The 131927-nt window shown below is 36.8% G+C and overlaps 1 protein-coding gene and 1 long non-coding RNA gene across 11 annotated transcripts in view; one reads left to right on the top strand and one right to left on the bottom strand.

The window, feature by feature from the left end:
- The first annotated feature begins 19265 nt into the window (after positions 1–19265).
- LOC141398979 (uncharacterized) lies at positions 19266–71681 on the top strand. 10 transcript variants are annotated; one of them, XM_073976836.1, is made up of 4 exons: positions 19266–19768; positions 42755–43340; positions 70178–71175; positions 71243–71681. In XM_073976836.1, the coding sequence occupies exons 2-4, from the start codon at positions 42983–42985 to the stop codon at positions 71549–71551; spliced, it is 1665 nt and encodes a 554-aa protein (XP_073832937.1). In that variant the 5' UTR covers positions 19266–19768; positions 42755–42982; the 3' UTR covers positions 71552–71681. The 10 variants fall into 10 exon arrangements, with proteins under 10 accessions (XP_073832937.1, XP_073832940.1, XP_073832938.1 ...); XM_073976839.1 differs by having other exon boundaries at positions 19304–19768; positions 42807–43340; XM_073976837.1 differs by having other exon boundaries at positions 19304–19768; positions 42786–43340.
- Positions 71682–93962: 22281 nt separating this feature from the next.
- LOC141398981 (uncharacterized) overlaps positions 93963–131927 on the bottom strand; it is a 647890-nt gene continuing 609925 nt past the window's right edge. The window contains exon 5 of the long non-coding RNA XR_012411742.1: positions 93963–96761. This is a non-coding gene — a long non-coding RNA (uncharacterized lncRNA). The remainder of the gene's footprint in view (positions 96762–131927) is intronic.

Genomic DNA, 131927 nt, shown 5'->3' with positions numbered 1-131927 from the left:
TCTTCTTTTTTAAATGGTCAACATACATATGAACCGGGTAGTGTTTCATTAATGGCAATCACATGCTCTTACTCGTATTTGTTTAAAATATGCGGAAACAAACAAAAACAAATCAGCTAAAAATTCTAGCAACAATTTTAAAATGAATTCATCAGCAAGATTAGCCAAACTTGCCTGGTCATTGTTTACGCCTCTTAGAAATGAGCACAAGTTGTCTGGAATAGTTGGATTTGTGTATCAAACTGGTTTCTTTGACATTATCAATTTCTAGAATGTTGATTTGGTTTTGGCGACACGAACACAAACTCTAACAATTATTGTAAAACAAATATACCTGTGTCTGCATCATTGGCTTTATATTCTTTGTAACTACGAAAAATATTTTACATTTCAAGCATTATATTCCAAATAAAGTTCTTTGTTTTAGTTGCCATTAAAAACAAAAAAAAAACTAAAAACTAACAAACAAAAAGTCGTTAGATTCGGCCGGGCCTAAATTTTATGCCCTCCACCATAAAATATTCTTACAAAAAATTAATAATTGGTTTCCTTTCCTGTTCAAAATTTTAGGTGCGAAACTTTTTCGACCACCGATAACTCAGATGTCTAAATTATCTAATCTGATCCAAAAATGTGTTCAACCTGGTGGTATCTTTATATCGGGCCTATATCAAAAAGTCACCTATCCTGGTAATTTTAGGTGGAACAGTTTTGTAACTGCAAGGGAACTCAAATGTCAAAATACAGCTAGTTCGTTTAAAATTTTTAGCAAAAATACTCAAAATATCGAAAATCGAGAGGTTCCATTATATCTGAGCTTATGAAAACATGGACCTAAGTTGAAGATATTTTGTGGAGAAGTTTCGTGACCACAGATAACCTCAAGTGTCAAATTACAACTAGTTCGGTTAAACATTTTTGCTAAAACCTTAAAAATACCGAAAATCGTGAGGTACGGTTATATGGGGCCTGTACCAAAACATGGATCTACAAAACAATTTTTCGGTGGAGAAGTTCTGTGACACTAAGAACCTCAAATGGCAAAATACAGCAAGTTTGGTTAAAAATTGTAGCTTAAATCCTCAAAATACCGAAATTCGGGAGGTACCGTTAAATGGGAGCTATAACAACACATGGATCTATGTTGACGACTTTTAGTGAAGAAGTTTCATGACCACTGAGAAGCTCAAATGTGAAATTACAGCTAGTTCGGTTAAAAAATTTTGCTAAATTCCTCCAATTACCGAAAATCGGGAGGTACCGTTACATGGGGGCTACACATCAAAACATGGACCTATGTTGAGGATTTTTATTGAAGAACACGGTGTGCCTTAACCAAATTTAAATGGAAGGTGCTTAAACTGCTGCTGAAACTACAATGCTCATAGATGAGAAATATCAAGAAACAAAAAAATCGCCGGAGGGATTTTCAAATAAATCGCGATTTAAGTTCACATTTTTAGGGGTTCTTTAGGTTTTCACGATTTTTCTTGGAAACCGCGGGTTCTACGTAAACGGGTCTAAAGAAAATGTTGTAGCTGTGAAAATTCACCACAAGATTGACCTTTATGATATTTTCGTAGGTTTTACCGTTTTTGATATACAGAAGTTCAAATTGATACAATGCACTGACTGTATCGCCTCCTTATAAAACAATATCATGCTCAGTGCGCCTAAACTAACTTTTGATGAAAACCGCATACACATGGGAAGAGTTCGCGGATTTTGAAACAGCAATTTTCATAGATAAGAAAAATAAAAAAAAAACAGAAAAAAATCGACGGAGGGATTTTTAAATAAATCGCGATCAATATTCACAATTTTATGGTTTTTTTAGGTTTTCACGATTTTGCTTGGAAACCGCAATTCGTATCGAAATGTTGTTGCTGTGAAAATTCTCTACAATACTGACCTTTAGGTTTTTTTTTCGTAGGTTTTACCATTTTTGAGATATAGAGGTTCAGTTCCAATTTTTAAGTTTTTATCTTAAGTCATCAAGACTTTGCTTGGAAACCGCAAGTCATATCAAAATGGGACTAAGGAAAATGTTCAAGCTGTGAAAATTCTCTACAAGATTGGATGATTTATGATTTATTTATTTTTTTATTTTCAAGATATATAAGTTTAATTTGGGAAATTGCAGTAATGACATTGTTCTATAAGGAGGCGATACAGTCAGTGCATTGTCTCAATTTGAACTTCTGTATCTCAAAAACCGTAAGACCTACGAAAATATCATAAAGGTCAATCTTGTGGAGAATTTTCACAGCTACAACATTTTCTTTGTTCTCATTTACATAGGACTCGCGGTTTCCAAGCAAAATCGTGAAAACCTAAAGAACCACTAAAAATGTGAACTTAAATCGCGATTTATTTGAACATCCCTCCGGCGATTTTTTTGTTTCTTGATACTTCTCATCTATGAGCATTGTAGTTTCAGAATCTGCAAAAACTTCCCAGGTGTAAGCACCTTCCATTTAAAATTAGTTAAGGCGTACCGTGAGAAGTTTCGTCACCAGCCTCAAATGTCAAAATTACAGCTAGTTCGGTTGAAACATTTAGCTGGAATCCTCGAAATACCGAAAATCGGGAGGTACCGTTAAATGGGAGCTATACCAAAACATGGATCTATGTTGACGACTTTTAGTGAAGAAGTTTCGTGACCACTGAGAACCTCAAATGTCACATTATAGATAGTTCGGTTAAAAATTTAGGCTAATACCCTCAAAGTACCGAAAATCGGGAGATACCGTTATATGGGAGCTATACAAAAAATAGACCGATATAGCCCCATCTTCGAACTTGACCTCCCTATGGAAAGCAGATACTAGCATGCAAACATCTAGGGCTCTATTTCAATTTTTGCGGACTCTAGAGTGACTACAACATAGAGATATGACTAGATCGACTCGGAATTTTATCCTGATCAAGGTTATATATACTTTATATTGTCGCAAATGATTATTTTAATGCGTTACAAAAGGAAAACAAACTTAATATACCCTCCATTCTATGGTGGAGGGTATAAAAAAATAATTATACCCTACTGTTTGTTTTGCTAAAAATTCTTGTAACATCCCGAAATATTTGTGGTATACCCCCAATGCACACTAGTCCCAACCTGCGACAAAAATCGAAAAATCGATATCCGACTATTCACCAAATTTTCTCCAAACATATTATATTTTAATATTCCAGCACTGATTTTGTAAATTATACCGGTATTTAACAAAACAAAACAGAAGAAGTCGACATTTACGTATGATCTCTTAAAAACTTTAAAAGCATCAGTAAAGTTGTGACTTCTTACAAGGCAAGTAACTCAAAATTGAAAGGATAAAATTATTTTTTTTTTCATAAAAATTTGTACACATTATTCGCATAAAATTATAATACTTTTTGTGGATTTTTTTCCAAGTCCTAAAAATTGAAGTTGAGTTTAACTGACTTCGCCATCATTCGCCACTCTCCAAATTTCTTGAAGAATGTTCGAATTAGTGTCAATTTTACAAAAAATTTGTTTGTAGGGGATGGAAGATACCAAGGAACGGTCCTGACCGGCTTTAACATGGTCCCTCTTTCATCTCAAGTGAACACTGACCTCACCGTGGTGTCACCTGGGGAATTGCCTTTAATGCCCGTTAAAGGTAATAAACTAACATGTGCCCCGCGTTCACCCATAAGAACGTTAAAAACTTGGGTTTGGGAGTCGGGCTAGTAACCAGCCTACTATGAAAAAACGAAAGAAAAAAAAACAAACCCCTCTAAAGTAGACGAACCCCGCAAACGTTTTAAGGACCATGATCTGCGAATCTGCACCTGGAATGTTCGCACTCGTTATAGAGAAGGTGCAGTTTACGTATTGGCAGATGTTCTTGAAAAGTAGGGGTTTTAAGTGCAACCTGTTGCCAGAAAAATCAAAACGATTCGACAGGAGGTCCTAACCTGCACTTTTCCGAAATTTGGTGTGAGTGGTATCTAAAGGAGTTGACATAAATAGTCCACATTCTAGCCTGATCTGTGTCTGGTAGAAATATTACGATGTCCAAAATATGGATTGTCAAATTTTGTATCAAATCCGTTTATCCGTTCGAGAGTTTGCGCGCGCTCCATCCAAAATACTTGGTGCCATAGCGAGTTCGTACAGCTTTCAGGCCATTTTCTCAGGAAGTATGGATTTGTCCCTGGAAAAAAAATGCTCCGCCATCGTTATGACTTCTTCAACAAGAAACTTTTTATACCCAAACATCAATCGTCAGCTCGAAGTATAAAGGTAAGCGAAGAAAAAAGTTCAATGAGAAGTTTTTCCTTGGCAAATTCGACGACACATACAAGTGAAAGAGGTTTGAATTGTTTTCGCAGGCACTTTCGTCGGAGTTGTATGAAGTTGCCAAGGAAAAACTTCTCATTGAACTTTTTTCTTCGCTTACCTTTATACTTCGAGCTGACGATTGATGTTTGGGTATAAAAAGTTTCTTGTTGAAGAAGTTATTGAAAAATAACTTCGGTGGAGAATATCCACAAACAAGAAACAAGGGAACTGATGAGATCCCGTGGCGTGGATCGAAACTATAGTATTCCCTGCCTTACCCCTTGGCGATCAATGCCAAATCTTTTCCACTAATAAAATAGTTGTTTTAGAATATTAAAACAACAACAATGGGATTAAGCCAGACTATTTTGAAAAAAAAAATATCTATATTATATAATTACGCAAATAAGGGATTTGGTTATCTGGTTATCTTTAAAATAGCCTGTTACATATTTTAGTTTGGGCTTTTGAATTCCAACATAAGCTTTAAATTTAACTCAGATCTGAGCTTTGAAAGGGTCATTTAAACACACATTCTTTACTTGTAACATCTTCTGAGTAAATACATTTTTGAAGTGTTTCTACAGCTAGACATTCCTCTTACACTGACGGTAATTGAAATTCTGGTTCTGTAATATCCTCAATTTCTTCGTTAGAATTGTCTCCATCTTCTAATATTATGTCGTCATTGAAAACATTGTCATCAATGGGAACTTATTCATCAATATCTTCTACGTGCTGGGAGAAATGAGAATGAAGATATATGTCTTCAGAATCGTTTAAAGGACCATTGACAATCGCGCATGATGAAAACAATTATCAATAGCAGACGACGTTACAGTTTTCCACCCTCCATCTAACAATAACACGGCATCCACACATTTGATTTCGTAATTTGATCCTTTTCTATTCTTGCAGGATAGTGGATATTTTCCGATTCCGGCAATGTGATTTTAATACACCTTGGTCCATGGGTTGAAAAAAAATGTGTCATTGGGTGGCAACAATTAAAGCTTTATTGACTTCAAAGCGTCTCCATGTGAGTCGTAATTCAGTGGTTCAACCCCATCTCAAACATGATGCACATATGTTTGGTATTTTGTTGTTGTTTGAATTTGAAAAATATACATACAACAAAATATTGAGAGAATTTTTTCTTCTTCGTATGGTTCGACGTTATAACCGATAGCAAACTTCAAATATTTCACAAAAAACCGACGTTACAACCGATATGACGTTATAAGCGATATTTATTTGTGTGGAATATAAAGGGCAGAAATTCGGGACTTTTGGATTTCGTCGTTATAAGCGATATGACATTATAAACGACGACGTTATAAGCGATTTCGACTGTAATTCGCCATCAAATCTATTCGTCTAAAAGAAATAGACGATCTATATACACCGGGAATTTAAGCAGTATGAACCAACTTTATAGTGGTAGAGCGAATAAAGAACAAATTGTTAATGCTGCGATTAGTTTATTGTTAATTGATTCATTTGAAATTTACATATCTTTATGTATATTTAATTATGACTCAAATGTATATGATTACAAATATGAAATGCAACACCGTGGGTAACTGACCACCGACAACATGGACAATATGAATGAATGAATAATAAACCGTGAATATTATAGGAGTGAGTGGCGCTGCATTCACGCAAGCATGTATTGATAACAACTTTTAATCTTTCAGCTTTTTATTTCGTCACCATATTCAATTCTCTATATATGTTATGAGATAACGTTATCTTATTTTTTGAATTTTACTTTCGCCTGAAAATAGGCTACTTAATAATTAAAAAAAATCACAAATCACATCACAATACACGAAATGATAGGTAAGTTCCAGTATCTGCAAGAAACTGTTTAATAGAGAATTATTGTTAATAATTAGAGCACGGTGCTCTTGAATCAAATTTAAATGGAAGGTGCTTACACCTGGGAAGTTTTTGTGGATTCTGAAACTACAATGTCCATAGATGAGAAAAATCAAAACACTAAAAAAATCGCCGGAGCGCTTTTTTAAATAAATCGCGATTCAAGTTGACATTTTTAAGGGGTTTTTAGGTTTTCACGATTTTGCTTGGAAACCACAAGTTCTATTGAAATGGCACTAAAAAAGTGTTGTAGCTATGAAAATTCTCTACAAGATTGATTTTTACGATATCTTCGTAGCTTTTACCGTTATTGAAATATATGAGCTCAAGTTAGGACAATGGATTGACTGTATCCTAATTATAAAACAATGTCATGACTGCAATTTCCCAACTTAAACTTATATATCTCAAAAACGGTACAACCTAGGAAAAAATATAAGAGCCAATTTTGTAGAGAATTTTTACAGCAACAACATATTCTTTAGTCCTATTCGAAAGGATTTGCAGTTGTCAAGCTAAATCCTGAAGACCTATGAAAAAATCTGCAAGTTTGATCTTAACCTATATATCTCAAAAATGGTAAAACCTAGGATAATATCAATCAGCCAATATTGTACAGAATTTTCGCTGCTAAAACATTTTTTTTAGTCCCATTTCAATAGGACTTGCAGTCTCCAAGCAAAATCGTGAAAACCTCAAAAAAACCCTAAAAATGTGAACTTTGATCGCGATTTATGAAAAAATCTATACAGCGATTTTTTTTTTGTTTTTGGATTTTTCTCAACTAAAACTTCCCTGGTGTAAGCTTTTTTTATTTAAAGTTAGTTAAGGTGCACTGTGCATAAAATTGTTGTATAAGGAGGCGATACAGTCAATCCATTGTCCTAATTTGAACTTATATATCTCAATAACGGTAAAAACTACGAAGCCAATCTTATAGAGAATTTTCATAGCTACAACATCTTCTTTAGTCTCATTTCAATAGGACTTGCGGTTTCCAAGCAAAATCGTGAAAACCTAAAAAACCCTTGAAAATTTCAACTTGAATCGCGATTTATTTAAAAAGCGCTCCGGCGGTTTTTTTAGTTTTTTGATTTTTCTCATATATGAACATTGTAGTTTCAGAATCCGCAAAAACTTTCCAGGTGTAAGCACCTTTCATTTAAATTTGATTCAAGAGCACTGTGAGAGTAGTTAAATCTACATAGTTCGTTTGTGTATGATTGACTTCATATAAACGAACGTATGAAATCACTCATACACATTTTTTTCTATAAAAGACCGGAGTTCATTGAACTAGGTAGTGAATTAGGTCGTTCAAACGAACTAGATTTTAAGTAAGGCAATCATTTTTGTAGAAATTGTTTTTAAGCCACAATAATGAAGTGGTAAATTTTTTCTTCGATTGGACCATAATTGCGGCCTTTACAGAATTTTCGTGAAAATGCAACATTGGCCCTATACAAATTACTATGGAAACAAAGATCGCTCTGGTGACACGTTAACCGATCGCAATAAAATTTAATATATAAGGTTTTTGCATTAAATGGAAAACCTTAGGGAATATAAGTTCTAAAATTTTTGTTTGTTTTTTTTTTTGTCGCATTAATTCGCATTTTCGATTATTCTACCGGAATATTTTACTGAGTAAAATTAATGATTTGCCTATGAAATGATTTTATACACTCCCTTGTTGCGGTGATTAATTTTTATACCCTACACCACTATGTGGAAAGGGTATTATAAGTTTGTTTTGGTAAAAATTCATGTAACCCTGCGCAATATTCGTCGGAGATCCCCAATGTGGTATACCAATCTTCATATCTCGGCGAGATAAAGCGATTTTGAGATGTGTGTCCGTCCGTGTGTCCGTCTGTCCATTATAAATTGTAATCAAACTCCAGACCGCAATTATGGACCGATCGTCACGAAATTTGGTATGGAGGTCGGTTTCCCATCAAAATAGATCGCTATTTTAATTTAAAGGTATTAAAATGACCACAACCTTTGTGTGAAAATTGAGAAAATTTTTAATATACGGCTTATATCTTTTTTCCTGGAAGAGACATTCCGGGCAAGTAAGCTATACTTGGAAGAGGAACGCTTGACCTTTCTATTGATTTCAATTGTGTTGGTGTACATGATTAGATAATAGAGTTACAGCCTAATATATCCAGTTATTTGTTTGTAGTGTTTCATAAACACTCTAAAGTTCGCCATTATAGCTCAATAATTGCGAAATTTTGCACGAGGTAAAAGTTTAGGTAGAAGAAGATGCTTACAATTTTGGATGTTGATCTGATATTATATAGCGGGTGAAATGGACCATTACTTTTGTATGAAAAATACAAAAAAATATTTTTGGTCTATATTTGATTTCTTGGAGGGCATATGCCGGCAAAGTAGACTACATATGGAAATAGAACTACTGATCTTCGCCTTGATGCAAATTGCAATCACGTGTCAGCTAGATAACGGGCTTACTGCTCAATATATAATGTGTATTGTGTAGAGAACCACATGCTCCTATTCCCAGTTTTTGCATTATTACAAATTACACTCACTCATTATAGCCTACACCACTATGTGGGGAGGGTATTATAAGTTGGTTTTGGCCAAAAAGTTTGTAACGCATCGAAGTAATGGTCGTATATCAAGCTTTTTGTAGAAAATTAACTTATGTTGAAACTGAGGTATGGGGTATTGTAACTCGCGATCAGTTTTACTATACCATAACTTTTGACCGCATTTTAGTAAAATAAACTGTTTCAGCCCGATTCACCGAGGGGTTTCTTAAAATAATAATGTGAGCGGAAGCTGTGGTCGTACTAATGTAAAAAAATCGGAAAAAATCGTTGAAGCAAACGAGTTTCATTATGTTATTATCCAATTAGTGGTTTTACAACACAATGTAGAGCTTAATGCTCAAAGGAGAAGTTAAAGAGCACACTTCAGAGTTGAAGTTTCTAATGTATGATTTTTTAATATATCCACTGTATCTAGCTCAAACGGATGCTGACATTTTGAAACCTGAAAAATGGGGTTTTTTGAATTTTTGCTCTAATTGGGACGCGCAGCTGGATTTCCCTAAAAGCTTATTATTTCATTATAGTACTCGTGATTTCGCATTTTTTAATGTATAACATGAGGGTGTAGCCCTCACAGGATCACAGTAATCTGCGCCCAAACACGAAATTTGTGTGCGTAAATTTTTCTCAAAAATCTATTTTTTTGGTTTAAAATTTACAAACGTCATTCGATTTCCGTGGAAACCCGCGTAAATTTAGTTTTTTTACGTTCTGAATCTAACAAGACGCGTAAAAATCCATCCACTAGATCGGCGGATATGATACCTCTCAAATTTTGAAAATTTGCAAAAAATTATTTTGAAAATATCGCATATTAAAACGCGTTTTGGATGTGTCAGTTCTACTTAAATAAATAGATCGATACCCGTGTTTAAACTGCGCGAAACTCTCGTAAATCCAGAGATATAATAGATTTTTTCTAAAAATTGAGTGCGATGCTACATCCACGGTTCTTGATGGATCGCGTTAAAACGGCATAGAATGATGTATTTTTTAATGGTGATTATTGAAATCGGATGCGCATAAAATGTAAATGAACTTCGCGGAAATTATGACCATTTTACTGTATTTTGCACACTAATATGCAGCAGATGCTACATCGTGGCCGCCAACTAGAATTTGACAAACTGTACCTCAAATAAAAGGGATTGATTCGCTGTGTTGGAAAATCGGATGCGCATCATGTCATTTTCATAATTACGCGGTTTATATGCGTCTCAAATGTTGTAATATTCAATATAACATTATTTTAACGTTATGCCACAATTGGAATTCCTTGTGATTTAATATAAGGTTCTAATAATATTATCCAATAGGAAAACTATAAGCGAAAAATTTGTTCCAACGGAATATCATCATTATTGCGTGAAATTTTGACGAAAATGCCGAAGAACTCAAACATTTTTTCTCCAACTTTTCCTATAAAACCATAAAAAAATAAAACAAGTGAGCAAAGGCTATAGTGATACCCTACACCACTACCCCTGTACATAAACTTTTCACTGGTAAACATTTCTTTTAGGGAATATAAACCGACTACCACCAAAAATAATATGCCTCTTTGTCTCTGGGACCCCCATAAGCAACCAAAATTTCGTGACCATCCAATCAAAATTACGACCTGTAGCTTAATTGCAAAAAATGGAAGAATTGGATGCATTACAGACTATTGTGGTATCTCCCTTGTTTGACCACCTTCGCCAACCTGCTTTACACCAATGTAAAGGTAATATTTTCTTCATCCATTGACAGGCTTTGCCGTTGGAATAAGAAGAATAGAAGCCAATATATTCACAAAGAAAAAAACTTTGAATTTGTCTCCAAATGAGTTTTTCTCCATTCCGACCCCTAAATATTATTCGACTATCACCAAAATCAATAGGCTTCTTCTTATGTGGGATCCGCATTAACATTAAAAAATTCGTGACGATCCGATCAAAATTGCGACCTGTAGCGTGATTACAGACAAATCGGGAAATGGGATGCAGTACCGACTATTTCGATATCTCTGTTGTTTGAGCAGCTACGACAACCTACTTTACATCGTTGTAAAGGCGATATTTTCTACTTTCCTTTGCAGGTTTTGCTTTTGATATACCTCTTAAAGAAACAGAGATATTGGCTTTGAAATAAAATGTTGACTTTTCTCCAAATAAGTGTTTGCCCATTCCGACCCCTAAATATTATCCGACCATCACCAAAATCAATAGGCTTCTTCATCTGTGAGACCCCCATTAACCCTCAAATTTTCGTGACGATCCGATCAAAATTGCGACTTGTAGAAAAATGGGATGTATTACCGACTATTGCGATATCTCCGTTATTTGGTTACCTACGCCGACCTAGTTTGCATCATTGTAAAGACGGGATGTTCTACTTTCATAGTCAGGCTTTGCTTTTGGAAAATTTTCAACCAAAGCTGTGATATTTGTCAATATAATTAAAATCGCAAAAACGAAAATTGGGGTTTTATTTGCTACTATTGCGATATGTTCGTTGTTTGATAACCTACGAGCACCTACTTTACATCATTAGAAAGGTGATATTTTTTGCTTTCATTGTCAGGTTTTGCTTTTGTATACCCCATATAGATGCTGAGATATTCTCTTTGGAAAAAAATGATGTCTTTTTAGCAACCTAAGTTTTTTGCCCTTTCCGACCCCTAAATATTATCCGACCACCACCAAAATCAATAGGCTTCTTCCCCTCCGGGACCCCCATCAACACTCATAATTTCGTGACGATCCGATCAAAATTGCGACCTGTAGCGTGATTACAAGGTTTAGATGGACAGACGGACAGACGGACGGACTGACGGACGGACACACATAGCCAGATCGACTTTTCTCGTCGAGATATTCATTTTGGTATATATAAGTATGGGTCTACGACCATTATTTCGATGCGTTACAAACTTTTTGGCCAAAACCAACTTATAATACCCTCCCCACATAGTGGTGTAGGGTATAATTAGAATAATATGATTTTAATTTTTCGTAATATTTTCTTCGTATTTTTGCAAATAATATGAATACTATAGCTCTAACCTTCACAACTTAGGTTTAATTTTACTCCTCAAAATGTCTGGATGCTGTTATAATTTTTTTTATATATTTTTCGTAAGTATGAGCGCTATTGTTTCAAAAATATTTTTGTAAATACGTGAAATTATTTAACAAATTTGATTTTTCGCGAATCCATTGAGACTTTGCGATTATTTTTTGCTTCATCGCAAAGGGTACGAATTTAGTTAACGGTAATAGGATATACCAGCTAACTATATTAAGCCGCGATTTTTTTAGAATTTTTTCTAATTATACCCTACACCACTATGTGGGGAGGGTATTATAAGTTGGTTTTGGCCAAAAAGTTTGTAACGCATCGAAATAATGGTCGTAGACCCATACTTATATATATCAAAATGAATGTCTCGACGAGCTGAGTCGATCTGGCTATGTGTGTCCGTCCGTCAGTCCGTCCGTCCGTCCGTCTGTCCGTCTGTCCGTCTGTCCATCTAAACCTTGTAATCACGCTACAGGTCGCAATTTTGATCGGATGGTCACGAAATTTTGGGTGTTGATGGGGGTCCCGGAGGGGAAGAAGCCTATTGATTTTGGTGATGGTCGGATAATATTTAGGGGTCGGAATGGGCAAAAAACTTATGTGGATAAAAAGACAACGTTTTTTTCCAAAGCGAATATCTCAGCTTTTATATGGGGCATACCAAAAGCAAAACCTGACAATGAAAGTAGAAAATATTGCCTTTCTAATGATGTAAAGTAGGTTATTGTAGGTGATCAAACAACGAAGATATCACAATAGTCGCAAATAAACCCCAAATTTTCATGTTTGTGATTTTAGTTATCATGACGAATATCTCAGCTTTGGCTCGGGACTTTCCAAAAGCAAAGCCTGACTATGAAAGTAGAAGATTCCATCTTTACAATGATTCAAACTAGGTCGGCGTAGGTGAGCAAATAGCGGAGATATCGCAATAGTCGGTAATACATCCCATTTTTCCATTTTTTTGGAAATCACGCTACAGGCCGCAATTTTGATCGGATCGTCACGAAATTTTGAGAGTTAATGGGGATCTCAAAGAGGAAGAAGCCTATTGATTTTGTTGAGGGTCGAATAATATTTAGGGGTCGGAATGGGCAAAACACTTATTTGGATAAAAAGACAACGTTTTTTTCCAAAGCTAATATCTCAGCTTCTATAAAGGGTATACCAAAAGCAAAACCTGACAATGAAAGCAGAAAATATCACCTTTCTAACGATATAAAGTAGGTTCTCGTGGGTGATCAAACAACGAAGATATAACAATAGTCGCAAACTAAACCCAAATTATCATTTTTGCGATTTAAGTTATAATGACGAATATCACAGCTTTGGTTGGATACTTTCCAAAAGCTATGAAAGTAGAAGATCCCATCTTTACAATGGTGCAAACTAGGTCGGCGTAGGTGACCAAATAACGGAGATATTGCAATATTCGACAATACATCCCATTTTTTTTAGAAATCACGCTACTGGGCGCAATTTTGATCGGATCGTCACGAAATTTCGAAAGTTAATGAGGGTCTCACAGAGGAAGAAGCCTATTGATTTTGATGATGGTCGGATAATATTTAGGGGTCGGAATGAGCAAAAACTTTATTTGGAGAAAAAGTCAACATTTTATTCCAAAGCAAATATCTCAGCGTCTATAAGGGGTCTACAAAAAGCAAAACCTGGCAATGAAAGTATAAAATATCACCTTTACAACAACGTAACGTAGGTTGTCGTAGGTGGTCTACAACGAAGATATCGCAATAGTCGCTAATAAAACCCAACTTCTAATTTTTGCGATTTTAATAATAATGACGGATATCACACCTTTGGTTGGGGACCTTCTAAAAGCAAAGCCTGACTAAGAAAGTAGAAAATCCGATCTTTGAAATTATGCAAAGTAGGTTGGCGTAGGTAGTCAGATAATAGAGATATCGCAATAGTCGTTAATGCATCCTTTTTTTCCACTTTTTCTGCAATCACACTACAAGTAGGAATTTTGATCGGATCATCACGATCACAGAGATAGAAGCCTATTGATGTTGGTGATGTCAAATATAAAATTAAATATTAATTATTTTGGTTCAGTTCGCCTTAAGTCATTTGGTATAAAAGCCAGATAGGTGAAAACTTTCGTATCTCCATAAAAGAAATGTTTTCGAGTGAAAAGATTATTCACAAAGTTAGTGGTGTAGGGTATCACATAGTCGGCCCCGTACCGACTATAGCCTTTTCTCACTTGTTATCAGAATTAAAACGGTCATATCTTTTGCGCGCAACGATCAAAGTTAGTAACGAAAACAGATTTGGAATGCTGATTTTTTTCCTAATCTATGTACCAAAAGTCATTGATGTAGTATCAATTTTTTTTTATTTTTTTGAAATGGAAAGGACAATTTTAGACATTTTTCCTGATATACCAAAATGAATGTCTCGACGAGCTGAGTTGATCTGGCTATGTGTAATCACGCTACAGGTCGCCATTTTTATCCGATCGTTACCAAATTTTGGGTGTTGATGAAGGTCCTGGAGGGGAAGAAGTCTATTGATTTTGGTGATGGTCAGATAATATTCAGGGGTCGGAATGGGCAAAAAACTTATTTGGAGAAAAAGTCAACATTAATATTTCAAAGCAAATATTTCCGCTTCTATATGGGGTGTATCAAAAGTAAAACCTGACAATGAAAGTAGAAAATATCACCTTTAACGATGTAACGTAGGTTGTCGTAGGTGGTCAAACAACGAAGATATCGCAATAGTCGCTAATAGAACCCAACTTTTAATTTTTGCGATTTTAATAATAATGACGGATATCACAGCTTTGGTTGGGGACCTTCAAAAAGCAAAGCCTGACTTAGAAAGTAGAAAACCCATCTTTAAAATTATGCAAAGTAGGTTGGCGTAGGTAGTCAAATAATAGAGATATCGCAATAGTCGTTAATGCATCCATTTTTTCCACTTTTTCTGCAATCACACTACAGGTCGGAATTTTGATCGGATCATCACGAAATTTTCTCACAGAGATAGAAGCCTATTGATGTTGGTGATGTCGATAGTAGCCAAATATAAAATTAAATATTAATTATTTTGGATCAGTTCGCCTTAAGTCATTTGGTATAAAAGCCATAAAAGAAATGTTTTCGAGTGAAAAGATTATGCACAGAGGTAGTGGTGTAGGGTATCACATAGTCGGCCCCGTACCGACTATAGCCTTTTCTCACTTGTTTTAATTTATTGAATATACTTACTTACATAGATGGCTTTTTGCAGAACATTTGTTCGATAAGCCGAACTACGAAAGGATCTCCAATCCTCTCTGTTTGCTGCTGTATTTTCCCATTCTGGAATATGGAGCTTTTTTGATGTCGCGTTTCACTTGTTCGCCACAAGGAGTTCTTGGCCTTTATTGTTGTATCTCGATTTAATCAACTATACAGCTATCGTTGTATAGTTGATAGAGCTCGTTGTTCCTACGATGTCGATATTCGCCTTCAACGCAGATTGGCCCCTAGATCTTTTGAAGAAATTTTCTCTTGAACGCCCCAATCACTACCTTATCTGCTTGCACAAATACCACATGGATTTGATACAAAATTTGACAATCGTAATATTTTGCCCTAGGATAAATCTAGTTCTAAGATGGACCTTATAGGCCCACTCTTTTGGGTACCTCCCCCACAAATGGTCAATTTTTTCGCAAAAATTATGCGCACAATAACTCTCGAAGGGACTAACCGATTTGGTTCATACTTTGGACATCGTAATATTTCTACCAGACATTGATCAGGTTAGAATATGGACTATATATGTCAACTCCTTCGGATACCATTCACACCAAATTTCGGAAAACTGCAGTTTAGGACCTCCTCTCGAGTCGTTTTGATTTTTCTTGCAACAGGTCCTTGAGTGCAACCTGTTGCCTATTATGATGGTACAAGTTTTTTCAGTGGGAAGTCCATACTTTTTGAGAACATGAGCCGAAAACTGTAAAAAAACCAATACGGTCAGCATGTGTAGTGGCTGGTTGCACACGACAACTCTCGAACCGAATACTGCGTTGGTACACACTTTGAATATCGTAGGGTGGTGCTTAGAGGTCCACTTCTTCCAGTACCGCTCCCACAAAAGTTCGAAAATATTCCCTAAAACGGTACGCGCGATATCTCATAAACGGAACAACCGATTTGGTCCAAACTTTGAATCTCGAAATATTGTGTCCAAACTTAGTTTATGTTCAAAAGTGGGTTTTATCGGTCCACTGCTTGGGGTACCAACCGCAGACATGTTCAACATCATTGTTTAAGTGCCGTTAAGGGTCTGTTCGAGGATCCCTTCGACATTTTTACCGAATGTAAAAATAAGTTTTTTCGTAGGCAAGTCCATGTTTTTTTCTGATATGATGGTCCAAAGGTATAAATTATATGGTGACCAACTGAAATGACTGGTACGCGCGATATCTATCGAGAGGAATGTCTCCTACAATAAGACCCCCTTCCAAAATTGACTATGTCTGTCCATTAATTTAGGTACCTGCCTCGTAAAACTTTTGAGCTTTAATCTAAATCTATATTTTTGTCGAGAAGTTCATGCGCCTAAAATGCTGAAAACCTCCTAAACACAAAAGTGTTTTGGTTTTTTTTTAGGTAGTATTTCGCTTCGCACTGGCTGAGGGTATATCTCTGATCCGACTGATAATTATACCCTACACCACTATGTGGATGTGTGTCCGTCCGTCAGTCCGTCCGTCCGTCTGTCCATCTAAACCTTGTAATCACGCTACAGGTCGCAATTTTGATCGGATCGTCACGAAATTTTGGATGTTGATGGGTGTCCCGGAGGGGAAGAAGCCTATTGATTTTGGTGATGGTCGGATAATATTTAGGGGTCGGAAAGGGCGAAAAACTTAGGTGGATAAAAAGACAACGTTTTTTTCCAAAGCGAATATCTCAGCTTCTGTATGGGGTATAAAACATTGTTCCACAACATCCCATACGGGACAAGGGAGACTTCTCTCATATCAATGAGTGCACCCCGATTCATATTTAGCTCAATGATATGGGACCTACTGTTTATCGCCGAGTCCGAACGGCGTGTCTTAAGACACCACTTGTGGAGAAGTTTTTCAAGGCTGAAATACTCAGGAAATGTCGCCAACATTACTGAGGGGTATTTTGCCACCGTTGAAAAATGTTTGATGTTGCTTGGCCGAGGAATCAAACCCCCGACCTTCTGCGTGCAAGGCGGGCGTGCATACCATTGCACCACGGTGGCACCCATGGGGTATGGGGTATACCAAAAGCAAAACCTGACAATGAAAGTAGTAAATATCACCTTTCTAATGATGTAAAGTAGGTGCTCGTAGGTGATCAAACAACGAAGATATCACAATAGTAGCAAATAAAACCCCAATTTTCATTTTTGCGATTTTCATTATATTGACGAATGTCACAGCTTTGGTTGAAAATTTTCCAAAAGCAAAGCCTGACTATGAAAGTATAAAATACCATCTTTACAATGATGCAAACTAGGTCTGCGTAGGTAACCAAATAACGGAGATATCGCAATAGTCGGTAATAGATCCCATTTTTCTATTTTTTGGAAATCACGCTACAGGTCTCAATTTTGATCGGAACGTCACGAAAATTTGAGGGTTAATGGGTCTCACAGATTAAGAAGCCTATTGATTTTGGTGATGGTCGGATAATATTTAGGGGTCGGAATGGGCAAACACTTATTTGGAGAAAAGTCAACATTTTATTTCAAAGCCAATATCTCTGTTTCCTTAAGAGGTATATCAAAAGCAAAACCTGGCAAGGAAAGTAGAAAATATCACCTTTACAACGATGTAAAGTAGGTTGTCGTAGGTGGTCAAACAACAGAGATATCGCAATAGTAGATAATGCATCCCATTTTCCGATTTGTTTGTAATCACGCTACAGGTCGCAATTTTGATCGGATCGTCACAAATTTTTTGGGAGTTGATGCGGGTCCCACAGAGGAATAAGCCTATATAGTTTGGTGATGGTCGGATAATATTCAGGAGTCGGAATCAGCGAAAAGCTTATGTGGAGAAAAGTCAACTTTTTTTTCTTATGCGAATATCTCCGCTTCTGGTTGGAGTGTTCCAAAAGCAATACCCGTCAATGGAAGAAGAAAAGATCTCGTTTATATTGATGCAAAGTATGTTGGCGTAAGTGAGCAAACCGAGATATTTTTCCATTTTTTGTAACCACGCTACAAGTTGGAATTTTGACCGGATAGTGACGAAATTTTGGGGGTAGATGGGGGCCCCTCAGAGGAAGAAGCCTACTGATTTTGGTGATAGTCGGATAATATTTAGGGGTCGGAATGGTCGGAATGTGGTAGTCGGATTATTTTCCCTAAAGTGGAAACTTATGGTGTAGGGTATCACATGGTCGGCCCCGTCCCGACTATAGCCTTTGCTCACTTGTTTTTAACTTGTTTGAGTCGCTTTTATTACAATTGAATTAATTCTATACATCATAACTGCTCAAGTATTCCTTCCGACAATCTACATCAGTATACCTTTGCCACTGCAAGAAAACAATTCTGCAATTAATACATGCCGTTGTAAATTGTAAATATTTACCAAACTAAAAAAAACACGACACAAATAAATACGTAATCTATTTAATAACAAGTGAGCAAAGGCTATAGTAGGGATGGGTCCGACTATGTGATACCCTACACCACTACCCCTGTGCATAAGATTTTCACTAGGAAACATTTCCTTTACGGAATATTATCTGACTACAACCAAACTGAATGTACTCATTTCTCTCTGGGATACCCATTAACCAACGAAATTCCCTGACGATCCAATCAAAATTGCGACCTGTAGCGTGATTACAAAAAATTGAAAAATTGGATGCATTACTGACTATTGTGATAGCTTCCTTGTTTGACCACCTTTGCCTACATATTTTACATTAATGTAAAGGTGAAATTTTCTTCATCCATTGACAGGCTTTGCCGTTGGAATACTCCTACTAGAAGCTGAAATATTCGCATAAGAATAAGACGTTGAATTTTCTCAACATACCATCACCAAACATAGGGCTTCTTCTTCTGTAGGATCCTATCAAAATTGCGATATGTAGCGTGATAACAATGTTTAGATGAACAGACGGACGGACGCACATAGCCAGATCGACACAGATCGTTGATACATTCATTTTGGTATATATGTATATGTAGGGGTCTACGACCATTATTTCGATTGCGTTACAAACTTTTTGGCCAAAACCAACTTATAATAACCTTCCCACATAGTGGTGTAGGGTATAATCATTACAAAAAATCTCAACCGAGTTTTTTACGATCTGAAATGAGCCTGTTATTGTTCACTTTTGAATGCACCGATCTTTATCTCTAACACTCACAATTGCAATAAATAACAAAAAAGCAACAAAAATTCAATAATACTTATAACGGGCAAATATTCTGAGTTTTCCACTTAGTATTGATAAAAGCTGCATTCGTAACGCAATAACGTTTTCTATGTCGAACACTGGACGTGCAATTTAAGAGGCGCAATAGAATTTGTAAATCGAACTTGCTAGGAAAACACACACCAAAAAATTTAAAAACATGCCACCAGAATATATAAAAGTTGTCCAAAATCCCCAAACAAAAATATGGAAATCTATCAACTATCCATATGGAGATGTTGCGAAATTGTCATTGGGTGAAAAATTCCTGCATCATTTCTACGATAGAAATGTAGTGAAAACAGCCAAAGACGTTTATGAACAATCAATTTTAATTGCAATAAATTTAAAACGTTTGGGTATTAAGCAAGCCGATTGTGTAATTTTCTATTCAATGAATAATGAATGGATATCGGTATTGTCGTTCGGTTGTTTTTTAATCGGTGCATTACCCAACTATTGTGAGGTGCATTTAGATGAAGGTGGGTGGCATTTAATTTAATTAAAACAAGTAAAAAAGTATCAGTCGGCTTTGCCGACAGAGATATACCCTCAGCCTGTGCAAATTTAAACACTTTTTTTTCACAAAAATCTTATGTATTTAGGGGGTTTCAAAATTTTGGTCGTATGAACCGACAAAAATTTTGATTAGGATTGAAGTTCAAAAAATTTGCGGAAAAGGTACTTAAAGGAATGGACCATGGGGGTGCCATAGGGGGTTTTTACACCCTTCGTGCTGTTTTCTCAAGAAGTATGGACTTGCCCCATCGTAATTAAGGCAGCGAATGTAAGTTGCTTCAACAAAAATCAAAGTGATTCAATAGCAGGTCTTAAAGTGAACTTATCCAAAATTTTGTGTGGGAGGTACGGGATGGATTGGACAAATATAGTCCATATTCGAACCTGATCTATATCTGGTAGATATTATTAGAATGTGTAAAGTATGGACCAAATCGGTCACTCCCATCAAAAGTTATAGTGCGACAAATTTTTCCGAACATTTTTGAACTTTTGTGGGGGAGGTACCTGAAGGAGTGGACCGGTAGGGCTTATTTTCAAACTTAAACTAAGTTTGCACAACATATTACGAAGGTCACATTTTGGACTGAATCGGCAGATTCGGTCGAGAGTTATCTTGCGCTCCAACCACTACACACGGTGTCATAGGGCTTTTTTGTACCTTTCAGGCTATTTTCTCAGGAAGTATGGATTTGTCCCTGAGGAAACTTGTACCTTCGTATAGGGGACAGTGAATACAAGATGTTACAACAAAAACCAAGGCGATTCGAGAGCAGGTCCTAAACTGAACTTTTCCGAAATTTTGTGTGGGATGTACTCGAAGGAGTTTACCGATTGAGTCCATATTGGAACCTTATATAAGTCTGGTAGAAATTTCATAATGTGCAAAGTATGGACCAAATCGGTTGCTCCCTTCAAGAGTTATCGTACGCACAAATTTTCCGAACATTTTCGAACTTTTGTGGGTGAGGTACGGGAAGGAGTGGATCGATATAATCCATCTATGAACTTGAACTAAGTTTGGACAAAATATTACGAAAGCCAAATTTTGGACCGAATCGGCAGATCCGTTCGAGAGTTATCTTGCGCTCCAACCACTACACACGGTGTCATAGGGTTTTTTGTGACTTTCAGGCTATTTTCTCAGGAAGTATGGACTTGCCCCTAATGAAACTTACAGCGTCGTATAGAGGACAGCGAACACAGCTTGCGTAAATAAAAATCAAAGCGATTCGAAACCAGGTCCTAAACTGAACTTTTCCGAAATTTTGTGTGGGAGGTACCCGAAGGAGTAGACCGATTGTATCCATATTGGAACCTCATCTAAGTTTGGTAGAAATTACACGATGTGCAAAGTATGGACCAAATCGGTTATTCCCTTCGAGAGTTATCGTGCGCAAAAGTTTTGCGACATTTTTTGAACATTTGTGGGGGAGGTACCTGAAGGAGTGGACCCATATGGCCCATCTTCGAACTTGAATCGAATCTGAACAAAATATTTCGATACCCAAAATTTGAACCGAATCGATTAATCCGTTCGAGAGTTATCGTGCGCACCAGCCTGCCAGACAGACAGGCAGACGGCGGACATTGCTAGATCTACTCAAAATTGTCTGAAACGGATATCGTACAAACATACTTGGGGTCTAAAACCATTATTTCGATGAGGCACATTTTTGGTCGTATCAAAGTGTAAATACCCTCTTTAGCCTAAAGGCTGTCGGCTTTGCGGACAGAGATATACTCTCAGCTCATGTGAATTGAAACACTTTTTGAACACTTGAACTTGCCAACAAAAATGTGGATTAGGAATAAAGTTCAAAAGTATTGCGGAGGAGATACTTAAAGTAAAGGACTGACATAGTCCATTTTCGAAGTGGATCTTATTTTATGAGTCATATCTTTTCGATAGATATCGCGCCCACTAGTCATTTCATTTTTGTGGGGGAGGTACCGGAAGGAATGGACCGATATAGCCCATCTTGGACAAAATACTACGTTTGGACAAAATATTACGAAATCCAAATTTTGGACCGAATCGGTTGAGCCATTCGAGAGTTATCGTGCGCTCCCGCCAGCCAGACAAACAAACAGACGGACGGACATGACTAAATCAACTCCAAATTGTCTGAAACGGATTTCGTCCAAACATACTTGGGGTCTAAAACCATTATTTCGATGAGGCACATTTTGCCCGTATGAAAGTGTATATACCCTCGTTAGCATAAATGCTGAGGGTATAAAAAAACCTTAACCTTTACATGTTCCAAATTTTGTGTGGGAGATACGCTAAGGAGAGGTACGATGTACGTTCCATATTTGGACGTAATCCAAGTATGTACGAGAGTGTTATATTAGGCACAACCAAGTTTAGTTAGTGCCGGCAGATTTTTTTGGAGCTGCAGGGCCATTATCTCAAAAAGTATGGACTTGTCCCCGAAAAAGAATACACCGTCAAGGAAAAGAAAACAAAGTCAAAATTTCGTTTAAAAAAAAAAAAAAAAAAATTAATCGGTCAAAAAAAATTTTAAGGAAAATTCTCTTATTTGAAGACAAAATGTTGATGTATTCAATAAACTCACAAAAATATATGAAGACTGAACACCAAATTTCGGTAATTTTGGGTGGATAATGTGGCTAAAGCCTTAAAAACCCGAAAATTGGGCGGTACCGTTCCACGGGAGTTATATCAAAACGTGAACCAATACCAACAATTCTCTGTAAAAATATTTCGCAAGACCTGGCGAAGACTAAATACCAAATATCAGCTACGTTGATTGTTTAATGTTGCTAAAACCTATAAAATACCGAAAATCGGGCGATACCTTTCTATTGGAGCTATACCAAAACGTGGACCTATGTACATAATTTTTATCAGAAAGGTTTTTGGTCCATTGGGAACCCTCAATGCAAAATGTCGGCGTATTTGGGCGTGAAACATATGTAAAATCTTCAAAATTCCGAAAATCGGGAGGTACCGTTATATGGGGTTTTTATCAAACGTGGACCTATGTCCATAATTTTCATCGGAAAAGTTTTTTGTAAAGTGAAAACCCCGCATTTTATAATTCAACCAATTTGGTTGATAAGTTTAGCTAAAATATTCAAAATACCGAAACATTAAGAAGTACCGTTGCATGGGGACTATCCCAAAACGTGGACCGACGCTGCCAATTTTTTGCTCTCGACATTGTCAGTGAACTATAAGTATTTATACCAAAATTCATCTGCCAACGCCTTTTATATTTGGCCACAGTTTATTTGAACTTGCGACATAGTGCAGCGTTTTTTTGAGGTTATGCGCCATTGTCTCAAGAACTATGGACTTGACCTCGAAAACAATTACAATGACGTAACGGCACTCACGAACAAAATTTCATAACGATTCGTGAGGTGTCACTAAACTGCACTTATTTTAAATTTTGTGTGGGAGGTACCCGAAGGAGTTGACATGTATAGCCGACTTTCGAACCTGATCTATCTACGGTAGAAATATTAGGATGTGTAAAGTATTCCGGCACTTCCCCCCAATATTTAAAAAAAATTTCGGCAAGTTCAAATATCCAAAGAGGGCCATTTAGCATTTACGCTAACGAGGGTATATACACTTTCATACGGGCAAAATGTGCCTCATCGAAATAATGGTTTTAGACCCAAACCACGTTTGGACGAAATGTGTTTCAGACAATTTGGAGTCGATTGAGCAATGTCCGTCCGTCTGTCTGTCTGGCTGCCTGAAACGCACGATAACTCTCGAACGGATTAACCGAAAGTTCGAAAATGTTCGGAAAATTTGTACGTTCGATAACTCTTGAAGGGAATAACCGATTTGGTCCATACTTTGCAAATCGTGAAATGTCTGCCAGACTTAAATGTGGTTCCAACATGGGCTCAATCGGTCCACTCCTTCTGGTACCTCCTACACAAAATTTCGGATAAGTTCAGTTTAGGACCTGCTCTTGAATCACTTTGATTTTTGTTTTAGGAACTTGTATTCACCGGTAAAAGTTTCATCAGGGGCAAGTCCATACTTCCTGAGAAAATATCCTGAAAGTTGCAAAAAAACCCTAAGACAACGTGTGAGATGGTTGGAGCGCACGATGGCTCTCGAGCGGATCTGCCGATTCGGTCCAAAATTTGGCCTTAGTAATATTTTGTCCAAACATAGTATAAATTCGAAGATAAGCCATATCGGTCCACTCCTTCAGGTACCTCCCCCACAAAAGTTGAAAAATATTCGGAAAAATTGTGCGCACGGTAACACTTGAAGGAGGTGACCGATGTAATCCATACTTTGCACATCCTAATATATCTACCAGATATATATCAGGTTCGAATATGGACTATATTTGTCTACTCCTTCTGGTACCTCTCACACACAATTTCGGATAAGTTCACTTTAAGACCTGCTCTCGAATCACTTTGATTTTTGTTGAAGCGATTTGCATTCGCTACCTCCATTACGACTGTAAAAGTTTTTTCAGGGGCAAGACCATATTTCTTAGGAAAATAGCCCAAAAGGTGTAAAAAATCCCTATGTCACCATATGTGGCTGTGGGAGAGCATGATAACTCTCGAACTGTTCAACCGATTTGATCCAACATTTGGTCTTCCTCATATTATATCCAAACTTAGTTTCATGGGGCAATACCGGTACATCTCCCCAATATTTAAAAATGTCACTAAAATGCTAGGACGATATCACTTGAATGGGGCAACCAATTTGGTCCAAACTTTGGATCTCCTAATATTTTGTCAAAATTTAGTTTAACTTCTAAAATGGCCCATATCGGTCCTCCATAAGGGTACCTACCCCACAAAGGTTCAACATTTGTGTCTTAGTGCAGTTAATTCCTAATCCACATTTTTGTAGACAAGTTCAAATGTCCAAAAAGGGCCACAAAATTCTAAAGAAACCTTAAATACATTCGATCTGTCCGTAGGTGAAAGTTTGACTTCACATTGGCTGAGGGTATATATATGTCGGCAAAGCCGACTGACCCTTTTTTACTTGTTATGTTCTTATTACCAAAGAAAATGGAGATCGGATCCACTCACAAATTTTATCTAATACCTTTTATGAGATTTGATGTTTTTTATGAGATCTTCTATAGGCCACAGTGGTTCCCCAAAAAAGTTCAACTAGCTTCATATAAACATAAAGACTATATTAAAAAAAATAAACGTTATCAGAAACATATTTAAGAACATAATCAGTTGTTTATTTGAAATTATTTGAAAATAAAGATGCTGATAAAATCTCTATGGAAATCTCCATTGTCTCATTTCACGTATTGTCATTACACTGACGTATTATAAATGACTTGCAATTTTTCTAGAAGGCATTGTTCGTTTTATTATTCTTCCAACAACAAAAAGGTAAAGAATAAAATTTAGCAAAATGATAATAAAGTGTAGAATGATCATCTGCTCAACAACAAATGGGAAGCTGATATCCCATTTGTTTTTGAGCGGAAGATGATTGGACACTTTATTATAATTTTGAAATTTTTACATATGTAGCTGACACAGAAAAAACATTATATTTAAAAACCCTGAGTGTAAATAAATTATTTAGTTCGTTGGTGATAATTCCAATGTACTTGTTCTTTTATTTTAAAGATAAGCTTTTCAAGGTCACAATGTGTTATATATTTTACTTGGGGAAATAAAAGTGCATTTATCTGATAAGATTAACATAAAGATAAGGCCACTAAAATAATTCTCAAAACAAAAGCGTAAATATTTATACTTTCTAAATGTGAATGAACTCTGTTTAACAAAAGTGGCTGCCACTGTGATGCAGTCGCAAACATGAAGATTATAGGTCGTAAGTACACTAAAACCTCAGTAAAGTGCTAGCAACATTTTCTGAGTATTTCTGAGATTTAAGTAGTTTCGTACCTTTTGGACTGCGTGGACAATTTTAAAGCCAGTCCAAGTGTTTATCTTAATTTTTTTTCTAACAATTTTGAAATGTTGTGTGGGAGGTATACGACGTGATCTGAGTTAGGATACCTTATTACTTGGACCCAATCGGGTGATCCGTTCGAGAGATATCGTGCTCACCAGCCCGACAGATGAAAGGACATGGCTAAATCAACTCTAAATCGAATTAGATAATTTCTTTTGCCCAGCTAATTCCTTAATATTTTTTCTCAGCTACACATGTAAATATCTTCAATGTAAGGTTTCCGTGATCGTGCAGGATCTTAGTTGATTGATACAACTACGTTTACATATTTCAGTGAGGCCAAACTCAACAACCTTCGGTCTGTTGACATCTGCGCTCTACGGTCTCTGCAGAGAGAATTTTCCGATGTGATCAATCAGCATTTTTGATCTGAGACAGAGATGGGCAAGTTGAGTTGGAAAGTATCAAATTATAAACTAGATGGAAGGTTATATGGTAAACCTTAATACTTTCATTTTAGTGAGAGGTTTAACAAAAAAAAATGCCAAGTTGAAAATTGCAAGTCGGCTGAATTACAAAGGTTGAAGCTAAGCCGAAAATATTTTTTAGTACACAAAACTACTTGGCAGTGCATATCCAAGTGTCGAAAAATATTCATTTTAAAATAATTTTTTTTGAGTGGCTTGCCACACTACTACTTATTTTGAGAGTGGCAAGCAACACTTACTCTTTTTGTTTGGTTCCTTCCTGTAAACATAACCTAACAGACAGAGGTTTAAAATTTCCTATAGCCAAATTTTGCTATTTAACAGATGAATACTCCTCATCAGTATGTCGGCAACGGTCTTGAACTGTTAGGTGTGCAGACCGTGAACTTCTGCTGTTTTAACGTCTTAACATCATAAAAACTGCTTCATTTTTCGATTTTGAAAATGGATTTGTAATTATTGTCCCAGACGGACAATAAACTAAATTGATGATTAAGTAAAACTACATCTCGGGAATTATATGGATGGGCATCCGAGCCGAATATTCAATCAAATATTAAAGTGATATTTTCTTCAGAAGATGATAATTTAAATACAAAAGAGGATTTGAATTTGAGATATGCAATGGCTAACTTGGGTGACGTAGGGGATGGAAGATACCAAGCAACGGTCCTGACCGGTTTTAACATGGCAAAGCCCAGGATTTATCTTGGTCCCTCTTTCATCTCAAGTGGACACTGACCTCCCCGTGGTGTCACCTGGGGAACTGCCTTTAACACCCGTTAAAGGTAGTGAGCTAACATGTGCCGCGCGTTCTCCTATAAGAACGTTAAAAACTTGGGTTTGGGCGTCGGGTTAGTAACCCTTCCCTAGAAAAAAACAGCATACTATGAAAAAACGAAAGAAAAGAAAAACAACCCCCTCTAAAGTTGACGAACCCCGCAAACGTTTTAAGGACCATGATCTGCGAATATGCACCTGGAATGTTCGCACTCTTTATAGAGAAGGTGCAGTCTTCTCATTGGCAGACGTACTTGAAAAGTACAAGGCCGATATTACTGCCATACAGGAAATACGATGGATTGGGAAAGGCGTCACAACAACACCTAAAGGTGACGCACTGTATTATAGCTGCCATGACGTAAAGCATGAGTTTGGTTGCGGATTTGTAGTTAGTCGGAGACTAAAACATCTGGTATCCAGATTCACTCCAGTGAATGAAAGACTTGTTGCAATTCGAATAAAAGCTAAATTCTTCAACATCAGCTTTATTTGCGCTCATGCTCCCACTGAAGAAAAGGACGAACAGACCAAAGATATATTTTACGAGCGCTTAGAAGAAACATATGACAGTTGCCCTGCCCATGACATTAAAATCATTCTAGGCGATTTTAATGCCAAAATCAAATTGATCATGTTGTGATAGATGGAAGACATTCATCGAGCGTGTTGGATGTACGATCGTTCCGAGGCGCAAACATTGATTCGGACCACTACCTTGTTGCAGCAAAGGTACGCACCCGCTTAAACGTAGCAAACAAAGTACGAACAGACACAACACGAAAGTTAGACATCGGTAAGCTGCAATCACAACAGATAGCCACAGCATATTCCACTCAACTAGCCCAATTGCTTAATCAAAGCACTCCTCATCCCGATAACATATCAGCGCAATGGCAAAGCATTGCCCACTCCATGCAAACAGCCGCAAAATCCATACTTGGATACCAGAGGCCTCCACCAAGGAATCCATGGTATGATCAGGAGTGTCGTGCTGCCACCGAAGAGAAAAATGCGGCATATAGGGCTACTTTACAATCCGTAGCAACGCGTAGCGCACGAGAGAGATACAGGGAGAAAAGGAGAGAGGAGAAACGTCTTTTCCGCAGAAAAAAGAGAGAGATGGAAAAGCGGGAGTGTGAAAAAATCGAGATGTACAGGAGCCAGAATGAAGTCCGAAAATTCTACCAAAGAGTCAAGCATCAAACTGATGGCTTTGGTACAGGCACATCCTCCTGTAGAGACCAGCAAGGTAATTTGGTAACAGATACAGATAGTGTACTCAGGATATGGAAAGAATATTTTTCAAAACTGTTGGTATCCAATAGCAGCGAAGACGACGAAGATACCACAGTCCCAATCCCAGAAGATGGTATTGAATGTATACCGCCCAGCCAAGATGAGGTAAAGACAGCAATAAATCGGCTGAAGAATAATAAGGCAGCAGGAGCCGATGGCTTACCAGCCGAGCTGTTCAAAACCAGAGGCGACACGCTGATAAGGTGTATTCATCAGCTAGTTAGCACCATCTGGCAGGAAGAACGAGTACCCGACGATTGGAACCTGGGTATCTTGTGCCCCGTCCACAAGAAGGGAGATAAGACTGTATGCTCTAACTATAGGGGCATAAGTCTACTCCCTATTGCCTACAAGATCGTGTCAGGGATATTGTGCGAACGACTAAAGCCTATGGTCAACGAGATAATTGGACCATACCAATGCGGCTTTAGACCTGGCAGATATTTACCCTGCGGCAAATCCTGGAGAAGACCCAAGAGATTCAGATCGACACCTACCACCTTTTTGTCGATTATAAAGCAGCCTTCGACAGCCTGCTGCGTTCAAAGGTATTCCAAGCCATGTCTGAATTTGGTATCCTCGCAAAGCTCATCCGTCTTTGCAAAATGACTTTAACTGACATGAGGTCCTCAGTTAAAATAGGAAAGAACCTCTCCGAAGAGTTTTGTACCAAAAGAGGTTTCAGACAAGGAGACAGCCTTTCGTGTGATCTTTTAACATCCTGCTGGAAAAGTTTATACGAGAGGCAAACGTAAAAAGAAGTGGCACAATCTACACCAATAGGCACATGTTACTTGCTTATGCTGATGATATAGAAATCATAGGCCGATCAGTAAAAGAAGTAACTGATACCTTTATGAAGGTCGAAGGAGAATCTGCTAAAGTGGGTCTGGCGGAAACGGTGAGAAGACCAAGTTGATAGTGTCGACGCGCAATGCGTCCATTGAGCTCGGACCGACTGTGGAAGTTGGTTCCTATAATATTGAGGTAGTAAAAGACTTCGTCTACCTCGGCACCTCCTTAAACACAACAAACGACATCAGTTGTGAAATAAAAAGAAGAATTATATTGGCCAACAGATGCTACTTTGGTTTAAGTAAGCAGTTCAAAATAAAGCCACATCTCGTCAAACAAAAATAACACTCTACAAAACACTGATACTACCCGTGCTGATGTATGGCTCCGAAGCATGGGTACTTGCGCAAGCAGACATGGCAGTGCTTGGTGTGTTTAAGAGAAAAATTCTTCGAAAGATCTACGAACCAATCTGCGTTGACGGTGAATATCGACGTCGCATGAACCACGAGCTGTATCTGCTGTACAACGACATCAATATTGTTAAACGTATCGAGATGCAGCGATTGCGTTGGCTAGGCCATATCATAAGAATGAGCGATGATGACCCCGCTAAAAAGGTGTATAAACACGGACCGCATGGCTGTGCACGCAGAATTGGCAGGCCAAGGAATAGATGGCGCAAACAAGTGGATGATGATATGAAAAGGCGCGGAATTCCAGAAAGCGAAGCAACAAATATAAAGAGAGAATTGGAGATCTTTTCTTAGTTCGGCCTATAGAACAAATGTTCTGTAATGGGCCAGCTAAGTAAGTAAGTAAGTAATGGCTAAACTTATAGCGGGCACAAAAAACTTCCTTCAGTAGCACCCACTAATGCTGATACAAAAATTACTGAACCATTTTGAAAATCGAAAAATGAAAAAGATTTTAAGATGTTTAAGATAAAATCTTTAATAAAACAACGAAGCAAATGTTAATAAATGTAATTTTATATCTTTTTGATCAAATAACAAATGTTTTTCACACAGTTATAAAGAAAAAATTTTATTGGCAAATTTTAAAAAATTAAGAAAAATAGTAACTAGTATTAATCGATTACCAAATAGGAATTAAAATTTGTGTAATTAATCGTAGTTTAATACAAATTAGTAAGGAAAGGATCAAAGTCGCGCGGGGCCCACTTTATGAAATCCTACACCACTGTGAATATGTAAAAAATATATGGGAGATATATCTAAACGTGAACCGATTTCGATATAATTTGGTACATTTATTTCTAGACCGAGTTTAGTCACACATTCCAAATTTCATCGAAATCGGGCATATAGAGCGTGTTTGGTCCAGCTAATACGTGAAGTCGGCCAAAAATATATATTGGAGCTATATAAAAACTGCACGGAATTCGATATAATTTGGCAAATGAATTTCTAGACCGAATTCAGTCAAACATTTCAAATGTCAGCGAAATAGAATATAAACAGCGTGTTTGGGGTAGAAAATAAGTGAAATCGGCCTAAAATATATATGAGAGCTATATCCAAATCTAAACCCTTTTTTACAATAGCTTTATTCATATGGCTAAACAAATGATATCCCCCAATTTTCAGCTGAATCGGACAATAAATGCAACCTGTATATTGCGAAAGGACGGACATGCATAAATCGACTCAGAAAGTGATTCTATGGATATCCCCGAAAAGAACTATGGGTCTATCTTATTTCCTTATGCATGTTACATACAAATACACAACGACATAATACCCCTTACGACAGTGTGGTGTAGGTAGGGTATACAAACAAATGTTATCAGAAACATATATAAGAATGGATTAATTTGTTCATTTAAAATTATTTGAAAATAAAGAAACAACCATTAGGCAAATTAGTTGTTAATACATTATCTCATCTCACGTATTGTCATTACGCTGACGTATTATAAATGACTTGCAGTTTTTAGTTTTTCTAGAAGGCATTTGTTATTTTTACCACAAAAAAAATTTAAAGAAAAAAATTTAGCTTATCAGCTTCCCATTTGTTTTTGAGCGGATGATGATTGGGCACTTTATTTTCATTTTGAAATCTTTACATAGCTGCCAGAAGAAAACATTAAAAATACACTGGGTGTAAATAAATTATGTAATTCGTTGGTGACAATTGCAATGCGCTTGTTCTTTTCTTAAAGATAAGCTTTTCAAGGTCACAATGCATTTCACTTGGGGGGAATAAAAAATGCATTTAACTGTTAGATTTATACGAGTATAAACAACAAAGCTACTAAATAATTCTACAAAGCAAAAGCGTAAACATTTGTATTATTTATATTTTCTATGTGAATGAGCGCTGTTTAACAAAGAACAGCCACTGTAATGCAGTCGCAAGCATGACAATTGTAGGTCGTGAGAATGCTAAAATTTCAGTAAAATTCTAGCAACATCTTCTGAGTATTTCTGAGGACAACGTATGTCAAACAATTTCAAGACCACTCTAAGTCTTTTCCTTATCTGCATTTTCTCTAAGAATATTGAAATGACATGGCTAAATAGAATCTAAACCGAATAACATAATTTAATTCCCTAATATTTTTCTAAGCTATGTAAATATCTTCAAAATAAACATTGTTTAGGTGGAGGAGGAGAAATCCATAGGCTTCAGCTACCGAGTGATGAGCAGAATTTTGCAGAGATCGCAGAGGATCTTAGTCGACTGATACAACTACATTCACATATTGCAGTGAGACCAAACTCAATAACCATCGCTCTTTTGGCAACTGCGCTCTACGGTCTCAGCAGAGAGAGTTTAAGTTGTCAATCCGTATCCGCACTCTGAGACTGAGCTCGACACGCTAGTATCAAATATATACAAAAATAAATGTTTCAATCATCATCCGATTATAAACAAGATGGAAGGTAATACGGTAAACCTTAACCTTTTCATTTTAGTGAGAGGATTAACAACAAAAATTGCCTAGTTGATAATTACAAGTCATTTGTAAAACGTCAGCGTTGTGATAATATGTGAAATGAGACATTGTCTGATTGAATCATTTGCTTATTTTCTTTTCATCTTTATTTTCAAATTGATATACCCTACACCACTTCGTGGGGAGGTTATTGTTGGTTTGGTTTTGAGTCGATGTTTAGGCTATCCGTCCGTTTAAACCTCAACATATTACAACACATCTAAGTAATGGTTGTATACTTGAGTGGGCGATTTGTATACTTGCTTGTATATAAGGAAAAAAATCTTAATGGGCCTTTCGCGTTTCTTATTCCTGGGATTGCAAAAAAGTTGAAGTCGATGTTGCGGCTATCCGTCAGTCTAAACCTTGTAATCACACTACAGAAGGCAATCTTGATATCATCATCACGAAGTCTTGGGTGTTGAAGGGGGATCTCAGTCAGCACAGAATTCGTATGATAACATCTACGCTTCTGTTAGGGTTATTCCAAATGAATGTAAAATATCTCACCATTACACCGATTTTAAGTATTTTGAAGATATTACCTAAATTTTTTTCGAACTACCATTTCACATTTAAAATTTCCGGTGGTCACCAAACATAAGTCCATATTTCGGTGTAGCCAATTTTTCGGTATTTTCACGATTTTCGCTACAGTTTTTAACCGAACTAGGTGTAGTTTTCCATTTGAGGGTCCTAGCGGTCACAACATTTCTCAACTAAAAATTGGGCTTAATCCCCCATTGTTGCTATTTTAATATTTTAAAACAACTAATTTATTAGTGGAGAAAGTTTGGCATTTTTCCCCAAGTGGTAAGGCAGACAAGACTATTTTCGATCCTCGCCAGAGGATCTCATCAGTTCCCTTGCTTCTTGATTGTGGATGTTCTCCACCGAAGTTATTTTCCAACAACTTCTTCAACAGAAAACTTTTAATACACAAACATCAATCATCAGCCCGAAGTATAAAGGTGAAAAAAAAAATACTTCAAAAAGAAGTTTCTATACCCTCAGCATTTATGCTAACGAGGGTATACGAAGAAAAGACAAAATTTTTTAGTTTTCCATAAAAAAAAATTAAAATAATTTTTTTAAGCTACATGAAAGATTTTTGGTACATAGATTGGGAAAAAAAATCCCATTTTTAAATCTGTTCGAGATACTAATTTTGGTTGTTGCGCGCAAAAGTTATGGCGGTTTTAATTCTGATAAAAAGAAAAAAATCTTTAAAAGACTCTAATCATTATATTGAGAAACTCTCTTAATTAGGGGCTCTCTACATACTATATGTTTACTGAGGTCCCATAACTTTATTAAAAAAGTTGTAAATTTTCGCGGAAATTAGGAAAGCATTCAAAACAATTAGTAGTTTACAACTTGTTTTAATAAAATTCAAGCTGTTTACGCATCTGAAAAATATATATAAAATATGTACGTAATCTAAACATCGCGAAGATTCGAATGAAACCAAAACTATACAAATCCGTTTAGCGGTTTGCATATTATAGCAAAAAAACGAAAAATATATTGAGGAAATTTATAAAATTTTTGTAAGAGAAAATATTTATTAAAATTTATTTTGTGAGTTAGATGAACAAAATATAAGAAAAATAGGTCAGAGTTTTTCTCCTATTTTAGTTAAATTTCACGCAATAAATCACATTTTTTATTCTAATCACATCTAGCAGAAGATATGGATATCTTTTAAATAAATGTTGGGTTCCTTTAAATAGGGTATAATCTTGAAATAAAATTGTATCGGGTAATGTTCATTTTGAAATGCGTGTAAATCGCGAAATCCTGAAATTAACTTGATGCGCATGCGGTTTACCAATACAGCGAATTCTTCTCTTTTAATTTGTACACATTTGCCAGGATTTACTTTGGCCGCTAAGATGTAGCATCGTCTGCAGTTTAGTGTGCAACAAACTGTATAACGCTTATATTTTGCACAAAGTGCACACACTTTTTATGCGCATCCGATTTCACTATCAACCTTGAAAAAATACATCGATCTAAACATATTTCAATAAAATCCATCAAGAACCGTGGATGTAGCATCACACAGTATTTTTTGGATAAATCGGATACAGCTCCCATGCCACTAAACTTTTCAAACCGCTGTTTTCGCACAAACGCGAGTGATGATTCACTTTCTTCATTGAAATGGAAACGATCTACAAAAAACGCGAATTAGTCAGCGATATTTTGAAAAACATTTTTCGCAAATTTTTCAATTTTTGCAGTAGCCATTTCCGCCGTTCTAGTAGATGGATTTTTACGATATGTGATTCATATGATCCGGATCGTCGAAAAACTAAAATATCGCGGGGTACCAGCACACTCAAAAGGATATTGTAAATACTGTACCCAAAAAATAGGTTTTTTAGAAAAAATATCGCACTAAATTTTGGCCTTTGGCAGTAGATTACTCTGCTGCTGTGTGGGCTACATACTCAATATACATATCAGATTATGCGAAATCGCGAGTTCTTTAATCCTATAATTGGTTTTTCGAAATATCCGAATGCGCGTCCCAGTTACATAAAAAATACAAAAAAACACCTGAAATCCGGCTTCAAAATGTCAGCATCCATAAAAGGTGGATGCAGAGGAAATTTTGGAAAGTGATACATTAGAAGTGTAATCTTCATTTTGTATTCTCCTACTTTTACTTTGGACAGATGTCCGTCATTTGAATGGTTTAATCAGAAATCGAATAGCAATGTAAAAAACACGTTTAGCTTCAACGTGTTTTTACCTATGTTTTTTCCTTTACGCGGTCGTAACTACCACGTAAATTAAATTTTTTTGCTAAATTTTTGAGCTTTGTACAAAAACATCTAAATTAATCCAGCAAAAGTCATAGTTACTGGTAAACTACAATAGTTCGCGTATTATAATAGTGCAAATCTTGGCTTCATGGAAACTAAAAAATTTTGAATTTTCCTCATATACACTTTCATACGGGCAAAATGTTCCTCATCGAAATAATTGTTTTAAACCCCAAGTATGTTTGGACGAAATGTGTTTCAGACAATTTGGAGTTGATTTAGCAATGTCCGACCGTCTGTCTGTCTGGCTGAAGCTCACGAAAACTCTCGAAATTTGGATTTCGTAAAATTTTTTCCAAACTTAGTTTAAGTTCGAAGATGGGTTATATCGGTCCACTCCTTCCGGGACCTCCCCCACAAAAGTTCGAAAATGTTTCGAAAATTTGTTGGCACGATAACTCTCGATTTGGCCCACACTTTGCACATCGTGAAATTTCTACCAGATTTAGATTAGGTTTCAATATGGACACAATCGGTTTTTTTTTTTCCGAACTACTTGTATCTTGAATTTGAAGTTCCTAGCGGGCGATCAAAACACATAACATGGCATTGTTTAAATTTTAGGTACCTTGAAGATATTAGTTACATTTTTTGACCGAACTACTTGTAATTTGGCATTTGAGGTTCCCAGCGGTCACAATACTTCTCAACTAAAAATTGTCAATATAGGTCCATGGTTTGGTATAGCTCCTCTATAAGAGTATTCCCCGATTTTCGGTATTTTAAAGGTTGTGGTCTCAATATCTTACCAAAATTGCAGAAATGTTGTATTTAGTCTTCGCCTGGAGGCACTTAACATTCCACTAAAAATTTGTCGTCATAGGTCTAAGCCTTCACATAGCCCCCATAGAACGGTAACTCCCGATTTTCGGTATTTTGAAGGTTATGGCCTCAATATTCCACCAAAATGGCGGAAATTTGTTATTTAGTCTTCTTTGGAGGTACTAAACTCTTTACCCGAAATTTGTCAGTATAGGTTCATGCCTTCAAACATTGCGCTTGAAATTTGACGGTATAGGTCAAGGTTTTTATATGGCCCCCATAGAACAGTACCCCCTGTTTTCGGTATTTTGAAGGTTGTGGCCTCAATATCCCACCGAAATGGCTGTAATTTTGTATTTAGCATTCGCTGGGGGCACTAAACTTTCTACCCGAAATTTGTCAGTATAGGTCCACGTTTTGATATAGCCCCCATAGAACGGTACCTTGTCGGTATAAGTAGACGTCTTTGTATAGGGATAGAACGGTACCCAATATCCAACAGAAATGGCTGTAATTTGGTATTTAGTTTTACATATTCCAGAAGAGAATTATCAGTATAGGTCCACGCCTTCATATAGTACCCATTGCAGCGTACTTTCCACCAGAAATTTGTCAGTATAGGTCTACGTTTTGATATAGTCCACTACAACGGTACCTTCCGATGTTGAACATTTGGTATGTAGTCTTTTTTGGGGCTAAACAAACTTCCCCCGGATGTTTATCAGTATAGGTCCAAGTTTTAATATTGTACACATATAACGGCATCTGCCGATTTTCCGTATTTTGAAGGTTTTAGCCGCATTATTCTACAGGAATATGTAAAATTTGGTATGTTGTCTTCGTTGGGATATTCCTGCAAAGAATTAACGGTAAGGGTCCATGTTTATAGCCATCATAAAATGTACATCCCGATTTGCGGTACGTTGATGGTTTTAGCCGTATTATCCTACAGAAATGTACAAAATTTGGTATATAGTCTTCGTTGGGGATGTACAGCATTCCTGTCATTAATTGTCGGTATAGGTCTACCGATTTGACTAACCGAAATTAAAGGTTTGGTATTTAGTCTTCGTTGGGGGTACATTTTTCCGTAGATCCTAAAATATTTGCAAAATTTATTTTTATTTTCGCGGAAAATAAAAAAATAATGAAGAAATCTTGGGGTAAATTTTATTTATTCTAATTCAGAGTCCTTAAAAATCTCTAAAAAATAAATAAAAAATACGTACAAAATCTATACAACGCATAGACAAAGGTGAGACCAAAATTATAAAGATTGGGTTCATTGCATGCTTTTTACAGCAACAACAAAAGACGAAAACTTATTGTTGAAATTTATTTCAAAAATATATATTTTGGTTTAATGAGAAAAATTAGAGAAATATTTTTGGGAGTTATTCTACTATTTCGCTAATTTTCCATACAAAACCTGAAGTATTTTGCTAAAACTATTACAAGGAAAATAATTTGTCATCGTGGAAGTATATTTGCTTTTTGCGATAAGCAATAGAAATAAGTAGTAGAGCGTAATAATGAAATTACAACCAAAGAAAAAACACAAAAATTAAAAAGCGTGTAATTCGCGAATCCCTTTAAATCATTTGAGGTGCATGTGCTTTTCGGATACAGGGAGTCCATGTCTATCAATATGCATGGATTTTCCCATGTTTTATTCAGCGGCCAAAGTGTGCCATCAGTTGCATCTTACTATTCAAAAACCTTCAAATGGGCAAAAATTACGCAATGTGCATATGATTATAAGGTGCATCCGATTTCAATGGCTGCCTATTAAAAATACGTCAATATAAATTATTTAAGACAGATTCGTCAGGAACTGCGGATGTGCCACCACATTCTATTTTGGGATAAATAGGGATATTACTCCCGAATCTTTGTAATTTGTGACACACATTTTTGGCAAATATAATAATCGCGTATAAAGGATTACATTTATGTGAAAATAATCAAAGAAAATCGCGGTTCAATTCGCGGAATTGTCAAAATATATTTTTGCAGATTTTCCTACTTTCAAGGTATCTATATCCGGCGTTTTAGTGGATGGATTCGAAAGCGGAAGGGCTTATTAGATCCGGCACGTAAAAAAACTAAAATCACGCGGGGTTCAGGGGTACCTGTACGACAGTTGTAAATTTTAAAGCCAAAAATGCACCCTATAATTATAAGAAAAATTCGAAAAACACTGAAATCAAAACTTCAAAATGTCAGCATCGATTTTAGGGGGATGCAGTGTATATATCGAAAAGTCATGCACTAGAACCATGTTGCCCAAGGGGTATTCTTTAGTTCTCTCTTTGAGCACAGGTTTGAGTTTTGCGTGGTTTGGCCAGAAATCAAGAAAGAACACAAAAAAACTTGTTTACTTCAACATATTTTTCCCATTTTTTTATATTACCACCAACGCAGCTTCCACGAAAATTATTTGTTATGGTCCATATTATGAGATGGTCCATATTATGAGATCAAATAATATAAATATACTAGCTGAACCCGGTGCGCTTAGCTACCCCTTTAGATTGATATGCATTTGAAATTTTATGGATTTTTTTGAAATCAGAAAGAAATCAAATTCAAAAGTTTAAATTAAAGTATTTATTGTAATGATTTAGGATATACAATGTTTTTTGTTTTTCCTTTAGGAGCGTAAACAAACAAATCGGCCGATCTACCAACACGTGAACTTGCAACGTAGAACTGACCATGAGAAAAGCAAGAACATGCTAAATTTAGGCCGCATACACGAAGAGTCTGTCCTTGGGATTTATTTATAGTCATTGCAAATGTCAAACGTACAGGAAACTGGAATCTTTTAAAATTGAAGGGCGTTTCTGTTGCTATTAGCAATAGCAGTTCATCTGAACCTATATACTTCCCAGTAATAATCGTTGCCTCAATTAAATAGTTGTGTAGTTTTTTTACTGTTAACCTTGTACCATTGCAAAGGCGAGGTGGGTCTATGTTTATTAATAAAATAATAGGAACACCAACTTTTAGCACTAAATTCAACTGGATCAATGGATTTGTACGTTCGTGCATTTCCTCAAATTCTATTGACTGAAATTCTTTCAATATAATTTACCAATTTGTTTTGTAGACCAATTTCCGCCACATATTCCAAATTTCATTGAAAGTGGGCTTACATAGGGTGTTTGGTGCATCAAATACATGAAATCGGCCGAAAATATAAATGGGAACTATATGTAAATCTGAACCGATTTCAATATAATTTGACAATTTTTTTTGTAGATCAATTTCCGCCACATATTTCAAATTTCATTGAAATTGGACATACATAAGGTGTTTATTGCATAAAATACATGAAATCGGCCAAAAATATAGGTATATGGAGGTATATCCAAATCTGATCCGATTTCATTATAATTTGGCAAACTAATTTCTAGGATCAATTCGTCAAAGATTCCAAATTTCGACAAAATTGAACATACATGGCGTGTTCGGTGTAGAAAATACATGAAATCGGCCGAAAATATATGTATATGGGAGCTATATCCCAATCTGAACCGATTTCAAAATAGCTTGGAACATTTATTTCTGCAATAAATTCCGTCACACATTCCAAATTTCATTGGAATTCGGCATACAAAACGTGTTTTATGCATCATATGCATTAAATCGGCCGAAAATATATATCTAAATCTGAGCCGATTTCAAATTACTTTGGCAAATTTATTTTTAGACCTAATTCCGTCACACATTCCGAATTTGAAGACTGTATCGATAATCGTTCGTTAGATATCAGCATACAAAGTCTAAATTTTTTGGAGGTACCTTGCGATCCTGAGGCTATATCTCCAGATCGGGGCAGAATTTTTAAGAATTATATAGCCTGTGACGCTTTCAGGCCATGTGGTAATATACTCTGAAAGTTTCAGGAAGATCGGTTCAGCGGTTTTTGAGTCCATAAACTTCAAACAAACAAACGTACAAACATTTTCCTCTTTTATAGATATAGATACCGCACAAATTTCATTGAAATAAATATGGGAGCTATAGCCAAATCAACACCGATTTCAATAATTATTTCTACACCAAATTTAGTTACACATTGGACATACATAGCGTCTTTGGTGCATCAAATACATGAAATCGGAAGAAAATATATATAGGAGCTATATCCAAATCTGAACCGATTTCAATATAATTTGGCATACTCATTTCTACAACAAATTTAGTCACACATTTCAAATTTCATTGAAATTGGACACACATAGTGGGTTGGGTGCATCAAATACATGAAATCGGCCGAAAATGTATATAGGAGCTATATCCAAATCTGAACCGATTTCAATATAATTTGGCATACTTATTTCTACAACAAATTTAGTCACACATTCCAAATTTCATGGAAATCGGACATATATAGCGTGTTTGGTACATCAAATACTTGAAATCGGACGAAAATATATATGGGAGCTATATCCAAATCTGGACCGATTTCGATATATTTTGGCACAATTATTTTAAGGCTAAAATTCATCACACATTTCAAATTTGGAGTCTGTATCTGTAACCGTTCTATAGATATTCGCATACAAAGTTTAAATTTGTTGGAGGTACCTCCAATTCTGATGCTATATCTCCGGATCAGAGCGGAATTTCGAAACTTTTTATAGCCTATGTTACTTTCAGGCGATGTAGTAATATACCCTGAATATTTGAGCAAGATCGGTTCAGCGGTTTTTGAGTCTATAAATTTCAAACAAACAAACAAACAAACATACAAACATTTTTCTATTTTATATATATAGATTCATATTTTATAAAATATATTAACAGTTCGCGACTTATTAAATGGTGAACCTCAACTTCAACGATTGTAAAACTTTTTTAAATATTACCATATATATTCTTAATCAGCGTAAAATTCTAAGTCGATTTAGCCCTGTCCGTCCGTTCGTCTGCCCGTCTGTCTGTCCGTCCGTCTGCCGTCTGTTGTAATAACGCTATCTTCCGAATGAGTTGAGCTACACGTCTGAAATTTCGTACACATGTGTTTTTGCTCTGAACATAGATCAAGTTCGAAGATGGGCTATATCGGTCAACGTTTTGGTATAGCCCACATATAACGGTACCGCCCGATTTCAGATATTTTGACATTTTTAGCCACATTTTCAAACCAAATTAGCTATGATTTGACGTTTATGGTTCCCAGTGATCAAGAAACTTCTTCAGTAAAAAATATGGTCATAGGTCCACGTTTTCTTATAGCCCCCATATAACGGTACCGCCCGATTTCCAGTATTTTGACGTTTTTAGCTATATTTTTTGGCCGCTGCAATTTGGAATTTAGGGTTCTTAGTGATCAAGAGACTTCTCCACAAAAAATTATGGTCATAGGTCTACGGTTTCAGCTATTTTGACGTTTCTAGCCAAATTTTCTGACCGAATTAGCTATAGCCAGCGACCAAGAAACTTATCCACCAGAAGTTATGGACATAGGTCCACCTTTACTTATAGCCCTCAGATATTTTGAAGCCCGATTTCAGATATTTTGAAGTTTTTAGCCACATTTTCAGACCAAATTAGCTATAATTTGGCATTTAGGGTTTCTAGTTGTCAAGTAACTTCTCCACCTTAAATTGTTGGCATAGGTACTTTCGCAACAGAAAGAAAACAAATAATTCCATATTAGGTTAGAGTATTTCATAGTGGAGGGTATAACTTAACTTGTTTTTTCTTCTGTTTTTAACACGTCTGACGTTTTTTTTGTTCGTTTGTAAACTATTTGTATATCAAATGCATTTTTTCCATTCTTTGCAGTTTTATATATTTTCATTTAATTCCATGAATCATAAGTTGTCTAGTATTCCCTTCGATAACACTGTGCAACATTTTTATGGGAATCTTGTGCAAACAATTTGAGCTGAGGATTTTTTGAAAGTACAGTCCTAAACGACAAAACCCCTAGTTGGGTTTTGTTGTGTCAGATCCAGCTTGGATTTTATGGCCCCATCTAAACAAGGTTAAATATTGACATTTTAAAGCAATTCTGGGCTATATCTCTGAAACCTAAGTGAATCTTTATTTGACCACTGAAGCAAATTCATAGATAAGTGCAAGAGTACAATATTTTCGGAAATAATGAACTCGAAAAACTACATTTATTGCCTCAAATTTTATAAAATATCGAAAATTTCGCACCATATCTCTAAAACCGCTAATTTTTTCTTAATGTTTTCTTTTGGAAAAATATTCGCTGGAATGTAATACACAACCTTTCAGAACATACCATTGTTTTTATTATATTTTTCAACAACGATTTAATAAATATGTCAAAAATGGAGTTAAATCCGAAATGCGAGAATAAAATGTTGGTGTGAACTGTGTTTGAAATACGTGTTGTAAAAGATGTGATGCAAAATACCGCTGAAACCACATGAAGTAAGCATTTTTGAGTTTCAGAATGTTCTAAAGAATTGTTGAGAACTTTATTTGGAAGATTTTTGCAAAAGGTTACATAGTTAAACTCCCAATATTTTAGCCGATACTGACCAGAATTTCAGTAATTATGTAAAATTTTCTATATTTTATAGATTTTGATGCCCTAGATAGAGTTTTTCTTATGCGGTCTGTTCAAAAGATAAGTTCTAGAAGCTTAGGGCTACAATATTGCCAAAGACAGCAAGACCAAATTCCTAATCGTTTCTGAGATAAAGGTCCGATAAATGCAAAAAGCTGTAGTTTTAGCCCGGTTTAGATGAGGCCATAAAATCCGAACTGGATCTGACAGGACAAAACCCTACTAGGGTTTTTGTAGTCTCTATATGTACTTTCAAAAAATGCATACTAGAAGTTGTTTGCATTTTCGGTGTTGCAGATTATAATCTGCATTAATCTATCTTTGCAATAGAATGCAAGGCTAGAAAACAGACCTGCGATTAAAGTATAACGAAAGCAAATATAAATATTTATAAAAAACCAAAATAAACGCCAAAGAGAAAAAAACAAAACTGAAAAACGTAATCTGTTTGATGATAATTTCTAAAAATCTCACTCGAATTTGTTTTGAGCCTATTACTGTTGACTTATTATTGAATGCCACGATCTTTATCTCCTACTCTCACACTTGCAAAAAGGAAAACGTAAAAATGCTAAATTGTTTATAAGGGGCGAATATTCTGACTTTAGCTGTTAGTATTGATAATACTTGCATTTGTAACACAATAACTTGGACTATCTCAAACGCTGGACGTGTGATTGAGGAGGTGCAATAGAATTTGTAAAACGAACTCAAGATACGCAAAGAAAACAAAATAACAACAAAAGAAAACAAAATATTAAAAAAATATAAATATTAAACAAATATGCCAGAAGAATATATAAAAGTGGTCCAAGATCCCCAAACAAAAATATGGAAATCTATCAACTATCCATATGGAGATGTTGCAAAATTGTCATTGGGTGAAAAATTCCTGCAGAAAATGCGTTCCATAAATTCAAATAAAATCATCGATCATTTCTACGATAGAAATGTAGTGAAGACAGCCAAAGAAGTGTACGAACAATCAATTATAATTGCAATAAATTTAAAACGTTCGGGTATTAAAAAAGGCGATTGTGTAATTTTCTATTCAATGAATAATGAATGGATATCGGTATTGTCATTCGGTTGTTTTCTAATCGGTGCATTACCCAACTATTGTGAGGTGCACTTAGATGAAGGTGGGTGGAATTGAATTCAATTAAAAATCTTAAAGTGGAAGTAGAAAAATGAATACAGAATTGTCAAGTGTTTTCTATTCGAAGTACATTATATATGATGTATACAATAAAGGTGTAAGTACAAGATACACTGTGCAACAAGACTTTTATGCGATGTAAAATTCCTTTTGAAGATGAAAGCCCTTTGTGAGTATATTAAGAACCCAAAAGGAAATTTTCGCCATAGGTAAATTTTTTAAGATATCGCGTGATGAATTTTTTTAAATGTCCCTTATAATGCTTGAGAAAATAGGTGTATATATCTGTTAGGCGTTATTGTAGTTTCATTTTGATTTTACATGTCTTAAGTCAAATCGAATGCCGTATATTTTCGTAGAACTTTTTATCCTTGTAACTCCTATCCTTTTCGTCGTTTCTTTCTTGAACCATAGTAAAAGCATCAAAAGATGGGATTTTACAGAAAAAAATATTTGTTCAGAAAAAAATATGTTTTGTGTTTGTATATTCCAACAAACAATAAATAAAAAATATACCAAAACACAGAACAAAAACAGGATAAATGTCAAAAAGAACCATTAAAACTGGACAATATCGATTAGCCGTACCTAAAATGTCCTGAGCAAAATTTTTGTAGAATATTTGGATGCTTTGAAATCCAATCTTGTGGTACTTTTACTATGGTACAAGAATGAAAGGACGAAGAGGATATGGAAGGAATTAAGTTACAAGAAAAAAATGGTCTACTACAAAAAAAAAAAACGATTCGGCATTCGATTTGTCTTAAGACATGTAAAATCAAAACGAAGCTACAATAACGCCAAACAGAAATATAAAGCCACTAGCAAAGTGCCCGCAACTTCGTATGCGGAAAGGATATAAAAAAAATAAACAATATATAATATGGTAATTGCGAACACTAATACCAATTTTAATCACTATTTATTTTTATTTTAGTACTGTACGTACCCCTTTAGTTCGATTTTCGAAAAGATCAGCCGTATCTCACCCTTACACATTAACAGCGAGATCAACGTTGAACACCAATACTTACCCTAACTCAAAACAAGTGAGAAAAGGTTATAGTCGGTACGGGGCCGACTATGTGATACCCTACACCACTACCTCTGTGCACAATCTTTTCACTCGAAAACATTTCTTTTAGGGAGATACGAAAGTTTTCACCTATCTGGCTTTTATACCAAATGACGTAAGGCGAACTAAACCAAAATAATTAATATTTAATTTTATATTTGACTACTATCGACATCACCAACATCAATAGGCTTCTATCTCTGTGAGAAAATTTCGTGATGATCTGATCAAAATTCCGACCGAAAAAGTGGAAAAAAGGGATGCATTGCCGACTATTGCGGTATCTCTATTATTTGACCACCGACGCCAACCTACTTTGCATAATTTTAAATATAGGATTTTCTACTTTCTTAGTCAGGCTCTGTTTTTAGAAGGTCCCCAACCAAAGGTATGACATCCGTCATTATTATTAAAATCGCAAAAATGAAAAGTTGGGTTCTATTAGCGACTAATGCGATATCTTCGTTATTTGACCACATACGACAACCTACGTTACATCGTTGCAAAGGCGATATTTTCTACTTCCATCGCCAGGTTTTGCTTTTTGTATACCCTTATAGACTCTGTGATATTTGCTTTGGAATAAAATGTTGACTTTTTCTCCAAATACATTTTTTGCTCATTCCGACCCCTAAATATTAGCCGACCATGACCAAAATCAATAGGCTTCTTCTCCTGTGAAACCCCCACAAACCCACGAAATTTCGTGACGATCCGATCAAAATTGCGACCTGTAACGTGATTTCCAAAAAATTGGAAAAATGGGATGTATTACCGACTATTGCGATATCTCCGTTAGTAGGTCACCTACGCCGACCTAGTTTGCATTATTGTTGTATATGCAAGAAATCGCTACAAAGGCACCACTTGCATATACGTCGTCTGCCCTTTGTTGATTACTGGCAAGAGAATTTGTATTAGCCATCTGTTTATTTTCTTTTCTTATTTTTATTTATTTTTTATTCTTGTATACTTTATTCATTACTCTATGGTTTTCTTTAGCTCTCGCTCTCCTTCTCTGCCTTTGGTTGTCTCACTTGCCTTTGCCTTTTTTGTCCCAATTGTTGTCCCAAACAGGTTTTTGTGCACCTTGCTCCGTGCACGGACATCAATCGCTATTTCTATTGAAACATAACAACCAAAGCGCAAAGAAGCAAAGCAGAGCATTAAAATCGTGTTGTTTTAAACCGAAATAAGAAAAAAAGAACGAGATTGAATTCTGATTTTTGTTTGTCATATTTACAACTCCGGGCGCATTTGAAGCGAGTTCTATTGTTATCCGGAGAGTCATACGTACATTATAAATAAATTGAATTGCCTTAAGAGCGAAACCAGAAGTGTTTTTATTGTTCCTTGCCTCGAGGCAGAAGTGTTTCCCCCGACGAAGAAACGAAAATAGCCCGTTGGTTTGTAAGCCACCAAGAGGAATTGTCCCATCAGCTGAGAAGGAGATATCGACAGCTCCCTGAATCCGAGCTGCAAGAAACGGTGAGTTTCCGCTAATCCGAGTGTTAGGCCGGCAAATCAAGCTGACCCAGGTTTGGTCTTTGGAGGTTGGCTTTCGTGCTGTTGAGGGTTGGCCCCAACATCTGGTCCTTAGAAGCCGTTTGAAAGAAATATAACCAGGAGAAGGAGCCCTAATTGATAACAACAGTGAGTACACAAACTTGGTTTAAAATAGTTGTGTTATATTGGTGAATAAAGTGGCTTGGCGGCTAGAACTTTCTCGCAAGAAAACTGTTAAATTTATCATTATTGGGTAACAACAGTGGATGACTCAGGAGTTACCGTTGTTACGGTATTTGGAGATTCCATTCGTTGTTGTTTTTGTTACATTATTGAGGGGGACTCCTGTTCCTTTGTGTTGTTGTTACTGGCATATAGGGAATTCCTTCCCTGTTGTTGTTGAGTGCTTGAACTGGCATTTTTTGCATTTGCCGGCATTAACGATCTACCTCAGCGACGATTTGAATTTTATGGAACATTGTTGTTGTTGGCCTTTTGGTAGTTTGACGGCTTGCTAGTTGCCGTTGCTGCTTCTGTGCGGTTGAATTGCTGCTGCGCTATCTCTGTGGCTGTTGATGTGGCCGACGTTTAGCACAGTGCGCTGGTGTACTCTGTCTCGCTGAGTGCATTTTTTGTTGTTATTGTTTGTTGTGCGCACATATGGTGGTGCGGAGTATGGATTATTATTCTGTTACTCTTTGACATGATGAGCAAATTTTTCATAAGAGCAAATATGCGAGTGAACTAGGCAAAGAGAAATTGCAGTCTTTGGTGAATTTGTCTTGTTGTTATCTTTGCCGTTGGACACCAATTAAGTGGTTGGTACAAACGTTCTTATGTGAACAATTAGCTCTCTTACTCGTTGGGGTAAAAATTATACACAAATTTAGAAGCACTGTGGTGTGCAGCAGCGTTTGACGGAAATGTTTGATGTTTTTTTGGAAAACATAGGCGCTTAATAAAACGAGTTAAAACCAAGTGAAAGTATTTTATGATAAATTGCTTTACTCTTACAACCAAAGCTGTTTGGTATAGAGGAAGTTGGTCTGTTGGTACAGACGATAAAAATATTTTAAATTCGTCGAGAACTTTGGAAAGTTAAAAATTGTCTCCCATAAAATATATGAATAATATGGTAAAACATTACAAAGAATATTGAATGTTTACATTGTCTTGCACAGTGGGGTGAATATTGGTGACGTTGGAATTGTATCACAATTGAATGAGAACCAAACAAATTATAAAGAGCCTTTGTCAATGGCTTTTAAGATAAAATTGGTGAACTGTTTGGAAGATTTTGCCACTTCTTGTTGAAGAAAGATTGGGGATAAATTGATTTGTCGCAATTGTAATGCATTATTGAATTGTCTCATGGTGCGAAATTGTCTCTGGCGTTACTAAACTCTTAAAATATATATATGCTGGACAAGAATTACTTTGGTATTTGATGAGCTGTTGTCGCACAGTGGGTTCTGGTAAACGATATTCAATTTGTCTCATTAACGGGTTGACCGGTTAAGACTACTTGTGGTTTGGTCTTGTATAAAGATATTTTGTGGGCTTTTTGAGAAAAGATATCACGTTGTAGTACGAGGGAGTTTTGGAAAACTGGTGTTGTTTCGCACAATTGAATTTGTTTGTGCGAATAATTGAAAAAATTTTGAATTGAATGCAAATAAAATTGGAGATTGACTCACTGGCGAGAAGTTTATATTGCTCGATGAGTAGGTGTAGAAAATAATAACTGGCTCATTAAGGGTATTTTTGTCACACAGTAGTTATTCCTACTTTGTGTTGCTTTCTCGAGAACAAGGTTGGAATTTTGAGTGCTTTATCGATATCGTCAAGAAGTTTGGAATTCTCGTATCTTAATCATTCATCATTGTGGTCTCTTGTTCATATTGTGGTCTCGGGTAGAGATTTGGGAATTGTTGTCTCTTACTCGTATTGTTGTCTCGTGGGGAAATTTGCTATTTTCATCACTTGCTCATATCTTTGGGAGTTTCTGTTTGGTTGTCTCACTGCGGTTTAGTTAGAAATGTCTATGGAAGACTTTTTGCTTCAGTGTGACGAAATTGCCTCATGTGAGGAAAATCTCGAGGCAGCTGATGCCTCAATTTATAATGACTCAGCGATTGAAGCTGAAAAGACTGAAATACAAAGATTATGGGCAGAATGGAAGGAGGCGTATAAGAGCTGCGCTGCAGATCCGGAATGTATGAAAAAGAATAAGGATGTTCTGAAAACAAAAAAGAAACTGGCTCACCAGAGCTACATCAAATGTATTAGCATATTGGGAGACTGGAAAGAAAAGATAAAACGAGGCCCGGCTGTTTGCAGTCAGAAATCGTCTTCCTCAGTTACTGTTCCACCTTGCGATACGGAGGTCTTTCAGGGGGACTATATATCGTGGCCTAGTTTTCGTGATTTGTTCACGGCCATTTACCTCGACAATAAGAAACTCAGTTCGGTAGAGAAGCTCTACCATCTGTTTCAGAAGACGAGTGGTGAGGCGAAGGAAATCATTCGTCACATTCCCTTGACCTCCGAGGGTTTAGCGATTGCCTGGGACAACTTACGGAGTCAATACGATAATAAGAGAATATTAGTTAATTCCCAGTTGAGGATCCTTTTTAATTTGGCTCAGTGCGGGCAAGAAACCGCAAGTGGCCGCAAAAAACTACAGAGAGACGTGACGAATTGCATTTCGGTCCTAGAGTTGTATAAGATTGATGTGAAATCGTGGGACCCAATTTTCGTTTACCAATGTTCCTCTAAAATGCCAAAACTGACGCTTTCTCTGTGGGAGCAATCGCTAACCAATAAAACTGAAATGCCTCAATGGGAGGATTTAAACAAATTCCTCACGGAGAGGTTTCAAGCTTTGGAGAGTGTCGCGGATATTACTGGCTCAAGCGGTAATCATTCGAATCAGGGGTCTAGGCCGAAGTTCAATCAATATGATAAATCGAAGCAATATAGAGTGCACCACACGAAAGTAAGTGACCACAATTGCAATTTATGTAAGGGAAATCATCCCTTGAAATCATGCCCCAAGTTTCTGAGTATGCCTTTTAGAGGGAGATTGAATGTGGTAAAGAGGGGAAACAAGTGCATAAATTGTTTGGCTCAAGGTCATAGGGCAGAAGAGTGTAAGGCCCAGACTTGTTCAAGGTGTAAAGGAAAACATCACTTGCTCTTACACAAGGAAAAGGATCCACAAAATAATGACTCGAATAGGGGTGGATCTCCAAATCTTTCTCAGGCGCCGACTTCGGTTGCCAATGTGTCCTCTGGTCCCATGGGCCCCTCAAATGGTCGTAATTTTCACACATATGTCTCAAATAGGACAATGCTGGCCACAGCATGGGTGAATATTTTGAAAAATGGCGTTTCATACAAAGTCCGCGCATTAATAGATCCTTGCTCGGACGATACATTTATTTCGTCACGTATTCAGAGAAGGTTGAGGCTTCCAACAACTGCCGTATCGGCGGAGATTTCGGGATTAGGAGGGGGATATTTAACCAAGTGTTCCAAGATTGCCTCGGTGACAATTGGCTCGCTTAAGAACACGTCTTTTTCTCTTGATCTGGAAGCCTTTGTTGTCCCACAGATTTCGGGGGATATTCCTACACAGCCTCTGGATAAGATTTCTGTTGAAGATCTTCCGGATCTGGACTTTGCTGATCCTAAGTTTTTCCAAAGTGGCCCAGTGGACGTCTTACTCGGTGGGAACATCTACCCCATTATTTTACTCAATGGAGTCAAGAAGAATATCCTTGGTTCTCTCTTGGCTCAAGAGACGGTGTTTGGCTGGATACTGACTGGCCCAGCTACAAAGTTAGTCAATACCCGGGTAATCAGCGTGTCTCATTGCACAAAAGTAGAAGTGCAGAATCAATTGTCCAGGTTTTGGGAGATCGAGGAGGTTCCCAAAGTGCCTGTGGTATCTTTTGAGGATCAGCGGTGTGAGGAAATTTTCTTGTCAACGACGACTCGTGGTCCTGACGGAAGGTACGTGGTGGACTTGCCCTTTCGGTCAGATTTCCCCATTTCGTCTTTCTCCAAATCAAGTCGATACGTGGCCCTTTCTCAGTTTTTGCGCAACGAGATGTCGCTGGTGCGCAAGCCAGAACGTAAAGTCGATTATGATGGCGTAATTTCAGAATATTTGTCTCTGGGGCATATGGAGAGGGTTGAAGGGTGTGTAAACTATCAAGATTGCTATTACTTGCCTCATCACGGCGTATTTAGACCCGATAGTGTCACGACGAAGTTGCGGGTTGTATTTAATGCCTCATGTCCTTCCGCGGACGGGAAGAGTTTGAATGATGCGCTTTACGTTGGACCAACACTGCAAAAAGATATTGTCTCGTTGGTTTTGAATTGGCGCATATATAAATACGTTCTGAACGCTGATATTACCAAAATGTATCGCCAGATATGGGTTAATCCTAGGCATACAAAATATCAGCGAATTTTATTCAGACCTTCCCCGGAGGAGGAAATCACGGATTACCAGTTGAAAACAGTTACATTTGGCGTCAACTGCGCCCCCTATTTGGCCCTTAGGACGCTTTTGAAGCTCGCCGATGACGAAGAGTATCGTTTTCCTATTGGCTCAAAGATCTTGCGTAACAATATGTATGTCGATGACGCTTTGGTTGGCGTTCATACGGTTTCGGATGGGGTAAATTGTCGCGAGTCACTTATTGGTATTCTACGGTCGGCTGGTTTTGAGTTAAGGAAGTGGACTTCCAACTCTAGGGAGATTTTGAAGGGACTGCCTCGGGAACATCTGTTGAATGAAGAATTTCTCGAGCTGGGTGACAAGAGTTCAGCGAAGACGTTGGGTATCCGCTGGAACGCTTCCTCAGACAGCTTCTACTTTGTGATGGAAAAAATCGAGGAGAGAAGTTCTTACTCTAAAAGGCAAGTACTTTCGATAATTGCCAAAATTTTTGACCCTCTGGGATGGTTGTCTCCAATCGTGGTGACGGCCAAGATTTTTATGCAACAGTTGTGGCTCGACGATATCGGATGGGATGATCCTTTAAAGCCACTGGCCCTGTTGAATTGGAAAAATTTTGTCTCAAATTCGAAAGGAATTGAAGAAATCAGTATTCCTCGCTGGGTGGAATATTCCCCAAATTGTAGCATTGAGATGCATGGCTTTTGTGACTCATCTGAGTCTGCATATGCGGCTGTATTATATCTAAGATTAGAAGTCGGAAGTTGTATTGTCTCGAATTTGCTTGTGGCAAAGTCTAAGGTGGCTCCTTTAAAGAAGATATCGTTGCCTCGCTTGGAGCTCTGTGGTGCTCTTCTTCTGGCTGAGTTGGTTGATTCTGTGGTTCCACGGTTAGATCTTCCTAAGGCTCCGTTGAGGGCGTGGTCTGACTCAACTATAGTTCTATCTTGGCTCAGGAAACCGTCCTATAGTTGGACCACCTTTGTGGCAAACAGGGTGTCCTCTATTCATGAAAAAGTAGGGAGTAATTGGCATCATGTGCCTACAACCGATAATCCGGCAGATCTGGCAACCCGGGGGCGGACTCCTTTAGAGCTAAAGGAGTGTCAGATGTGGTGGCACGGACCAAGATGGCTCACGAGGGATAAAAATGAATGGCCCTGTGATATCCTTATACCCGAAACCACCCTTGAATCGAAGCCAATGAGGGTACATCTTGCTCGATCTGCCGCCGATGACGATATTCTCGAGAGGTTTTCTCGTCTTTCCACAGCGGTCCACGCTGTTGCCTACGCATTCCGCTTTGCTCGCCTAACTCACCCTGACTCGAAAAAGGTGACTCACTTCAAATCTATGCGGCTATCAGCAGAGGAAATCCGCTTCGCTCGGTACCGGTTAATGTCTATGTCTCAAAGGATGTACTTTCCCGTGGAATACGATTGCCTCAAGAATGGTCGACGGTTAGATTCCGCAAGCCCGCTCCTTTCTCTAAATCCATTTTTGGACAAGGACCAGCTCATTCGGGCAAATGGGCGCTTAGGCAACACGCTCACCTTACCATATGATGAGAGGCATCCGATCGTGCTGGCATACCGTAGCAAGTTCGCGGAACTCTATGTTGACCATGTTCATAGGTTAACGAATCATGGTGGGATTCAGCTCACTCTGGCTACGACCAGACTCGAATGCTGGATAGTCAGAGGCAGAAACCTGGTAAAGGCCCGCTATAGGAGGTGTGTGAAGTGCGTTATGGCCCAGAAGAAGCGTCAAATACAGCTGATGGCCGCCCTTCCTCCGGAGAGGACGACGTTTGGCAGACCATTTTCTACCTCGGGTGTTGACTTCGCTGGCCCTTTCGAGCTGAAGACGTTCAACGGTCGGGGTTGCCGCATTTCGAAAGGCTATATATGCCTGTTCGTATGTTTTGCCACAAAGGCGATCCATCTGGAACCGGTGAGCGACCTCTCCACCCCCGCTTTTTTAGCTGCGTTGTCCCGCTTCGTGTCTCGCCGTGGGTGTCCACTTCACCTTTACTCAGACAACGGCAAAAACTTTGTTGGTGCAGATCGAGAGCTTCGTGCTGCCTTGTCGAAAGTTGTCTCAGAGGTAAAAGATGAAGCCGTGACGAAGTACGGGCTACAAAAGTTGGAGTGGCACTTTATACCTGCCTCCGCGCCCCACATGGGTGGGCTTTGGGAGGCAGGTGTAAAAAGCTGCAAAAGTCATTTGAAAAAGATGTCCGGACAAGTGAGACATACGTTTGAGGAGTTTGCCACAATTCTGGCAGGCATCGAAAGTTGTCTCAACTCTCGTCCGCTTACACCCTTGTCGAATAACGTGGACGACTTGGGTGCACTGACTCCCGGTCACTTCCTCATTGGGGGACCATTACTCTCTCCTGCAGAACCAGAGCAGATGGAAAGTGTCTCATTACAAAACCGTTGGCGTCGGTTGAAATTTCTTACCCAAGAGTTCTGCAGACGCTGGAAAGCCGAGTACCTCCGAGAGCTGCACAAACGCACCAAGTGGAAGAGGTCTCAAGGTGACCTGCAGATCGATGACTTGGTGGTGCTCCACAGCGACTCCATGGCCTCCAACGATTGGCGGCTTGGTCGGGTGATAAAGTTACACCACGGCCCGGATGACCGGGTCCGGGTGGTGGACCTGAGAACGCAGAATGGGGTCATATCTCGCCCCATCCATAAACTGGTCCTCCTTCCTCGTTCTGAGTAGTTCTTACGCACCGTCCAGCCAATCTTGTCTCATGCAGCCTTGCCGCATGAAGTAATTTGTTGCGTCGTGTCTAAACGGTTGTTTTTCTCCCTTACAGATGAGCTTTAATGATGACTACAAGTGCCCTCTCTGCCAGACTCGGCACGCTCTGCGGCATTGTCGGCCCTTTCTCACCATATCGCCAAAGCGTAAGGAGATGTATATCAACGACCAAAGGTATTGCCTTAACTGCTTGGGGTTGTCTCATCGGCTAAAGGATTGTCCGCTCATAGAAGGATGTCGGCGCTGCCAACTGCCTCACCACACTTTATTGCACCCCCTCGATCCTCGGAAGAGATATTGGATGCGAATGACGGCACAAGTTTGGTTCCACGTCCCTGGAGTGATCGATGCCCCGATCAAAGTCAGATTGGAGATAGATCCGCTGCAACGAGTAAGCACTCTTCATTTCGGCACCCCTCTTCCGGATGATGCTTCTAAATTCGGCAACGGTAAAACCGTTCGAGCAGTACTAACGTCGGTTAGAAACAAAGTGCTGACGCACACTCTTACATTGAAGAAGACCAGACGGCAATCTTACGGCGAGCCCCGCTCTCCCCTCGATCTTCGCTGCCTAAAAGGACTCTATCCGAAAAGGGACGTTGCCGACCCGGATCTCCATCGCGTTGGTATTATCAACATCGTGCTGGGTGAGGATTCTGCGGACGGGATTTTTATGGGACTTCCCGTGTTTAGACAAGGTCTTCCATATGCACAAAAAACCATCTTTGGATGGACATTCTTCGGCGAGGTGCCAATTAATAATGCCTGAAGTCAATGGTTCATCGCATCTTAATTCTTGTCTCTGGAGGACGCGTACCATATGCCTCACTAGGCTGCTTTAATCAATCCTGCAACAAGGCTGGACCTTGCATCATACCCAAACTACTTGAATTAATAGATTATTTTGTAATTTAAAACCAATCATAACATAATAAGTAATGTCATTTGAATTTAATAATTTTAGTTGGGAACTAGTCCCAACGTGGGGGAGGATGTATATGCAAGAAATCGCTACAAAGGCACCACTTGCATATACGTCGTCTGCCCTTTGTTGATTACTGGCAAGAGAATTTGTATTAGCCATCTGTTTATTTTCTTTTCTTATTTTTATTTATTTTTTATTCTTGTATACTTTATTCATTACTCTATGGTTTTCTTTAGCTCTCGCTCTCCTTCTCTGCCTTTGGTTGTCTCACTTGCCTTTGCCTTTTTTGTCCCAATTGTTGTCCCAAACAGGTTTTTGTGCACCTTGCTCCGTGCACGGACATCAATCGCTATTTCTATTGAAACATAACAACCAAAGCGCAAAGAAGCAAAGCAGAGCATTAAAATCGTGTTGTTTTAAACCGAAATAAGAAAAAAAGAACGAGATTGAATTCTGATTTTTGTTTGTCATATTTACAACTCCGGGCGCATTTGAAGCGAGTTCTATTGTTATCCGGAGAGTCATACGTACATTATAAATAAATTGAATTGCCTTAAGAGCGAAACCAGAAGTGTTTTTATTGTTCCTTGCCTCGAGGCAGAAGTGTTTCCCCCGACGAAGAAACGAAAATAGCCCGTTGGTTTGTAAGCCACCAAGAGGAATTGTCCCATCAGCTGAGAAGGAGATATCGACAGCTCCCTGAATCCGAGCTGCAAGAAACGGTGAGTTTCCGCTAATCCGAGTGTTAGGCCGGCAAATCAAGCTGACCCAGGTTTGGTCTTTGGAGGTTGGCTTTCGTGCTGTTGAGGGTTGGCCCCAACAATTGTAAATATGGGATACTATACTTTCATAGTCAGCGTTTGCTTGTTTTGCTCCAACCAAAGCTGTGATATTCGTTGTCTTTTTATGCAAATAATTTTTTTGCCCATTACGGCCCCTAAATATTATCCGACCATCACCAAAATCAATAGGCTTCTTCCCCTCCGGGACCCCCATCAACATCCAAAATTCGTGATTACAAGGTTTAGATGAACAGACGGACTGACGGACGGACACACATAGCCAGATCGACTCAGCTCATCGAGACATTTATTTTGGTATATATAAGTATGGTCTACGACCATTATTTCGATGCGTTACAAACTTTTTGGCCAAAACCAACTTATAATACCCTCCCCACATAGTGGTGTAGGGTATAAAAAATACAGATTCCAGCACTGTCCCTACACCGAATTGAACCAAACATATTATTATTTCGTACTACTCGTACCCATAAGTACATTTTTCCAAAACTACCTCAATCCTTCACTTCAACAATAACCATAATTTCAAATAACCGGATTCCAGCGCTATCCGTGCACTCAAATCCTAATTGTACCATTTAGTACCATTTGGTACATTTCGTACCCATAAGTACGAATTTCAAAAAACTACCTCCATCTCAATCCTACACTCCAACAGTAGTCTGACTAAATTCCGGATTCCAGCTGTATCCGTTCCCCCAAATCCAATTTATACAAAATGTAGTACGACTTAGTACTTTTCGTACCCATAACTACGAATTTCCAAAACTACCTCAGTCCTACACTCCAACAGTAATCCTAATTTCAAATTTCAGGACTCAAGCGCAAATCCAAATTGTACTAAATTTAGTACCATTTAGTACTTTTCGTTCCCATAAGTACGAATTTCCAAAACTACCTCAATCCTACACTCCACCAGTAATCTCAAGTCCAAATTTCGACATTCCAGCTCTATCCGTTCACCCAATATCTCACTTACCTACCGTATGGACGTGTTTTTGTGGAGCTCTCAACAAATAATCCCAAAACTAGTGACGTGCGGGCTAAATCCAAACAGGAAAGTGTTTACCAAACATCAAATAGCGTACGTTTCGATGTCACTTAATACCACTTCGATTCGCGCGTGCTTTTCCCCACAATTTGTGCAATTTAATTTAGAATTTTATTCTATTTTTCAACAATTTGCAAATTTCACTCATTTGCAAGAATAAGACAAACTAAGTCAATTGTAAATAAACAAATATCAGCTGTGTTACTCCAACGAAATACTGGTTTATCATTTCGCAGTGAGTAGCAACACAATCATTCGTTGAATTGGGTGGTGGTTGTATTAGCTAAACACTTGTTGTTTAAGCTAATTCGCCACAGCTTTTAAAATACCCAATAGAAAATGTACTCGATAGAGCAGAATGCCAGCGATACACCTCGCAATAGTCTATCTCTCCTAAGAATATCAAAATTTAAAGAGTTAGAAAAATGCAATAACGAGTTGGTTGAACGTGTTAGAGATTTGGAGAAAATATGCGTTCAATTGAAAAAGGAAAATGAGAAGCTTAAAATAGCCTTAGAAAACAACCATGGAAAAGGGAATCCGGGTTCTAGCCCAGAAGCCCAAATCGAAGTTGATGCCATTTATGAAACTGACGAGGAAGAAGTTAGCCGCGAAACGGATTGGATTCTCAAGAAAAACAAGAGGAAGGAGAAGCAATCCAAAAAGAGAAAAGCGGAATCTTCCCCTGAATTTTCGGAACGAAACTCCAAGCGAACTGATGATAAGGTTGGCAAAAGAGAGCAAATAAAACAACAACATACCAACATATCTTCTCCATGTCCTGGTTCACAAAAAGACCAAGGAATTGAGAACAAAGCCATTAAAGAAAGTTCAGAGCCAAAACCACCTCCTATTATTGTTTCAAATGTAAACAATTTTCCCGAACTACATAAGCACCTCAAAGAAATCGCAAAAAATAAAATCTTAATAAAATTGTTCGGCAAAAATGCATACAAAATAAACACATTTAATGCAGAGGATTATAGGAATATTACAAAGTCCTTTAATACAAACAAATTTGATTGGTATAGTTATGAGAATAAACAAACTAGGCCAATCAAAGTTATGGTCAAAAAACTACATTTTTCCACACCTGCAGATTCAATTGTTGAAGATTTGAGATCTAAAGGGTTTAAGGCTATAGAAGCCGTTAATAAATTTGAATTCAAATCTAAAGAACCGCTTAATATGTTCAGAGTTGCATTTGATTCAACAGAGGATATAAAACGAATATATGAAATCAATAATATACTTGATGTAACTGTCCAAGTAGAGCCAATAAAACAACAGAAATTAGTTCCACAATGCAGAAACTGCCAGGCCTTCGGACATACGAAGAATTATTGTAATAAACAACCTCGATGTGTCAAGTGCGCTGGAAAGCACAGTACAGCAGAATGTACTAAAGAGATAATTCAACCCAAATGTTCTAACTGCGACGGTTGCCACCCTGCAAATTATCGAGGCTGCATTGTGGCGAAAGAACTTCAAAGGCTAAGAAATAACACTATTAAATCCCGTAGCGCTGGGAATAGAGAATCTGCTGCAAAGCTCAACTTAAAACCTCTACCGAATAACTCACAAACTAAAGTCGTAAATGAACATAGCAGAGAGAAAAAGTTGCACGTTCCGCCACAACAATACAATGTTGACCAGCGCAGATCTACGTCGTATGCATCTATTTTGCAAAATGATAAAAATTCTGCCAATTCTGATGTTTTGACACAAATCCTAGGAAGACTAAGGAAACAAGAAGAATTCTTTAAATCTATTGAGTATCGATTGACTCTTTTAGAACAACAAAATCAACAAAATCAATCATAAATGTCGTTAAAACCTATGTTATGGAATGCAAATGGCCTAAGCAAAAGTCAGAGAGAACTGGAGTTAGTTCTCAATACTGAAAAAATTGATGTTTGCCTGATCTCTGAAACTCACTAAATCATTTATAAAATTTAGAAACTATGAAGTTTATCACACGACACATCCACAAAATACTGCTAGAGGGGGAAGTGCGGTAATCATAAGAAAATGTATAAAACATCATGAGGAAGATAAAATGAGCACCGAAGAATTTCAAACTACAACGGTCAGAATATTTACGGACTCTCAGAGTCTACTGATATCGTCTGTTTATAGTCCGCCACGACAATCAATCAAATCTCATCAGTACAAAAATCTTATTAGCAGGCACACTTCGAGGTTTATAATGGGAGGAGATTTTAACGCTAAAAATACCTTTTGGGGATCACGTTTAAATACATCCAAAGGCAATGAACTATATATGGCAATAAAGGAAACTGGGTGTGATGTCATATCTACAGGTAGCCCAACCTACTGGCCGTCAGATAGAAACAAAATTCCAGACCTTATCGATTTTTTCATAATTAATAAAATATCAAAAGCTTGCATTAAATTGGAAAGTGGATTTGATCTTAATTCTGACCATTCACCAATATTTATGACAATTCACGAAAAGCCTCTCAATAAAACAAAACCGCCATACCTATCAAACAGATTTACAGATTGGCAATATTTCCAGTTTGTGTTAGAAAATGCATACGTAAATACTGTGGAACCTGAAACAATTGAAGAAATTGAAGAAGATGTAGAAAATGTCACAAACTTGATACAACACACAGCATGGGAAAGTACTCCAGACGTTCCCATCAAGCAATATGTCACTTCATATCCACCGTATATAAAACAAATGATATCTTACAAACGAAGGTTAAGAAAAAAATGGCAGCGATCAAGATTTCCAGCCGATAAGACATTACTTAATAAAGTGACACAGGAATTAAGTATTGAAATACAGAAATTTAAAAACAAAAACTTAAACCAACATTTGCAAGGGCTAAGTAGCGAAAAGTCAACAGACTACTCATTGTGGAAAACAGCTAAAAACATAAAAAGGCCTATCACTCAAATATCTCCGGTACAATCGTCAAGTGGAAGCTGGGCAAAAACAAACTCTGAAAAGGCTGATCTATTCTCTTGTCATCTTGCTGAGGTATTTTCCGATAATTTAACTTCACTGCCCATAATACGAACAAATAATAATATCTATCACGATATTGATGTGGTTATACCAGAAGTTACACCAAATGAAGTTTTCGAACTTATCCATAACAAACTAAAGTTGAAAAAATGTCCCGGCTTCGACTTAATAACTACTGAAGTGCTCAGACATCTGCCTAGCAATATCTATATATATATAAAAGAGCTCAGTGAGTGAGTGAGTGAGTGAGTGACTGAGTGACTGACATATCATCGCCCAGACGAAACCGCTGAAGCTAGAAAGCTGAAATTTTGACTGTGGGTTGCTGTCGGTGTGTAGGCGTGAGATAAGGCTGGGTTTTTGGAAATTCGACCTAGAAGGGTACGAAAAGTACTAAAAGGTACTAAATATGGTACCCTTTGTATTATGCAAACGGGAAGAGCTAGAATTCTGAAATTTGGAATGAGGGTAACTGATGGAGATTTAGAAAGATGTACCAAAGGGTTTTTGGAAATTCGACTTTTAAGCGTACGAAAAGTTACTAAATTTGGTACCAATTGTATATTTTAAGCGGATATAGCTACAATGTTCATATTTGGTATGGAAATCAAGGTTGGGAAGTGGTGTTGATATAAGGAAATTATTTTTGAAGTTCGTACTTATGTGTACGAGTAGTACTAAATGGTACTAAATTTGGTACAATTTGGATTTGGGTGAACGGATAGAGCTGAAAACCTGAAATTTGGAATATAGATTACCGTTGAAGCGTACGATTGAGATATGGGTGTACTTTTGGAAATTCATACTTATGTGTACGAAAGTACTAAATGGTACCAAATTTGGTACAGTTTGGATTTAGATAGACATGGAAACCTGAAATTTGGAATTAAGATTACTGATGGAGTGAAGGATTGAGGTAGTTTTGGAAATTCTTACTTATCGGTACGAAAAGTAGTAAACGGTACTAAATTTGGTACAAATTGGATTTGGGTGAACGGATAGAGCTGGAATCCTGAAATTTGTAATTTAATTACTTTTAGAGTGTAGGATTGAGTTAGTCTTGGAAATTTATACTTATGGGTACGGAAAGTACGAAATGGTACTAAATTTCAATTTAGTTGAACGGATAGAGTTGGAATCCTGAAATTTCGAATTAAGGTTACTGATGGATGTAGGATTGAGGTAGTTTTGGAAATTCATACTTATGGGAACGGAAAGTACTAAATGTACTAAATTTTGTACAATTTATATTTGGGTGAACGGATAGAGCTGGAATCCAGAAATTTGGAATTAAATTACTTTTGGAGTGTAGGATTGAGTTAGTCTTGGAAATTTATACTTATGGGTACGGAAAGTACTAAATGTACTAAATTTTGTACAATTTATATTTGGGTGAACGGATAGAGTTGGAATCCTGAAATTTCGAATTAATGATACTGTTGGAGTGTAGGATTGAGGAAGTTTTGGAAATTCGTACTTATGGGTACGAAAAGTTCTAAATTTGGTACAATTTGGATTTGGGGGAGCGAATAAAGCTGGGATCCTGAAATTTGGAATTAAGATTACTGTTGGACTGTAGGATTGACATATTTTTGGAAATTCGTACTGGGTACGGAAAGTACTAAATGGTACTAAATTTGGTACAATTTAAATTTAGGTGGACGGAGAGAGCTGTAATCCAAACATATGGAATTAAGATTATTTATGGAGTGTAGGAATGAGGTAGTTTCGGAAATTCGTACTTATGGGTACGGAAAGTACTAAATGGTACTAAGTTTGGTACATTTTGGATTTGGGTGAAAAGATAGAGCTGGAATCCTTAAATTTATAATTAAGATTACTTATGGAGTGTAGGATTGAGATTAATTTGGTACTAAATTTGATACAATTTATATTTGGGTGAACGGGTACAGCTGGAATCCTGAAAATTTCGAGTTAAGGTTATTGTTGGAGTGTAGGATTGAAGAAGTTTTGGAAATTCATACTGATGGGTACGAAAAGTAATAAAAGGTACTAAATTTGGTACAATGTAGATTTGGGTGGACGGATAGAGGTGGACTCCTGAAATTCGCAATTACTGTTGGAGATAGTTATTGAAATTCGTATTTTCATACGAAAAGTATTAATGGTATTATGAATAGAGGCGGAATTCCGATATTTGGTACTATAGCCGTTGTTGGTTGAGATATGGTTGTGGATATACGTACAATAAGTATACAAAAATTACTAAATGACACAGATTTTGGCCCAAATTTTTATTGTGAAATTGTGCTGAAATTGTATTAATGGTATTATGAATAGAGGTGAAATTCGGATATTTGGTATTATATCCGCTGTTGGTCTGTAGGGTTGAGATATGGATGTGGTTGTGGATATACGTACAATAAGTGTACGAAAATTACTAAATGGCACAGAGATAAAGAGGATGTTTTGGAAATTCGTACCAATGTATACGAAAAATACTAAATCGCGGTTGGTATATAGTTTTGGATAAAAGGAAGTAATTTTTGAAACTCTTAAATACTATAAGTACTAAATTTGGTACCAGTTTGGTGTTGCATGATGGGATATAGGTGGAATTTCGAATTGTTGTATGAGTGATTGTGTTGGTGTTTAGATACGGATTTTTTGAAATGCATACAAATTCTAAAATTAGGCTGAGGGCTGGATGATTTATTGAGAAATACGAAATGTACTAAATGGTATTAAATTTGACGTTGGGTGTAGCAATGAAGATGGAATTATACCATTAGTGCGTGGAAAGTACAAAATTGCACTAAATTTGGTATTGGGCTAAGGAATAGAAGTGAAATTTTGATATACATATTATTGATTTGTCAGGTTCATTGTTAGAGGTGGTCGTACAATAAGTGTACTAGAAGTATTAAAAAATGCTAAATATTGAAGCACTGGTATTGGGTGAATCGATAAATGAAATTTGTTATGAGGATAACTGTTGCGATTGGATCAGATTGTTTATTTAAATCCACTTTTAATTGTATGAAAGGTTTCTACATGTAATACTGTTGACATTGGGTGATCAAGTAGAGCTAAAACTGTAACATAAGGTCCTGGATTTTAAAAATTGTACTCAATGATGTACTATTGTTTTTAGGTACTGAAACCAAAAAGTCAAACGTACCTTTTCAACAAAATTGTTTTATGAGGGTTTTCTACATTTTGATATCAAAAATTCCAAAATTCGGCTGGAAAATGTGGATAAAATTTTCAAAATACCCATAAAACATGGACTGGAATTTAAAATGTAGGCCCCTGTTGAAGTGTAGAGATCTTTTTTTTTTTTTTTTTTTTTTGAAATTCGAACAAAACGTGTACGAGCAGTACTTGAAAGCAATTAAATATCAATTGAAATAGGTATTAGTACATCAAAATTTTCAGTGTTCTCCATATTAAATATTGTTTATTTGTATATTATTCCTTTTCCGCTTGCGAAGTAGCGGGCATTTTGCTAGTTATTCATAAAATTGCACAAATCTTTAATGCTTCCTTTAAACTACAGTACGTTCCATCCTTCTGGAAAGTTGCAGAAATAATTATGATACCAAAGCCTGGTAAACCTCCAACGGAAGTTAAATCTTATAGACCTATATCGCTATTGCCTCTTTTATAAAAGCTATATGAAACAGTCTTGCAAATTCGAATCAAAAACATTGTAGAACAAAAAAGCATTCTCCCAAAACATCAATTTGGCTTTAGGAATGCACACTCGACAATAGATCAAGTACATCGCATTACAGACGTAATTGAAAAATCGTTGGAAGATAAAAATGTTTGCTCTGCCGTCTTCTTGGATGTGTCACAGGCTTTTGATAAGGTTTGTCACAAGGGCCTTTTGTCAAAACTCAGTACACAATTGCCAAAATCATACTGCATGCTTCTGAAATCCTATTTGGAAGATAGATATTTCCGAGTTAAACTTGAGGATGAATATTCCCAATTAAAAAAAATAAAAGCGGGGGTTCCCCAAGGAAGCATTCTGGGACCTGTTCTGTTTTTACTCTATACCAGCGATATTCCAGAAACTGCTGAAACGACTATAGCCACATTCGCTGATGACACAGCTATTTTGTCAGTTGCTAGAACGGAGAGTGAAGCAAAACAGAAGCTACAAACGGCATTAAGCTCTGTAGTTGATTGGACCAAGAAATGGAGAATTAGTTTAAATAGTGCGAAATCAACTCATGTAGACTTCACCAATAAAAAGGTGACAGGTAGCCCTTTATATATCGATAGCAGACAGATACCTTATGCTAACACAGCTAAGTACCTTGGTATGACTTTAGATGCAAAGCTTAGATGGAACGAACATGTTAAAATTAAAGCTGCAGAATTAACGCTAAAGTGGAGAAAGCTAAATTGGTTAATTGGACGAAAATCGCAATTGTCAGTTGAAAATAAACTTACAATATACAACCAAATGCTAAAACCTATATGGACTTATGGTGCACAATTGTGGGGATGCACAAGCAATAAAAATATAAATGTTATACAACGCTTTCAAAATAAAGCACTCAGGTGCATAGTTAACGCACCATGGTACATACGTACAACCGATTTACATCGTGATCTCGGTGTAAAAACAATCACACAGGAGATAGAAGATATTGCCACAAAACACAACACCCGATTACGGGTCCACGTGAACTCTGAAGCATCTTCCCTTGCTGATCCTATTGGTTTGGAGCGCAGACTCAACAGAAGGAAGCCATCTGACCTGGTCCGAAATTTTCATGTCTTAGAACGACAACCACTTTGAATATTGTATATATAAATACAAAAGAAATTTTGAATTGTTTGAAGTAAATTGCTTGTTAGTTTCTTGTAACTAGTTGCAGTAATCATTAATAATAATAACAATTATTAAAAATAAAAAAAAAAAAAAAACCCAAATCCCCATTGTACCAAATTTAGTACCATTTAGTACTTTTCGTACACATAAGTATGAATTTTCCAAACCATCTCATTTTAGAAGCACCACTTCCCAACCTTGATTTCCATATAAAATTCCATGATTCTATCTATATCCGTTCAAAATATACAATTGGTACTAAATTTTGTAAATTTTAGTACTTTTCGTACACTTAGAGGTGGAATTTCCAAAAACCTTTGGGTACATCTTTCTAACTCTCAATCAGTTACCTTCATTCCGAATTTCAGAATTCTAGCTCTTCCCGTTTGCCTAATACAAAGGGTACCATATTTAGTACCTTTTAGTACTTTTCGTACCCTTCTAGGTCGAATGTCCAAAAACCCAGCATTATCTCATGCCTACACACCAACAGCAACCCACACCCAAAATTTCAAGATTCTAGCTTCAGCGGTTTCGTCTGGGCGATGATATGTCAGTCAGTCAGTCACTCACTCACTCATCACTAAGCTCTTTTATATATAGATTTTCTCAGCTTTATAGGGAAAATTTCAAAAAAAAAAAAATCATAACGCTATATCTCAGAAACATAAACTATGGCGAAAATTTCCTTTTGGGTTCTTAATATACTCACAAAGGAACTGGAGTTCCAATTTGGGTCATAGTAATATTTGTGGGAGCAACCAAGACAACAATAATTGGGAAATTTTTAAAGATTTTAGAGGAAACCTAAGGGGGCATTATACCCAAACGTTTTAAATATTTTCCAGGAGTACATAAAGCCAACAACTAAACCAGAATTTTTAAGATTTTTTAAGTATTAAGAGTATTAATAAATAAGATTTTAAAAGATTTTTAGGACCAGCCATAGAAGACAGTGACCATAAATAACACTGTACAACACAAAAAATAATTACAAGCTAATTCAGCCAGATTATGAAAGAGGACCGAAAAAAAGAAGACACGTGTATCGGCGTTTTGAAAGTTTACGTCGGCAAGTAACCTAAATAGGCGTGGCAAGTTCCGCCCATTTCTACAGGTTTTGAAATATTCGACATCAGATTCCTTGAAATCCTTGCATTTTAGGTATAAAGTGTCTTTGGCAATATTACTGACAACAATGCGGGGTATCTTTATGAAAAAATTATGAGGGTTAAACGGCTCCTTTAAATGTAATCGTATCAGATAAAAATATTCTACAAAATTATTTGCCATATAATTATACTATAGATCCCAGAATACACCAAAACTCTAAATCGTACCTAAACGCCAGGAGTCTGCCAAAAGTAAAATCACGTTTTAAGGTTAATGTTGAACTTTATCTGAGTTTATTAAGTTTTGTCCCCCAAAACTTCATTCTAGATTGAAGACATCAAAGACAAAAATATTCTCCATCGAATTTCAATATTAGCCGCCGAATAAATGAAATATATATTTGCAATATATATCAAGAAAATATATACATCAAGTATGCGAACAAAACACCCCAATTATTTTTGGAATAAATTTGGTTTGTTCTTTTGAAATGAAATTTAGTTTTAGACGAAAGGTTTTAAAAGAAGAAATATTCTACATAAAATTTCACTGTAAGTCCCAGAACAAAGTAGATATCTAAGTAAAATACTGTTAAAATACTGGTAATACTGGTAAAATACTGTTGTTAAGAAAATGACGTGAAAACTTAGATATTAAATTAGATTGTTAAACTTTTAAACTCTTAATTAAAGTTTATCCCATACTGAGTCAAAATCTCCTGAAATACCTCAATTTTTGGGGATTGTGTCAAAAGAAGAAATGTTTCAAATCAAATTTCATCATGAGTCTCTGTACAAAAGAAATTTGTAGCTATAATAGTTAACATCTCCAGAAGCTTTCGCTTTATATATACTGTCTAGGACCATATTCTAACGATTCTATTCACATTTTCGTTATCTGCGGTCACAAAATATATTTTATTGATATTTTTTCATAATAAATTCTTTCAGAAGCTTATGTGTGCTCGATCAAAACTGTTTTTGAAATATCTATGGTGATTATATATAGGGAAAATATTGATAACCCAGATCGGACTTTGTGAAATTAAGTAGTTTAGTACTATAAATTAAAATAACGTCATCAGGATAAGTCATAGATTCCTGATATTGTGTGCGAAAATGCGGAGAGAGTCTACGGCTATTGTCCAGTGAAATTTTATAGCTTTGTAGACAGCTAAATACCCTTAGCCAATGGCTGTAGTTTTTATACTCTTCACCATGAAATACTATGAAATAATTAGGCAGTATTTTGACAGTTGAGTATCATAATTGCCAAGTTCAGCAAATTGGGCCGAAAATGTAGATTAAAACTTCAAAGTACCTGAAATTTCAGGTGGAGAATAGATATACAATACTGCAACGTAAACCTATGTCCCATATTAACACTGGAGAAGTTTTTCGGCCACTGGTAACCCAACTTGCAACCAAAGGAAAAAATACACAATAACTTCAAAATACCAGAAGTAGGGCGGTTGCAATACATGGGGTAATTTAAAAATTCTAGCGGAGAAGTGTTTATATGGCGGCTATGAAGAAGGAGATCTATGGTGACAATTTTTGGTGGAAAAGTTTTTTGACTAATAGGAATCCTAAATGTTAAATTACATGTAGCTCGGTCAACAAATGTATATAAAATCCTCAAAATATAGAAAATCGGCAGGTACAGTTATATGAAAGCTATACCAAATCACTCAAAAGTTAAATTACATTACAAATGTAGCTAAACTAAAACATGAACCTATGTTGACAATTTTGGTGGATAAGTTTTGTGACCACTGGGAACCCCACATGTCGAACAATCCCACGACAACGGGTTCTCTGTACCGGATTGACCCGGGACAACACAACATAAATTTTCCGGCCAGCGGCTGACACCTCAGTGTACTTGTGTTTGTATTTGTTTCGTTTTTCTGTGCTGGGAGCGGCATATCCCGGAATGTCTGCTCCGGATTCCTTTGGTCCGTGCCGGGACGGAGAAAAATCCAAGACCAATATATTTGTGCTCGGTTTGTGACATCCGCATTTTCACCAATATCCAATCTTCGGTGAGATACAATAGATGTCAGGCGTGGGTGCATTTAAGGGGTTGCTCTGGACTTGCCCACGCGAGGGACTATGTTGATGCATGTTGCGCGAACACAACCCCCAGTGAGTCGTCGTCGTCAGATTACGAAACTCCTTCGTTGTCGGATTACAAAACTCCCCCGCAGTCCCCACAACAGCAGCCGCACGCACAGCATTTAACACCAGCCGTTGTTGTTCCAATCCCAGAAAATGCATCGTTTTTGCAATTTAATTGCAATGGGCTCCGAGGTAAGATTGATGAAATAGTGGACTTTATGAATCGGAAGAAGATCAAGGTCGCGGCGGTGCAGGAAACCATGCTGAACGACCACAGCTCAGTAGGATTAGGTCAGGGGGATTAGCTTTCCTTTTGCACCAGTCTGTTCAATACAGACCTATATCGCTTGAGCCTGCCTCTAACGACCCGTACATGGAATGTATGGGGGTAGCAGTCAGGTGTGGAACTGCCGAGATAGAGTTCCTGAACGTATACATCCCGCCGAGAAATAGCTTGGTCTCTGATTATAAGCCTGAAGGTCATAATCGTCTGGTCCTGGGGGACTTTAATGAGCATCATGAGATGTGGCATTCGGCCCTCAGAAACGACCGGAGGGGTATAGCGCTGGCTGAGCAGATTGATAGCTCTACGTTTTGCTCGGTCAATGAGGACACCCCTACCAGAATTAGAGGAGCGTGTCACAGTTCGCCAGACATAACCATCGTGTCACCTGGTCACCATCATTTCCCTTGGATCAGACCATCTCCCCATAATTGTCTCCATCAGCAGACCACCCGATTTCATCACCTCTTAAACGCCGAACATTCGTCAATCATGGGAAAGCTGATTGGCCGAGTTTCAGAAAGTTCACCAATCACCGCTTCAGAGAATTGTCCAATCCTTCTGATGTTTGGCTAGAGGAAAGGACGTTCCGAGACATCATCAGTGTTGCAGCCGCTCGCCATATACCTGCTGGTCGAATACCCGAAGTAAGACCAAATTTCCCAGCAAAGGCGACGGGATTAGCAAATGAGAGTGATGAGCTTCGTCGCACCAATCCCGACGACCCCAGAGTCAAGGAGCTGACACTGGAAGTTAACAGGCTGGTCGGCGAACATAAGCGGAACAAGTGGTTAAATCAACTGAAGAGTTGCAACATTGGAGCCGGTATATGTAAATTTTGGGCAACGGTTAAGTCACTCTCGAACCCCGGAAGGAGGGATGACAGGAACTCAGTCACGTTGTGCTACGTTACGTTGATTGACCCGAAGAGGTGTGCAAGTTACTTTAATCGACAGTTTTTCGAGCACCCGGAGAGTGACAGGGCGAAGAGAAGAGTGTTACGTCGCATTAGATGTCTTCCTGCCGAGGATGAACCACCACAGCTTACAATGGATGATGTTGCGAATGCCATCAGGAACGCTAAATCATCCAAAGCTTGGGCCCTGACGGAATTTCCATGGTAATGTTGAAACGGCTGGATGAGCCGGGAGTGGAGTATCTCACTAAAGTTCTCAACCTGTCGCTAGCCACCCTTATTGTTCCCGAAGTCTGGAAAATGGGCATGGTGGTCCCGCTACTGAAGCCCGATCAGGCCGATTTCGCTTTTGTCACCTGTAGCGAAGACCCTTGAGGCCTTAGTCCTCCCCAGCATTAGAAATAGCTATCAAGTTGCTGATCATCAGCATGGATTCCGTAAGCAGCACAGCACGACAACAGCGCTGCACGCCACCTCCACATATATTTGTCGAGGACTCAACCAGGAGCGGCCGTGTGATGTTGTCGCTTGACTTATCAAAAGCCTTTGATACTGTCAAGCACTCCACGCTGTTCGAGGACATCGAGCAGACAACCTTCCGGCCAAGTCTGAAACGTTGGATAATCAACTATATGTGTGGTCGCCAGTCGTATGTGGAATTCAGAAACAAGAAATCCAAGCACCGCAGAGTGAAACAGGGAGTTCCCCAAGGAGGGGTGATATCTCCGGAACTGTTTAACCTCTACCTTTCCTGTATTCCGCCCCCTCCAGACAGCATTGAGATCGTAATGTATGCGGATGATTGTACGATCCAGGCGTCAGGTACCTACCCTGATGACATCTGTGAGAGACTTAACTCCTATTTAACCGATCTTACTACCTTTTTGTACTAAACTGATCGAGTTTCAGCTATAGACATCTGTAGGCCTATTCTGTAACTTTTATCGATTTAAAAGTTGTTAACATGTCTTTTGTTTTTGTAACAACTACAAAACATACAAATGAAATTGTTATAAAATAAACAATGGGTAAAGTAAAGTTGATAAAAAGTTACAGAATTGGTCCCCTGGGAATACCAAATTCAGACCTGGCTTGGAATACCTTCGAACATAAGGTTGGTGGTACGAAATACCAAGATAAAGTCACTACAGTAGACTATTCCTTAGAAAGATTTCACAACAAGCTGAGAACCCGCAATACTACTTCTAATATACCCACAATTATATGTAGGCATATTTTACAACCCTATCGAATACTAAATATGACATTTCAGCCATTTCGATAGCATAACGTGGCCAAAACCTTCAAAATTTTTGGCAGGGGGTGCGGAAGAAGTGGACCGATAAGTCCCTTATTGCAACTAAAACTAAGTTTGGGCAAAATATTACGAAGGCCAAATTTTGGACCGAATCGGTGCTCGAGAGTTATCGTGAGCTCCAGCCAGTCAGACAGACGATGTACATGGCTAAATCGACGGATATCGTCCAAATATACTTGGGGTCTAAAACCATTATTTCTTTTTTCTACTTTCCGAAAAAAAATATTATGCCAACTTTTTTTCGTCCGGAAAGTAGATTTGTTGATTATTTGTTTAGTATGATTCAGTGGAGAAATGTCATAAAAAGTTGTATGGACCTATGGACAGGGTTATTTTTTTAATATTTGTTGCTTTCCCAAAACTTAAAGTTGATATATGTACTGCAAACGGGTGCTACCGTGGTGAAGCGATAAGCATGTCCGCCTTGCACTCTGTATGGCCAGGGTCAACTGCAGTCGGATCAAAAATGACTCGAATTTGATTAAAAATTTCAAAAAATGCTGGCTGGGATTGTGCTATGGTTATTTTTAAGACAAATACTCGTAGGGTGTTACGTTACATTTGGTACAACGTTGAATTTAACGTCTTCAGATCCCATAACACAATACAGTACTTAACTAAAAACAATTTCATTTTTTCCCTGTTTACAGAATCCACAACAGGACTATTTGATCTACTAGAACCTGCCTTAATTCTGTATGAAGAAAAATATCTCAGTAAAATTCAAAGGTGCCTTAAGCGCAGTAAACTTCAAAAACAACCACATATCTTATTAATCGATGGCGTTCAAGAACCAAACATCAAAACTGAACTACTCAAAGAACCCGACACGAACCCAGTTGATTTTGCCAATTTTAAAAGTGTCGATATCAAAGACACTCGCGAAGAAATTGCACTTCTGGTCTTAACATCCGGTTCAACAGGATTACCCAAAATTGTACAAATTACACATGCTCTAATCATGCATGGCATCACAATATGGTGGGATAATGATGAAAATTATGCGCCATTAGATGAAAATTCCGTGGTATTTTCCTTCTCCCCATTACGTTGGATAAGTCAAGTTGCAGTAATGTTACAATCAATGCTATTCGGTTTGCGTCGTGTTAGCTCATGTGGTGCGCCAACTGGAAAATATGGTTTGGAAGTACTGCGCAATACTGATTGTATTACTCACATATTTGTGGCCCCCTCAATTTTCTATGAGATCCTCTTGCAATTGGATGAAAATGATAGGGAAAGCTTGAAGTCACTACGCAGCATACAATTGGGTGGTGAGCCGGCGTCGAAGGTGTGTCTGGAATTGTCAAAGAAACATGCAGTGAATGCCAAGAATTTCCATTGTTATGGCATGACGGAAATGAGCTCGTGTATATGCAACGATTTATATATCAATGGTGGCAAACCTTTGCCGGGTTATGAGGTCCAAATATTGGATGATCAAATGCAGCCTTTGCTTGCCAATCAGCCTGGACAAATTGCCATAAGGCCACCGTTTCCTTTAAAGGGTTACAAGTCAACGGATAATTCAGTGTATTACAATGAACGAGTACTTTTTGTCAATGGTGATTATGGGCTGATAGATGAACAGGGCAAGCTACATGTTTTGGCCAGATATAAAGATTTAATCCGATCCAATGGGGAAGTTGTAAGTTTGACAGCAGTATAGCATAACTTTTAATTCAGAAGATAATTTATTTTGCCTTCAATTACAGATTATACCAAACGCCTTGGAATACATTATCATTAATTTACCTGAGGTCTATGTGGCTCGCTTGGCAGGGTATTGTAAGACACCAAATGATCCCAATGAGGTTGCAGCATTTTTTGTTGTACTCAATCGCGATGTAACTGCTAGCTGTGATGAAATCTCCGCAAAGATAAGATCTACTTTAAAGCAGTGTCTCAATGCAAAACAATTGGCAATGATCGAGAAGATCCACTTTGTCGACTCAGTGCCACTTACAACATGCGGTAAAATTGATCGTGTCGCGTTGAAAAAATTTGCAGCATGTAAATCGTAGACTACTTTTTAATTAAGATTTAAGTTATTCAAAATATGTAACTGAAGGCTTTGTATATTTTTTATATTATTAATGTAATCTATTCCAAAATGCTACTATAAATATAGATTAAAAATAATAACAAGTAAAATATCATCACTAGTCACATAAATTGGTGGTTGTGTGTGTTAGAATCGTCGGTTTTCCTTTTTCACTTGCAAAAATCATCGGTCATTAAGCTCAACTCTAAACGAACGGCAGGCCCGATATTTTTTTACCATCCACCATTAACTATTCTGAACTGCTCAAAATTTTAGGTCACAAAAAGTATCAGGGCAGAAAATGTACCTAAAATTGTTTTCAATCGGATGGCACCTTTATATTTCAAAGTGGCCTAATAAAATTTTTGTTGGAGAAGTTTTGTGATCATTGGGAATATCAACTTTCAAATTACAGGTAGTTCGGTCAAAAAAATTTAGATAAAATCCTCAAAATACGGAAAATCGGGAGGTAACGTTATATGGGACCTATACCAAAACATGGACCTATGTTGATAATTTTTGGTAAAGAATCTCTAATGTCAAATTGCAGTTCGTTCGGTTAAAATTTTTAGCTAAAATCCTCAAAATACCAAAAATCGGGAGGTAACGTTATATGAGAGCTATTCCAAAATATGGAATATGTTGAAGATTTTTGGTGGAGAAGTTTCGTGACCACTGAGAATTTCCAATGTAGAGTTACAGCTAGTTTGGTTAAGAATTGTACCTAAAATCCTCAAAATACTGAAAATTGGGAGGAATTATATGGAGGATATGGAAAATTTTTGTGACCACTGGGATCCTCAAATGTCAAGTTACAGGGAGTTCGCTCAAAAATATAGCTGAATTCCTTAAAATACCGAAAATCTGGAGGTACCTTTATATGGGGGCTACACGAATACAACGACCTATGTTGACAATTTTTGGTTGAGAAGTTTCGTGAACACTGGGAATCTCAAAGGTCAAACAACAAGGACTTCGATCAAAAAATGTAGCTAAAATCCTTAGAATACCCAAAATCGGGAGGTACCGTTATATGGAGGCAATTCCAAAACATTGACCTATGTTGACAAGAAATTTGATAAGTTCGTGACCACTGGGAACCTCAAAGGTCAAATTAAAGGTAGTGGAAGGAAACGTTATATGGGAGGTAACGTTATATGGGAGCTATCCCAAAACATAAACATATGTTGTCAAATTTTAATGGAGATATTTTGTGACAACTGGGAATGTCAAACTACAATGATTTCGGTCAATCAATTATCGAAAATCGAGAGGTATCCTTCTATGGGGGCTATACTAAAACATGGGGGTGGTGCAATGGTGTGCACACCCGCCTTGCACGGAGAAGGTCGTGGGTTCGATTCCCGGCTAGGCAACATCAAAGTTTCAACGGTGGCAAAATACCCCTCAGTAATGTTGGCGACATTTCCTGAGTATTTCCGCCATGTAAAACGCCTCTACAAGTGGTGTCGTAAGACACGCCGTTCGGACTCGGCGATAAACAGTAGGTCCCATATCATTGAGCTAATATGAATCGGGGTGCACTCATTGATATGAGAGAAGTGTCCCCTGTCCCGACTGGGATGTTTGTGGAACAATTATTATAATTATTACACTGAAACATGGACCTATGTTGACAACGTTTGGTGGAGAAGTTTTGTGGCCACCGGTAACTTCACATGCTAAATTACATCAAGTTCAGGTCAATATTATGGCCAAAATCCTCAAAATACAGAGAATCGGGAGGTACTTTTTTTAGGCTATATCTTCGGTGCAAAAACATAGGGTTCTAGCTTAATTATTGTGGACTACTTACTTAGTTTGTTGGCTTTCTACAGAATATTTATTCTATAAGCCGAACTGAGAAAGGATCAGAATTCCTCTTCATTTGTTGCTGTATTTCTCCAATTTGGAATTCTGCGGGTTTCGATCACGTCTTCCACTCCATCGAAGCCTTGGCATTCCAGTTCTGCGTGTATTACCATGCGGCCCGTATTTATATGCCTTTTTAGCAGGTTTCAGGTTTCGACTTCGTTCTTAACCGTCGACGTATATTGGCCTGTAGATCTTTCGAACAGGTTGTCCCTTTGTCTGAAACCTCTTTTTTACTAAACTGTTCGGAGAGGATCTTTCCGATTTTAACTGAGGACCGACTATCAGCAAGAGACATACCAAATTCAGACATGGCTTGGAATACCTTCGAACATAAGGTTCTTTCCTATTTTAACTGAGGACCGAGTGAATAAATATAAATTTGATGCAGCATCCAACAGACAGCCGCAGCTCGTCTGTAAAAAATAAGGAAAGACGCAGACGTCTTAACACAATGAGTGGTTGTAAGTCACTGATTTATTTCAATAATATTGCGCTTAACTGTATCAATACAAAATATTTCTTAGACTACCCTTTCATTACAATTCGTATCACTAAACTGTATGTTCTAAAAATACAAACAATTTATAATTGAAGAATTTTCCCACAATGCATATACCATAAAATCTTAAGTACATAGCGCACACACAAACAACTAGCGATACTAGCAGCCACTGCATATGGGATCTTCAACTCTTATCTTAAACCACTTCTATTATCAAATCAATGGAAAATGTGAACATCTGTTCAAAGTATTTTGAACACCGGGTATCAGTTAGAGTCTTTTTACAAAGCCGAACGAACTTTGCTAATATCCCCGCAAATTCAGACATGGCGTGGAATATCTTTAAACGTATAGAGATGTCGAAGACTGCTCTATAATCGACAAAAATGTGGTAAGTGTCGATCTGCACCATTTAAGGCTTTTCCAGGACTTGCCGCAGAGTAAATATCTGGTCAATGTAGATTTGGCAGGTCTCTAAAGCCGCATTGGTATGGCCCAATAATTTCGTTGACCATCGATGTCATGGCTGACAGTGCGTTAGCTTTGGGTGTTACTGTAGTATGGTAGTAATATCGGCCTTTTATTTTTCAAGTACATCTGCCAATGAGTTTATTCTCTATAAAGAGTGCGAACATTCCAGGCGCAGATTCGCAGATCATGGTCGTTGGCGAGGGTCGGCAAAATTAGAGAGGGCTGTTTTTCTTTTTCTTTGTTTTTTTTCATAGTACGTTGCTTTTTTAGGGATGGGTTACTAGCTCAACACCCATCTCAAGTTTGTATCGTTCTTATGGGTGAACACGCATCACATATTAGCTTACTACCTTCAACGGGTGTTAAAGGCAGCTCCTTAAGTGACACCACGGGGGTCATTGTCCATTCTATGAAAAAGGGATCACGATAAGTCCTGGGGTTTGCCCTGTTAAAGCCGGTCAGGGCCGTCGCTTGGTATATTTCATTCCCTACGTCACCCATGCCTTTTCAACAACGAAAATAAATTGTACATTTAACTCGTAACTTTCGATTTTAAACTTGTCATTTCCACCCTAAAAACAATATGTTTTATCGTCTTCTATCTATTTGCAACAACTAATTCAAAAACTTTTAATATCTAACATTAAATACTTATTTATTAGGTTATAAAGTTTGAACGGGACAAACAAAAACTTTAAAAGTCGAAAACCACAACTATTAACATCAAGCCACAAAGTCCGTACAAACTATAAAATATGAAAAAAAATCAAATCCAGTCAGTGACATATTACACAATATCATATGCACATGTTTGTCCTGGACGACAGCTAGGGACCGTCCATAGGATAAAACCAAAAGAGGGGGAAAAACCAAGAATAAAAACTACACAAGAAGCCACATACTGCGGTGGCTCACTAAAGAAAACACAAACTAATAGGACCTTTACCACATACTGTCACATGGAGTGGAAGTATATGAATTTCTTGCAGACCACAACAACATGCCGCCGGACAAAAATAAAAACGGCCGGAAGTAAATGTTACCACAAAAAAATATACGCCTTCTTCTGGGTAGCAGCTAGAGTTAGCTAGCCAACTAGAAACAACGAAAAAGAAATAAAACCAAATAAGAATGCATGGAACATCATGGAAAAAACGACAATGAAAATAAAATATATTTAAAAAGTGTGTAGTATGTGAGGGTGGACCAGTGAATACCCTACAGTGTTTAGTATAACATAAGTACTCGTAGCGTTATATTGATACCTTGACTTGTGGTCATTAGTTGTTTCTAAAAACCTCTAAAGAATAAAGAACGCTTATAAAACATATGACCGATGTGCTGTCTTAGGGTGAAGTAGGGGATGACATACAGGAAGGAACGGCCCTAACTGTCTTTAATATGGCAAAGTCTATGAGGTAATTGAACCCTCTTTTATCTCAAGTGGACACAAACCTCATTTTAGTGTTACCCGGGAACTGTCATTAACGCCCACTAAAGATGATGAGCTAACATGTGCCGAGTGTTCAACCATAAGAACGATAAAATTGGCTCACCTTAAGGTAACGCACGTGGAATGATACGAATTACGTGTTTAAGAGACCAGAGTATCCAGTTCCACCACATAGAGAGCTACAGTCTTCAATATCATGCCAATTTTGGGCCCATCCCCGAGTGAAGACAAGAACGGGAAGACTAAAGATCTAAAAGCGGGAGTTAAACAATAAGAACGGCGTTAAGTTAGGCCAGGCCGAACTTGTTATACCCACCACCACGATTGTATTAAAGTAAAATGGAACACTAAGTTACCTTTCGTTTATAAAGAAGACTAAAACCAAATTTGAGCAAGTTCGGTAAAACAATATGGCTAACCTTAAAAATACCGAAAATAGGGAGGTACCGTTCCATGGGTGTTATATCAAAACGTCGATCTATTCCTACAAAGACTCAAAGAAGACTAAATACCAAATATCCGATATTTCGTAAAACCTTCAAAATACCGAAAGTCAGAATTACGAAAATCGGTTGGTACCGTTCTATGGGGCCTACACCGACGTTGACAGGGGCCGGGCCCCCGAAATGATTTTTGTTCTCATAGAATATTAGCTTATGTTACACTTTTTTTTTAATTTTTGACTAAAATGTTAAACTGTTTTAAATTTTTCAAGAAATATGTAAAGTATTTGGAGGACATATTACAGAGAATTATTTAACTACATTGGTATACTTATTGTCCAACATATTTGAAAGTATAAAAATACTGAACACTTTAGGCTTTCTGAGCAATTTTCTGCATAGTTGTTTTTAAGTTTTAAGGTGTTGTTTAAGCGTTTTTAGGCTGACTGTAAGCGTTAGTGAGTTCAGATCAAGACGTTTTTTGTTTTTGTATTTATTGATCGTTTGTAGCATACTACGGCCAATACTTTGGCTTATAAACAATATCTAGAAAAAAGATTCTTTTGTTTTTGCAACTTTTGATAAGAACAATAAGTATATAGCTTCTAACACGTTTTTGTAAAGAACTATTTGGAACATCATAACAATTACAAATTCTTTATTATGTTTGAAATTTGCAACAAAAAAACTATATCAACCATTTTTATACCCTCAGCATTTATGCTAACGAGGGTATATACACTTTCATACGGGCAAAATGTGCCTCATCGAAATAATGGTTTTTGACCCCAAGTATGTTTGGACGAAATGTTTTTCAGACAATTTGGAGTCGATTGAGCACTGTCCGTCCGTCTGTCTGCCTGTCTGGCTGGCTGGAGCGCACGATAACTCTCGAACGGAGGAACCGATTCGGTTCAAATTTTGGCTTTCGTAATATTTTGCCCAAACTTAGTTTAAGTTCGAAGATGGGCTATATCGGCCCACTCCTTCCTCCCACACAAAAGTTCGTAAATGTTCGGAAAATTTTTGCGCACGATAACTCCTGAAGGGAGTAACCGATTTGATCCATACTTTGCACTTCCTGAAATGTGTACCAGACATAGATAAGGTTTCAATATGGGCTCAAACGGTCCACTCCTTTGGGTACTTCCCACACAAAATTTTGGAAAAGTTCAGTTTAGGGCCATCTCTCGAATCGCTTTGATTTTTGTTTTAGCAACTTGTATTCACTGCCCCCCATACGACGGTACATGTTTCATTAGGGGCAAGTCCATACTTCCTGAGAAAATAGCATGCAAGTTGCGAAAAACCCCTATGACACCGTGTGAGGATCTGCCGATTCGGTCCAAAATGTGGCCTTAGTAATATTTTGTTCAAACATGATTTAAGTTTGAAGATAAGCCATATCGGTCCACTCCTTCAGGTACCTCCCCCACAAAAGTTCAAAAATGTTCGGAAAAATTGTTCGTACGGTAACTCTTGAAGGGAGTGGCCGAATTGGTCTATACTTTACACATCCTAATATATCTACCAGATATAGATCAGGTTCAAATATGGACTATATTTGTCCACTCCATCCGGTACCTCCCAAACAAAATTTCGGATAAGTTCACTTTAAGACTTGATATCGAATCACTTTGATTTTTGTTGAAGCAACTTGCATTCGCTGCCACAATTACGATGGTAAAAGTTTTTTAGGGGCAAGTCCATACTTCTTGAGCAAATAGCCCGAAGAGTGTAAAAACTCCCTATGGCACCATATGTTGTGGCTGGAGATCCACTTCAATAACGGTCAATGTCGATCCATTCCTTTTAGTATCTCCTCCGCAAAACTTTTGATCTTTAATCCTAATCAACATTTTTGTCGGTTCAAACGCCCAAAATTTTTAAAACCCCCTAATACATATGTATTTTGGGAAAAAATTGTTTCAATATACACATGCTGAGGGTATATCTCTGTCGGCAAAGCCGACTGATACTTTTTTACTTGTTTATGATATAATTTCTATTCCACCGCAGTGTCGTCCGTTAAGACAAATTAATAAATTTCTATTGTACAAAAAAATTTCTGTCGTATTTTTGTGTTTTGTTCGATCTCTCGAATGTTAATAAAATCACGATTATTGAGATTGAGGTTAATGTTTATATTTATTTATTGCATATTATTTCAAATATTTCGAAATTACATTGAATTTCATCTTCAGGGATTTTTTGTCGATTACTCATTGAATTGTATTTTGGGAAGTACTTTCAATGGATTCACATTTCTAGAATTGTGCATTTTTCCTTCTTCGGCAAAAGAATTTATAACGACAAACGAAATAAAAAAACTGATCGAAAACAGATTCAGATTCGTCAAAATCTCAACAAGTATCAGTCGGATTTGCGGATAGGAATATACCCTGAGGATAGGAATATACCCTGAGGCTGAACTGAAACTTTAATCTATGGACAGATCGAATAGCGGCTACACCACCAAAATCCTTTAACCCAAACCTATGTATTAGGAGATTTTCAGTAGTGTGTAGCAATTTTCGGACGTATGAACTCACCAACGAAATATGAATTTTATTATTGATCACAAATGTTACGGAGGAGGTAACTGAAGAAATGGACCGGACCGACATAGTATATCACATTTTGGGTGTCATTCCTTTTAAAAGATATTGCGCCCACAAGTCTTTTCAATGCGTCACAGTACGAGTATAATTTTCAGTTTTTTCAAGAAAAAATATAGACTTGCCCACGAATAACATAATACCGCTCTAAACACAAAGAATACCGACCTTAAACTGCATTAAATAAATATTTTGAAGGTTTGTTGGGATGTACCCATTTTCGAGCTAAAACGAAGTTTGGACAAAATATTACTAAGAACAAAGTTTCGAACAACTCTGTTGCTCCGTTCAGGAAAAACCGCACATATCACTATAGCTAAAATTCTTGCATTTTTTTGGGGGGGGGGGGGGGGGGGGGGATATCAGAAGAACCAGACCGACAATCACCATCTACGAACTTTATATAAGGCTCCCAGAAATATTGCTATAAACAATGTTTGGACCAACGCAATATCCGGTTCGAAAGTTGTCGTGCGCACCAATCACTACACATGATGGCCGTAGGTGTTCCTTACAGCTTTCGGGCCATTTTCTCTGGAAGTATGGGCATGTCCCTGAAAAACCTTGTATTGTAGTAATAGCAGCCCGAGAACAATTGTTGCAAAAAAGCAAATCGTTTCCAGAGAGGTGTTTTTTATTAATTTATTTATTTCTTATTTTACTTATAACTACATTATTAGCATAAAGGAAGTTAAGCTACTGAGGTCTTAAGCTTACACAGGTATACTTACCAATTATCCAGAGAGGTCTTAAACTGTACTTCTCTGAAAAAATTTCAAATACTCTGTGGAAGGTTATCGAAAGAATGGATCTAATCAGTTGATCTCTTCGAGAATTATCGTGTTATCCAGACAGCCACCCAGGCGAACGAACATAGCTAAGTCGACTCCAAATTTTCTGAAACAGATCTCTTCAAAACACACTAAAACCATTATTTGGATTAGGCACATTGTGACTAAGGGCTGAGATTATAAAAAAATGTAGATTGGGAAAAATTGTGTTCATGGACTTTTCTAAAATTCTGGGGGCCAGAATTTCATTTTAAAAGTATACATGACTAACAAGACAAGAGTTTTCTTGGTTCCTGTTCAATTTATGAGAAAATTCACGACGATTTGACGCTAAAATAGTCTATTGACAGATGCCCGGTTGGGCGACAGAATTGTGATAAGATCTACGATTGGACAACAAAATATCTTTGGGGAATCACTTCAATGACAGTAACAGGAACAACTGACCATATTCTGACACCGCACAAAAAAAGACACGTGTCTCGGAATTTTTTCCTTTATTTATATAACTCCTAAATCTACCTGCAAATATAAAAAAATATTAGTGGATAACTCCATGATATCTGAACGTTCCCTCTGCATGAATCAATTCTCTACTAATCCCATTTTCCTTCCATAAATTACTCAATAAAATTGGAGTGGAAAATTGAAGCCATGATTTTGAACTTTTGTGAAGTAGAAAACAAAGGAAAGAGGCCACAACCTTTCAAAATACTTTAAATCCGGAGGTACCGTTCTATGGGGGCTATATGAAGGGGTTGACCTATACCAGACAAAACTCTGGGGGAAAGTTGTATACCCCCAACGAAAACTAAGTACCAAATTTCAGTTATTTTGGTGTGACAATAAAGCTTAAACATTTAAAATACCGAAAATCGGGTGGTGCCTTTATGTGGGGGCTATATCAAAACGTGGACCGATATAGTCCATTTGCAATACCAATTATCCTAGGAGTAACAGAAACGTCTATACCAAATTACAAAGCTCTATCATAAATATTGCGAGCTGTATATTGATTTCAACAGACGGACGGACGGACAGAGGGACATGGTTATATCGTCTTAGTATTTTACCCAGGTCAAGAATATATATACTAGGGTCTTCGATGAATATTTCGATGTGTTACAAACGGAATGACAAATTTAATTATACCCTCCATATTATGGTGGAGGGTATAAAAACAACTTACATTGCCGAAAATAGGCGTGGACCTATACCGACAAATTTAACGAAGACAAATTACCAAATTTCAGCCATTTCGGTGTGATAATGAAGCTAAAACCTAAAAAATACAAAAAATCGGATGGTGCCGTTATGTGGGGGCTATATCAAAACGTGGACCGATATAGCCCATTTACAATACCAATTATCCTAGGAGTATTAGTCTATACCAAATTACAAAGCTCTATCTTAAATATTGCGAGTTGTATATTGATTTCAACAGACGGACGGACAGACGGTTATATCGACAGACGGTTATGTCGACTTAGAATTTTACCCTGATCATGAATACATATACTTTATAGGGTCTCCGATGAATATTTCGATGTGTTACCAACGGAATGACAAATTTAATTATACCCTCCATATTATGGTGGAGGGTATAATTAGATCTAAATATTGGAATGTGTGTGCAAGGGTTGCCCTCAAACGACAATTTTCATCCATTTTGGAAAATAACTAATTTTTGTAGAAAGAAACAGCTTTTTTTGTAGGTAGGTAACAAATTACCGTTGTTTAGCACACTTTTTTAAATTTATTGAAATTACGTGGATAAAAATGTGTATTTTTCCTATACGACTTCTCATATTAATTATAGCTTTTTACACAAATGAACTTTTTTTATTATTTGAATTTTATGATTTATATGAGTTTTATGATAACACGATAATCGAGATCCGACTGTATATATGAAAAACAAAAAAACACTAATACCTTGATGCAAAATATGAAAAAAAACTCAAAATTTTAATTTTTAGTAGGATTCTTTTATTCGTATGCAAGGGTAGCATACATTTAGGCTGAATCGTATATGCAACATTTTTAACAGCGCTATGTTATAGAGTACAGAGAAAAATCCACTGACCAACATTGCTCCACTGACCAAAAGTCAACAACTACAAATACGAAGATTATAAAGGGAAAGGTGGCGTTATTTTGTTTTTGTATATTTCATGGACGTTGTCGGTGACAGGCAACAACTGTGTGCCTCAGGTTTTTGGTTTTTTTTTTAAACCAAGAAACACAATAAAGGCAACACATAAGAATAACATATAAATTTGATATAAAACCACAATAAAATATGTTGTGTGTCTTTGCCGGTTGGAGGAGTTCTTAATATTCTTACCACAACAAATCTAGGGTGGGATAAGCAATTTGTAATGGTTTCTTAAGTTTGTAAAGAAAAATTCGTTTGAGGAAAATAAAAAAATAAGAGAAATATAACTATGGGGCTTAGGCGTTTAAAGTAAAAGATAAAACTATGGTGTATGATGAGACCTTCGTTTTGTGGATTTGGTTAATTATTCGTAAAGAAACAACAAATACCTTTTATCCTTAAGGCTTTGGAAAAATCCAACTTATCACAGGATTCACTTATGACAAATGGTTCCTAATTTCATATTCATAAATTCCAGTGGAGAAGGATGGCTTTTAATAATACATGTCATATTGTTGGTCACTTTTAACAACTGTCCACATATGTATGCATATTTTTGACCATATGTCACAGTACAATAATATATGTATATCCAAAAGGAAAAGGAAATAATGTTGTAATGATGTAATCAATTTCCTGTTGTTATCTCATTGAAGCATAACAATAAAACACAAATTTGATTGCACGCATATTTCATCCAAAGCCCCAAGGGTAAGATGGGGGTCCAAGAAATTCATCATAATAACTAATATAAACGCTTTATTACAATTTATCATAAGTAATAATTAGACATCGGATTTTGCATATTTGCATATTTTTTAATATTAAAGATACGAAGATTCTGATTGGACCAAAATTCGTTTCAAAGAAAACTAAATTCAATGGCAGGGTCATATCTCGTATTTATTTTGCATATTTGCATATTTTGCATATGCACAAAATATACAAAAAATATGCAAAATATGCAAAAAATATGCAAAATATGCAAAAAATATGCAAAATATGCAAAAAATATGCAAAATATGCAAAAAATATGCAAAATATGCAAAAAATATGCAGAATATGCAAAAAATATGCAAAATATGCAAACAGATTTTGGGCGAAAATTGTCATAAAAGTCGTAAAATTGTCATTTAAAGTTGGAAAAACCATCAAAAAATACATAACAGTGCTCTAAACTTAGACTGTTGACAGTATAACATCGCTTTTTTCAGCAGATTATTATGTTATTGAGACCATTTACGACAGTGTGGTGTAGGGTATAAAAATATGGTATCGTAATACCATTTTTTTATTATAAAACTATGTAAAAATATAAAATTTGATAAAATATCAAACGTGTTATGTAAAATTCAATATTTTCTTTTTTGTAGCATCTTAATTTAATTTGTAGCATTGGGCTGGTTTTAACTCAATGGACCAAATCGATCTCGGATTTTTTAGCCGGGGAGCCGCCTAAACCTTTTAGTATTATTAGATTTTAAGATTGCCAACGTTTGAGCACAATTCGAATATGTTAACACGTGGTACTGGGGTCTCGAAGTTATGAAAATCTATTTTTTTTTGCTATTTGGCGATTTCGACGGCCTATATATTTGGAACGGTTAAAGCTACTTGCCCGTATTACGCAATTAAAAGCTATTCTGTTCTTAACATTTCTTGCTGAACAACAATGTACATAAATGTTACTGAATTCGAATTAATAAACCCAATGTCCCGAAAAAGGACTTAGGGCAATAATAGAGTCTATTTAAAAAAAAAACAACTTTTTTCTTCCTATATTATCAAATTTTAGCGAATGAAAACGAATATATTTTACTTTATTTGAAAATGTTGGTTATTAGGGCGAAGATCTATTTTAATATTAATTTTAATTCATTTCTCGTTGGATTCAAGCTTAATGACCGATGATGTTTGCAAGTGAAAAAGGAAAGCCGAAGATTCGAACCCTCACAACCACCATTATGTGACATGGTTCGCCTTTTGTAGAGACTCATCAGACATATCGGCCGTGGAATGGCATCGCTATCCATCAAACATTTCCTTTTTCAAATGCAAGTTTGTGTTATATCTGTGAACTCATAGATAACTACGCGTTGAAATTACGGGCATTAAGGGACTGACATAATGTGGTTTTGGAGCCATCTGGGTACAGATGACAACTTGGTGATGAACTCGACTCCTTGCTATGTCGCTCACAATTTTCAAGTTATTTACCATCCTTTACCCCTCCTGGTAATTGATGTTCTGTGGTCAAGTTGCAGAATCTTTTTCAAGAAATTCGGAGTTAAAATTTAATCTCTTGAACAACAATTAAGTCTCACTTGTAATTATGCCTGGTAAACCTTTTTCTAGGAATTTCGGCAGTTGATTTTTGTAAGTTTGGATCAATTATTTCCGGAGAAATGTCTATCTTTGCTTTGTTAAGATTTTTGTCGTCTTTTGGATCTTTACGATGTTTTGCACTATCAGATCAAACAATGTCAGACCAATAAGTTCAGGACTAAGGTACCACATATGATTTATCATTTTGCTATTTCCTTTATCTGATATTTGTTTGTGAATGCCTTTCGTATTAAGTAAATCTCCAATACGGTTTAGGTCTTGTTTTGGACCTAAAAATATTTCTGAATATTGTTTTCACTATTTTTTGTATTAAATTCAATCTATTGTCTCTATTTCTTTTTAACCTAATGATAATGTTTACCCAATATATCCTATTATCTTGTTCATTATACGTTTTGTAAAATCAATAACCCAAACTCTCACTTATAACACTCAGTTGTTGTCGTGTGGGATACCAAATAAATAAATAAAATAGAAAAAACATTCTGGGGGCTTCCAGTCTCGAACGATTTAAACGCAAGGTGCTTCTACGGCCTCTTGTTCTTGGGAAGTGGGCTGGGCAGTAGTTTTAAAACACTCTCGACTACTTCGAACTTGGATTTGTCAATCGCAGACTATTCTTATAGAAATCGCTTGAATATGTTTGGTTGATGCCCGGATGTGCTTCCAAACTTGCAGTCAAAAATCCCTCTCAAAAATTTTCTAAATCCCTCTCAACAATTTTCTAATATCTGCTCGAGCTCGTGGACCCCATTTTTCTAGGCATTTGTACACTGCTAGTTCTTGTTTCTCCCATGAGCTACTGTCAGTTTCAGGAACGCATAGGAGTTGTGATACCAGAACAGCAACCCGTTTTTTCTTCTCTGTTTTGAGAATATCTGGTAATAGTTTTCCATGCCAGTGCACACAAATAGCCTCGTTCCTTGAAGCTGTTGCGTTTATTTTTCACGGTTCATTCTCCGCTGTTCACGGATAAAGCTTCTAGAGAGCTTATATATTAGTAGGGATAATCTCCGATAGCTTCTATTGTAGCCATAATTATACTAGTAACGTTCCTATACACCTTACAGGGGTCCAGCACCAATGACAATTGCATAGTTACGATTTTCTTGAAGCCACGCTTGATTGTTTTCGGGACAGATGGTTCTTCAGATTCTACGATACGTTTAGCATAAAAACAAGAGCTAGACCTCATTGAAAATCTATTGAAATACGAAAACATAGACAAACAAGTATCAGAAAAAGGAAATAACAAAATAATAAATCACCTGTGCATCTTAGTCCTGAACTTGTTGGCTTGGCATTGTTTGATCCAACGGCGCAAAACACCGTAAAGAGCCAAAAGGCAACAAAAATCTTAACAAAGCAAAGATGCAAATTTCTTCAGAAATATTCGATCCAAACTTCCAAAAGAGCAACTGCCGAAAATCCTAGAAAAAGATCTGGCATAATTCTTGTTGTTCAAGAGATTAAACATAAACACCGCATTTCCAGGAGACGCTAAGTATGGTAAACAACTTGAAAGTTGCGCACTACATAGCAGAGCGTTCTTCAAGTAGTCAGCTGTACCCAGATAGCTCCAAAACCACATGATGTCTGACTCTCGAATAAATTTAATTTATAACAAAATGTCAAAGACATTTGTTTTCATTCCAAAAATTGATAAAAATGAAGAAAATGTTTTTTTAATAGTCTCCATTTTCGCACAAAGGCGTACCTAGTCACGTTTTTTGGGACACTGGCTTTATTATCTCGAATTCTGTAATACTTACGTAGTTTGTTGTTCAGCAAGAAAAGTTAAGAACAGACTGGCCTTTAATTTAATGCTTAATATGGACAAAAAGCTTTAACCATTCCAGAGAAATGGGTCGCCGAAATCGCTAAATAGCCAAAAAAAAAATCGAGATTTTCATAACGTCAGGGCCCCAGTGGCACATGTTAACATATTCCAATTGTGCTCAAACTTTGACAGTCTTAAAATCTGCCCAACTAAAAACTTTATGCGGTTGCCGCCTTAAAAAATCCGACATCGATTTGTTCCCTTTGAACAATAACCAGCCCAACGCTACAAATTATTACAAAGAAAGTATTGAATTTTACATAGAGCGTTTGATAATCTATCAAATTTTATATTTTTGCATAGTTTAATAATAAAAAAATTGTATTACAATACCATATTTTTATACCCTACACCACACTGTGGTAAATGGTCTCAATAACATAATAATCTGCTAAAAAAAACGATGTTATACGGTCAACAGTCTTAGTTTAGAGCACTGTTATGTATTTTTTGATGGTTTTTCCAACTTTAATTGACAATTTTACGACTTATATGACGATTTTCGGCCAAAAACTGTTTGCATATTTTGCATATTTTTTGCATATTCTGCATATTTTTTGCATATTTTGCATATTTTTTGCATATTTTGCATATTTTTTGCATATTTTGCATATTTTTTGCATATTTTTTGCATATTTTGCATATTTTGCATATTTTTTGGCATATTTTTTGCATATTTTTTGCATATATTTTGCATATTTTTTGCATATTTTTTGCATGTTTTTGATATGACCCCAAATATTGAAAAATTGACCCTTAAAACGCCTAGATCCAAAATTTGAGTCCAATCGGATGAGAAATAAAAAACATGCAAAAATCCGATGTCTAGTAATAATAAAAGTACAAATGTTGAAACTATCAGAAAACAAGTAACAGTCGGCTTTGACAACAGAGATATACCCTCAGCCTGTGTGAATTGAATCTTTAATCTATGAACAAAAACAATTTTGAGTGGAATTCCTACCACCTAAATTTTTGCCACTTGGCCCAAAAGCTTTATATATGGAATTTTATGACGATCGGTTAAAGTCAACCCATGCCATCTGGGCGATCTTTGCTTCCATAAAAGAAAGGTGAATTTTCACGAAAAATTTTTAAAAGCAGCGAATCTTACAAAAAATTTTGGAAATCGGATTGGATTGATATAACTCCGATAGGCAGATTTTAGGTATTTTGGGCCCTATGCCTTATAGAAATCTGATCCTATTTTCAAAATTTTTAAAATACATAACATTAAAACCTACATATATGTAAATATATATGTAGTTTTTTGCTAGTAAGTTTTCTATGTTTTGGGAACCTAAAATTCCAATTAACAACCACTTCGGTAGGAAAATGTGACTAGAATCTTCAAAAAAAGTTTAAATCGGTTGGTAACCTTACATGGGACCTTTGGCAAAACGTAAACGTACGCTGTATATTTTTTTTTCAAAGGATGTTCTGTATCTGTTATATGTTTCGTACCCCTGGCTAAAAGTTCCAAAATATCGAAAATCCCTGAGAATATTTCAATGGGAGCTATATGAAGAACTGTACAGACAAATTGTTGGTGAGAAGTTTTATACCCCCAAATTTCAGCCCTGTCGATGGGATATGGAGGCCCCAACCATCAAAATTCCGAAAACCGGAAGGTACCGTTCAATGGGGGCTATATGAAGACGTGGACCTATACCGAAAGATTTCAGGTGAAAAGTTTTATACCCTAACGAAGTGTAAGTAATAAATTCCGGTAGGATAATAAAGCTAAAACTTAAAAATACCGAAAATTGGGAAGTTCCGTTCTATGGGGGCTATAATGAAGACGTAGAACTATATTGACAAATTTCGGGTGACAAGTTTCATACACCCAACGAAGGTGGGTATACCGACCCCCAACAAAGTCTAAGTAATAAATTTCGGTAGGATAATGAAGCTTAAACCTTAAAAATACCGAAAATCGGGATGTACCGTTTTATGGGGTTATATAAAGACGTTGATCTATACCGACAAATTTCAGGGGGAAAGTTGTATACCCTCAACGAAGACTAAATACCAAATTTCAGTCATGTCGGTGGGATATCGAGGCTATAACCTTCAAAATACCGAAAATCGGGAGGTACAGTTTAATGGGGCTGTATGATGACGTGGACCTATACCGTCAAATTTTCAAAATACCGAAAATCGGGAGGTACCGTTTAATGGGGCTGTATGAAGACGTGGACCTATACCGTCAAATGTCAGATGGAAAGGTGTATACTCCCAACGTAGTATTAAATTTTAACAATTTCGGTAGGATAATGAGGCTACAACCTTCAAAATACCGAAAATCTGAAGGTACCGTTCTATGGGGACTATATGAAGAACCTATGCCGTCAAAATTTCAGGTGAAAAGTTTTATACTCCCAAAGAAGTCTATGTAATAAATTTCAGCAATTTCGATAGGATAATGAGGTTAAAACCTTCAAAAGGCCGAAAATCGGGGGGTACCGTTCTATGGGGGATATAAGAAGACGTAGACCTATATCGACAAATTTCGGGTGGAAAGTTTTGTACCGCCAACAAAGTTTATGTACCAAATTTCAGCCATTTTGGTAGGATATTGAGACTTAACTCTTCAAAATACCAAAAATCGGTAGGTACCGTTCTTTGGGGGGAAATATTAGGAAGTGAACCTATACCGACAAATTTCAGGTGGAAAATTGTATACCCCCAACGAAGATTAAATACCAAATTTCATTTATGTCGGTGGATATATAGGCTACAACCTTTAAAGGAGGAAAGTTTTTTACCCCTAACGAAGACTAAAAACCAAATTTCAGCCATTTCGGTGGGATATTGAGACTAAAACCTTAAACATACCAAACATCGGGAGGTACCGCTCTATGGGGAATATATGAACACGTAGACCGATACCGACAAATTTAGGGTGGAAAATGTTATAGGCTAATAATTGTTCCACAAACATCGCATACGGGACAAGGGAGACTTCTCTCATATCAATGAGTGCACCCCGATTCATATTAGCTCAATGATAAGGGTCCTACTGTTTATTGCCGACTCCGAACGGCGTGTCCTAAGACACCACTTCTAGAGAAGTTTTACGCCTAACGAAGACTAAATAACAAATTTTAGCCATTTTGGTAGGATAATGAGTAGACTGCGGAATCCTATGCAAATGCATGGTTAGGATGGTCGTAGGATGGTCGTAGACAAAATCTGATTAGACAGAAACTCGTTTTATTACAAAATAAAACGAATTAAGCCCAGAAATTTTTGCACATTTTGCATATTCTGCATATTTTGACATATTTGTACATATCTGCATAAAATGAGCATATGCAAAACCGTATGCAAAAATATATTCAAGGATTTGTGGTCTAAATATCCCACGGAAATGGCTGAAATTTGGTATTAAACCTTCGTTAGGGGTATGCAACTTTACAACTGAAATCTGTCCGCATAGGTCCACGTCTTCATATAGCCCCCATAGAACGGTACCTACCGATATTCGGTATTTTGAAAGTTGTAGCCTCAATATCCCACCGAAATGACTGAAAATTGGTATTTAGTCTTAGTTACGGGTATAAAACAGTCCACCTGAAATTTGTCGGCATAGGTCCACGTCTTCATATAGCCCCCATAGAATGGAACCTCCCGATTTTCGAAATGACTGAAATTTGGTATTAAATCTTCCTTGGGGGTATACAACTTTTCACCTGAAATTTCTCGATATAGGTCCACGTCTTCATATAGCATGTGGCCTAAATATCCCACCGAAATGACTGAAATTTGGCATTATGTCTTCGCTGAGGGTATAAAACTTTCCGCCTGAAATTTGTAGGTATAGGTCCGCGTCTTCATATAGCCCCCATAGAATGGTACCTCCCGATTTTCGGTATTTTGGAGATTGTGGCCCCAATATCCCACCGAAATGACTGAAATTTGGCATTTTGTCCTCGATGTAAGTATAAAACATTCCACCTGAAATTTGTCGGTATAGGTCCACGTCTTCATATAGCCCCCATAGAACGGTACCTCCCGATTTTCGGTATTTTGAAGGTTGTGGCCTCAATATCCCTCCGAAATGGCTGAAATTTGGCATTATGTCTTCGCTGAGGGTATAAAACTTTCCGCCTGAAATTTGTAGGTATAGGTCCGCGTCTTCATATAGCCCCCATAGAATGGTACCTCCCGATTTTCGGTATTTTGGAGATTGTGGCCCCAATATCCCACCGAAATGACTGAAATTTGGCATTTTGTCCTCGATGTAAGTATAAAACATTCCACCTGAAATTTGTCGGTATAGGTCCACGTCTTCATATAGCCCCCATAGAACGGTACCTCCCGATTTTCGGTATTTTGAAGGTTGTGGCCTCAATATCCCTCCGAAATGGCTGAAATTTGTTATTAAGTCTTCCTTGGGGGTAAAAAACTTTCCATCTAAAATTTGTCGGTTGAGATTCAGGCCTTTATATAGCCCCCATAGAGCGATACCTCCCGATTTTCGGTATTTTGAAGGTTTTGGCTGTGGTTATACATTTCTCTATTTTATTGACTTGTCTGAAGAGAATTTTAAACAGAAAAATTGTACACACAAACACTTTTGTACCTATTATTGAAATATTTGTTGCATAAGAAAATATGTAAAATGCATAAATTTTGCATATGCAAAAATTTATGCATTTTGCATAATTTTGCATATGTCATATGTTTCGATTGCAATGTAATCAGAAGCCAAAAATATGCCCAGTCTCAAAATTTGACATGAATCGGACCAAAAATAGGGGTTGCATAAAATTCCGCTGTCTAATAATGAGGCTTAAAATTTCAAAATACAGAAATTCAGGAGGTACCGTTCTATTGGGGCTATATCCAAACGTGGACCGATATATCCTTCTTTGAATACCAAACATCCTAGGAGTAATAGAAACTTCTTTTCCAAATTATAAAGCTCTATCTTAAAAATTACGTGCTGTATTTTGATTTCAACAGACAGACGGGTGGACAGACGGACTATTTCGACTTAGAATTTTATGCTGATCAAGAAAATATATACTTTATAGGGTCTCCGATGAATATTTCGATGTGTTACAAACGGAATGACAAATGTAATTATATACTATGATATAAAAATATATATTTGTATTAAAACTCAAAAGTGTTGCGGAGGAGGTAACTGAAAGAATGCATCGGCGTGGTCCATTTAGGAAGTGTATTATATTTTGGGTGTCAATTCTTTTGGATAGATAGCGTGCACTCCAATTATTTGAGTTTGTCAACGTATAACTCTGAGCATTTTGGCCACTATGTCAGGAAGCGTGGAATTGAGCACGAAAAGTATAATATCGCTGTAAACAGGACCACAAGTAGTAGCATGGGCTATTTTCCAAATAATCTTCGAAGAGACCCTAAACTTAAATACAAATGTAGAACTTTAGGGTATCTCTCCCTAAGCAGAAGACCGGTATGGACCATTTTTGAAGTTAAACTATATTTGGACAAATATTAAGAAATCCAAAGTTTGGAACTAATCGGTTGTTCCGTTCAAGTGTATCATTTTAGTGAAATTTGTTGGGCTTTTGAGGGCGAGCTATACAAAGGTGTGGATCAATATGGTCCATCTTCGCACTTAATCCGTTACATTTTCCATTTCGAACCTGATCTATATCTCACAGAAATATTACGATGCGCAAGTATGGACCAAATCGGATACTGCTTTCGAGAGTTTTAGTGCTCACTATTTTAGCGACAAATTTTTATCGGTTGATCCGTTCGAGAGTTATCGACGGACGTACAGGGCTGAATCGGCTCCAAATTATCTGAAACTGAGTTCTGATTTTGATGAGACACATTTTTTATCGTATCAATGTGCACATTCATACCTCGGCCGAGGGATCAAAGTAAACAATTTACCCGTTTATATAAAACATAGGAAATTAGCCTCTTTTGTATGATTTTCTACAAGACACATGTAGACTGTATAAGAATATGACTTATTTGAGAGTAGAAGGTAAGGAACAGGAATTTATGACTCTTAGAATATTTAAATTAAAATTCTAATCTAAATAAGTACCTGCAGTATAAGTTTTACATGGCTGAAATACTCAGTTTTTCACCGAAGGTACCTATTTACGGCGACATAATTGTTTTCGTGGACAAGCACATGTTTCGTAATGGTTCAACACTCAAAAAAATCCTACCGTGACCAACTAAAATGGCTGGTGTGCACTATAACTATTGAAAGGGTACTTCCCTCACAAAAGTTTAAAATGTTAGCTTAAGTGCAGTTTAAGGGTTGTTCGATTACCGTTTTGAAATACTAATGGAAGGTAGTCCTTATGATCCTGATTTCAATGGTATGGATTGTTTTATGCTGTTAGTACAAAATTTCATGAACAAAAGAGCCGTTTATCTTATGATGTAAAAATATATAACAGAAAAACCAACTAATTTAGCGGGTTAAACAGACCAACATTTTTGTCTGAAAATTGCAAACGTTTTTAATATAGATCATATAACTGATAAATAAATTCGTTAAAAGGTCGAACAACTTCAAAACTAAATCATTTAGATCATATAACGTTCTTCCTGGAAGGCACGTACCAGCCACGTACGTTATATTTGGAAGAAGAATTCTTGATCTTTCCATTGATGCCAATTATGTTAATGTACGTGGTCAGGTGACAGTATTATATCCTAATATATCCATAGAAACCATATTCTAGGGCAGCTTTAGTCTGCGAAACATCATTTAAAGTCTGGCACTAGATGGCAGCTCATTTTAATACTAGATAATCTTAAGCCCATGACCTACATTGAAAAATTATTCGCGAGATGGGCCCTGGTTTCATTTATTATTCATTATTTTGAAGAAATCAATTAAATTAAATAATTCAAAATACCGACCCATTTTATTTTCTCAAACAAAACAAATCACACATATTCCAATGTTTGTATGTATATGTGGATTTTGTTTTTATTTCTCATTTGGCTCTCATTTATGGAAAATAGTTGTACAAATGTACATTTAAATTAGTAGTATTAGTAGGATGCGTATCGGCAGTCGCACGATAGTTTGCGAAATACATGAACGCATTTTTAGACGTACGGGTTTTCGTGCGACATACATAAACAGGCGGTTAGTCAAACGTTCCGACTTCTTGAGCTATTCTTAAGAAGAACGCGTTCGAATGAAACAAAAACTAATATACATATTTTTAAAATTTCCTTGTCGTAGCTGTCAGATTTGTACCAAAAATTTGACATTTAGTTTTTTTATTTTTATTTTATTTAAAATTCTTTCATGTAAACAAAGCCATACGGCCAAAAGAGATGATTACATTATGCATAACATTGAGAAATTCACTACACTAAGCAGCGAAAGGAATGACTCCCATTCATAATACATAATTCAGTTCTGTTCATAACATTATATTTCTTTCTGTTAGAAGTCAATGCTTCCTAATATACGGGCCCCGAAATGACCCGATATTTACGGCAACTCCTTCATAATCGAGTCGCACTAAATTTTGAAGTTCACAGTTCGCAATACATAGAATTTGTGTCACCTGGTCTGACAAATGGCGTCTACTAGCACCCAGTCGCCTCAGGATATGGTCAGACCATATCCCTATAAGTACGCCCATCAGCAGATCGACCGTCTTCCTGGCCTCTAAACGCCATCACTATCATTAATAATGGGCTAAGTTCAGAGAGTTCCCCAATCACCAACAGTTCTGATGTTCAGGTAGCATAATGAACGTTTGGATAACGTCTGCACTGGTCGGTAACTACAATGTCTGGTTGCCACTATAGTATTTTCTCCCAAGATTAGATTGCAAAAAGTCAACACTTTCTCGCTTGAATCCAGTTTAAGACCAATTCTCAGATTGTGTTAAAATTTAAATAGCAGGTATTTTATTTTTTTGATATAAGAAGCTAATACTTCCTAAGACATGGGACCCGAACTGTCCCATTAGCAATACATTTTCAAGCTCAATTTCGACGTCGTCTCACTTGGTTCAGACCATATCCCAGACCATATTTTCATATTTGCAGAAAGTTTAATAATTACCACTTGGATAACTGTCCAACCCTCCTGATATTGGGATATAAGAATGGAAGTTCCAGGAACTTCTGCACGTTCTTTGCCTACTGGTCGAATAGCCAAAGTATGACAAAATGTCCTAAACAGAGACGGCAGGAAATGAGCGTGATAAAATTCATGGATAATGTTGAAAAACGTTATTAGGAATGAAAGGTCAACCAAAACCTTGGCCCTGACAGAATCTTCATGGTATTGCTTAATCTGGATGAGCCGAAATTGAGATTGACAGCCCTACGTTTTGCACGGTCAATGAGGACGTCCCTACAAGAGTATCACAGTTCGCCAGATATAACCATCGTGTCTGCTGGTCTGACAAATGACTTCAGCTGGCAACATGTCGTTTATTTTGGTTCAGATCATCTCCCCATAATTATCTTCAGGAATCCGCCTAATTCTTCTGATGTTTTCATTACAGAGAGACATCATCACTGCTGCAGCCGCTCGCCATATACCGGTTGGTCGAATACCCACCAGAGGCGACAGCATTGGCAAACTAGCGGGGGAGCTGACACTGGAAGTTAAAAGGTTGGTCGGTGAGCATAAGCGGAACAAGTGCTTAAATCATCAGAAGAGTTGTAACATAAAAGCCGCAATAAGTGAACTGTGGACAACGGTCACACACGAACCCTGGGAAGAAGGAAGATAGGACCTAATTCATGTTTGGCGACATTACACTGTCTGATCCGAAGAGGTGCACTAGTTATTTTAATCGAAAATTGTTACTTCGCATTAAATATCTTCCTGCCGAGGATGAACCACCATAATTTACAATGTTGCGAATGCCAAATCATCCAAAACTTTGGGCACTGATTGAATCTCCATGGTAATGCAGAATCAGATGGATAAGCCGGGAATTGATAATATCACTTAAGTTCTCAACCTATCTTTCGCGAAGTCTGCAAAATGGGCAGCTGGGTTCCGATACTGAAGGCAGTCGAGGATGCCAGCAAAGTCGAATCGTACAGACCGATTTCGTGTTGTCCCCCACAGCAAAGACTTTTGAGGCTTTACTCCTTCCCGGCGTCAGAAATAGCTATACAGTTGCGGATCATAAGCATGGGTTCCGTAAGCAGCTTAGTACGACAACAGCCCTGCACGCCATCTCCACACATATTAGTCGGGGACTCAACCTGAGCAAGCCGTGTGATAGTACAGAGTTGGTGCCGCTCGACTTATTAAGAAACTTTGATATTGGCAGACAATCCCCGGCAGAGTTTGAAACGTTGACTACTAAATCTTCGGCCACTGTGTTCACCACATCACGGTGGATGGTATCAAAATGTCGACCACACCAAGATTCTAGGGGTGACACTAGGAAATATGTTCAATTCGTCCCCGCTTGCTACAGGTATCAACGACAAGCTGAGATATAGGAACAAAGTCCTAAAGCCCCTAGTTAGCACTACTTATGTCGCAGAAACCTTGTTGACCACATACAAAGCCATAGCTCGGTCTGTGTCTTTATTTGATGTGGTTTTATTTGAGATTAGATAAAATCTCACATACAAGGTGATCCCTGGTTTCAGAAATCAGAATTATTGAAAGAAATGCTAGAATAGTGCGATAGTTCCAGTGTGCTTTACATATGTTTGGGATCTGCTCAAACTTTAAAAAAGGACCTCACTCCTCTCCGTGAAGTAGTCCTCCAGAGGTTTTGCACAATGTCATAAAGTCAATGTACGTAGACCGATCCTCTCTCTCCATCCAAGAGAAATTTGAAGAGTGCAAATAGGTCCATCTGTGGACAAAGTATCTAACTCATACACCAACTTTTCGCTTTGGAATTGCTTTAAGCTCATCAAACTTAAAATCAATTCGTACATCTTTGATTCCCAATAAATCTATACACCTTTCCTACATTTTCTCCATGTCGACAGCAAATCTTACAAACAACCCTTTCTACTTAAATGGGTGTATGTTTGTACGTACATATGTATCTCCCACTCTTGGTGTGACGTCAAACAGAAAAGAAAATACAAAAGAATTGACAAACCAATTCCCCTAATACTTCTAAGTAGGATTATTACAATAAAATTTAAATATTCTTACATTGTTTTTTTTTCTCTCGTTGTTGTTATTGTTGTCCATGTATTTGGAAATAAATCCCCTAAAGCAAAATGTATTTCATAACGAAATTTCAAACCGCACCATGGCATGGGGAAGATTTAGCAGAGTTTAAGTGGAATGGGTTTACCACCTTCAAACTAAATCGAATTATGTTTGAAAATTTATCTTTGATCGTTTATCTTTGCTAAGCCTGAAAGCAAAGAACAACAGGAACCGCAATGGCAATGACGAAAATAAGTTGAAGAGAGAGAAAAAAACAGCACTGACACTAACAAGAAAAACCACAAAATAGTAGACATTTTGGAATCATACCTTTTTTTTGGCGGCGACATTACCCTCTGGGGGAGCTCTATAATATTGCTTCTTTGTTGGTTTTATTAGTTGATTGGTTTGATGGGATACTAAGTTCGGGTGGGGATCTTCATCATCATGAGCATCATCGTCATCATCATCTCCGGTCTATGTAGGTGTTGCCCCCAAAGGACATTAAATATTTTTTCAAACTTAATTTAGTATACCAATAAACCTCAATACTCACTCCTGAAACGAAAGAGGGAAAGAATAAAAGAAAACAATGTTAAAACAAAATTGTAGGAGAGAGTTAAAAAACAACAACACAAATGAATGCTTTAAAAAATTCTTTAGTTTTTTATTCTTGTTTTGATAGAAATTTATTATTGTGGTAAGGAGACATACCAGAAGAGGATGCACCCTCGATGTTGGATGTGTGTGTGTATGTTTGTGCCGTAAAAAGTGTCAGAAAAAGAAAACACTAGGGAACTGCCCACAAAACGTAAATTGCTCTGATACAGCGTCAAGGACAAAATGTAAAGAACAAAATCACAGTGGGTGTGAATGAGTGAAATGACACTTTAAAATTTGTAAGAAATTCAGAGTGAACATTGCCGGGGCGATATCTAAACATTTTACACTTACTTGTAAACTCATCAGATATCGATATTGAATAATATTTTATAGTTTTTGCATCACCTATTTCTTATTTATATATGAAAAGCGATAGGACATTCGTGTATGGTTTTCAGATATCAGTAGTGCGATTCTCTAACTCATTTTTGAAATTACTGACAAACATAGGAAAAATTAAAATGGTTATGATTTCGGGAATTAATGATATTATTCGGTATGTTTGCAACCAATATAATGTAGTCGAAAATTTATACTGATAGAAACAGTGCTGTTAATTTTAAGTAAAATGTTGTGTTCTAATTTTACCTATTTTTTGTTGGTAACATAAAAAATGTGTTATAGAATTCCCCTGCTGGTGCTGGTTCCTCTGTGTTTATGTTCCAAAATTCTGTAACCGATACTGGCTGTGTCCATAAAGAATCAGGAGACAGGTGAGTGGGTTTTGCTGAGTAATTAGTTTTAAAATGTTCTGAAGAATTGCTGAGAATATTATTTGGACGTTTTTTGCAAAAGGGGAGTTGGTTCAACTCCCAATAGTTTTTCTGACACCAACCAGAATTGTAGAAATTATGTACAATTTTCTATATTTGATAGATTTTGATGACGTAGATGGAGTTTTTCATATGTTTTCTCTTCAATAGATAAGTTCTACTAGTTAAGGGCTACAATATCGCTAAAGACAGCAAGGCCAAAATCCCATTTACTTCTGAGATAAAGTCCCGATAAATGTAAAAAATATAGTTTTAGACGGTTTAGATGAGGCCATAGGGTGACGTAGGGGATGGAAGATACCAAGGAACGTTCCTGACCGGCCTTAACATGGCAATGCCCAGGATTTATCTTGGTCCCTCTTTCATCTCAAGTGGACACTGACCTCCCCGTGGTATCACCTGGGGAACTGCCTTTAACACCCGTTAAAGGTAGTGAGCTAACATGTGCCGCGAGTTCACCCATAAGAACATTAAAAACTTGGTTTGGGCGTCCCCTAGAAAAAACAGCCTACCATGAAAAAACCCAAAGAAAAGAAAAACAAAACCCTCTAAAGTTGACGAACCCCGCAAACGTTTTAAGGACCATGATCTGCGAACCTGTACCTGGAATGTTCGCACTCTTTATAGAGAGGGTACAGTTTACGCATTGGCAGATGTACTTGAAAACTACAAGGCCGACATTACTGTCATACAGGAAATACGATGGAACGGTAAAGGCGTCACAGGAACACCTAATGGTATTATAGCTGCCATGACACAAAGCATGAGTTTGGTTGCGGATTTGTAGTTGGTCGGAGGTTAAAACATCTGGTCTCCAGCTTCACCCCAGTAATTGAAAGACTCGCTGCAATTTGATTACAAGCTAAATTCTTTAACAGCAGTTTTATTTGCGCACATGCTCCCACTGAAGACAAGGACGAACAGACCAATGATATATTTTACGAGCGCTTAGAAGAAATTAATGATCGTTGCCCTGCCCATGACATTAAAATTATACTAGGCGATTTTAATGCCAAAATTGGAAAGGAGAATATCTTTGGCCCAACAGTCGGGAAATTCAGTCACCACAGTGAAACATCTAACAATGGAATGAGGCTGATAGCGGCAAAAACATGGTAGTTAGCATTACCAGATTTAAGCATCTCGATATTCATAAGGGCACCTGGCTGTCGCCAGATCAAAGAACAAGAAATCAAATTGATCACCTTGTGATAGATGGAAGACATGCATCAAGCGTGTTGGATGTACGAAAGTTCCGAGGTGCAAACATAAACTCGGACCACTACCTTGTTGCGGCAAAGATACGTACCAGATTAAACGTAGCAAACAAAGTGCGAACAGACACAACACGGAAGTTGGACATCGGTAGGCTGCAAACACATTAAATAGCCACAGTATATTCCACTCAACTGGCCCAACTGCTTTACCAAAGCACTCCTCATATCAGGATAATGGCAAAACATTGCCCACTCCATGCGAACAGCCGCAAAATCAGTACTTGGATACCAGAGACCTCCACCAAGGAATCCATGGTATGACTATGAAAAGCGGGAGTGTGAACAAATCGAGATATTCCAAGCAATGTTTCAAAGATATTCCAAGCAATGTTTGAATTTGGTATCTCCGCAAAGCTCATTCGGCTTTGTAAAATGACTCTAACTGACGCAAGATCTTCAGTTAAAATAGGAAGAGCTTTGTACCAAAGGAGGTTTCAGGCAAGGAGACAGCCTTTCCTGCTAGAAAAGGTTATACGAGAGGCAAACGTCAAAAAAGTGGCACAATCTACAGCAATAGCCACTTGCTTATGCTGATGATATAGACATCATGGGACGATCAGTAAAAGAAGTAACCGATACCTTTATGAAGGTCGAAGGAGAATCTGCTAAAGTGGGTCTGGTGGTAAATGGCGAGAAGACCAAGCTGATGATATCGACGACCAACTGTTGAAGTTGGTTGCTATAATTTTTAGGCAGTAAAATATTTCGTATACCTCGGCACCGCCGTAAACACAACAAACGACATCAGTTGTGAAATAAAAAGAATAATTGTATTGGCCAACAGATGCTACTTTGGCTTAAGTAAGCACTTTAAAAACAAAGCCACAACTCGTCAAAAAAACACGCTTTACAAAACACTGATACTACCTTTGCTGATGTATGGTTCCGAAGCCTTGGTACTTGCGCAAGCAGATAATTATTCGAAAAATCTACGGACCGATCTGCATGACGGTGAATATCGACGTCGTATGAACCACGAGCTGTATCTGCTATATGGGGACATTAATATAGTTAAACGTATCGAGATGCAGCGATCGCGTGGGCTAAACCATAATAAGAATGAGCGATGATGAACCCGCTAAAAAGGTGTATAAATTCGAGCCACATGGCGGTGAATTGGCAGGCCAAAGAATAGATGGCGCAAACAAGTGGATGAAGAGATGACAAGGCGCGGTATTCCAAAAAGCGAAGCACTAAACAGAGATAATTGGAGATTTTTTCTTAGTTCGGTCTATCGTACAAATGTTCTGTAATGGGCCAGCTAAGTAAGTAAGTAATATGAGGCCATATATATTGTATCCCTTATCTCGTTTGGGATGTTTGTGGAAGAGTTATATATATAGATGAGGTCATAAAATTGGAATTGGATCTGACAGAATGAGGCCAAACTAGGGTCTTTGTTCTCTTAATATTAATAGTCGATTAGATTTGATTAGTTTGATTAATCAAACAAAATGGAAACAAAAAAAAATCAAGTAACTAGAAGTACGAAGTGCATAATATGGAAGGCATAATAATAAATATTACTTATGTAAGCTACAATTATTATTTACTGCTTTTACCCCAAATCGTGGGCGCATAGTGCCAAGTTACAATAGGGAGTAATAATTTACTTTATTTTCTCGAAATATTTCGAGTCTTTTTTGATCCGACTGCACGATGACGTAAGTGACTCCTTTGTCGGGAGGAAAACGTAAGCTCTTTCTTTCCTTTGTTTAGTTTTCTTTTCTGCCGTGTTGTGGCTTTTAATTATCCCTTCAGTATACTGTTTCTTCATACACTTTCTTCATTTCACTTGGCAAAACCTGGACATGTATTGTCTTTGTCAATATTCATAATATTATACCTGATATATGAGAATTATATACAACCAAACACTTATGTTTAGAAAAAAAAACAATCTGTGTTTAATCACCTAGCTGTTCAAAATATGATACATAATTCTAATCACTTTTCTAACACATGCAAAATGTGACAATATATAAAGGAAAAATAGTCTCATTTTAAACGCCTCAATGATTTATTTGTGATTGCTTCACATTTGTTCTTGTATTTTGGGAACTCTTTTTAATCATTACAGGGAAGAGCCTCTTTCTGATCATACAAGCGACTTAATCAGTTTTTGATCACCAAAAGGACTCTAAAAAGACACCGCAATGTTACTTTTGACAAACAATTTTCCAAATGTTAGCTGGGTGTAAATTCTTCAATTCTTAATTTTATTTCATTCCTTTCTTTTAACAAATATAATAAAAAATAGCACAAATATATTTGTAAAATTTTTTTTCGAAAACTCCATAAAACCATTGACTCCCTTATCCGGGAAATGTTATTACCCGTAATGCCTCCGGTCCTGACCATCATGGATAATCGAGGTCCGACTGTACTTTAAAAAAATGCATACTTGAAGTTGTTTGCATTTTTAGTGTTACATAGTGTTGTGAAAAGGCCTTTAGAAAACGCTGTTGGTTCGGGAATTCGACCATAAAAATGTGTTTTCGTCATCAGTACAATATTCCCCACACTATACTGGTGCGGAATTTTTTTTAGTTATAGCCCTAATGTAGATACTTAATCTATCATATATCTATGCTATTCATGATAGTATCCGGCAGGCACCAAGATTGCACATAATTTTGGGTTTTTATTTTACCGATTTTTGTCGGTAACCCAAAAAATGTGTTACAGAATTCATTTACTGATTTCCACAAACGTCTGGCGTCCACACATATGAGGGCTATTAAATGAGTTTCTGGCCTAATAATAAAAACAAGAATATTTACCATCATTGTTTTTCAAAGGACTCTCCATGATGATTTATACATTTGAATGCGTTCAAACCAATTGTCGATGCACTTTTTCCATTCCAATTTATGCACCTCCAAAGCTTGTTGTTCAACACTTCAACAGCTTCTTCTGTTAAAGAAAAAAAGAAGTTGCTGTACGGCGGATAACCCATCAATTCCACGTTTTGACCGGTCAAAAAGGTTTGAACCAATTGACATAATCCTTTTTGAACGATTGTCAAAATGTGAACAAACCATTTTTACCGACAGGTGCTCATTCAATATTGAATGTATGTTGGTGGAAGAAATGCCCAAGGATGCCCCAAAGTATAGAACATGACGATCTTGATCTGTTCACGCACGGCATATATTTTCTGTGGCACATCGGCCGTTTTTAGATGACTTTCAAGACCTTTGTCTTTTAGTGAGGATTGCCCAGGATTGAATTCATTAAACCACTCTTTCACAGTGTAATATGATCTTGCTTCATCGCCATAGATTTCAAAACTTTTGAAAAATGAAACTCTGCAGCGGCATATTTGGGGGGTGGAGAATTCCTTCTGAAGATGAAAGCCCTTGGTGAGAATATTAAGAACCCTAAAGGAAATTTTCGCCATAGGTAAAGTTTCTGAGATATTGCGTGATAAACTTTTTGATTTTCCCCCTATAATGCCTGAGAATATAGTTTTATATGTATATCTGTGTGGCGTTATTGTTTCTTCAGTTAAATCGAATGGCGAATATCTTCGTAGAATATTTCATCCTTGTAACTCAATTCTTTTCATGTCCTTTTTGTCCTTTATTTCTGAAACCGTAGTAAAAGTACCACACGATGAGATTTTTCAGCAGACAAATATTCTACAAAAATGTCAATGAAGATAATATTACGAACTCGGAAGGACAGTTATGTGGTAAGTCAAACTTCTGAGTTATGGCGTGATCAAATTTCGTTAAGTTTTTTGTCATGTATGTATGTATAGTTCGTCAAGAAAGAATTCATTTCGCTATACCTCAGAAGTTTGACCTGCCGCATAACTGTCCTTCCGGGTTCGTAATATTATATTCATCGACTTTCATCGCCAAAAAGAAATGTCCAACAAATAACTAATGTCGAATATACGGACAAACCAAATATAGTTTTTTTCTGAACCTATGCCGAGTTAACATCAAAAAGGACAATGAAAACGGGACAATATTGATTAGATGCCAATGAGAACCGTACATAAAATCTTCTGAGCATCATTTTTGTAGAATATTTGGACGCTGAAAAATCGCATTTTGTGGTACTTTTACTACGGTTCAAGAAATAAAGGACCAAAAGGACATGAAAATAATTGAGTTACAATGATCAAAAATTCTACGAAAAGATTTGCCATTCGATTTGACTGAAGACATATAATCTCAAAACAACGCTACAATTACGCCAAACAGATATACATAGAAAGCTATATTCTCAGGCATTATAGGAGGAAAATCAAAAAGTTCATCACGCGATATCTTAAAAACTTGACCTATGGCGAAAATTTTCGTTTGTATTCTTAATATACTCACCAAGGGCTTTCATCTCCAAAAGGAATTTTCCACACCACAGAGTTTAAGTTCCATTTTGTATCGCAGTGTTTTCGGGCGAAAATGTTCACAAGTAAAACCCATTTTGTTTTTGGCAAATTAATTATTTCGTGTCACTGTAAACAACGCAACACATGGTCGTACGTCACATTATGGAAGTGTCAAATGGCGCATGGCATGGTGCTCTAGAACGAAATTTAAATGGAAGTTGCTTACACCTGGGAGGTTTTTGCGGATTCTGAAACTACTATGTTCATAGATGAGAAAAATCGAAATGGGACTGAAGAAAGTGCTGTAACTATGAAAATTCTCTACAAGTTTGACTTGTATGATATCTTCGTAGTTTTTACCGTTACTGAGATATAGAAGTTCAAATTAGGACAATGGGTTGACTGTATCGCCTCCTTATAAACAATGTCATAACTAGAATTTCCCAACTTGAACTTATATACCTCAAAAATGATACAACCTAGGAAAAAATTATGAAAGCCAATCTTGCAGAGAATTTTCACAGCTACAAAATATTCTTTAGACCCATTTCGAAAGGATTTGTGGTTTTCAATCTAAATCCTGAAGACCTAAGACAAAAATCTGAAAGTTTGATCTGATCCTCTATACCTCAAAAATGGTAAAACCTAGGAAATGATCAACCAGCCAATCTTGTACAGAATTTTCACTGCTACAACATTTTCTTTAGTCTCATTTCGATAGGACTTGTGGTTTCCAAGCAAAATCATGAAAACCTAGACAACCCTTAAAAATGTAAACTTAAATCGCAATTTATTTAAAAAGCGCTCCGGCGATTTTTTGTTTTTTGATTTTTCTCATCTGTGAATACTGTAGTTTTTTAGTACGGTTACACTAGAGTTTTTTGCCGGGTTCACCCACTTCGAGAGGATTTATTTGACGTTTGCGCTATGGAATTGACATTGGAAATCCTAACCCAGTGGGGTATTAGAATCCGAAAAAACCTCCCACCTTCCATTTAAATTTGGTTCAAGAGCACCGTGCGTAGTATTGCCTAGGCCACAAACTCGTCTAGTAGCCCTCCTATGAATCGGTGTGCACTCATTGATCTACCTGCAGTTTGGCATTTGAAGTTCACATAGGTCCATGTTTTGGTATAGTTCCATATAATGGTACCTCCCGATGTTCGGTATTTTAGTGTTTTAGCTACATTTTTTGTCTGAACTACCCGTAATTTGATATTTGAGGTTCCCTGCAGTCACAAAACTTACCCACCAGAAATGTTAAACTTAGGAGCATATTTTGGTATAGCCCTGTATAACAGCACTTTCCGATTTTCAGTATTTTGAGGATTTTAACTAAATTTATTGTTTGGTCAATAAATACCTGTTGTTTCACCCTTGAGTTTTCCTGTGATCATAGAACTTCTCCATCAATATAGGTCCATGTTATGTTATAGCCCCCATATAGCTAACGGAACCTCCCGATTTTCGGTATTTTGAGGTTTTTAGCAACATTTTTTGACCGAACTATCTGACATTTGAGATTTCCCAGAGGCCGCAATACTTCTCCACAAAAATATTTTAAACACAGGTACATGTTTTGGTCCATTATGAATTTAATGGTATCTCTCGATGTTCGGTATTTTGAGGAGTTTTGATATTTGGTGTTAAACCGAACTAGCTGTATTTTGAAGTTTTTTTTTTTCCTTTATTTATTTATTCCACTTGGGAACATAGTGCTTCTACAAGATTATTCCAACCTATCCTATCATTACATATCATTTTTATATCATCATAAGATTTATTTATGGTTTTTAGTTCATTCAAAATAGTTCTTCGCCACGTCATTTTCGGTCGACCTGGCCTCCTGCTTCCTTGGGGATTCCATTCAAGAGCCATTCTTGGGATACTCTCCTCGTTCTTTCTGAGGGTGTGGCCAATCCAATTCCATTTTCGTCTGCATATTTGTTGCGCCATCAGTTCTTGTCTAGTTATCCTGAGCAGGTCCTCGTTTGATATGGTCTTTGGCCAAATTATTCTGCATATTATTCGTACACATTTGTTCACAAATACTTGTATCCGCTGGTTTATGTTGTTGTTCATAAGCCACGTTTCGCTTCCATACAAGAGGGTAGATTTCACACAGGAGTTGAAAATTCGAAGTTTCGTGTTTTTTGAGATTTGCGTTGAGCGCCAGGTTTTGCTCAGGCGTCCGAATGCAGATCTTGCCTTGTTTAGTCTGTTGCAGACATCGTCTTCTACTCCATTTGTTACTGATATTATACAGCCCAAATAGCAGAAGCTTTCCACGTATCTTACATTTTTATTACAAATTTTGAACGGTGCATCTGTGCAGTAGTTAATTCTCATCGCAAGAGTCTTTTCTATGTTGATTCCAAGACCTGCTTTCGCTGCCAGTGCGACTAATTCGTCCAGTTTTCCTTGCATATCATGGAAATTATGCGAAAGTAGGCATATTTTGCGGACGACATATCCAAATCTTCCAGTCTTTTTTTGAAACTCCAGACGATACCGCGTTTTTTCTTTTCTAACTTTAGCATAATTTCGTCCAATACCACCGCGAACAACAATGGAGATAGTGGGCATCCTTGTTTTACGCCAGCATTTGTGGTAAAGGGTTCACTCTTTAAGCCCTTGTGACGTACATGTAAATATGCGTTGGAATACATTGCCTTTATTATTGATATAATCTTTTCTGGCACCCCTTTAGTTTTTAGTGCATTCCATATGGCACTACGGGAGATTGTGTCAAAGGCTTTTCTAAAGTCTATGAACACTAGGTACAATGGCGTTCGGAACTCAATGGACTGTTCGATAATTATTCTTAAAGTGTTAGTTTGGTCCAGGCAGTTTCTATATGGGCGGAATCCAGCTTGCTCATCTCTTAAAAGTTTTTCGATGGGATCTAATCTATTGTTTATGACCAGTGCTAAAATCTTATATATGGTGTTAAGGAGAGTTATACCTCTCCAATTGTTGCAATTGGTCAGATCATTTTTTTTTCGGCAGTTTTATTATCGCACCTTCGGTCCATGAGATTGGGAGACTTTCGTTTGTCCATGCAGCTTGAAGATGGGGATGTAAAATTGCTGCTGCTGCTGCTGGGTTTGTTTGTAGCAGTTCTGGAGGAATTCCGTCCTCTCCAGGTGCCTTGTTCCTTTTTAGTTTGACAATAGAGTGTATCACCTCTTCAATGCTTGGAGTTTCGGTTGATATGCCAGAGTTAGGAGCGGTTTCTATTTGACTTTGTTCAATATTTTCTTGTGACTCTGGTGTATCCACATTACTTACACGTATAAAGTGCTCGCGCCATCTTTTTGTTTGGCCTTCGACGCATGTGATTAGATTGAAGTTATCACAATGCTTCTCTACCGAAAATAGAAATTTTAGACATATTTACACCCTCAGCATTTATGCTAACGAGGGTATATACACCTTCATACGGGCAAAATGTGCCTCATCGAAGTATGTTTGGACGAAATCCGTTTCAGAAGATTTGGCGTTGATTTAGCAATGTCCGTGCGTCTATCCGCTTGACTGGCTGGAGCGCATGATAACTCTCGACCGATAACAGGTTTGATCCAAAATTTGACCTCCGTAATGTTCTGTCCAAACTTAGTTTAAGTTCGAAGAAGGGCCATATCGGGTACCTCCCCGACAAAAGTTATTTTTTTCGGAAAAACTATACGAAAAATCTCGAAATGACTAACCGATTTAGTACAGACTTTGCACATCGTGACATATTTACCAGATATAGATAAAGTTCGAATGTGGACTATATCGGTTCACTGCTTCGTGTACTACTCACACAAAATTTCGGAAAAGTGCAGTTTATTACCCCATCTGGAATCCTTTTAATTTTTGTTGTAACAACTTGTATTCACTGCCTCTATTACGACAATGCAAGTTCTTTCAGGGCAAGTTCATATTTCCTGAGAAAATGGCCTGAGGGCGGAGAGCGCGGTAACTCTTGAACGGATAAACCGATTCAATACAAAAATTTGGCATTCGTACTATTTTGCCCAAAGTTAAAACAAGTTCTAAGGTGGACCTTATCGGCCCACTCCTTTGGGTACCTCCCCGACAAAAGTTCAAATTTTTCGCTAAAAGGATGCGCACGATAACTCTTGAAACCGATTTGATCCATACAAGGCTGGTGCGCACGACAACTCCCGAACTGAATACTGCGTTGGTCAACACTTTGCATATCGTGCATGGTGCTTCTAGGTTCACTCCTTCCGGTACCTCCCCCACAAAAGTTCGAAAATATTCGCTAAAATGGTAAGCGCAATATCTCATAAATGTAACAAACGATTTGCTCCATACGTAGGATCTCGAAATATTTTGTCCAAACTTAGTTTAAGTTCAAAAGAGGCCCCTTAGGGTCCACTTCCTAGGCTATCACCCACACAAATGTTCAACAATTAGGTTTAAGTGCAGTTAAGGGTCTGTTTGATGGTCCTGTGGAAATGTTTACCAATGGTAGTCCTAGTAGCCCAGTTTACAGCTATATCATGCTATTCGTGGGCAAGTCCATGTTTTATGTTATAATGGTCACAATGCTTTAAATTATAAGGTGACCAACTGAAACGACAGATGGGCGCGATGTCTATAGAGAGGAATGACTCCCAAAGTAAGACACACTTTCAAAATGGACTATGTCGGAGCATTCCTTTAGGTACCTTCCCGCAAAACTTTTGAGGTTTTATCTTAATCCAATTTTTGTCGGGAAGTTCATATGCCCAAAATTCACAAGCTGAGGGCACATCTCTGTCGGCAAAGACCACTGATACTTTTTTGCTTGTTTTGAGGGTGGAGTGTATAAAAAGTCCGTTTAGGCCGAATTTACGATTTTTTACAAATGTTTTATGTCAAAGCTGAAGGTATAACTCTGTCGGCAAAGCAAGGTGACTAACTATCTGATACTTTTTTACTTCTTTTATCTTCGAAACTGGCCAAAATCACACTATTTTTTTCAGTAACAATTTTTTACCACTGTATCTCCCACAAGATCTGTGGGTGGTGCTAGCAAAAAATTACTCTGGAATAAAAGAAAATAAAGAATAACGTTGCCTTTAACAACAGAACAAACAAGAAATCAACGACCGGAAACGGAAATGAATCATTTCATTAGTTGACTACGCCTACCTTTAGTGCACAGTCTAAACATCATGAAAAAAAAACAAACATCTGGAGGCTGCAGAGTTGTCTAAGCAAGACCAGTCATCGGATGTCTTTCTTTACGGTTAGTGTGCGACGACGACGACTATTTCCCAGTTCCATGGGGAATTTTCTTCAGTTTCCTTTTTTCTGCTAATGGTGTGAATGAGTGACATAGTAAAGTGGGAAATAAAATGCCCAAGAAAAATACTAACAAGGATAAACAAGGAATAATGGAATTTAAGTGTTTAAAAATTCGCATAAAATTCAAATAAAAAATGGTTAACATTGGATAGGTTCAAAAGAGTTGTCCTCAAAATTTCTAGTGTCGCCAAAGGGAATGCAAGCAATACCAGGAGTTTTTCTATTCGTTGTTTGCCTTTTCACTGTCATAGGCTGAGAATATTTAGTTTTATTTATCCTCCGGTAAACTGACTGATTCTTTAACCAACCAAACCCACAAATTTAAATTTCCCTTATATTTATCTTAATTTATGAATTTATATTTTGCGAAACAAATTTATGAATTTAATATTACCATAATTTAGTACTTAATTTTGCTTTCAAGTCATAAAAATAATTATAACGTTGTTCATAAAAATCCCCTAAAATAAATACTTCATGCCTTTTTCGGATAACATCTCCCCCCAATTCAGCCGTATTCAGCCTATTTTTATCACAGATTTTTTCTCATTAAGTGATTATATTTTTGGCCTCCTTTAAAGAGAACATTAAAAACAATCACCCACTGGCTGTATGTCTACACTTCAAAAGTCAAGTGGATTCTTGGGAATTCTTTGGCATTCAAGGAATAAGTCCTTAATGAAATAATTGCTCTTCATGTGGCAGACAAAGGCCGATTGTGGCAAACTACTAACGTCTTTTGTAAGCGTATAAAGGAATTTACTATACTTCACACACATACATTCATACATATGTGTATAAGTATAGATATTTATGAATAGAGTAAGGAAGTAACATCATATAATGTTGATGACTATGATGGCCATATTGAAGAGTATAACTATCATTGGAACATGGGAAATATATGAACATCCCCATACACATAGGATACAGACCACGTCACACCACCCACAACACATGAATGAATAACTGACTGACTGAATGACATCATTGAAACTTCAAGTACAATATTACAACGGAAGTGAATTTTCGATATGGTACTTATGTTTTGTGTAAGGAGTGCGGGTGTTGGTGTGTACTTGTGTGTTTGTGTGAAAAACGAAAAGAAGCGAACAAAAACCCAGAACTAGAACAAATATCTTATTTGCCAGTATATAAAAGAAAAGAAAAATGAACCTCAATGAGGTATTATCTTCTTCTTTTTGCAAATAAAGTTAAGTGGGCTACAACACACTTAAGGAATGTCGGAAAGACTAACCCTATAAGTGGACTATGAACGAGTCTATGAATGCCTAGTTATGTTCGAGCATATGAATAAATCTAGTTATTAAAAGACAATAATTCATTGTGGAAATAAATTACTCCTCATCTCTATATGGGGTAATCCACAGATTAAAATGTGTGTGTTCATTTCGGGGATTGGGAAGAAGTGGATTTGTAATTAAAAAAAAAAAAATAATAAACTTTAAGAATACAACCGCCATAGTAAGAAATAAAAAGCTACATATTTGTTCAGGAGAGAACAAGTGAAAAGGAGTCAGTTGATTTAGTGGATACCCTTAGGTAATAAACAATAAAAACAAGTGAATGGAAACTTTCAACTATTGACAATATCGAATCAATACCAGCTACGCAACCAAAATCATTTTCCGCAATAATAATGTATTTAGGAATTTTTCAGTTTTTGTGGCCCTTTTGGACGTACCCAGCAAAAATTCGTTAGCCGTTAGTTATTATGTAACCCATTACAAAGTAATGTAAACAAAAATCACTAATTATATTACTTCTTAATAAGTAGACGGTGGCACAGGACGTGTGTGTCCGTCTGACCCGTAGGCCATGTAGAACTGTAAGCCCGAAGGTCCAGTGCCGAATTGAAAAGCTTACCCGAAGGCCCTCTAGAACTATAAACCAGCCACCACAACTTAATGGGTAGCTCACAAATAGTATTTCCAACTCTTTATCACGAAGGTGTTACCTGCAGTAGCCAGCTCGGCATTTTCCACCATGTCTGAAATACTTTGGTGGGGACGTTCAGAGTAAACAGCGATAGATAGATTTCGCAGGGTCGAAAACATGGTAGTTAACAGCACCAAATTTAGGGATCTCGACATTAATAAGCTCACGTGGTGTCCCAAGCAACTAATTTGATCGCTTTGGAACAACGAGCTGTACCCGCTTTACAGCGATATCGACATAGTTAAACGTGTGGAGTTATAACTATTGCTTGGCTAAGAGAATGAGCACTGATGAGACCAGTGAAGGTGTATAAATACGGGCAACGTGACAGTAGAATGGGTGCAATTTTCGCCATTTTATACTAAAAATCAATTTTTATCAATGATTGTACTGAATTGATTGTATTAAACTACGATCAATTACAAAATTGCTAAGTCCTATTTGGTAGAGGGATTCGAATAATTACTATTTTTTCTTAATGTGTTAATCTTATTTTTTCAAAATTTTGTCAATACAATTTTTCAAAAAAAGATAAATAAAAACACACATACATAAAAATAAGAAATTCCATTTTTAACATTTGTTGTTTTATTTAGTAATTTTTGTTAGATACTTTAAAAACTGCTTAATTTTTCGATTTTGAAAATGGTTCAGCAATTTTTGCAACAACATTAGTGGCTATTTCTGAATGAATTTTTTTGTTGTGTGTTCAATAAATTCCTAAATAAAACAACAAAACAAATGTTTAAGAAGTAACAATGTATCAGTCGGCTTTGCCGACAGAGATATACCCTCAGCCTGTGTGGATTGAAATACTTTGTTCCCAAAAAAAAAACTTATGTATTTAAGGGGGTTTTCAAAATGTTGGTCGTATGAACAGACAAAAGTATGGATAGGATTAACGCTCAAAAATTTGCGCGGATATCGATGGATAGAGCTTTTTTATCGCACTAGCCTACGAAAAACACAATATCGATGTAAACAGGGCCACTAGGAAAACCTTCGGTAAAAATGTCCAAAGGATCCTCGAACAGAACTTTAACCACACAAAAATGTTGAACATTTGTGTGGGTGGTACCACAAGGATTGGACAGATAGGGCCCAAATTTGAACATAAACTAAGTTTTGACAGTGGCTACTTCTATCAGACATCGCGCGTACCATTTTAGCCAACATTTTCGAAATTTTGTGGGGACTTATAAGCACCACCTTCGAATTTTATCTAATACTAGCTGAACCCGGTGCGCTTCGCTACCCTGCAGCACATTTACTTGTAGGCCAAATTCCGCCACATATTCCAAATTTCATTGAAATCGGACATATATAGCGTTTTTGGTGCATTAAATACTTGAAATCGAACGAAAATTCATATGGGAGCTACATCCAAATCTGAACCGATTTTGCTATAATTTCGCACATTGATTTGCAATTCAAATTCCATCACACATTAGAAATTCCATTAAAATCGGACATGCATTAAATACATGAAATCGGCCGAAAATATATATGGGTGCTATATCCAAATCTGAACCGATTTCAATATTTGGAGTACCTACAAACAAATGTGTTAAATTTGTTTGTAGGTACTCCAAATATCGAGGCTGTATCTGTAACAGTTCATCAGATATTTGCATACAAAATCTAAGATTCTTGGAGGTATTTCAAAATTTATTATAGCCTATTATTTCAGGCGATGTTGAAATAAACCCTCAAATTTTCAGGAAGATCTGTTCAGTGGTTTTTAGTTTATAAATTACAAACAAACAAACAAACGTACAAACATTTTTCTCTTTTATAGGTACAGATCAATCTTATAAGGGCGAGTATTTGGAATATTATCAATCATGTACAAATGGGAATAAGTAGGGAAACCAAAACCGCTGAAGCGCTAATTTTTGGGATCCTCCATTACAACAAAATCTGCAATGTTATCCCATTTTCCGAAATGCAGTTTCTTGAATAGGACGTATTTTTGAACGTAGAAGCTTGAAATTTTGCCAGAGCATGTATTTTGGCTTTATGTATCAGATTCCATCAAAAAACGAATTTCAATTTTCATTTATCTCTACCTATGTGATATTTTTTAGCAAAAGGATGACTTGAAATCTGAACGGTTTTCAAAATATTTTGTCGAACATTTTCTGGTCGAAATTCTGCACACATTTTACAAATCTCGACCGATTTCAATATAATTTATATATAGTCCCGATTTCTTCACACTTAAAAACGTAATTGAAATTGGACATACATAGCGTGTTGGTACATCAAATATCTCAAATCGGCCAAAATTATATATGGGAGCTACATCCAAATCTGGACCGATTTCGATATATCTTGGCACATTTATTATTTATGTAGGCAAAATTCCGTAACAAATTCCAAAATTTATTGAAATCGGGCATATGTATATTGCATGTTTGGTGCATCAAATAGATGAAAAAAGACTTATATGGGAGCTATATTCAAATCTGAATCGATATTCAAATTCAATAAAAATAGCTTTTTTAAGAACGACTTTTTGCCGTAATGGCGAAATGGCAGATGAACACAAATTACCAGATGAAGAAGAGATGGTTTTGTTATTGAAGATGATTTTATCGGTCGTTGTTTTAAAATAGATCCCATAGGACAATACCATATTTTCGGTATTTTGAAGATTCGGAAATTAGATGTATACCACTATGTTGTAGAAAATTGTTGGAATAGAACCATAGTGTACGTAAAACAATACCTCCATATTTTCGATATTTTGTTGGTGTTAGGCACATTGTACAATAAAAACGTGTGCAATTTTTATCTTGGTTTTCGGTCGAGGTATAAACATTTCTTGCCGAAAATGTTCGGCGAAGCTCCACGTTTCGGCATAGCACCCATAGAACGACACCGCTTGATAGCGGTATTTTTGGAGTTCAGCCTCCGCTGTGCTTGTGGGTATTCTTGATCACCTATATACCATTGATTGCGGTAATTTCGAATTTTCAGACTCGCGGTATTGGAATATGAACACAACCGCATAAAAAGCATTTTGTCGTTACTTACAGTTACTAACACCGGAAGGTATTTGCTTTCCCAAACAATAACCAAAATAAAAATTGCATCACTCGAAACCACTAAAAATCCTTAACAATTTTTATCTCAAAATGTCACTTAAGTTTTTCACTAAAAAATTAAGAAGGTGGAAATAAATAAGTCGACAACAAAAGCTCCAACGAAATGTGAGGAAATAATTAACTTCTTCAAAACATATTTTTGCAAAATTTCGCGGATTTTTTCCGATATCTAAAAAATAAAATATGTCAAAACCTTCCTTGGATAAATATAAACAATTTAAAACAATCGCGAAACAAAGCAGTTGTAAATTTGTGCATATACACTTTTCACTAAAAAATTTTAAAAGGTGGAAATAAGCAAGTCGAAATGTGAGGAAACAATTAACTTTTTCAAAATATGTATATATTTGCAAATTTTAGCGGAATGAAAAAAATGAATAAGTTGGAAATAAGCAAGTCGGCTACAAAAGCCTGCAACGAAATGTGAGAAAACAATTAACTTTCTTCATAATATATTTTTTGCAAATTTTCGCGGATTTTTCACGTTAAAAACAAATTAAAAGATGGAGTCGACAACAGAAGCGCCCAGCGAAACGTGAGGAGACAATTAACTTTCTTCAAAATATATTTTTGCAAATTTTCGCGGATTTTTCGCGATATCTCAAAAATAAAATACGTCAGATCCTTCCTTGGATACATGTGAACATTTTAAGACAATTCTCACTGACAATCTTTCTTCAAAATATATTTTTGCAAATTTTCGCGGATTCTTCGCGATATTTCAAAAATAAAATACGTCAGATCCTTCCTTGGATAAATACGTACATTTTAAGACAAACGCGAAGCAAATCGGTTGTAAATTGGTCGAGTTTTTGATTCAGGTATGAACGTCATTTGAGTTTTATATAATAGATTCGAAGAAATATTACAATATCCAAACGCAGTATTCGGTTCGAGCTCTCCAGCCACTACATATGGTGCCATAGGGGTTTATTGCAACTTTCAAGAAGTATGGCCTTGCCCCTGAAAAAAACTGTCGTAATTGAGGCTGCAAATGTAAGTTGCTTCAATAAAAATTAAAGTAATTCGAGAGCAGGTCTTAAAGTAAATTTACCCACAAATTTGTGTGGGAGGTACCCGAAGGAGTGGACAAATATAGTCCATATTAGAACCAGATCTATATCTGGTAGATATATTAGGATGTGTAAAGTATGGACCAAATCGGTTACTCGCTTTAAGAGTTATCGTGCGCACAAATTTTCCGAACATTTTCGAACTTTTATGGGGGAGGCACCGGAAGGAGTGGACCGATATAGCCCATCTTCGAACTTAAACTAAGCTTGGGCAAAATATTACGAGAGCCAAAATATGAAACGAATCGGTTCATCCGTTCGAGAGTTATCGTGCGCTCCAGCCAGCCAGCCCGACAGACGGACGGACATTGCTCAATCGACTCCAAATTGTCTGAAACACATTTCGGCCAAACATACTTGGGGTCTTAAACCATTATTTCGATGAGGCACATTTTGCCCGTATGAAAGTATATATACCCTCGTTAGCATAAATGCTGAGGGTATAAAAACATGGAAGTTAGCAGCACCAAATTTAGTGATCTCGACATTAATAAGCTCACGTGGTGCCCAAGCAACTAATTCGGTCGCTTTGGAACCACGAGCTGTACCCGCTTTACAACGACATCGACATGGTTAAACGTATGGAGTTACAACTATTGCATTGGCTAGGCCATTCTAAGAGAATGAGCACTGATGACACCAATGAACGTGTACAATAGGGCTAAAACCAAAAAACTTACCACGCCAGTACCATATGCGGAATATTGTCCTGATAACGAAAGTGCGTGTTTCAGTTCGATTCGGTGAAAACAAGTTTCCGCACCGACTGCACTTATTAAAGCCTCATTGGTATTTTTACTAAAGCCTTTTTGGTATTACAAAACTGCTAAGTCCTATTTGGTAGTGGGATTCGAAAAATTACGTTTCATCAATGAAATTTGTTATTGATTTCGAACCAACGTAAAGCTTCATTGAATAAACGAACAAAGTTTTTCTTTTTTTTTTTTGCCTTATTAAGGCGAAGGCCATTTATAGTGATATTTATTTAATTCCCTTTCAAGTTGAGCTGTTAGGCCTTTAGAGATACATTGAAAAATTAGGAGTCTACCGAAGTCCCACGCATCCAACCATTACACTACGTTTCACGGGTGGTCAAGCCAATCTTCAGGTGTATTAGGATGTTGTTGTGGCAGACGAAGGCAAAGCTTGGAAACTAGTATATATATCGCACTTTGGATGCGTGGGACTTCGGTAGACTCCTAATTTTTCAATGTATCTCTAAAGGCCTAACAGCTCAACTCGAAAGAGAATTAATTAAATACCACTATAAAAGGCTTTCGCCTTAATAAGGCAAAAAAAAAAAAATATTTCAGCATGAGCCAGGCTGGGATTCGAACCTGGGTCTCCGACAACTGAGTGTCAAGGTTGCCGGCGTCTTAGCGTTCTAAGCCACCATCAACTTGTCAAAACTTTAGTAGACAATAATTGACGATCAAATCAAAAACAAAATTTTCTGATATAGAAGAGCAATTACTAATGATGTAGGAATAAAACTTACCATAGTATTTATGAACATTGAAATATGGGATTACCAAGCAGGACTATAGGAAAAGTTTGGAGTTTCAATTAACTGACACAATTTCGCATATACATTTATCTAATGAAGTGCGATATATATACTAGTTTCCAAGCTTTGCCTTCGTCTGCCACAACAACATCCTAATACACCTGAAGATTGGCTTAACCACCCGTGAAACTTAGTGTAATGGTTGGATGCGTGGGACTTCGGTAGACTCCTAATTTTTCAATGTATCTCTAAAGGCCTAACAGCTCAACTCGAAAGAGAATTAATTAAAAAAAGTTTCATTGAAGTAAAATGAACCAATTTGTTCATTAATGCAATGAAACTTCTTCAATGATGCAATGAAACGTTTTCATTAATGCAATGAAACTTCGTCATTGATGCAATGAAACGTTTTTATTAATGCAATGAAACTTCTTCAATGATGCAATGGAACTTCTTCGTTGATGCAATTTAACCTCTTCAATAATGCAATGAAATACATTTATTAATATAATAAAATACTTTCATTAATACAATGAAATACTTTCATTAATGCAATGAAGCCTTACTTTGGTTCAAAATCAAGGATACACTTCATTGATGTAACGTAAGATTTCATTTATGTTATGAAGTTATTTCATACTCACGTAATGAATAAAAATTAAGCCATTGCTAAATATGTTTAATTTAGTTTATTGCAATTAGGTTTGACCATGGATACAACAGGTAATTTTTAATTCCTCAGGTATTAACTACATACATTCATAATACCATTGGTCGTTTTCATTTGTAAGTAAAATTTAAAGAATAAACAATTTCTTAACAAAGAAAATTCTTTTAATTTCTTCGTCTGATAAAAAGACTCATAAGAGACTCACTAAAGACTCATAAACGATTATAAACGTGACTCAAAAAAGACCCGAAAAAGAGTCACAAATTAATTAAAATACGACTCAAAAAAGACTTTATATACCATCAGAAAATGGGCAAAAATTTTCTTATTTATTAAAATAATTCAGTCTTTAGAACAAAAAAATATTCCTTACAGACTATGCTAATGCTACGAATGTATATTAAATAAATATGTATTTTAATTAACTAAAATTTGGTAACAAAATACAGTTTAAAATCATTTTTCGAAATGCTAAACTCTATAAATTTAAAATATTTCTTTTGATACTTTAAGTTTATATCATTAATATAGCAAAGCGCTCTTGTTAATGGACTATGGAGAGCATAGTTAACTCGATGCATTGGAAAGTTGAATACATCTATATATCTCAACTGCTTCGGATGCACATATATTGGAACAAGTGAAAGTAATTCCTCTGAATTTATTATATTATTGATTATGTCAAAAACAAAAAGAGCAGACTGCATTATTCGCCTATTCTCAAGGGTTTGCAGACCCAAAAGTAAACATTTTGAAACGCAAGAAACTGAAACGTTGAAACGTAAAAATGGCTGGAAACAACTTCCTCAACCTCGTATTTTAAAAAAATTCCATTTTTACTTTTTTGTATCAAACGATTGCTATTTTTGTTTTTTATTACCGCAACCACTTATTATCTCAATATGTTGTCGCGGTTCTCTAAATATTAATAAAATATATTCTCGTATCTCATTCACTCCTATTTCCACAACTGCCTAAAACTCGTATCTTAATACCTGAGCAATAATGTTTGACTGACAATCAATGTCCAAGTGAAACGGCGGAAGCTAGGATCTTGAAATTATGGGTGACGGTACGTCTTGGGGCGTAAGTGATCCAATTGGCTAGGTTTTTGAAAATTCGTGGTAGAAGGGTTACAAAAAGTAGTTAAATGTACTAAAATTGGTACCATTTGTTTGACTTACTGGTAACACTGTGACACAAAATGGAACTCAAAGTCTGGGGGGTGGAAAATTTCTTTTGAATGTGAAAGCCCTTGATGAGTATACTAAGAACCCAAAAGGAAATTTTCGCCATAGGTCAAGTTTCTGAGATATCGCGCGATGAAGTTTTTGATTTTTTCCCTATAATACTTTGGAAAATTGCTCCATATCTCCGTTTGGCGTTGTTGTAGCTTCATTTTGAGGTGACATGTCTTCAGTCAAATCGATTGGCGAATCTTTTTGTAGAACATTTCATTCTTCTAACTCAATGCCTTTCATGTCCTTTTCGTCCTTTATTTCTTGAACCGTAGTGAAAGTACCACAAGATGAGATTTTTCAGCATCCAAATATTCTACAAAAATGTTGCTCAGAAGATTTTAGGTACGGTTCTCTTTGACAACTAATCGTTTTTGTCCCGTTTTCATTGTCCTTTTTGACATTTAATCGGTTTTGGTTCAGAAATAAACTAAGTTTTGTTTTTCTGTATATTCGTCATTGGGTATTTATTGGTATGTACACATAACCATTGGTTATTGCTTATGTAGACATCTGGGGTGCTTCTGAAATATTTACCACAAATAGCTATTGTAATGATGAACACGTTAATAACAAATTTTCTTGGAGGATAGATCCGGTTATCTCAATTTTTGAACCGGATATTCCGACATTAAAACCGATTTTTGAACCGGTTTTAAGTAACCGATTAAACTTATATGTATACCGTTAAAAAGCTTATAGAGTTGTCAATCAAATTAAATTATTTCGCTTCTGAAAACGTTGTTAGTTGCAGTTCTAGAACAAAAAAACCGTTTTCTTGAACCGTTTTTAAGGAAAAATATCAATACGCGCAAATATGGAGATCAAAGGCTGGGGGGCGAAAATTCTTTTTGGCGATGAAAGTCGATGAAGGTAATATTACGAACCCGGAAGGACAGTTATGCCGTAGGTCAAACTTCTGAGTTATAGCGAAATTAATTTATTGACAAACTATACATGTAGGTACATGACAAAAAACCTAACGAAATTTGATCGCGTCATAACTCAGAAGTTTGACCTACGGCATAACTGTCCTTCCGGGTTCGTAATATTACCTTCATCGACTTTCATCGCCAAAAAGAATTTTTCGCCCCCCAGCCTTTGATCTCCATATTTGCGCGTATTGATATTTTTCCTTAAAAACGGTTCAAGAAAACGGTTTTTTTGTTCTAGAACTGCAACTAACAACGTTTTCAGAAGCGAAATAATTTAATTTGATTGACAACTCTATAAGCTTTTTAACGGTATACATATAAGTTTAATCGGTTACTTAAAACCGGTTCAAAAATCGGTTTTAATGTCGGAATATCCGGTTCAAAAATTGAGATAACCGGATCTATCCTCCAAGAAAATTTGTTATTAACGTGTTCATCATTACAATAGCTATTTGTGGTAAATATTTCAGAAGCACCCCAGATGTCTACATAAGCAATAACCAATGGTTATGTGTACATACCAATAAATACCCAATGACGAATATACAGAAAAACAAAACTTAGTTTATTTCTGAACCAAAACCGATTAAATGTCAAAAAGGACAATGAAAACGGGACAAAAACGATTAGTTGTCAAAGAGAACCGTACCTAAAATCTTCTGAGCAACATTTTTGTAGAATATTTGGATGCTGAAAAATCTCATCTTGTGGTACTTTCACTACGGTTCAAGAAATAAAGGACGAAAAGGACATGAAAGGCATTGAGTTAGAAGAATGAAATGTTCTACAAAAAGATTCGCCAATCGATTTGACTGAAGACATGTCACCTCAAAATGAAGCTACAACAACGCCAAACGGAGATATGGAGCAATTTTCCAAAGTATTATAGGGAAAAAATCAAAAACTTCATCGCGCGATATCTCAGAAACTTGACCTATGGCGAAAATTTCCTTTTGGGTTCTTAGTATACTCATCAAGGGCTTTCACATTCAAAAGAAATTTTCCACCCCCCAAAAATGCTGCTGCACAGTGTAATCAACGTCGAGGCGAAACGGCTAAATCTAGAATCTTCAAATTTTGAGTGAGGGTTTATATTGAAGTGTAGGTGTGTTCGTAAGAAAAAAGTATTAAAATGCACAAGAATTTTACCTTTAGTATTACGCGAACGAGTAGAGCTAGAATTCTGAGCGGAAAATTGGGACAGGGACGGAGTGCAAAATAGTTGTATTAAAGGGTTTTTGGAAATTAGAACAATAAGATTACGACAATTACTAAAATTTGGGGGTGATTTGAAAATATATACAAAAAGTACTAAATGGTACTAAATTAAATACTATCTGGCATTAAGTGAACGGATAAAAGTGGAATACATACAAACATATGTTGCACTACACCCCCGAAGGGGGTGCAAGCCAATTAATATTAGCTCAATAATGTGGGACATACTTCTTATCGCCGAACCGGAACGGCGTGTCTTACGACCCCATTTTTTAGTGAAGTTGAAATACTGAGGAAATGTAAGCCGGCATTACACTGAGGGAATTTGCCACCGCCAAAAAATTTGATTTTCTGGTCAAGGATTGAACCGCAGACAATATGAGTTCAAGGCGGACTTGCATACCACTGCACCACGGTGGTTCCCAATGCCTATGCAATAGTTGCCATAAAAGCAGGGTAGTCTTTATGGTGGTAAGTGGACGATAAAAGTGGAATAATGACATTTATTATCTACGTCACTGATAGTGTGTATGTTTGAGGTACAACGAACAAAATAAACATATTCTCACAATGCAGTGTGATAGAAGACCAAAAAAGCGGAGATACATGTTTCGGCGTTTGTCGCTATCACATGCACTTTTGTTGTAATTGGCCCACAAACATTAGATTTAATTAACTGCCTCAAACTCGTATCTCAAAAAATGCGTTTCATGCTTAAAGTAAAAAAGATTAGCATATTATTCCTACTAATATGCATAAATGTACGATACGATAGGTAACCTCAGTGAGGTTACGTTTTCCTCCCGACAAAGGAGCCTTTTATGATCAGAAAATGAGCTCATATTCCAGCTTTTTGATCGTGTAGTCGGATCAAAAAAGTGCGGATTTGATTAAAAAAAAAGTGAAAAAAGTGTTTCTGCAACATTTAGTAAGTGAGAGGTGGTTTATTTTAAAAATTGACATAAAGCAATTTTGAAAAACAGAAAATTGTGTTTGTGAGTTTGAAGATTTCGGTTGCAGATTGAGAGAGTTCATCGGCTCGATAATCCACTATGATAGTGAGTTGGTCACTTTGTTGGGTCTACAAAGAATATTTCGATGTGTTACAAACGGAGTGGCAAAGTTAATTAAACCCTTCATATTATGGTAGAGTGTATAAAAGTATACATATCAACCTGTTTGTAGAAAATCAACTTATGTTTAAACTGTATTGTATATAACTATAACTTTTGAACGCATTTCGGTAAAATAAACTGTTTTAGCCAGATATTTAAAAGGGTTCGCGTAAAATAAAATAGATTTTTGATGTATCGCACTGAAATGGCATAGAATGATGTATTTTTTAATGGTGATCATTGAATTCGGATGCGCATGAAATGCAAATGTACTTCGTGGAAATTATGGGAATTTCACTGTTATTGTGCACCCTAACATGCAACTGATAGTACATCGTGGTCACCAAATGGAATTTCACAAAGTGTGTATCAAATAAAAGAGATTGTTTCGCTGTTTTGGAAAATCGGATGCGCATCATGTCATGCGTTTCAAGTGTTGCAATATTTACTTAAACTTTATTTTAATTTTATATTCCAATTGGAAATCCTTCTGATTTAATATAATGATCCAAAATTGTTCGCTAATAGGAAAACTGTATGCCAACATTTAGTTGCAACGGAATATCTTCATTATTGGATGACATTTTGACGAAAAAGATTAAGAGCTCAAATATTTTTTTCCTATAAAAGCATAAAAAATAAAATTAGAATAATATGATTTTTATTTTTTTCTTCATATTTTCGAGATTTTTTTTAAATTTTTCTTATAATTAAAATGAAAACGCCTACATCTTTTACGCGCAACGATCAATGTTAGTTACAAACCAGATTTGGAATCACGATTTTTTTCTTAATCTATGTACCAAAAATCATTGATGTAGTATTAAAATTGTTTTGAAATGGAAAAGACAATTTTAGAAATTTTTCGTGATATATATTAAACAAATTTTTTATAGTACGTTTACATATAACCAGATTTAATATATCCACAGAATTTCAAATGTCAATTTCAATGCCTATGCGTTAAATAAATCATCATGAAGAAGGTTAACCCGCAAAAAGATTTAATTTGTATAAAGTTTTAGTTTTCTGTAAACAAACGAATGAGAAGATATTTAGTATAGATGTGTCACAGAAATTTAGATATACAGTTATTTTCTGTGTGTTTCAAACATAGTAGGATTAACGAAAAATTTAATTGAATATTCGATTTTGTTTATCAAATCGTAGTCCATTTTTTTCTGTGTAGGTCCACGTTTTGGTATAGCCCCTAAACAACAATACCGCCCAATTTCAAGTATCAAGTAAGAAAGTAGGTTATTAGTTTACGAAGTGGTAGAACAAATTCGCCTAAAATTGTGGCCAATGGTACTTTCGTAACGGAAAGAAAACTATCTATTCCATATTAGTTCAGAATACTTCATGGTGGACGTTTTTTAAGTACCAAAATAAAGGTTTTAAAATTTTGTATGTAAAAACTATACACATCACTAAAAAAAAGAAATGGTTTGGAAGATATAGTCTTGAAAAATTACCCCTTTTTACATCAAAGCCTCAAACTTTTAGAGGCCTATAACCGAAAAAGTTGATGCGATAGGGAAAAACGGCGAGACACGTGTCTCCTATTTTTTGGTCTTCTATCACACTGTGGAGTCAGAATATGGTTAATAAAACATGACTCAAAAAATTACACGCAGTGCCATTGATGACAGAGTATGATAAGCAACAGTATTTAAAACATGGGTTTGGGTTGCCTGGTTTCCTAAAAAATTTATGTTGAGTGGTCCTTTCCTTAAAGCATTTAGTACATTAGCCCTCCTATTAGTGAGAAATTCCCTTGGGGCATATAATATATTCCAAAGATTTTTACATAGAAATGTTTAAATCATTTAAAGCGTTGGGATTAATAGGTTAGTTTTTATTAGGATTTATAGCTAAACGAGAAAACGAGTAGAGTTCTTATATAGGAATTTCAATAAATTTAAAACAAAGTAGAATGGTCCCTATTATTTGTTGTATTGCATTTTCGTAATTATGCAACCAAGAAATTTAACATTACATTTTATCTTATTCGAAAGCTATAACATTTATATAAAACAATGTTTCTTTTTGATTTCTTCGACGAGTTGAAGTCATTTGGTGATGTTCATAGAAATCGCTAAATAATGAGATGAGTGCATTTGAATTCTGAAGTTCTATCGCAAGTCATAAGAGTCTCGATAAGGGAAATCAATATATTTATGTACATGTGATACAAAGATTATATTCTTAAAAAAAAACTAAGCATAAATATGCACCGGTTGTGGAGAACATTTAGATGATAAATGTAATCAGCAAAAGTCACCTAAACTAGGCTGGAGGAATATAAGACGTAAATTTGGTCGGGCAAGCCCCTTCCGGTCATAAAATGGTCACAACCCAATATATTTGCTTAATATGAATTTGTTTACCTTATCTGTCAGGTTATTATGTAGTTAAAGTCCATTATGAATTATTTAAACGCACAAAATTATATGTCTTTGTTATTACTAGGTAATCCGGACACCGCAGAAACATGTGGTGTCCGGACTATCGAGATTATACTGTATTCAAGAATACATATTTCTAATAATTGTCATCTGTTATTGAATTAGTATTCATGATCATATTAACTAACCAACCTACCAAGAGTGGGCAAAATCAAATACATATGGACCTGTGCTAACCATGTACTACCCTATATAAAAATAGTTGCCAGATTACGACAAGAAGGTTGCTATATACTCGTATGTACATGCTTGCATGTCAATAAGCCATTATTCGTACAATCTTCACAATAAATTGACTCTTCAGCTGAAATATGTACCAAACGCAACAACAACAATACCTCCAGTACCTAGATTTAATGGCAAGAACATTGTATGCCAGCGGACCAACAAACTAAATTGTCTTCACACATAAATGAACATGTTTTCTCATTATCCTTTATTTTATTTCATATCTCTTCATTCTACTCAAGGAAGTCTTTGTGCGAGTGTGTGTGTGTGTGTCAATGTTGTTAATAAATTTATGTGTTAAGTCATTATGAATGTGTTTTATTTTATTTGGCATTTCTTTTTCTCGTTCCACTTCACATTATCATCATCACCAACATACGACCGGCGGACCATACAATGCCATTTTGCCATGTCCTGTGAATTGGCTTCTGTTGTGGTGGTAGTGTAACGAATTTTTTCACACCAAAGTTTGTCTTGGTGTAAAGATAAGATTTACAAAAGGCAAAAAAGTTGGTCGTTACTTTGACTAAAGCTATTCCGATCTGATTTTTTGTTGGTGTTTCTGCTTTCTTTCGATTCCTTTTTTGTTACCAGCAGTGTGTTAAGTGTTGTAAATCTTTATTGTCTGACAAACAGCGACGGTATGTAAGATGCAGTTAGTGTGTGCCTCTTTTAGTTACAGCGGAAACCCGAAACGGATGGATACTTTGGACCGGGAAAAGATATGCAAAACCCATAGACTTTTTCCAGTCACTTTTTTGCACTCATCATGAGGGCTTACATTGATGCCATGGAGGTAATGTTGTCACATGTGTGAAAACTTTTTTTTAAAAAACATGGCTTTTATTCAAAGATCTCTTGTTGGATTTTCTCTTTGAATGTTTTTTCGTTAGTTTTGTTCGTAAAGTTAAGAGGGGAAAAAACTAAAAGTTGTTTGAAAGCTGTCTGCAAGGAAGTCAAAACTGATATTTAACAAACTGTTCGTAGACAAAGCGTTGCTGTTTTTGAAGGATTACACATATCTGAATAATGTTTTCAAGTAAGCTTTAGATAAAGCTTTTGCCTTACTGCTTCTGTGGGAGTTGGAAAGTTTTTCTTTGGAAACAAAGAAGTTTAAAAGAAGAATGAGCATTATATTGCGGTAATAAATAATGTTTAAAAAACAATCAACATCTTTAAAATTTAAAATATTTTTTAATAAATATAAATTTGAAAATAATAAATATTATATAAGAAAACTGTTAATTTTTTTAATAAATAAATTTTACAAATAAAAAACGGAAAACTATACTACCACCCTGGTGTGTGATCCTGACGTCGAATACTAATTGCCTAATTTCTATGGTAAATGTCTATTTCATGTACGTTTGGATGACCATTTGCTGCAAGGAACCTTGCCTAAAGGCCTCGACACATAAGAAGCATGACATTCTTGCTGAAGTCATATTTGGTAAAAGACTAAAGACCAAAAATCAGGAGGTACGGCGACATTTGGCTATACCGAAATATGAAGCTATGTTAAAAATTTTAAGTGGAGAAGTTTTGTGACTACAGGGACCCTAAAATGTTAAATAACAACTAGTTCGGTCAAAAATCTGGCTACATATCCTCAAAATATGGAAAATGAGAAGTTCCCTTATATGGGGGCTATATCTAACTATGGGGGTAACGTAGCGGATGAGAGATATCAAGGAACGGTCCTGCCCGGCTTTAACATGGCAAAGTCCAGGATTTATCTTGGTCCCTCTCTTATCTCAAGTGGACACCAACCTCCCCGTGGTTTCACCTGGGGAGCTGCCTTTAACACCCGTTAAAGGTAGTGAGCTAACATGTGCCGCGCGTTCATCCATAAGAACGTTAAAAACTTGGGTTTGGGCGCCGGGTTAGTAACCCTCCCCTAGAAAAAGCAGCCTACTATGAAAAAAACAAAAGAAAAGAAAAACAAATCCCTCTAAAGTTGACGACCCACGCAAACGTTTTACGGACCATCATCTGCGAATCTGCACCTGGAATGTTCGCACTCTTTATAGAGAAGGTGCAGTTTACGCATTCGCAGATGTACTTGGAAAGTACATGGCCGACATTACTGCCATACAGGAAATACGATAGAACGGGAAAGGCGTCACAACAACACCTAAAGGTGACGCACTCTATTATAGCTGCCATGACATAAAGCATGAGTTTGGTTGCGGATTTGTAGTTGGCCGGAGGTTAAAACACCTGGTCTTCAGCTTCACACACACCCGTGAATGAAAGACTAGCAAAATCCATACTTGGATACCAGAGACCTCCACAAAGGAATTCATGGTATGACCAGGAGTGTCGTGCTGCTACCGAAGAGAAAAATGCGGCATATAGAGCTACTTTACAATCAGCAGCAACGCGTAGCTCACGAGAGAGATACATATGAGGAGAAAAGAGAAACGTGTTTTCCACAAGAAAAGGAGAGACATGGAAAAGCGGGAGTGTGAAAAATCGAGATGTACGGGAGCCAGAATGAAGTCCGAAAATTCTACCAAAGAGTGAAACATCAAACAGATGGCTTTGGCAAGGTAATCTGATAAAAGATAAAGATAGCGTGCTCAGGAGATGGAAGGAACATTTCTCCAATCTGCTGGTATCCAATAGTAGCGAAGACGATTATACCACAGATCAAATCCCAGAGGATGGTATTGAATGTATACCACCCGGCCAAGATGAACTAAAAACAGCAATCAACCAGCTGAAGAATAATAAAGCAGCAGGAGCCGATGGTTTACCAGCCGAGCTGTTTAAAACCGGAGGCGACGCGCTGATAAGGTGTATGCATCAGCTAGTTAGCACCATCTGGCAGGAAGAACGCGTACCCGACGTTTGGAACCTGAGCATCCTGTGTCCCGTCCACAAGAATGAAGATAAGACTGTATGGTCTAACTATAGGGGCATAAGTCTTCTCCCAATTGCCTACAAGATAGTGTCAGGGATAATGAGCCAACGACTAAAGCCTATGGTCAATGAAATAATTGGGTTATACCGGCTTTACACCTGGCAAATCCACCATTGACCAGATATTTACCCTACGGCAAATCCTGGAGAAGACCCACGAGATGCAGATCGACACCTACCACATTTTTGTCGATTATAAAGCAGCCTTCGACAGCCCACTACGTTCAAAGTTATTCCAGGCCATGTCTGAATTTGGTATACCCACAAATCTCATTCGGCTTTGTAAAATGACTTTAACTGACACGAGATCCTCGGTTAAAATAGGAAAGAACCTCTCCGAAGAATTTTGTACCAACAGAGGTTTCAGGCAAGAAGACAGCCTTTCGTGTGATTTCTTCAACATCCTGCTGGAAAAGGTTATTCGAGAGGCAATCGTCAAAAGAAGTGGCACAATCTACACCAATAGCCACATGTTACTTGCTTATGCTGATGATATAGACATCATGGGTCGATCGTTAAAGAAAGTAACTGATACCTTTAGGAAGGTCGATGCAGAATCTGCGAAAGTGGGTCTGGCGGTAAACGGCGGGAAGACTCAGTTGATGGTGTCGGCGCGCAATGCGTCCATATAGATCTGGCTAACTGTTGACGTTGGTTCCTTTAATTTTGAGGTAGTAAAAGACTTCGTCTACCTCGACACCGCCAAACACAACTAATAACACAGTTCTGAATTAAGAAGAAGAATTGTATTGGCCAACAGATGCTACTATGGGTTAAGTAAGCAATTTAAAAACAAAGCCACATCTCGTCAAACAAAAATAACACTATACAAAACGCTGATACTACCCGTGCTAATATGTATGGCTCCGAAGCATGGGTCCTTGCGCAAGCAGATAAGGCAGTGCTTGGTGTGCTTGAGAGAAAATTTTCGAAAGATCTATTTGCGTTGACGGTGAATATCGACGTCGTATGAACCACGAGCTATATCATCTATACAAAGACATGAATATAGTTAAACGTATCGAGATTCAACGATTGTGTTGGCTAGGCCAGCGATGATGAACCCGCTAAAAAGGCGTATAAATTCGAGCCACATGGCGGTGCACGCAGAATTGGCAGGTCAAAGAATAGATGGTGCAAACAAGTGGATGAAGAGATGACAAGGCGCGGTATTCCAGAAAGCGAAGCACTAAACAGAGAGAATTGGAGATCTTTTCTTAGTTCGGTCTATGGAACATATGTTCTGTAATGGGCCACCTAAGTAAGTAAGTAGTTTGAGGGCATTTCTTTGATAGAGCTAGAAAACTATGGATTGCCAAACCATTAGGCGGTACCTTTACATAGGAGATACATCAATGTGTGGACCTACGTTGACAATTTTTGGTGGAGGAGTTTTTGTGACCACTGGGAACCTTAAATGTCCAATTGTAGACAGTTCGGTCAACAAATGTAGGTAAGACTCTAAAAAAACCTAATATCGGGAGGTGCGGTCCCATATACCGAAATATGGAGCTATGTTGACAGTTTTTAGTGGAGAAGTTTCGTCACTGCAGGGAATCGAAAATGTTAAATTTAAGCTAGTTCAGTTAAAAATTTTAGCTAAAACCCTCATAATACCGAAAATCGGGAGGTACCGTTATATGGGGGCTTTACTAAAACATGGACGAAGGTTGACAATTTTTAGTGAAGAAGGCTTGTGACCACTAGGAACCGCAAATGTCAAATAACAACTAGTTCGGTCATACATTTACTGCCAAACTGCTGCTGCCGATAAACCCCTTGTGTACATGTGTGATTGAATAATGTGTGGCATTCCTTCAATCCATTTTCCAAAAATGATAAATTTTCCTCCAAAACGCGACTTTTAGTTGAAGTTTTCAAAAAATTTTAATTTTGGTCACCAACAATATTTTTTATTTTCAAAAACTCTTTTTTGATTTCTTGGAAAAATTGAAAGGGTTTCATTTACAAAATCAAAACTATGTATTTTGATTTCAATCCTGCTAAAAATACTCCCACATACATTGACAAAAATTTCAAAATTTACTAATACTATTAAAAATGCTGTCCTGCATGCCCACAGTGTATGGGCCGCATTAAACATTGTTCTAGGGTATGAAAAAAAATTGGCAGTGGTAATAATTTGTACGCATCCCTCCTATATTCCATATTTCAATGAATCAAAACTTATACTAACCCCCAGTTTTTGTAAAAAATTTTATTCTTCTCACACGAATTGTCAAATTTTGTAGATCGATTTACTCGCTTTAGCGCAAATGTAGAGCGCTGATTTTTAAATGAGGAATCCTTAATGATAAGGAACGGGTATACGAAAAATTAGATGTTTATGTCATCTGGGGGCTGACCCAATAGAAAATCGAGTCTTCCATGACATTTTCGTCGACGATTCGTTGACGAATGTTCCGAAATAGTCATGTACGACAACTTGCATGACCATGTCTTGCATTGTGTCTTGGCAACAAACCGAAAAAAGTTCAAAAGTGTGCTTTGAAACAATTGTATACATATTTATTCAGATATACAATTTTTGATTTGTAATAAATGTAAAATTATAAAGTCACAAAATTCGGACACCTCGTTACCGATTAAACATTTTTATTTATTCAACCTGAATTATGTAGAAAACGGTAAGTTAAAATAATTAGAATTAAATACTTTAGAATTTATTATAGTTATTTTTTGAATAGGTGCATTTAGGTTGAAGAACATTGAAAATTCCAGCGACTGTAAAATACAACGTCTGCGGTATATGGTAAGATTTTAGGATCTTTAGGAGATATTCACAATATTTATTTAAAATCATTTCTTTTTGCAGAATCCAAAAATAAGAGGAGGTCGCCTTTCGGTCGGCTGGGGTAAGAAGTATAAGGCGTGGTAAAGCTGGAAGAAAATGTTGGATTGCAGAACATACGGGAGCTAAGTATTATTAATTATTTAAATAATTTATTTTGTAAAAATTATATATTTTAAATTTAAATAAAAATAAAAATTTGACACATGACAACATAAACGAAATTGTCTTTAGTTGGGTCATCGATGACTAGTAGCAAGACAGGGTCGGTGAAACAGTCGTCGACGAAATACGGGGATTTTTGTCATCAAGATCGTCGTCGACGACAACTTCGCTTACCCTGTCGCCTGAGTTGTCGTGCATGAATATTGGGACACTTGTGTGAAAATGTCGTCAACGATCCCAAAGGGCTGTCTGCAAAGGGTCATGAACGAATTGGAAATGTCGTGCACGATTCATCAATGTTGTCTTAAAGACACTTTCTATTGGGGAGCTATGAATGCCTAAATTATTACGAATATAGACGAACGAACAAAAATCTATATTAATAAAAGAGTAGAGTGACTGATTCACTGACTGACTGACTGACTGATTGATTCATCAACGCCCAGACGAAACGGCTGAAGCTAGAATCATGAAATTTTGGGTGTGGATCACTCTTGGTCCGAAGGGGTCAGATAAGGCTGGGTTTTTTGAAATTCGAACTGGAAGGGTACTAAAAGTACTAAAAGGTACTAAATATGGTGCCGTTTGTATTTGGCGAACCGGTAGAGCTAGAACTTTGAAATTTGGAATGAAGGTCACTGATGGAGAGTTAGAAAGGTGTACCAAAGGTTTTTTGGAAATTCGAACTATAAGTGTACGAAAAGTACTAAAAGTTACTAAATTTAGTACTATTTGGTATTACGTGAACGGATAGAGCTAAAATCTTGAAATTTGGAATGAAAATCAAGGTTAAGAAGATGAGTTGATATAAGGAGGTGGTTTTGAAAATGTGTACTCATTTGTACGAATAGTACTAAATGGTACTAAATTTGGTACAATTTGAATTTGGGCGAACCGATAAAGTTGGAATTCTGAAATTTAGAATTACTATTACTGTTGGAGCGTAGGTTTGAGATATGAAGGTAGTTTTCGAAATTAGTACATATGGGTACGAAAGGTACTAAATAGTACCAAATAAGGTACAATTTGGATTTGGGGGAACGGATGGAACTGGAATCCTGAAATTTAGAATTAGGATTACTGTCGGAGTGTAGGATAGAGGTATTTTGGAAATTCGTACTTTTGGGTACGAAAAGTACTAAATGGTACCAAATTTGGTACAATTTGAATTTAAGTGATCGGATAGAGCTGGAATGGTGAAATTTGGAATTATGATTACTATTGGAGTGTGGGATTGGGATACTTTTGGAAATTCGTACTTATGGCAACGAAAAGTACTAAATGGTACCACATTTGGTACAATTTGGATTTGGGTGATCGGATACATTTGGAATCCTAAAATTCGAAATTAAGATTACTTTTGGAGAGTTGGATAGAGGTAGGTTTGGAAATTCGGACCTATGGGAACAAAATGTACTAAATGGTACTAAATTTGGTACAATTTGGATTACGGTGACCGGATGCAGCTGTAATTCAGAAATTTGGAATTAAGATTACTGTTGGCGTGTAGGATTGAGGTAGTTGTGGATATTCGTACTCGTGGGTACGAATAGTACTAAATAGTACCAAATTTGGTACAATTTGGATTTGGGTGAACGGATATAGCTGAAATTCCGAGATTTGGAATAAGGAGTACTATTGGAGTGTAGGATTGATAAAGTTTTGGAAATTTTTAGTTATGGGTAGGAAAAGTACTAAATAGTACTAAATTTGGTACAGTTTAGATTTCAATGATAGGATACATTTGGAATCGTGAAATTCAGAATTAAAATTGCTGCTGGTGTGTTTTTAGAGGTAGGTTTGGAAATTCGTACTTTGGATACGAAAAGTACTAAATGGTACCAAATTTGGATTTGAGTTATCGGATGTATCTGGAATCCTGAAATTCGGAATTAAGCTTATTGTTTGAACATAGCACTGAGGTAGTTTTGAAAATTTG

The sequence above is a fragment of the Musca autumnalis genome, unplaced genomic scaffold (assembly GCF_047663935.1).
Source record: "Musca autumnalis isolate F117 unplaced genomic scaffold, ASM4766393v1 scaffold_3, whole genome shotgun sequence".
Classification (NCBI taxonomy): Eukaryota; Metazoa; Arthropoda; class Insecta; order Diptera; family Muscidae; genus Musca; species Musca autumnalis.
Note: the sequence above shows the minus strand (reverse complement) of the source record. Positions and strands in the feature narration are given on the sequence as shown.

Coding starts and splice junctions, on each gene's coding strand:
- LOC141398979 (XM_073976836.1), top strand. CDS start 42,983: ATGCCAGAAGAATATATAAAAGTGGTCCAAGATCCCCAAACAAAAATA. Junction 43,341..70,177: donor TGAGGTGCACTTAGATGAAG/GTGGGTGGAATT, acceptor CCCTGTTTACAG/AATCCACAACAGGACTATTT. Junction 71,176..71,242: donor TCCGATCCAATGGGGAAGTT/GTAAGTTTGACA, acceptor CTTCAATTACAG/ATTATACCAAACGCCTTGGA.